This window comes from Barbus barbus (assembly GCF_936440315.1).
Source record: "Barbus barbus genome assembly, chromosome: 46".
NCBI lineage: Eukaryota > Metazoa > Chordata > Actinopteri > Cypriniformes > Cyprinidae > Barbus > Barbus barbus.
Window position 1 is genome coordinate 16,556,544 of NC_136724.1, and position 144,179 is coordinate 16,700,722.

General features: G+C 36.3%; 10 protein-coding genes across 14 annotated transcripts in view; 3 read left to right on the plus strand and 7 right to left on the minus strand.

Annotated features, from left to right (window-relative positions):
* Window positions 1-851: 851 nt before the first annotated feature.
* On the minus strand, window positions 852-16,210 carry LOC306865093 (PI-PLC X domain-containing protein 2-like). Its single transcript, XM_079409461.1, has 4 exons — window positions 15,886-16,210; window positions 13,954-14,420; window positions 4,172-4,413; window positions 852-1,466 (listed from the first exon to the last, which is right to left on the minus strand). Exons 1-4 carry the CDS (start codon window positions 15,983-15,985, stop codon window positions 1,313-1,315), a joined length of 963 nt encoding a protein of 320 aa, XP_079265587.1. The 5' UTR covers window positions 15,986-16,210; the 3' UTR covers window positions 852-1,312.
* A 1,589-nt stretch (window positions 16,211-17,799) lies between these two features.
* Window positions 17,800-23,880, plus strand: LOC306864683 (SH2 domain-containing protein 1B-like). The gene is made up of 4 exons (XM_079408842.1): window positions 17,800-18,156; window positions 22,397-22,460; window positions 22,576-22,756; window positions 22,968-23,880. Exons 1-4 carry the CDS (start codon window positions 18,023-18,025, stop codon window positions 23,009-23,011), a joined length of 423 nt encoding a protein of 140 aa, XP_079264968.1. The 5' UTR covers window positions 17,800-18,022; the 3' UTR covers window positions 23,012-23,880.
* Window positions 23,881-26,192: 2,312 nt separating this feature from the next.
* On the plus strand, window positions 26,193-38,332 carry LOC306864589 (protein CIP2A homolog L-like). 3 transcript variants are annotated; one of them, XM_079408688.1, is made up of 21 exons: window positions 26,193-26,615; window positions 27,751-27,898; window positions 27,991-28,103; window positions 29,047-29,141; window positions 29,896-29,992; window positions 30,089-30,211; window positions 30,341-30,486; window positions 30,568-30,643; window positions 30,808-31,035; window positions 32,432-32,591; window positions 32,789-32,930; window positions 33,138-33,237; window positions 33,339-33,457; window positions 34,379-34,568; window positions 34,750-34,824; window positions 34,911-35,021; window positions 36,063-36,259; window positions 36,355-36,468; window positions 36,927-37,009; window positions 37,135-37,253; window positions 37,423-38,016. In XM_079408688.1, exons 1-21 carry the CDS (start codon window positions 26,514-26,516, stop codon window positions 37,570-37,572), a joined length of 2,688 nt encoding a protein of 895 aa, XP_079264814.1. In that variant the 5' UTR covers window positions 26,193-26,513; the 3' UTR covers window positions 37,573-38,016. The 3 variants fall into 3 exon arrangements, with proteins under 3 accessions (XP_079264814.1, XP_079264815.1, XP_079264813.1); XM_079408689.1 differs by having other exon boundaries at window positions 26,206-26,615; window positions 34,756-34,824; XM_079408687.1 differs by having other exon boundaries at window positions 26,220-26,615; window positions 27,988-28,103; window positions 37,423-38,332.
* Window positions 38,162-44,738, minus strand: LOC306864590 (uncharacterized protein). Its single transcript, XM_079408690.1, has 6 exons — window positions 44,545-44,738; window positions 43,336-43,641; window positions 41,083-41,340; window positions 40,401-40,682; window positions 40,180-40,274; window positions 38,162-39,998 (listed from the first exon to the last, which is right to left on the minus strand). The coding sequence occupies exons 1-6, from the start codon at window positions 44,588-44,590 to the stop codon at window positions 39,861-39,863; spliced, it is 1,125 nt and encodes a 374-aa protein (XP_079264816.1). The 5' UTR covers window positions 44,591-44,738; the 3' UTR covers window positions 38,162-39,860.
* A 6,986-nt stretch (window positions 44,739-51,724) lies between these two features.
* On the minus strand, window positions 51,725-56,626 carry hhla2b.1 (HERV-H LTR-associating 2b, tandem duplicate 1). 3 transcript variants are annotated; one of them, XM_079409192.1, is made up of 8 exons: window positions 56,535-56,626; window positions 55,797-55,888; window positions 54,973-55,281; window positions 53,971-54,249; window positions 53,371-53,769; window positions 52,594-52,701; window positions 52,441-52,500; window positions 51,725-52,360 (listed from the first exon to the last, which is right to left on the minus strand). In XM_079409192.1, the coding sequence occupies exons 2-8, from the start codon at window positions 55,867-55,869 to the stop codon at window positions 52,287-52,289; spliced, it is 1,302 nt and encodes a 433-aa protein (XP_079265318.1). In that variant the 5' UTR covers window positions 55,870-55,888; window positions 56,535-56,626; the 3' UTR covers window positions 51,725-52,286. The 3 variants fall into 3 exon arrangements, with proteins under 3 accessions (XP_079265318.1, XP_079265320.1, XP_079265319.1); XM_079409194.1 differs by having other exon boundaries at window positions 51,908-52,360; window positions 54,973-55,063; window positions 56,535-56,598; XM_079409193.1 differs by having other exon boundaries at window positions 51,926-52,360; window positions 52,600-52,701.
* A 1,978-nt stretch (window positions 56,627-58,604) lies between these two features.
* Window positions 58,605-67,687, plus strand: LOC306864754 (gamma-aminobutyric acid receptor subunit rho-3; the record flags this gene model as incomplete). The annotated part of the gene is made up of 9 exons (XM_079408968.1): window positions 58,605-58,744; window positions 61,054-61,166; window positions 63,943-64,010; window positions 64,353-64,576; window positions 64,655-64,737; window positions 65,360-65,497; window positions 65,614-65,766; window positions 66,698-66,891; window positions 67,388-67,687. The coding sequence occupies 9 exons, from the start codon at window positions 58,605-58,607 to the stop codon at window positions 67,685-67,687; spliced, it is 1,413 nt and encodes a 470-aa protein (XP_079265094.1).
* A 138-nt stretch (window positions 67,688-67,825) lies between these two features.
* On the minus strand, window positions 67,826-74,329 carry LOC306864616 (adhesion G-protein coupled receptor G2-like). The gene is made up of 14 exons (XM_079408732.1): window positions 73,593-74,329; window positions 72,935-73,154; window positions 72,691-72,847; window positions 72,434-72,595; window positions 71,981-72,103; window positions 71,845-71,890; window positions 71,633-71,739; window positions 70,576-70,700; window positions 70,137-70,408; window positions 69,955-70,054; window positions 69,360-69,643; window positions 69,121-69,222; window positions 68,890-69,018; window positions 67,826-68,821 (listed from the first exon to the last, which is right to left on the minus strand). Exons 1-14 carry the CDS (start codon window positions 74,257-74,259, stop codon window positions 68,718-68,720), a joined length of 2,598 nt encoding a protein of 865 aa, XP_079264858.1. The 5' UTR covers window positions 74,260-74,329; the 3' UTR covers window positions 67,826-68,717.
* An 8,597-nt stretch (window positions 74,330-82,926) lies between these two features.
* On the minus strand, window positions 82,927-86,173 carry LOC306864617 (uncharacterized protein). The gene is made up of 10 exons (XM_079408733.1): window positions 85,718-86,173; window positions 85,462-85,509; window positions 85,280-85,347; window positions 84,559-84,651; window positions 84,427-84,464; window positions 84,203-84,333; window positions 83,848-83,965; window positions 83,674-83,732; window positions 83,524-83,568; window positions 82,927-83,429 (listed from the first exon to the last, which is right to left on the minus strand). The coding sequence occupies exons 1-10, from the start codon at window positions 85,923-85,925 to the stop codon at window positions 83,350-83,352; spliced, it is 888 nt and encodes a 295-aa protein (XP_079264859.1). The 5' UTR covers window positions 85,926-86,173; the 3' UTR covers window positions 82,927-83,349.
* A 19,737-nt stretch (window positions 86,174-105,910) lies between these two features.
* Window positions 105,911-114,035, minus strand: LOC306865114 (patched domain-containing protein 1-like; the record flags this gene model as incomplete). Its single annotated transcript, XM_079409490.1, has 3 exons — window positions 105,911-107,562; window positions 110,534-111,197; window positions 113,688-114,035. 3 exons carry the CDS (start codon window positions 114,033-114,035, stop codon window positions 105,911-105,913), a joined length of 2,664 nt encoding a protein of 887 aa, XP_079265616.1.
* Window positions 114,036-134,103: 20,068 nt separating this feature from the next.
* LOC306865299 (phosphate-regulating neutral endopeptidase PHEX-like) overlaps window positions 134,104-144,179 on the minus strand; it is a 14,571-nt gene continuing 4,495 nt past the window's right edge. Inside the window, exons 5-23 of the mRNA XM_079409841.1 lie at window positions 144,170-144,179; window positions 141,842-142,068; window positions 141,642-141,710; window positions 141,421-141,537; window positions 141,225-141,308; window positions 139,977-140,119; window positions 139,668-139,761; window positions 139,443-139,571; window positions 138,712-138,813; window positions 138,543-138,620; window positions 138,334-138,437; window positions 138,191-138,249; window positions 137,425-137,479; window positions 137,258-137,325; window positions 137,034-137,164; window positions 136,863-136,928; window positions 136,442-136,546; window positions 135,025-135,101; window positions 134,104-134,929 (exon numbers count right to left, since the gene is read on the minus strand). The exon at window positions 144,170-144,179 is cut by the window's right edge and continues 74 nt beyond it. Coding sequence (XP_079265967.1) covers window positions 134,827-134,929; window positions 135,025-135,101; window positions 136,442-136,546; window positions 136,863-136,928; window positions 137,034-137,164; window positions 137,258-137,325; window positions 137,425-137,479; window positions 138,191-138,249; window positions 138,334-138,437; window positions 138,543-138,620; window positions 138,712-138,813; window positions 139,443-139,571; window positions 139,668-139,761; window positions 139,977-140,119; window positions 141,225-141,308; window positions 141,421-141,537; window positions 141,642-141,710; window positions 141,842-142,068; window positions 144,170-144,179 — 1,821 coding nt within the window. The 3' untranslated portion in view covers window positions 134,104-134,826. The remainder of the gene's footprint in view (window positions 134,930-135,024; window positions 135,102-136,441; window positions 136,547-136,862; window positions 136,929-137,033; window positions 137,165-137,257; window positions 137,326-137,424; window positions 137,480-138,190; window positions 138,250-138,333; window positions 138,438-138,542; window positions 138,621-138,711; window positions 138,814-139,442; window positions 139,572-139,667; window positions 139,762-139,976; window positions 140,120-141,224; window positions 141,309-141,420; window positions 141,538-141,641; window positions 141,711-141,841; window positions 142,069-144,169) is intronic.

A 144,179-nucleotide genomic window follows, 5' to 3' on the forward strand; every position in this document is an offset into this window, starting at 1 on the left:
GAAATTCAGTATCCAAACTGAAAAGGAAACATTCCCTTTACAATAACGGCGGTGAACAAAAACTGTGATTTTAAAGCCAAAGAAAAAGAGAGCAGCTGTGCTGATTAGATCTTGCTCTATTTTCTTTCTCTCTTCCTAAATACCTTCATGCGGACTTGTTCACATGCTCCTGATCATTATCTGATGGCTTTCCCATCCCAGAGACCACAGAAAACACTCACTGGAATGTGGACATGGTCACAGGGAATTGCAGGTGTGGAAGATCTTGCCCTCTGAAGGGCCCTTGATGTGCAGACACTCTCATTGTTTCTGTGAATACTGCTAAGAACAGTTTTTTTAAATACTGAAGAACATTAAAATAACCTTGGCTTAATTAAAAAAAGACGATTACACTTGATTCTGTTTTTTAAAGAAATTTCAGCACTTCATTTAAAGGGATTAGGTAAATCTCTCAAAGCCTTTCATGTGATAAAAATATAATTACATTAAAAACTAAAACAATTATAAATATTAAACAAAATTAGAAATGTTCCAAGGCTAAAACTGAATTTTTTTTTTTATAAAGTTATAAATATTAAAATATAATTATAAAAACAAAAACTAATTAATAAATAATATTAAAGTACCACACCAAAATCAAAAATAAATTTATAAGGCCACAACATATAATTTTTAAATAAAATGTTTATATCAATAAAAAAAAAGTACAGGATGTACTTGTCAAAAAACCCCAGAGAGAGAAAAAAATAAATAAAAATAATAATATATATATATATATATATAAAATGATAAAATGTTATCCACCATGGTAGAATTTACTTAGAAAAATTTCTAAGAAAACCGAGGCAATGGAAAATAGAAAAACTGTTTATTGTTGTATTGCACCAGCTGTCAAAATAAGGTTCCTGCCATGACCGAGGCTACATCTTTCAAACACAAATAAAGACCAGAAACTGTTGATCACATCAGGTATACATATGAGCCATTGCTAAACCTTTTTAATGTGCTGAGATATTATATAAAATATGGGAAACTTTCTTTTTCAAGACGTAAGAAAAAACTCAATGACTATGTTTGTTCTTGCTCTGATATTGTGATATAGAATAAACATTTAACATTTCTTAAAATAATTAATCATAAATAATTACAATAGTTTCCATCAATACATGAAGTGTAGGCGAACAACTGTTGTTGAAAAGAGTTTCAGTGAACAGATTGATGGCACAAAGTTCTGTTGAACTAAATATAAAAAATGGTCATAGGTATCAGTGACCTGCTGTGACCGCCATGTGATTCCAGGTCACTGAAAAGGTCATATGCCTGGCTGATCCTGAATGAGGAGGTTATTTAATTTAATGACAGTGTTTGCAAAGTCCACTAGTTCTACGAAGTCTGAAGTGATTATATTGACCCCATCTGCACCTGGCTTTTGTGCCTCGACCCACGTCATTATGGTTGGAAGGTTCCTGTGAGAGAAACAACAGAATAAAGATGTAAGAATAGACATGTAGGATACAACATTCAAATAAATTATGTTCTTTTTCTTTCTATTAATCAAAGAATCCTGAAAAAATGTAATGGCATACAGAAAAATATTAAGCACAACATTCTGAAGGATGTGACATGTGACAGTGAAGACTGGAGTAATGATGCTGAAAATTCAGCTTTGCCATCACAGTAATAAATGACATTTTAAACTATATTAAAAAAAACAGTTATTTTAAATCTTTCACAACATTACTGATTTTACTGTATTTTTGATCTAATAAATACAGCCTTGATAAACATGACAGATCGTACCAATCACTTTTGAATGGTAGTCTAAAAATTGGCATAAATGCATGTATAATCAATGCGATAAATCTTAACACGTCTTCAGGGAGCTGTGAAAGTATTAGCAATCACTGTGTTAATTCTATTTCAGGTCAGCCGAGTCAGCTCTGAATAGAAATAAACTTCCCAAGCTCCATAGTCATCTACAACAGCAGCCCGGACAAAACCAGGAAATGGGAAGCTCAGACTGTGTTTATCCTGGAATAATAGACAATCCAACTTCCACACTCAGGCAGAATTAAACTGCTTCCTCCGAGACAGCTGTCTCACTAGGATGTCCGCTAAGACACAGCATAAGGCTCCATACGTCTGTCGGTCAGTATATGTGCCAATATGTCCTATTAATTCAGACAGTCTAACATCAAAGGCTATACTCAAAAGAGCACATGATATATAGTTTGGAAACTATATGTACACAATATACAAATGTTCTATATGCATAGATCAAAAGGTGTATTTCAACAGGCCTGGGAATTTTTAAGAGGGGCCCCTTCATCCTGGCCCAATTTGTAGACTGGGACCTTAGTGGACCACTGCATTTGTTCTCAAGAAAAGGTTCCTCAGACCCCACTTACCAAATTTGCAGTGTTGTTGGGGCTGCCACCTAGTGGATGATTTTAAAATTATTCTAACACTGTAAGGCACTGGTCTCAAACTCAATTCCTGGAGGGACACAGCTCTGCACAGTTTAGCTCCAACCCTAATCAAACACACCTGATCCAGCTAATCAAGCTCTTCAGTATCACTAGAAACTTCCAAGCAGGTGTGATTTGGAGCTGGTTGGAGCTAAACTGTGCAGAGCTGCGGCGCTCCAGGAACTGAGTTTGAGACCAATGCTGTAAGGGAACTAATATTATATATATATATATACACACACACACACACACACACATGTTGGTTTTTGTGGTTTATGGGGACTCTCCATAGGCGTAATGGTTTTTATACTGAACAAACTGTGTGTGCTATTGCCCTACACCAACCCTACACCTAAACTTAGCCCTCGCAGGAGACTTTGTGCATTTTTAGATAAAAAAAAAACACCATTTAGTATGTTTTTTTAAGCCTTTTGAATTACGGGGACATAGGCAGTGTCCTCATAAACCACCTTCATATTGTAATAACTCTGTCATACCCATGTCATTATACAAATTTGTGTCCTCATAAACCACATAAACATGCACACACACACACACACACACAGGTGCATTTTAAAAAAATTGAATATCGTGAAAAAAGTAATTTTTTTTGGTAACATTTAAAAAAAGTGAAACTTTCATATATTCTAGATTCATTACATGTAAAGTAATAATTTTGCTTACAGCTCATGAAAGTAAAAAATCCTGTCTCTCAAAATATGAATATTTACATTTGAGTTTTATTAAATGACCATCCCTACAGTATAAATTCCGGGTATCTCTTGTTCTTTGTAACCACAATAATGGGGAAGACTGCTGACCTGGCAATGGTCCAGAAGACAATCATTAATCAAAGACACCCTCCACAAAGATGGTAAGTCACAGAAGGTCATTACTGAAAGGGGTGGCTGTTCATAGAGTGCTGTATCAAAGTTGACTGGAAAGAAGAAATTAGGTTTTCTGCTTTAATTTTATTGAAATTTTGTATTTGTCATTTTTATTACGTTTTTTTTTTTAAATATGGTTTTACATTTTAATTTGTTTGAGGTATCAAAAATGTTGTATGGTTTTAGTTTTTAGTTAATTATAATAACTCTGATACACACACATACATGGATAAATATATATATATATATAAACAATTTATTCTAGCTTCATGCATTCTTTTTTAAACACTCGAATGAGGGTAAGTTTCATAAATAAAAAAAATAAAGAAATAAACAACATTTTGAACAAAAAGCTGAAAAAAATAATATGAGTTGGATTCAGAATGATAATCAAAATGCAGATGGAGTCAATCAACACCCCAAAGCTTGACAGTCATTATTACCTCTTCAATGGTGACATTTTATTCCATAATGTTACACAGTTTTGATGCTGTTTTATATCTGATGATCGTGTCAGATTCATAGAGTCAGATTGCATGTGGAAGCATCTGTTGTTTAGGTTTCTTCTTCGGTGTGTTTTTTGGAAATTCTTTACAGAAGATGTGTACTAGCACCCCTTACCATATAGCAATGAAAACACGGACTCTAGGAGCACAAATATAGCTCAAGTATATATACTTAAATGTCATTTTAAGTATATTTCTGAGAAATACATAAAGCCCATTTCTGAGAAGTACATAAAAAGTAGACTAAAAGGACACTTTCCTATTTTTATACTAATAGCACACTTGAATAAACTTGTATAAGTGTACTCACTTCTCCACCAGGTAGTTTCTTAGCCCCCGTACCAGGCCTCTGGCGATGGTCTTGACACGTGGGGTTAAAATGGCTTGAGAGACATGAAAGCTGCCGTATTTGGCTCGTTCACCCAGAGTCGTCTCCAGGAACTGGATGAGCTTGGTGGTGTCTGTGGTATTGGCCCAGGGGGCGGGAATTTTACTACCAGGCCACATCACAGGACAGCCCTGAGCAGATGGATGGTGGTAGAACACTAGGACCTGTAAAATCAAACACAAATGCCAGAGACTGAATGAGCCATTATTCTACATTGACATGGTGGGTGCTAATGATGATGATAGTATTATTAGTGGTACTTTCAAAATACTTGCTGTAGCGCATATTTAGAACAATCCACATGGAAAAATTAAACTTCGATACACACATTTTGAGCAACAGTCAAAACTGGAATCATCCAAATTATTAAAGGGATGATCCACCCAAAAATGAAAATTCTGTAACACTTTATTTTGATGGTCCCCTTTAGACATATTATTGTTGACTATAAGTAACTTTACAGTCTACTAAAACTCTACTAATTGTCTGATGAGTTAGATGACATGCAATTGCAAAATCAACAGAATTCCTAAATTGAACCATCAAAGTAAAGTTTAACTGAACGTTCTGTCATCATTTACTCATCCTCATGTTATTCCAAACATGTATGACTCTTTCCTCTGCTGAACACAAAGAAGACATTTGGAAAAATGTTGGTAACCAAACAGGTTTAGTTCCCATTGACTTCCATTGTGTTTTTTTTTTAATCTTCTTTTACATTTTCCACACAAAAAAGAAAGTCATACAAATTTACAACTAAATTTTAAAAGATGAGTTTTCATTTTACGATGAACTGTTGCTTTAAGGAAACTCCACTCTTCTTTTTATTGGTTCAATGTTGATGAAATTGACATAAGTTGTAGCCGAAAGGTGAAAAACCTTGAAACAGAATCAAAAGAATTCATATAAATGAATTACAAATAAACTCGTTAAACAACCACTGCTGTCATTCTGATTCTTTGTATCTATTTTTAACATACAGCATTGTTCAATTGTAGATTTAACGATCGGCTTTTAGTCGCATATATGAACTTCAGTGATAAACAATATTCTGTCGTCACTCGATCAAATACAATCAAAAATAAGCAAATCAATACACTCACAACTTAACAACATTGATATTTGCAGCACTGAACTATTTTAGTCATCATCTGAACTTTATAGTTAAGCGATGAACAGATAAACACAGGAAACCCCGCAGATCTCTCCGTGCCGAACACAAACACATATGCTGCATCACAAACCGTTTCGGGATCTGCCGCTACATCAGCCACATCCTTTCGTTTACCGAATCGAAATTAAAGTTCTCACCGGCCCCATTCCGGGATATGAGGATGGTTTGGATGTTTGTGCACTTTCTTTGCGTCCAGCTTTAGGTTTCGGCAGAGAAGTTGCGTCCGTCTCATCTCACGCGACAACAGAATTTTTTTCTTTTCTTTATTTTCCACCCCTCACTCAGATTCGCTGACGAATTATTATTATTAATATGTATATATTTTATATTTTTTGAATATATTTTATATATATTTTTCCATTTCTCTCAGTTTGACTTGACAGTAAGTAACCACTCAAAACACCCAAGAAACCACTTTACAATGTGGTAAAACCATTCATCTTAGCAACCACTCACAACAGCCCCCAAAAAAGCATTTCATTACAGTTTTGACTACTAACAATATTCAGAGGCCCCATGACTTTTCCAATTTTTGCGATTTACTAGGCCATAACCATGTATATTTTCTTATATTTTCAAAATGTAGAAATCTATTTGAACCTCAAACATGGAACCAAGACTCTGAAAAATGACTCAAACATTTATGACCTTGGTTCACCACCTTTTCAGTTACTAATCAGAACACCATGTTGATTTGCATGTCATCTTAATCAGTTATGTCCACAAAGACTAATATGAGAATCTGTTCAACTGAAAGTGTTCACAAATAGAGTGCTCAAATGGGATGTTGGTGTCCAGTTTTTGCCATTTGTACAATTGTCTCTCTCTATCGGAGTAGAGGTGAGACATTAATCCTATGGTGATTAGGGTCAGTATACTGCAGGAATAGCTGACCTCTGGTGCAACACACCACAGACACACAAAGAATCGTCAGACAGAGCCAGGGTTATTAACAACCTAAAAGTGAAACTAAAACTCAAACCAAAAAAGAATTGCCATTATTTGAAATAAAAGTTAACTGAAATAAAATATAAAAGCACATTTATATCAGCTGGTTGCAAAGGTGACACTTCTTATTTTAATTTAGTTTGACTTGGTATACCAAAATAACTAAAGTGAAGTGACATACTGCCAAGTATGGTAACCCATACTCGGAATTCGTGCTCTGCATTTAACCCATCCAACGTGCACACACACAGCAGTGAAGACACACACACCGTGAACACACACCCGGAGCAGTGGGCAGCCATTTATGCTGCAGCGCCCGGGGAACAGTTGGGGGTTCGGTGCCTTGCTCAAGGGCACCTCAGTCGTGGTATTGAGGGTGGAGAGAGCGCTAGACATTCACTCCCCCCACCTACAAACCCTGCCGGCCCGAGACTCGAACCAGCAACCTTTGGATTACGAGTCCAACTCTCTAACCATTAGGCCACGACTGCCCCATAAGTAAAAATTATAAAAGCACAGAACAAAATTACTAAAACTTTAACAAAAATGTGAAGAGTAAATGGAAAGAATTATATTTTATGATAAAAAGCAATAATAGTATCTCAATACTAAAAATATAGCTGCGAGCAGCGATGACGGGCCCAAGCCGTCAGCATACGCCACCCCCGGTGGCATCGATAAAACGGTGCCCAGCGAGCACAAGCATCACAGTAACCCTCTGGCAGTTTGGTTTTAAGGGATACGGCAATTAAAGGGTTAATCCAAACCATCAACTCTGTGAAACACACACACACAGAACAACATATAAAACTTTAAATTCTATGAAAATATATTTTTCATTGGTAGTTGATGTTAGTTAATGCATTTACTAATGCTAACAAATGAGAAATTATTATAGTTACCAAAGGTTTTAATGATTTATAAGCATTTTTTAATGATTTATTTTTCCATTAACTAAAATGAATAATTTTTTCTAACACAAATGAATAAAGTAAAAAATATATTGTTAATATTTAATGTTATTTGTGAATTAACCAATGTTAAAAAACAACATTATTTAACTGTTGTTAATTTACATCATTAATAAATATATACCATTTAATGTTGAAATCAATGTTTTAATGTTTAAAATCAATTCCAAAATGTGTTAATATATTAAATTTTTAAGTTTTATCTTTTGAACATGACTATTTTTCTAATATTAAAAATATTTTGTTCATTGTTAGTTCATTGTAAATTCATACTATCAATGAAGAATTAACATGCTGTAAAAAATATATTTTTCATTGTTAGTTCATGTTAATTAATGCATTCCCTACTGTTAACAAATGAGACTCAATTATAAAGTGTTATCAAAACCTTTAATGCTTTAAGCATTTTTTAAGGATTTTATTGAGAAGTTTAAACAGACTCTCTCTCTCTCTCTCTCTCTCTCTCTCTCTCTCTCTCTCTCTCCCCTCCACACTCACTGAACTCACACAGTCAGTCACTCACCCAGTCACCTACCGCACACATTAGAAGCACAGTGACAGGATATCTCTGATAAGTTTTAAAATTTTCTTCTCGCCATAGTGTACTGTAAATTCATGGAATTAATCACATATCCTCAGACTGTCTTGTTCTGTGTTTGGTGTGAATTTGTGGTTTCTGCTTGGAGGTGTATGAATTTGTTTACAGCCCGTTTTGAAAAAAAAAAACACATAAAAAAAAAAAAGCCGACTTCCTGTTGGTCGTAGCTAATGTCTGTAAATTAGAAAGTTGTCCGGCTTAATGTGAACAATTTATGTACCAAGTTTGGTGTCTGTAGCTATCATTATATATATATAATCATTAATAATTATATTCCATTTAATGTTGATCAATATTAATTCCAAAATGTGTTAATATATTATTAAATTTTAAAGTTTCTCTTTTGAACATGACTATTTTTCTAACATTAAAAATATTTTGTTCATTGTTAGTTCATTGTAAGTTCATACTATCAATGAAGAATTAACATGCTGTAAAAAATTATATTTTTCATTGTTAGTTCATGTTAATTAATGCATTCCCTACTGTTAACAAATGAGACTTAATTATAAAGTGTTATGAAAACCTTTAATGCTTTATAAGCATTTTTTAAAGATTTAAAAAAAAACAGACCCTCTCTCTCTTTCTCTCTCTCACCCAGCTCCTCAATCCACACAGTCACTCACACCCCACCCCACCCCCACCCCCTCACTCAGCTGCAGGCTGACAGGGAACTCTCACTCATAGAAGCATTGTAACAACTGTCTGATAGTTTTTAAATTTTCTCCTCTGCATAGTGTATTGTAAATTCATGAAATTAATCACATATCGTCAGACTGTATTGTTCTGTGTATGTAATTTTTTATGAAGTGTTTGGAAGCTGCTCTTAAAAGATAAAAAAAAAAAAAAATCAATTTTTTACTGTAACTTTAATAAATTGCCATTAAATCATCGTTCAAGATATCCTAAATCCGTCCGCAATTTAGCATCTTCAGTATTTTGGCATCATGAGAAAAAATGTTTGGTGTGATTTACGTGTTTCTGCTTTGAGGAGTATGAATTTGTTTACAGCCCGTTTTAAAAAAAACCCCACATTAAAATAAATATAGCCGACGTCCTGTTGGTCGTAGCTAATGACTGTAAATTAGAAAGTTGTCCGGATTAATAAGAACAATTTATGTACCGAGTTTGGTGTCTGTAGCTAAAACTAACCCCCCCATTTTTGACAAAAGGTGGCGCTATAGAGTGCCTCTTCCACGCCCGTTTATGAGGTTTTTCCAGTGTCTAACTATCATTAATACTCATATGTGTGTTGAGTTTCATGACATTCTAAACATGTTATCTGCCTCAAAATCACCAGAAACGAATTTTCAACTTTGACACGTTGCCATGGCAACATAAGTTTAGATATCAATATTCCCTTCACAGTTTTACATCGGCCGTGTTTTGACATTATTCTGGTGAAGTTTGAAGCAAATCGAGTAAAAATAAGATGCTGAATTCAAAGCATTTTGAAAACGACACACTTCCTGCAGCCAGTTGGTGGCGCTATAACTTTCAGTCATTATAGTCACATCTATCCGATCGGCATCATACAACGAACAAATCACTGAAGTTTGATCAACATCATACAATGTATGTGGACGTTATTAGGCATTTCCTGGGTCTCATTTTTCGCCATAACTTCATCGCCTCGCCACGGGCAAACCGTTCGACATATCAAAAATATCTTCGCAATTTAGCGTCCCCAATGTCTTGAGATCATGTTCACCGAGTTTGGTGGCAATCGTATGGAAATCCTCAGAGGAGTATATCAAATTCCAGAGCATGCGCTTTTTAAACAGCCCTGAATAGCCGACTTCCTGTTGGGCGGAGCCTAAGACATGCTGCGCGGAAGTTGTTCAGCTCAATGAGTTCTATATGTGTACCGAGTTTCATATGAATACGTGCAAGTATGTGTGAGCTATACATCAAGCTTTCTGACAATTTTCCAGGGGGCGCCGTAGAGCCCCTGTGCCACGCCCGGGTCCCAGCCTCAGCGGCGTCCTAATGGCCGCAGGTTCCAATGTGCGTGCCAATTTTCAAGAGTTTTCGGGCACGTTAAGGCCCCCAAAAGTGCCCGGATGATTGAAATAAAAAATAAAAAAAAAAAAAAAAATAAAAAAAATAATAATCCTTAGAAGAACAATAGGGCCCTGCGCCTTACTGGCTTGGGCCCTAAATATAGCTGCGAGCAGCGATGACGGGCCCAAGCCGTCAGCATACGCCACCCCGGTGGCATCGATAAAACGGTGCCCAGCGAGCACAAGCATTACAGTAACCCTCTGGCAGTTTGATTTTAAGGGATACGGCAATTAAAGGGTTATTCCAAACCATCAACTCTGTGAAACACACACACACAGAACAACATATAAAACTTTAAATTCTGTGAAAATATATTTTTCATTGGTAGTTGATGTTAGTTAATGCATTTACTAATGCTAACAAATGAGAAATTATTATAGTTACCAAAGGTTTTAATGATTTATAAGCATTTTTTAATGATTTATTTTTCCATTAACTAACATGAATAATTTTTTCTAACACAAATGAATAAAGTAAAAAATATATTGTTAATATTTAATGTTATTTGTGAATTAACCAATGTTAAAAAACAACATTATTTAACTGTTGTTAATTTACATCATTAATAAATATATACCATTTAATGTTGATCAAAATCAATTCCAAAATGTGTTAATATATTATTACATTTTAATGTTTTATCTTTTGAACATGACTATTTTTCTAATATTACAAATATTTTGTTCATTGTTAGTTCATTGTAAGTTCATACTATCAATGAAGAATTAACATGCTGTAAAAAATATATTTTTCATTGTTAGTTCATGTTAATTAATGCATTCCCTACTGTTAACAAATGAGACTTAATTATAAAGTGTTATCAAAACCTTTAATGCTTTATAAGCATTTTTTAAGGATTTTATTGAGATGTTTAAACAGACCCTCTCTCTCTCTCCCTCTCTCTCTCCCCCTCCACACTCACTGAACTCACACAGTCAGTCACCCACCGCAAACATTAGAAGCACAGAGACAGGACATCTCTGATAGTTTTTAAATTTTCTCCTCCGCATAGTGTATTGTAAATTCATGAAATTAATCACATATCCTCAGACTGTATTGTTCTGTGTATGTAATTTTTTATGAAGTGTTTGGAAGCTGCTCTTAAAAGAAAAAAAAAAAGAAAAGTTTTCTCTTTTTTACTGTAACTTTAATAAATTGCCATTAAATCATCGTTCAAGATATCCTAAATCCGTCCGCAATTTAGCATCTTCAGTATTTTGGCATCATAAGAAAAAATGTTTGGTGTGATTTACGTGTTTCTGTTTGGAGGAGCATGAATTTGTTTACAGCCCGTTTAAAAACAAAACCCACATTAAAATAAATATAGCCGACTTCCTGTTGGTCGTAGCTAATGACTGTAAATTAGAAAGTTGTCCGGATTAATAAGAACAATTTATGTACCGAGTTTGGTGTCTGTAGCTATCATTATATATATATATATATATATAAACATTAATAATTATATACCATTTAATGTTGATCAATATTAATTCCAAAATGTGTTAATATATTATTACATTTTAAAGTTTATCTTTTGAACATGACTATTTTTCTAACATTAAAAAGATTAATAAATGCTTTAAAAAAATTGTTCTTTGTTAGTTCATACTATCATGGAAGAATTAACATGCTGTAAAAATATATTTGTCATTGTTAGTTCACGTTAATTAATGCATTTCCTAATGTTAAGAATTGAGACCTTATTTAATGATTTATAAGCATTTTTTAAAGATTTTAAAAAACAGACCCTCTCTCTCTCTTTCTCTCTCTCACCCAGCTCCTCAATCCACACAGTCACTCACACCCCACCCCACCCCCACCCCTCACTCAGCTGCAGTGACAGGAGCTCTCACTCAGAGGCAGGCTGGCAGGGAGCTCTCACTCAAAAGCAGCTCTGATAGTTTTTAAATTTTCTCCTAAGCATAGTGTATTGTAAATTCATGAAATTAATCACATATTCTCAGACTGTATTGTTCTGTGTATGTAATTTTTTATGAAGTGTTTGGAAGCTTCTCTTAAAAGATACAAAAAAAATATATATATCTTTTTTACTGTAACTTTAATAAATTGCCATTAAATCATCGTTCAAGATATCCTAAATACGTCCGCAATTTAGCATCTTCAGTATTTTGGCATCATGATAAAAAATGTTTGGTGTGATTTCCGTGTTTCTGCTTGGAGGAGTATTAATTTGTTTACAGCCCGTTTTTAAAAAAAACCCACATTAAAATAAATATAGCCGACTTCCTGTTGGTCGTAGCTAATGACTGTAAATTAGAAAGTTGTCCGGATTAATTAGAACAATTTATGTACCGAGTTTGGGGTCTGTAGCTAAAACTAACCCCCCAATTTTTGACAAAAGGTGGCGCTATAGAGTGCCTCTTCCACGCCCGTTTATGAGCTTTTTCCAGTGTCTAACTATCATTAAAATGGATATGTGTGTTGAGTTTCATGACATTCTAAACATGTTATCTGCCTCAAAATCACCAGAAACGAATTTTCAACTTTGACACGTTGCCATGGCAACATAATTTTAGATATCAATATTCCCTTCACAGTTTTACATCGGCCGTGTTTTGACATTATTCTGGTGAAGTTTGAAGCAAATCGAGTAAAAAGAAGATGCTGAATTCAAAGCATTTTGAAAACGACACACTTCCTGCAGCCAGTTGGTGGCGCTATAACTTTCAGTCATAATAGTCACATCTATCCGATCGGCATCATACAACGAACAAATCACTGAAGTTTGATCTACATCATACAATGTATGTGGACGTTATTAGGCATTTCCTGGGTCTCATTTTTCGCCATAACTTCATCGCCTCGCCACGGGCAAACCGTTCGACATATCAAAAATATCTTCGCAATTTAGCGTCCCCAATGTCTTGAGATCATGTTCACCGAGTTTGGTGGCAATCGTATGGAAATCCTCAGAGGAGTATATCAAATTCCAGAGCATGCGCTTTTTAAACAGCCCTGAATAGCCGACTTCCTGTTGGGCGGAGCCTAAGACATGCTGTGCGGAAGTTGTTCGGCTCAATGAGTTCTATATGTGTACCGAGTTTCATATGAATACGTGCAAGTATGTGTGAGCTATACATCGTGTTTTCTGACAATTTTCCAGGGGGCGCCGTAGAGCCCCTGTGCCACGCCCGGGTCCCAGCCTCAGCGGCGTCCTAATGGCCGCAGGTTCCAATGTGCGTGCCAATTTTCGAGAGTTTTCGGGCACGTTAAGGCCCCCAAAAGTGCCCGGATGATTGAAATAAAAAATAAAAAAAAAAATAAAAAAAAAAAAAATAATAATCCTTAGAAGAACAATAGGGCCCTGCGCCTTACTGGCTTGGGCCCTAATAACACTGGGCACAAAAAAATGGTAATAAAACATTTAAAACCAAGTTTGGTATTACAGTAAAAAGTAAACCCACACAAAAATTACAATTATTGCCATATCTCATTTATAGTGAGATGATGCAAACACAGATATTTTTTTTTTGACAACAAACTAATAATTAAAAAAATATTTTCTTTATCAATGGAATCTAGCCAGAAGCAGCATGTGTATGAGTTTGTGTACTGACGCTGTGAGACAGAACTAGCATGTGTGTCGGTAACAAGAAAAACATGATGTTTTCCAGTTTTTGACAGCTGTTTTTAGATTAGTTTCAGTATGACTGATCACATAATCACTATGACAAAGGCTTGGATCTGTTTTAAAGTGTTAAAAAGTAAACCTCTCATAATCAGTGTCTCTGTTTTTGAGTGTCACTGTTTTTCCTCCATCTAAAGGGCACTAACTGTTATCTCAAGTTCTCACAGAGGTACTTTAGGTGTTTATTTAGATATCATGCAGATTAATCACTGACCTAAAACCATCTGCGCACCAACACTTTCCATTAACGTAAAGCCATTATTATTATCATCAGATTGTGTCATGACATCCAGAGCTCACCTGGTACCTGTTCTCCCACAGATAGTTCAGAGTGATGTCCTCCACCACATCAGTCTTGCAGAGCTTGTGACCAAACACGTCCTTCAGCATCTTGATTAGGTAATGATGATGCTCCTCGCACATTGCATAATGATGGTTAAAGTCTAAAAAAACAACCTCTTTCTTGTGTAGGTTCAAAAAATTGTTAATGTCATTGAGGCCATCACATACTTTGTGTCCAAACAGCCCGTGTATAAAGTATATCTCGTGGCCTGGTTCTCCTGGTTTGGAGGAAACACGCAGGTCGAAATAGCGTATTCCTCCTTCGAGCTGTTCCCTAAAGGTGAGGTTCTGGGTCATGGACCACTTCTTCATCACCTTCTTTGCCAGGAAGCGGAATATCGCAGCCAGGTGCTTCACATATGTTTTCTGGTCTGGACCGACTGGAGCTTGCTCATCCACCCAGAAGCTGAAGGAATCATGAGAGCCTATAGAGCAAGCATAAAGGCAGCATCAAGACAAAGACATCAAGACAGTTCTACAGTCCATTTAGCCACATATTATGTCATGACTACAAGTTCTTTATTAGATAAAATGGGTTTTACTTCAGAAACATGCTCACACTGTACACAAAACACCCCAGACACCTATCTTCACGCCTTGTGGCATTGCACCCCAGTTAAAGAATTTTGGGAAAATGTTACTGAGTCACTATCCAACCATATGGGATGTCACATATGGTACCTTGTATCGTCAACCTGTACCAGCTTTGGCCTGGTTTTCTTGCCTCTGGCAGGTTCAGCACTACATGCCTTGTTTCTTTTAATGCATCACTAGACGGTATACATACATCTATTTTAAAACAAGCAAGGGAAGAGGAGAGAGGAGGAAGGAGAGGGAGGAGAAGAGGAAAAAAAAATGCATACATGTATATCAGACACACACAGGGTAAGTGGGACGTGAGCATGGGGGCCTGGGCTTTGCACTGGGCTGGCTCCACATTGCACGTCACACTTTTTTAATGCATCATACACTTAACAATACATATACAGTACATATGTAAGGTAAACATGGCATGTGAGTGGCGGCCGGGCGTGAGACTTTGGTCCTTGTGCCCTGCAGCTCCTCTCCTAGATGGCTCGTCCTGGGCCTAAATGCCCCAGATGCAGCCTTACAATATCTTACCCTTTTTAGCTTTATTATTATTATTATTTTCTCTCTATTATTAATATTATTATTATTTTGTTATTAATACTATGATTACTACCATTATTATTATTACTATTTTGTCCTCTTTCTAATCCTCCAACTTTCCCCACATTTATTTATTTATTTATTTTTTTTAGTTAATTACTATCGTCTAATTTTTGTTATTAATGTTACTATTATTATTATTATTACTGTTATCATTACTGTTGTACTTTATTTTTTTTTTATTAATTTATTTAATTTTAAATTTTTTTGTTTAGTTATACTTCCAACCCCAACACCCAGTCACACACACACACACACACACACACACACACACTCATACTCACACAAACCATGTTGGCTGTCATGTATGTTTTGTTGACCCTGGTTACTCTGTATTTGATTTGTCACCTGTAAATAGCATGTTTGTTTGCATAATAAAAAAAATAATAAAAAAATGAATGAATGTAATATTAAATAGATACTACTACTAACAACAACAACAATGAATAATGATAAATAATCAAAATATAAATATATTGTTAATACAGCAAGAAAATGGATACAGGGCTAGAGACAGGCCAAAAAGAAAAATGAAAATAATATGAGAAATAAACTCTGTGCTGTCTTTGCAGTGTAACAAATAATTGCATTAGAATTAAATAGCTATAAATGGGAAATAATACCTCGTTTTACTTTTACCCACACTTTAATATTTAATTTAATTTCAGTTAAATGTCAAAAAGGAAAAGAGGTTCTCACCAGGAACCGCCAGGTGCTTGAGGGGCATGGATGTGAGGGCAGGGCACAGGGAGCCCATCCAGTCGGCGTTGGAAATGTTTCCTGTGGGCCGCGTCTTCATTTCCACTAGTAAAGCTTTTCAGCTCTAAAATTCACGATGCCAGTTCAACACAGATCCAGGCCAAGCCAATCCAGCAATGCTTGCTATCCCCCGTGAAATCATTACGGTCAATCGGTTCATCAACTCGTGATTTGAATCAAGATAACAATGATTTAGTTATTATAACATCACTGGATGTGTGAGGCAGACTTGCAGATGGAGAGCGAGCTATTCTACAAGGTAATCTTCTTAAATCCAAATTACAATCCTTATCCTCCTCCCCGCTTCCCTGCTGGAGTTTAAACGTCTTGGTCAGGGCTGATTATCACCGCCCTCTCCTTCTCCATTAGACAGGTAACAGATGAGACACTTCACCTTCAGTACTGCAAGTGGATATTGTCATGTTTGAAGAGCATGACAGTCTAGACATTCACTTTTGACTTTCAGCAGTTGGTGCAATGAATAATTAAAATAGTAGAACATTAATGTACTATAAAAAAAACTTTAATTAAATCCTATCTTCAGCATATTTTGGTTTTTGGCACTGCATCGTGCATACAACATAGTGGTTTTGATTCTCAATGACTCACTAAAAGATCACTAAAAAGATTCATTATGTCGGAAGGAGGCAACAAGTGATTGCCTCATTGAATCAATCGCTCAACCAATTCATTTCCAAGTGGACTGAAACATTGCAAGAATTCGATAATGGCCCTGTCCCAAATCGCACCCTAAACCCTCGCTGTCTTCCTCTGAGCCTGCACTTTTATGAGGTAATGCCGCTTTGACTATCGGGTAGAAGTGCATATTGAGTGTGCATAGTGGCCGCAAAGGGGACGCTCACGAGCACCCTTCTGAATGCTAAAATGATGAATGGGACACCCTATGGCAGGGCTGGGCAACTTCGGTCCTGGGGGGCCACAGTCCTTTAGAGTTTAGCTCCAAGCCAAATCAAACACGCCTGCCCTCCACCTTCAGGACCAAAGTTGCCCAGCCTTGCCCTACAGTCTTCTGTACTTAATGGACACGTGCACGTGGCGGACATCCCTTACAAAAATTTACCATGGTTTTATTGTAGTAAATGTATAGAAACCATTGTTTTTTGGCATATCGATTACCATTTGTATAATTTTACTACAAATAGACCTACTATGGTTAATGGTTAGTGTAGCAAAACCATGGTTAATTTCTGGTTACTATGGTTCAACAATAGTAACCATGGTTTTTTGGTTTTATTTGTTGTAAAAACATGGCTAATTTTCATAAGGGATTGCATGTCTGTCTGTAAGACTACAGGTGCACATTAAATTCCATTTGGGACAGGGCTATATGACTGAGAGACTCCAAAATGTGCATCACAAGCGTTTCCAATTCAGTTTTCACTCATCCTTCAACTTGAACTGGAATTTATCAAGGTCAGTAAAAAAGATCAAAAGAAAAACATTTATAACCAAAGCGATTCGCTCACTTAAAAGATTCGTTTAAAAACACAAATTCTTCCTTTACTATACCATCACAGGAGGCTGAAAGGGGAAAAAGCACAATGTGAAAATAAACTGCGATTTAAAATAACAAATGTTTACTTCATTTGAATGTTAGTAAATGGCTCATTAAAATGTTTCAAAAGAGCGTTTTTGCACCCGACTATTTTTTTAAGCAAAGATAAAATAGAAAATAGATTTCATTTTAGATAAAATAGATTTCATTTTAGTTCAATTAAAAGTGTATTACACAGAGCTTCAGTCGAGATCTTATGGTTAGGCTACTTGTAGATTTTGACATGTTTACACTTCCTTGACCAGTAGCCTACTAGTAAGCAAACACACAAGCAAACCGACTTCCTGTGTGACATTTAGTATGTTTGCGTGCGCAGTATAGACTCAGACGGAAAGATGCTCAGATTATCTCGCGGTGTATCATAATTTCTGTGCGTGGGCATGAAGGAAGATTCCCTCCACTAAGTTAATTGTGGACCTAAGACGTGACGTTTTAATATCCTTTGAGCAAACAGCAGTGACTTGCGCTGACACATCGTTCCTCACGCGTGCGATGTGAAACATGGATCATCCAGCGTATCATGGGCCGATAAGCAAACAGAGATGTGAGGAGCTGCTCGGCAAGAAAGGACGGGGTGGAACATACCTCATTCGGGACAGCGAGACCATTCAGGGAGCTCTCTGCCTCTGTGTGTAGTGAGTATTTTTTTCCCCCTGTTCACATTGTTTTTTTTCTTTTTAAAGAAACTAATAACTTTATCAAGGAATTATTCTGGAATAATGTGTTCTTCATGGTGCAATCTCTTCATGTAATTTCCTTGCCACCATCCGATACAAGATGGATACTTCGTGAATGAATGAATGAATTAGAGACTAAAGGATGGATCAAACTGATTTTCTGTTTTATTAGTTTAGTAGCTACCAGAAAAAAGTATTGACAGCTGTTGCGAAAAACATACATCTCACAGCTATCAAATATGGTTCACAGCAGCTCAAATATGGAAAGCAGCTCTTTAGGCTGATATTGATATTGATCATTTTAATATCTGACAGTGTTGAAAAAAGACAGGACTCTTGAGAAACCTTATAAACTGACACGAGTGAGTGATAATAAAATGTAAAACAAATGTATAAAATAAGGATAAAATCAAATGGTTCAGTTGAATTAAGAATATTATACTAATCCTAATTACACTAAAAGTGGCATCTTGTTACTTTCAAAACCGAGGGCAGGTTAATTATTGGAATATATTGAGTTTCTATATCTCAAAAATCAGCGAATTACATTTTTTAATATTTGTTTTATAATTTCTAGAATGTTTATGGGAAATTAAGCAGTGAATGTGTAATTTGTAAACAAGAATTTGTAATTCTTACCTTAAAGTGCATTTCTCATGCCATTATTTTTTCTAAATTGGTCCGGTTTTCAGCCCTGATGATATGTTGCGGTTCAATTTTACCCATTAAAATTTTTGATTTTGTTGGTAATGCTTTGAAACCAGTGATTTTTTACTTGAAATCTTTGGATTTTTTTGTCATTTAGGGTCATGAAAATACCTGCACTCTGTATTTTAGAATGCGCATGTATGTAAAAAGTATAAAGAATTTGGTTATGTCAGTTTCTCAACTACCCTCTATATTTACATTTGGCAGACACGTTTATCCAAAGAAATTGACACGGCATTGAAGTACCATGCTCTACCATTTGATGTTCAGGACAACATTCGGAAGTGCTTTTCTTACTTCTGTTTAAAATCACATGTTCTCATATATCTTTTTTGGATATTTGATAAGAATTAATGTTTAAGATTGCTGTTAATACAATATACTTTGTCTCTTTTTCATTATGGTGAATCCTTTCATAGAATCAGAAACACAATAGATATTTCTTCCTCCAAATTGTATTGACTCTGAAGCGGAACAGCTGTTAAACTATAATAAAGATGCTTTAGGCAAGTTTAACGGTGAAGCAATTGCCAATGCACATTCATAAAAAGGGGAAATGGGCAGCTTCTTTCAGTGGTAAAAAGAGAACTGGTAGATCTTGTAGACTACATAAGTGCACACAGTAGAGACAAAATGTGAAAATATTGCAGTGAAACATGTATACTTCTCAGTATATATTTACACTATAAATTGAACATTCGCAAAGACCCGCCCTCCTTAGTTGCTGTTGCTATCCCCGACAAAGAATTCAGCTCTCACACAACACATCATCTTCTCACGCAGTGAAAAATATAATCGCAGAGCAAAGAGGACACTGACAGCACACCGACAGACAAGACCAGGGGAGTCAAACTCCGTTCCTGAAGGGCCAGAGCCCTGCAGAGTTTAGCTGCAACCCTAATTAAACACACCTGATCCAGCTAATCAAGTCCTTCAGGCTTATTTGAGAACTACATGGTTTGTGTGTTGGAGCAGGGTTGGAACAAAACTCTGCAGGGCTGTGGCCCTCCTGAGTTTGACACCCCTGGACAAGACAAAGCAGGTTACTTCTGATATGAAACAAGGTCTCATGACTCTCAGCTTTCACATTTTGTCATTTTTAAAGAAATTCAAACAATAAATAACATCACCGTTTTGTGGCTCGAGAATGTGTCGTGACTCGTGACAGATCACTGTATTGCCTCAGTTCAAACACGTGAACCAATCGTCTTTTCATATTTACGTAAAGCACGAAATGAACATGAATAAACATCAGAAAGTATTTTATGTCAACCATGAACACACCATTTTTCAAGTTTCAGTTCACCTTAGTTAATCTACTCTCCTGTCTGATTTGTGGTTAAGGCTAGAAGGGATACAGCTACTGCTACTGGGCATGTGCATTTATATTTTACGAGCCGACTATATAACGTGAAACCTATGAAAATGGTTTAACAAAGCACATGGTGCCATAGTTTCATCACTTTAAACTGTTGCAGTGACCATCTTTTTGCAGTAAAGGACCCGTCATAATTTAATGAGTGGGAAGATGACATGAAGTGATGCGAGATTAGCTGCACTGAAAACAGATGTGCGCACATGTGCATATACAGCTCCCGATCAGGGAGAAGTTCACAGGATTTTGTCCACAGAATGATTAGAGTACACGTTTTAACATATCATTTTATTATTTCACACTCAGTATTTTAACTTTAATGCAGCAAGCCATGCATACAGCGCCGGACATGACAGATTTCCTGGTGCGCAAAACAAGTATCCTACTTTAAAGGAATTCCTGAGCTTATTACTGTTACTGTGGCAGCCAACAACAGCACAGCTTAAAGGGATAGTTCACCCAAAAATTCAAATTCTGTCATCATTTACTCACCCTCAGGTAGTTCCAAACCTATATGAATTTCTTTGTTCTGCTGAACACAAAGGAAGATATTTTGAAGAAAGTTTGTAACCAGGCTGTTTTGGGGCACCATTGACTTCCATAGTAAAAAAAAATAATATGGAAGTCAATGGTGCCCCAGAACTGCTCTGTTTCCCTCATTCTTCAGAATATCTTCCTTTTCATATTTGAAATCACCAAAGAAATCTGACAACAACTGTATCATTATTGTTGTTTCTTTTGCTCAAATAGCATTATAAAAAGCTTATTTTTTCAGTCTAGATCAGCATGCGCACGTCTCAGAATGCAGAGCTTCGTGCGATAGAGTGGCTATATTGAGTGTTGCATTTTTCCCCATTCGAAAATATACGAGTGACAAGTCTTGGGTATTCTATAGTCTTTGAGTAAAGTAGCTTTACTTGTTTATTTCTTGTTGGCAACATCTTAACAATCTGTGTGCAGAATGCACTGTAGATAGATGAAAACAAACGAAAAATGTTAAAAGGCTACACTTTGAAAATCTCCAAAAATTCTCATTTGGCCTTACATAGCACCTAATAATAAAAAAAAATGAAGGTAGAACTGAAAGTCTTATCAGCAAATCTAACCAAACATAGCACGACATTTCCTGAAGGTCATTTATGACCTTGATGATACAGATCTTAAGTATACTATAACCATGTTGTATTTTCCTGTAAAAAGCTGTAGAAAGAAGTTTTTTTTTACCATGTATATTTTCAGTGTTTTCGTATAGTCCAGGGTTTTTGCAGGTTTTATGCAGGTAAAATATGCATTTAAAGACTTTTTAAGACCAAGTAAAAAAAAAATAATTAAGGAATAAATGAAATGGAAAACAACACAACAATGGTCTCTAAATATAAATGTCTTGTAGTAGCAATGCTTAAAAATAGCTCTGCTCTCAAAATCTAGAATTTACCGTACCTTCTGATGACACAGCAAAAAAAAAATGAATAAATATTATGTCCTTCATCCGTATTTCTGTCTTGTTTTCCTGTGCAAATGTCCAAAGATTCTTAAATCAAAATACATTTACTTATTCAAAATGACATAAGATGAGAAACTGATTAATTCATGTTCAAGACAAGAACATTTATCTGCCAATGGGCTCAGAAAAAAACAACTTAATTCGTAGGGCCAACAAGTTTTCATACCTCACTTTAATCACAAACTCAATTAATTTTGTCCAGTTTTTCAGAAAACAAGACATCAATTTGAATCTCAAGTAAATCTTGATTTAAGGATGTTTAGATACTGGATAGTATTGGAAAACAAAACAAAAATACTGAAGATATATATATATATATATATATATATATATATATATATATATTTTTTTTTTGCAGTGCATGTGGCATTGCCATGACTTTATGAATTTAAAACCTTTTAGAACTTTTTACACTTTAATTTTTGTAAGGGCAAATTAAAAACTTTTTAAAATAAAAAAAAAAGAAGTTTTTAAGACCCACATCAACCCTGACTATCAAACCCCCAAGGTCATAGTCTGACATAATTCAAGTTTTAAAGTTTATGATTAAATGTAAATGAACCATGTTCACTTAATTAATTATCTATTTACTTATTTATGCACTTTTACAGCAAACAAAAAGTGGTCTATACTTACAGGATCCTCCAAACCCACACTGGATACTTCACTCTACAGGTAGAATAATCTAATCGATTTGCATTGGTTTGCCAACAAATATGATTGATATGAATAAATATATAAATATAAATGAATGAAATTCATTCTAATGTCACAACACAATTTGTTTCAGGCTAGCTCAGGTGTAGAGGAGAAGTTTTTCAAGACGATGAAGGATCTTATTCGTCATTACAAGCAAAAGAATCAAGGACTTGCAACACACTTACGCCGTTCGCTGAAAAGAAAAACGCTGCAAGATCAGCCATTGCAGTGTGCAGAACCACTAGTCCCTAACGAGGAAAATGACTATGAAAGTGAGTGTCAACTGTTACAATTTAAGACATTAGCAATATCAAAGACATTAGCAATATCAGAGACATTACCAATGTCATTACAATGAAACATTATTAGACAATTATAATTAGCAGGAATCAGTCTTGCTGATTTTTTTTTTCTTTTTGACAGAGAATCGAAATATTTCATTTACCCAAATTAACTGTGAACACTTGTTTTTGTCTCTTTCAGATGTTGACTGCTCAGGGGACTATGTTGTTGTTCTGCCGGACTGATTTATTCACAATGTGACATTCTGACTGGATAATTGGATCAGCTAATATGAACGATATAGATGTGCTATTACAGTTTCCGAGAACTTTCTGGCCATTTTCCACCTCAAATATGGCAAATGCACGTGGAATCTTATTACTTGAATCACATTTTAGCATGGGCATGTTTTTGTGCATGGAAATTGCATACATTGAGAATGTACATGGTGTGAATTTTATTCTGCTGTGGAACAAAGAGGTAATTACAACCTTTCATCTCACAATTAAAAAAAAAATTAGAATTGCAAGAAATAAACTCAGAATTCCGGGTTTATTACATAGTTCTCAGAGTCTATACCTCACAATTCTGAGTTTATATCATGCATGCAGTTCTGAAGAAATGAGAATTGTGACAAAAAGGTCAGAATTGTGAGATGTAAACTAAGAAATGTAAGGAAAAATGTCAAAATTGTGACAAAGTCGCAATTACCTTTTTTTATTATTATTATTTTTTATTCTGTGGCAGAAATAAGCTTTCATAGGATTTTGGTGTCATTTGTTACAAATTATAGTATCATCATAATCATTTGAGTGAACAGTTCATTAACATGGTTTTCAGAATGTCTTGGTATTTGGGATTGCTTTAATGACAAATGATTTAATGTACAGAGGAGTTCACATGGTCACTGTCACATGCTTGATTTAGGGTCCTAAAATAGTGCAAAATATTAAATATTTATTTTACAACATTCTAGAAATTCTAAAACTTCGTTTTAGATTTTTAATGTGGCATTGTATGTACAGTTTATAAATATAATCTAATTTTGTCTATAATAATGTATGTAAATGTAGTAATGTATGTAAAAGTCTATAATAAAATATGTAAATTGGTTATTATTATTCATATTATTCAGTATGAATGGGCTGTCTTTAGGTTTTAACATGTGAAGAGTTTATTTGCAAAAACAGATAACATCAAAAAACATGTTTTTTATTATGTTATCATGTTTTTATTATGTTAGCTGTATTTTTGAACCTAATCAAAATAACCCAACTGCAGTTTGAGATTTGAATGCACAATGAAAAAACATGATTTTTGAGAATTGTTAAAAATTGAGTTATCTGTTTTTGCAAATGAACTCTTCATGTATATATATACCATTTTCTTTACCACAACTTAAAATAGATGTGCCCACATTGGACAGTCAAACAGTTTCCATTACGCTGTTCTATGTGGTCTAAGACAGCAAGTGATGTAGCCTGATCACTTGAAGAAGAAGAAGATAATAAAAAAAGATAAACAGTACCTGATTTTCGTGGGAAAGTGCTTATATTTATAGTTTAACTTAAATAAGAATGAAGTGTAGAAATACATCTCAATTGAATAGAGTACATTACATTTACATTTATGCATTTAGCAGATGCTTTTATCCAAAGCGACTTACATTGCAATCAAGTTACAGTTTTTTTTTTACATTTTATCAGCTCTTGCTGATAAAATGTACATGCATACCCTAACTACAGATGTGTCTCATTTGGAAGGCTGCGTCCTATGAAGGTCTCATTCGAAGGGTGCATGCGTCATCGAGGCTGTCTCATTTTAGAAAAGCAAGTAGGACACTTCGAATGCGACCTTCTTTCACAGGAACTCGGAGGATGCATCAGGTGTATCCTTCACTGCTACAGATAACCCACAATTCTTTGCGCCATAAACAACCGTCGTTAATTTGAAAAATGCCGGCGCATGTATACACAAGCGTGGTGGTGTTTTCAACTTAACTTAAAGTACCTCCAGAGAAAACGGATAAACTTTGTTCTTAATATCCTCCTCCTTTTTTCTCTAACAGATGTCTGTTGTATGTACGCTGCAGCTCCTCAAAAACTGAGCAAAATAAAACAAGTCAAAGCATTTTCTTTTTCCAAATTACTTTCCAAATTTAGAAATAATTTTCCTTCAAGTAGTGTGAGAGCGCAACGATGCTCTAAATGTGTTGGCAAATCAACGTGATACTTCCTGTTTCCTTTTGCTTCCGACCTACGAAGTCCGTCTCGTTTTAATTCTAGGTTGAGGACACTTCCTTACGCATCCTACAGAGGATGCGACCTACAGAGGATTTGACCTACAGAGGATGCGACCCACAGAGGATGCGACCTACAGAGGATTCGACCCACAGAGGATGCGACCTACAGAGGATTTGACCTACAGAGGATGCGACCTACAGAGGATTTGACCTACAGAGGATGCGACCTACAGAGGATTTGACCTACAGAGGATGCGACCCACAGAGGATGCGACCCACAGAGGATTCGACCTACAGAGGATGCGACCCACAGAGGATGCGACCTACAGAGGATTCGACCTCCGGAGGACGCATCCTTCTAAATGAGACAGTTTATGACCAGGGACGGATTATGATGCAGAGGTGCCCTGGGCACTGACGGATTATAGGCCCCCCTCAATTGAAATTGCGATAATTTTTCTTAAATTCAAATAGCAATGGATTTTATCTACATTAAGTGAAAATAGCAGTATTGTTTTGCGATATGTTAAACTAAGTGACTAGCTATATATTATATTTATACTATGTTAAAATAGCAGGATTTTCTGCTATTTATACTACTTGTTGCAAAATAGTGGCAATTATCTGCACTTCAGTATTGTATTATACATTATAAAACAGTATGCAATAATTGAGTATTGAGTGTAAATTATCATTTTAATTCAGATTATTAAATGGATGCCAGTGCCACTTTATTGATACAATAAACCCTGAATGATCTAATCACACCGGTGTGATCGTTTATTAAATATAAAAAAATATTATTCGGCTATTTTTGATTTTTTTTTTTTTTGTCTTTTGAAAGCAGCATTCAAAATCCACTTGCCTCAAAAATCTGAAGGGGCACGGTTGAAATCGCGTCCAGTGCCCTGGGCACGTGCGTTAATGCGTCCCTGTTTATGACGTACTTGCGTCAGGGCGTCGTCGAATTCTGGCTCTCAACCATTCTATATAGAAAGGGGGTTGAAACTTTTCTTAAGGAAATTAAACAAAAAAAGAGATTTATACAAAACGAGCAAAAAACTCAACGATTCAATAATTAGTTGTTTTAGTGCATCGTAAAAATGTTTTATCCTATATTTGAAACGTACATATTTAGATATATTTGTAAATGTTTCTATTATCCCCCTTCCCTTTTGGATAATGAACTCTTCCGGCGATTCGAAGTGTTAGCGGGAGGAAGTTGCTGTTGAAGAGGACAGGGGGGACTTAATATAAGCTTTTGAGTAAATACAACTAAAAATAACATACTAATAAATATAATTGTTAAAACAGAAGTCACCTCCGTGCTCGATGAAAACGTTGTACGGGAGAGAATACGATATATCTATTATTTAATCTCAGTAACAGCGTCTATTATCAACTAGCATAGCCTGCTGTATGTTTACAAAACCTACCGCGAACTGTTTAGATAGTTTCCTCATATCAGTTAATATTTTTAGTTCAAGCCGACATCAGGTGTAAAGATGGATGTATCGACCTGTTTGAAGTCTCTTCTGTTGGCCATTCGTCAGTACAGAAATAACAGAAGCGCTTTAAATGCATCACAGCTGCAGAAACACATTGAAGTGAGTGAAAACATTTATCTGTGGGGTTATTGAAAACAATTAGTTTTATTTGTGTGATCTCTCCAATCATTTATTCACCTCCAAGTTGTTCCAAAGTCCGAAACGTCTTTGGAACAAAACGTTTAATTCTTATGTGAAACACAAAAGAGATGTTAGGGAATGACAGTCAACAACCCCTTCATTTCTTCGTTTACAATGAAAGTGAATGGTGACTGAGGCTGTCATTCATCTCCTTTAATGTTTAGGAAGAAAAAAAAACTATTACTTAAATATTCAACATAATTTTTCTAGTTATATTCTAAAAAACATTTTTTTAAATCTTTTGGATTTCACAGACCCTGAAGGACCTTCATCCTAAAATTTAAAAAGCAGCTATAAATTATTTTATGTACTAAAGACCCAAAATTAATATTATTTATGTTTAAAAAATATTACGAAAATATTTTCTACTGTTATTGTTAATGTAGTTTCTATTGCTACATAATTTTTTTCCAGCACACTATAGTACTATAATATTTTATCACTGTATTATTTGTTTATTCATTTGCTTATATATATATATATATATATATATATATATATATATGTATGTGTGTAATGTAACAATAGAAACTGTCAAATAATCATATCCAAAATAAAGGTTTTTGTTTATGTAATATATGTGTGTGTACTGTGTATATTTATTATGTATATATAAATACACATACATACAGTATTTTTTAAATTTGTAACATGTATACATTTATATTTACATAATTTATATTATATAGAGATATAATTTAATATACAAATATAACATAATTTTCTTAAATATATACATACGTGTGTGTGTATTTATATATACATAAATATGCACAGTACACAAATATATATTTTTTTATTTTGAATGCGATTAATCATTTGACAGCACTAATATATATATATATATATATATATATATATTAAAATCTCTTGCTTTTCTATAAATTGCTCATTGTGAATAATGCAGTCTCTGTTCTGTTATTACTGGAAGAGACAGAAACCAAGTCGTCAAACCCAGTGTGGTCAAAATTGACAATGAAAGTGTAATTTTATATACGTAATTTCCTTTAGTATAGAATATACAACATTTCAATTGCTATTTTTAATTCCACAGGATGTTTCAGGGCTGAAATGTGGTGGAGTGCTGTTTTCAGGTCAGGTGCTGCCCAGCGAGTGTCTGAGTGGACTCATGGAAGTAGCTGGAGATCCCAACACCAGTCACGCACTGATAGGATCCATTATATCCCTGCTGGCACAGTTTGGTACTAAACCCTTTAATGTAGTTCCAAAGTCAGTTTATAGTCATATCACCCGTTATTTAACCATGCATGTATATTTCTTAATGGCCCAGCAGCTTCTGACGGTGAGGCTAAAGAGGCTCTTCATAGCAGCTTCAACTTCACCGGCACTCTAGCATCCATAATCCACTGCAACAGAAGCACACCAGAAGAGCCTCTTGTGCTGCAGGTGAGAGTACTGCTGTTTTTTAAGATGAAGTCTACACTTCACTTTAAACGTGCTTTTTTTTAAGTGCATATTTTTATAACTGGCCAAAAAATGTTTATATGTTTGATGTGACTTACACTACAATTCAAAGTTTAAAGTAACTTGCATTTCTTTTAATATATTTTAAAATGTAATGTATTCCTGTGGTGGAAAATCAGAATTTTCAGCAGCCATTACGCCAGTTTTCAATTTCACATGATACTTCAGAAATCATTTTAATATTTACATTTACATTTATTCATTTAGCTGACGCTTTTATCCAAAGCGACTTACAATTGCTATATATGTCAGAGGTCGCACGCCTCTGGAGCAACTAGGGGTTAAGTGTCTTGCTCAGGGACACATTGGTGTCTCACAGTGGATTCGAACCCGGGTCTCTCACACCAAAGGCATGTGTCTTATCCACTGTGCCATCACCACCCATAATATTCTGATTTGATGCTTAAGAAGTTTCTTTATTATTGATTTAGAAATAGAAAGTAAGAACAGCATTTATTTAAAATAGAAACCTTTGATGTAAATGCCATTACTGTCCCTTTTTGATCAATTTAATAAGTCCTGGCTGAATAAAATTTGTCATTTAAAAAAAATACATATTTATTTTTTTTGCTGACCCCAAACTTCTGAATGGTAGTACTGTATATGAATCACTTTATTAAAACTGAAGCTATTTAATTTCAGTTGGAAATACATCACTCTACTAATGTCAAGTCAGTAGTAACTTCTGTTTCACACAGACTTTAAATATCACTCCACAGATTGCACAGATGTTTTTCAATGTGGTTTTATTTCACTACGTTTAGTTAAAGTTATCCAAAATGGCTGGATTAAAAAAAACAAAATAGATTACTTTGGATGTTATCCTATGTGGTCATGTGACTAATGTCTCTAATGCTCTCCACAGTGCCTTAATGTGCTGCAGCGACTGACCTACAGCGTTAGGACTCTGCGTTGTGCCTCTCACATCCATGAACTCATCAGCTTCCTAATGCAACATGTGTAAGACCCACAACATTCACTTTTCTGCTTTGTGCATAGATGTTCATTTGATGTAAATGACATTTACACTTTTTAACAGAGCAGTCCTCTTATTAATAAAGATGATGTAGATAACTGTACAACACGGTTCAAAAGTTTCAGAAAATTTCATAAATATACTGTATTCAACATTGATAATAATAAGCTTAATAAACATTAATAATAATAATAATAGTTTTCAGTGTATGGTTGATTAAATAAATGCAGCCTCTGTGAGCATAAAAAAAAAAAAAACTTTCAAAACTGTTTTACTTGTATTATGGAAAGCGTACAAGCGTAGTTTTATTTTTATGGCCAAAGTGTGTAAAATATAATAAATACTAAAACTGTTCATGTTTGAGGGATGTACTAATCATCATTCAGGGCCGTAAATGCAATCACGATACAGCCATATTGACTTGATCAAGTGGTCACAAGTCTTGCCTGTGAAACTCTTTTTGGTATTTTATTAACAGGAAGCAGACATGGTAGGGGTTGTGCTGTGGAAAACCACAACACTGAACTGAAAAAGTGCTTTTAATCACAGAGGCTGGGTTTATAGCAGCACCCTTTATAAGGTGCAATATGCATTAAACTCTTGCACAGAAATGGTTATGCATGCAAAAGATAACAGAATTGTGCATTTGATGCAAGTATGCTAATAAGAACATAGTTTTTATTTATTTATAAATGAAAACTATGCATAAAATATAATGCTTTTTATGATTGTCTTTAGCCAGTCAAGTAATGATGACATTGTAAAGGCCTGCTTGGGCCTGATGGCCAACCTCTGTCGACATGACATCTCTGTGCAGTCACACATCAAATCTCAGGTCAGAATCATGATGAACTCTCAAAATATACTCTTATAAGTTTTGTTATTGAACTAACCTGCTGATGACTGTTATATCTACTCTTTTTTTTTTCAGAGTAATGTGAAGGCTTTCTACAGAGCCTTGATTAATTTTCTGGGTCACAACTGTCTGACTATGGTTGTTTTTGCGCTGTCCATATTATCAAGTTTGACTCTAAACGAAGAAGTTGGACAGAAGGTAGGTTTGAGATGTAGCGTTGATGTTGGTTAGCTCATGTATCGTTCTCATCATCTCGTCTTGTGGCTGGAAACTTGTGGCCCTGTACTTATTTTCCATTTGAGGTTGTATTACTTTTTTCTTTTGCAGCTGTTCAATGCAAAGAACATTCATCAGACCTTTCAGCTGATATTTAACATCACCGTCAACGGAGATGGCACGTTAACTAGGAATTATGCTGTGGACTTGTTAGTGGATCTCCTGAAAAACCCCAAAATTGCTGATTACCTGACCAAGTATGTTTATCGGGCGTCTGATGGCACTGTTTTAAATGGCTTTCTAGTACTGTCTGAACATCTTTTTTTTGCTCACGCTAGGTATAAACACCTCACAGTTTGTCTGTCCGAGGTTCTTGGGCTATTGCACAACAAAGATCCTGATACTGCATCAAAGGTTAAATACATCATTTTTTTTTTTTCAGAAAATTTTTGTTTTGTCAAGTGATTAATTTTTTTTAGGCAAAATGTTTAATTTCAAACCTTTAAACATTAGCTTGTCGACCAAAAGGTCTTGAATTCTTGTCCAAGCTGGGGCGTCATAAGCTCTTGTCTGTGCAGGTTATGGAGTTGCTGGTTTCTCTGTGCTCAGTCCCTGTCCTGCGTAAGCTTGTCTGTGAGACAGTGCTCCGTCCTCCAGCCCCTCGACTGCAGCCTGCTACTAGAAAAGGTGTTCAGGCTCGAGGGTCTGAACCGAGTTTAGCGCTCGTCCACTGGGTTACGTCACCTCTGGATGGTCCAGAGCAGTGCTACATGCAGGCTCTGTCCTTGCTGGCTGAGCTTTTTGAAGTATGCCAATGTTTCAATTCAGTTTATTTGAATAATCCTTCTCAAAATACATATTGTTCTAAAACAGTTTTACAAAGAATAGTGCCTAATAAACATCCCACTGAATAAGCTAAATGTGAGAGTGGCAGGAAAAATTCCTAAGATGTTTTGTGCACAAAATAGGGATGCACCACCATTACAAATTTGGACATATTTGAAATTGTTTTATGTCATATTTTGTGACCAATTTTGTAGCCAATACCTAATATGTGACCCTGGACCACAAAACCAGTCTTAAGTGTCAATTTTACAAAATTGAGATTTATACATCATCTGAAAGCTGAATAAATAATGTTTCCATTGATGTATGGTTTGTTAGGATAGGACAATATTTGGGCCGAGATATAACTATTTGAAAATCTGGAATCTGAGGGTGCCAAAAAATCAAAATATTGCGAAAAACGCCTTTAAATTTGCCCAAATGAAGTTCTTAGCAATGCATATTACTAATCAAAAATTAAGTTTTGATACATTTATGGTAAGAAATTTACAACATATCTTCATGGAACATGATCTTTACTATATCTCCTAATGATTTTTGGCATATAAGAAAAATCGATAATTTTGACCCATACAATGTATTTTTGGCTATTGCTACAAATATACCCCAGCGACTTAAGACCGGTTTTGTGGTCCAGGGTCACATATATGATGTTAGATATAGAAAATACAGATATAATAATAATGTATTAATGTTAGATATAATAAGATATTTTGTGCACAAAATAGGGATGCACCAACATTACAAATCTGGACGTATTTTAAATTATTTTATGTCTTATTTTGTGACCAATTTTGTAGCCAATACCTAATATATGATGTTAGATATGAAAAATACATGAATAATACAATTCTATTATGTCTAAATAAACAGTAACAACACTAAAATTAAAACCAGTCATTTTAAAGGCATTACAATATTATAATGTACAGTATGAAAATGGATATACATTTAAAGATTACATTTAACAGTATTATTGAATTTTTTTTTAAATAATTTGTAATTTAATTATTTTATTGGTATTTTTAAAGATTAACAAAACGAGAATTCGATGTCTTCAAATGTAATTGTTTTCTCAGGTCCATTTAAATAATATTACCAGATACAACTTTTGATTTTAATAATATATTACTAAATATTGAAATTAATTTTATCTATTGATATATTGAAAAAAGTATTGTTTTAACAATTGGAGCTTTATTGTAGCGTTACCATTTTTCTATTCAGTTCTTTTAATTTCTATAATATTTTTCTGTAATAAATTAGGAATCCATGCCAGATGCAAATATTTGTTTCGTGTCATGTTAGTGACATTCTGCCCCATTAATCTGTAAGTTTCTGCTTGTGTTCTCCCAGGAGGTGATTGATTCCTCTCTGTGCAGCTCAGCTCAGTCGTTTGTAGAGCTCCTTTTGCAGGAGGTGTTGGCTTTGCTGCAGTCTCCAGACTCCACTGAAGGAGACCAGCTGCTAAAGAAACACTGTCTGCGTGCAGGGCGTGTTGTTGACTTTCTGCTAGATATCCTTATTAGGCACAAATAATCACACTTCAACACACCTCACAGGACAAGCTGTCTGTTTGATGGGCTAGTGTTAGTAGCCAATCGGTGTAAGCAAATATCAGATAATTAATTAGCCTGGCTTATGAATTGACCAGTGATGTATTGTGATTGTCTGATTCTACTGCAATAGTATAGATATCCTTGACTCTTTTACTGCTTTGTGGCGATGATGCTCTGAGATTGCTGGTGTCCCAGCGGCTCAGTCCTGAAGTGTGTGTCTCACAGGTGGAGCTTTTGCTGTCCTACAGTCAGGACCTCTCTGGGTCCACCTGCACTACCTCCAACTACCAGCTCAGGTAATTAAACGTTAAGTAATATTGTTTGTGAGAAAGTATTGACACTTACAGTACCATTCAATCAAAATACAGTATATTGTGAAATATTATTACAAATTTAAATAACTTTTCTATTTTAAAATCTAATTTATCAATGTGATGGGAAAGCTTTCACACGATCTTTCAGAAATTGTCCTTCAAAAAAAAAATGGTCTTGTTCATCTCTAGTCAGGTGTGCTCTAAAGTGATACTGAAGACTCTAGAACTGATGAGCCACCTTAGACAACAGATGCCAGACGTGGAGACTTCCTTCTACAGGATCTTACAGGTACAAGACGTATGCTGCACTTCCTCGCTGCCCTTTCTTTCTGTATATAACTGTATCAGATATTTATAACTTTCCCTTTTACTCTTTTCCATTGCATGCAGGACCAGCGCATGGTAACACCTCTCACATTAGCTATGACCTCGAACTGCAGAGAGCATGTGCAGGTTGCCCTTCGCATACTTTTTGAAGCGGCCCTGCTCCCCGACTTCCCCTCTGCTATGTGAGTCAACAGAACAAACAGCCACAGTGTGAACGTTTACTCTTGAGGTGTCAAAACGTTTTAAGTTTTGTCAGCCAGTACAGGTGGTTGTATATGAAGTACAAAATATTGTGACTGTCAGCTTAATGACTGAGTGAAATAATATAAAAATAAGATATAAATCTGAAATTGTTTTCATTTTAATTTGTGGTGCTTGCTAAGGCATTACTGTTGCTCATACTTAGAATTAGAAATTTGAATGAACTGGTAATCCAAAGTATTCAAATTTGATGCATAACTAAGCATTTGAAATCTTGATTTGAAATGATAAAATCTGCAGAAAATTCCAATAATGAATAAATGTTCATGCTAAAAACAGCAAGCAAGTCCTCTTTAAATGTAGAAGTGTTCCTTAACTACCAAACTGCACACTACCGTTCAAAAGCGTGGGGTTGGTAAGATTATTTTTAAAGTTTTAAAAGTGTTTCACCAAGGCTGCATTTATTTGGTCAAAAATACAATAAAACAGTAATATTGTGAAATATTATTATATAGTATTAAATATTGTTGTATAACTGGGTTTTTTATTTTTATTTTAATATGTTTTTTAATATATTCCTCTCAAGGCAAAGCTGGATTTTCAGCACCATTACTACAGTGTAACATGATCCTTCAGAAATTATTCTAATATGCTGATTTGCTGCTCAAGAAAAGTATTATCAATGTTGAAAACTGTTGTGCTGCTTAATATTTTTGTTGAAACTTTGATGTGTTTATAAATAGGAAGGTCAAAAGAACAGCATGCATTTGTAATATAAAGTATATGTAATATATTTAATGCACCCTTGCTAAACCCCAGTATTAGTGCCTATATTTATTTAGAAATAAATATTGGCATTGAATCCTGGAAAGTAAATGTTTCTCTGTCACTTTTATTTTAAGTCTGGGGGACAGTATTGCTGCCAATAACGCATACCGTCAGAAGGACAGTGAGCTGTCGATCCGGAGCAGTCCTGCTAGCGAAGATGCGTCTTTTTTGGGGAAGCATTTTCCCATGATGCATGCCGAGCCTTCTGGTTCTGCTTGCCAAAATATCGACAGCCTCATCGAGAAGCTTCAGAATGGAGTGGAGGTATTGTGTTTGTCTGGGCATGAGAAGCTGAATCTGACTCAATAGTTCTGTGACCACAGCGTCTGCAGACATTCCGTCATGGGTTTAATTGAATGCCGTTCTGTACTGACAATAGAAATGTGCCCACAAGTGGATGACATGCTTGTTTTTTTGTTTTATTTCTAATGTTGTACTGTTGCAGTTACAGGAGAAGGTTAAAGATGTACACATGTCAGAGATCATTGATGTGTATGAGCAGAAGCTTTCAGCACTAGCGGTGAGTGACCAAGTTAGGAAGGAACTTCCTGTTTGTGTATGTAACATATGCAGACTTTGTATTTATATGTGCTTTTGTATATGTAGTGTAAAGAGAGCCATCTGCAGGACCTTTTGGAGGCCAAAGCACTCGCGCTGTCACAGGCAGATCGACTGATTGCTCAATACCGCTGTCAGAGAGCTCAGGCGGAAGCTGAGGTTTTCTTTCTACAATGAAAGCTTTTATGCATTGTGTTTTTTGAGTTTATATATATATATATATATATATATATATATATATATATATATATATATATATATATATTTATATAATATACAGTGTATATATACGAAGAGTTCATTTGCAAAAACCAATAACTCTTTTTTTATTGCGCATTCAAAGTAATATCAATCAAACTGAAGTTGGGTTGTTTTAAGTAATAATAACTTAAAGGGTTAGTTCACCCCAAAATGAAAATTCTGTCATTTATTACTCACCCTCATGTTGTTCCAAACCCGTAATCTTCAGAACACAAATTAAGATATTTTTGATGAAATCGGAGAGCTATCTGACACTCCATAGACAGCAACACAACTGAAATGATCCCAGGTCCAGAAAAGTAGTAAATAAATGAGTAAAACAGTCCATGTGACATCAGTGGCTCAACTTAAAAAAGAAAACGAAAATAACAATTTACTCGACCATTCTTCTCCCCCGAGTTACGTCTTCCGCCATTTTGGAGAGTACCTAAGAATGTATTTGACGTAATCAGCGTTGTTTATGTTCGGAAGGAAAGCACGCGCATGAACGTAATCTGTGTATTAAGCGTTGCGTGCGTATGCATTGTGATACTCTCAAAAAAGGCGGACGACATAACTTGGGGGAGAAGAATGGTTGAGTAAATTATTTTTGTTTTGTTAATATAAAATATAAGAATATAAATATATGAATGTATATGCATGTAAATATTATATTACTAATAAATATACACAGTACATATGTAAACAAAAACTTTTATTTTGGATGCGATTTAATCATTTGACAGCGCTAATATATATCAAAATAAGTCTCTTATGCTCACCAAAACTGCATTTTTGATAAAAATACAGTAAAATGGCAATATTGTGAAACAATGAAATTTCCATTTAAAGGAACTGGTTGATATTTGCACTATGATAGACTTTTTTTAATGTGCATATGAGCACATTTTATTTTTATTTGTAAAACTTATTGCTGTTTTCAATCTTTCTCCTTTCTAGGCACGTAAATTGGCATCTCTACTCAAAGACACGGAGCGGAAGAAAGAGGATCTGCAGACGGAGTTGAATGATCATCTGTTGGAGGTAGAGAGACTGAAATCTGACAGCCAGCAGCTCCTGGAGCACAACGGTCGTCTGCAGGAAGTCGCTGACCAACATCAGGAGTTAAAGGGCACCTACAACCAGCTGCTCAGTAGGTCAGTGTTCCTCTCTCACGCTCAGGAATGGATCCGTCAAATGTTTTATTACAGATAAGCAACCTCTTATTTTTTTCTCACTTTCTTTTTTTTAGGTATGACAAAAGTGAAGGGATGCTGAAGGAACTGCGGGCTGCCCATATCTCACTTACCCAGCAGGCCGAGGGGCTGAGAAAGACCAATGAGGGATTAAAACTCCAACAGGAGAGGTCAGTGTTTGAAAGGGTGGATTGAATCAGGCTTTTTTGACTTCTAGGCATGAAGCATAACCCAGTTCTAATAATTATATGCTTATTCTTCATGCCACCATTGACTGAGTCAATAATAATAATAATTATTGTTATTTTTAGTATTATTTTATATATAATTATAAAATATTTTTTATATTAAAATATTACAATTGTCATTATTATTATTTATTGGAATTATGCTCCATGTCCCCCTTAAAAATGTCACAAAATTATAATAAAATTATCTTGAAGAATAACCCAACTCCATTTAAAAGAAATAATAATAATTATTATTATAGTAATGACTATTATTATTTAAGTTGAACTGTGCTTTATGCCACCCTTGAATGGGTCAATAATAATAATAATAATATTATTATTATTATTATTATGGAAAATTAATTCAGTGACCTTTAATTTTTTATTTATATGCTCAGGATTCTTGCAGAGATGGCAGAAAAAGAACAGCAGATAAAGGTCCTAAAGACAGACGTGCTAGAGAAAGAGAGAAAAATAACAGGTGAGAAAAAAGCAGTGGAATTACTTCACATAGGTTGTATGCTCTTTCTGCTGTTTCAGTCAGTCATACACACTTATGCATTTGGTGTAAAGTGTACTATAAAGCCTCTTTCTGTTTTGTACCAGGTCTTGAGAATGATCTGAGGAGACAAGAAGAGCAGATCCACGAGATGGAGGAGAATATTTCCATCCTCAGGAAAGAGCTTAATAAGATAGAGCAAGCCCGGAAAGACACCAGCATCAAGGTGCAGTCAACATTCACTCAAACTTATCAATCAATCTCAAATCATAGTGTGCCATAATTAAATGAAAAGAACTAATTGAGCTTTTTCCTATTTTATACCTGTTATTTCAGTGGTCAGGTAGGCTTAATAATGTTTCAATGTGTTTTCTGTTGTTGTACTCATTTGGCAGGCTTCCTCTCTGGAGCTGCAGAAATCCCAGCTAGAGGCCAAGGTGGAGAAGATGGAGGGAGAGTTGAGCAAACACACACAAATGATCGCCATGATACACAGTCTCAGCAGCGGCAAACTCAAGGGTGTCACCGCCAACCTCTCTCTGTGACACGTACATATTCATGTATACGCCATGAAATAATTATCTTGCTTCATAAAATTAAAATAACTTATTTTATCTATGTGTCTTGTCACTTTTAATCTGTGCACTTTGTATGTTTTCTTACATTCATGTTCTTATGAAGTGAAATGAATGAATATAAGTTATATAATAAATAAGTGAATGAATAAATGTCTGTAGAACTTTTGTAGATGTCTACTATCATTTTGGATTACATTCATCATTTGAAATAATTTTTAGACTGAAATTATTCAGATGCTGATGTAATGTGAAGATTTTGAATGTTAATCTTTGTGAAGATTTTGAATGTTAATCTTTGGCCACCAGAGGGCACCTTACAAACACTGTTTAAAGTTTGTGAAGGACACTAATTAAACTTTTCCCTTTTTCATTTTTCAATAAATAAGAGTAGTTACCAATGCATTAACTCCTTAAATATTTTCCCTCATTGTTTTATGCAGATGTCTATCACGTTGTTTCTGAAGATGTTTTGCAACTGCTTGCCACAGCATTGATTTGGATTAATGCTGAGACGTCTTGAGCAACAGAAAAAAAATGTTCTGTGTTCTTGCAGTTTCAGAATTGATCAGGATTATTACACTGTTTTATTAGGGCCGTTCATGTGAAAGATATGACTTCCCTGTAAAAATTATATCTTCATTTAGGCCTTTAAAAAAATCACTGACTTAACTCATAGTTTCTGTTTAATTAATATATGAGTACACTGTTTTATTAAACACATATTTCGTAATTTTATGGGTTGACTAATATAATCTTACATTAGTTTCAGTGTTTGAATAGCTCATCCTGGCTTCACCTTTCAGTTCAGAACCTGATTTGTTACATACTTTCATAGATGTTTTGACAAGCTGTTTTTCAGAATGTGGCCCAGTTAAACAGGACTTTGACTATAATTATAGTAAGGTATGTCTTGTGTATGAAAAAATTCGACACAGCGGCTCTTTGTTTTTTTTCGCCTGATACCTGAGTGTGATTTTTTTTTTTTTAAAGCACCTGCTTCACTTGTCTGTTTGAACATTCTCTCAGATTCTCACAGATTGTCAGAATCTGAACTCAATAGGGGCAGATAAATCAGTAACCACAAACGTACTTTGAAATGTAACAAAAGTGGTGACTTGATTCTCTACCCCCTCTAAATGCTGCTTTACATAGATTAACTGGAAATAGCAGAAGCAGTTATAGCTCAGCTATGGAGATTTTTCTGTTAAACAGCTCTAAAAGACGATAGATAGATCATCTGTAGGCAGTTCTACAGTAGGCAGCAATGCTATTTGTTATCTTGAGTCAGTTTAGTGTTCAATCAGTTCAAAACCAGTGTTGATGTTGCATTTAGTGCTTTTACGAAACAGTTTTGGAGACATGTTAAACCATGTCAGGCTGCACTTGTTCACCTAATTCTGATTTATTTGTAACAAATGTGTTCTTAACTGTTCGAAACATTGCCTTATCTTTTTGTTGTTGTTTTACAGCTGGAGGTGCGTCAGTTTCAGGTTAAAGGTATGATTTCTTTTATGATTTGATCATTGAGTATATCTGACTCAGAGTTTCTGATAGTTTTGTTCTTGTGAGTGATTTACCAAGCCCTGTTGTGGAATGAGGCAGATGGATAGTTTCCCATTACATTTGAATACAAGAAATGATGTATTTACATCCTTCATAGCTGAGTTGATGTTCATTAAAGTGAATCATAGTGCAATTCAGACTGGTAAAAGAACATGATTGCATTGATTAATTGACAGGTGGATAGACATCTTATATAATCATTGTAGTGTAAGAAATGAATGATTGCCATGGTTACAGATTAGCACCTTCTGAAACAATCAAGCAACAAAACTTGCTTGTTTTCGCGTTTTGTCTGGCTTAGTCTGTAGCAAGTTAATTCTTAAGAATAGATTTCCTGGTTTGGAATTCACTGTGGAATGAGCAAAAACTGGTTTTACGCATGCCATGGCCCTGAGACAGTAGAGCCCTGAGATGACTGGATCTGATCTATCCACAGACAGAGGTAAAATATGAGGAAAAGTCCTTCAACATCGAGAAAAGACGGACTACATCCTTGAAGCTTGAAAGTTTGTGAGCTAGCAGTGAGTTTACAAGTACCATTGAGTCTGGGCAGTGACTGCTTCAATGAACTGTCCCATTAAATGTTCACTGAGATTTACACAGGCTTTTTCAGTCTCTCTGCTCTCAATGGTTCCTCCCAGATTGCTTTTGCCTTTAGTAGTCTTCTTAATTATATTCAGGCTTCCTGGTCGTCATTTAGTAATTTGTGATTTTGATATGAACTTGTCATTTTCATCCTCAAGACTTCCGTTTCTCGACGTTGCCATCATCTCATTTCCAGGTCCTGATGTGTTTTTTGTGCCTGATGTGTTTTTAGATCCGGACAGTTTCTGTGTGAAGATGGCGGCTCAGATTCAGGTTAGCATGTTGAGGTAAAAGACTAATAGTCTTGAGTTTAAATATTAAAAATGAAAGCAGATTCATTTGAATGACATGAAAACTGGTGTGTGATGTTTTGGTCAATTTCAAAGTTATAAATATATTTATGAAAAACAAAATAAATTAACTCACCTCTAATAATTTCTTTCTATTTACAACAAAAACAATGGCAATAATAATAATAATGGCTGCTATGATGCTGATAATTATGTAGGCAATTTCCACACCTGTATGGAGAGTAAGGATTACATTTCTTTTAATAATGTTGTTTAGCACATTTTTATCTGCTTTGTATTTATGCAGATGATTGCTTTAGTTGATAGATTTAGATAGTAAAAATGTTGAAATGTTACCTCTTGATGGGAGTTTGGTTTGTGTAATGAATCTGTACTGGGCTGTAGTGCTTTCACATGTGTATGTTCCCAGTTGCTCTCGATTAAGATGAGAGAGTTTAATGGTTCCATTTTCTGGATGAAAGGTAACCTTGTCTCTCCACTGTGCAGAGATGTCTACCATAGACGTTTTACTGTCATATTTCAGGACGGTGGTGGAAAAACTCAAGGTGAGAGTGAAGTTGAAGTCCTTAGTGACTGGACATTCAAAAGTGAACTCATTCTTGGAGAGTTCTGAAGGAACTAAAAAAAAAGTTTAAAATGTGCATTTAACAAAATTGACATTATTGACAATCTCACACATTTCTTAGAATTATATGATGTATACTTTTTCTCTTCCATTTTTTTCTTTACACATCCTGCACTACAGTTTTTTTTGCTTCAGAATGAGAATTCCCTGCCCCTGTAAACTAAAGGCTAGATATTTAAATAAAAGTACAAGCAGCCCTTTAATATGTAAGTCATCAGTCAATTGAAAAAAGAGAGTTAATCTGTGTTTCATTGAGATTTCCTAAACACATTATTTTTTCCATTATTATTTTCTTTCGTTCTGATATTAATCTGATATAATCTGATATTACTAGAATTGTTCTGTGGGCTATCGGTGTACAGTCACACTGACAAAAAAAATCTGTAAATTTACCTTGTTGTTTCAGACTAGCTGTATAGCGTGTATCTTTAGTAGTTATGGAGCAGTTATATGTGTAGGTATCTGTGATGACATCCACTTTAAGTTGACTTGTCACTGTAAACAGATGATCTTCTGTTCGGCTGACAGTGTTTGGTGGCTCCATCGCTGGAGGGTCTGAGGACCATAAGACCTTTGGTTCTGGATAAACTCCACTGCTGGTGCAGATGACTTCATCATTTTTTAATGTGATATCCACTGATTTAACTGGAGCTAAAAAAAATAAATAAAAACATACAAAACAGTTACAACTATTGTTTTCTCATAAAAAGTAATAGATGATTTTAGATCATATTGGTGCTGTAATTTTCAATTACTATTTTCTTTCTGTTAGCTTTTCATCTCAAGAAGAAGAATATCTCGAATGATGCAATTGAGTATGTCTCCCTATATGCTCTAAAAGGGGTCATCGGATGCCCATTTTGCACAAGCTGATATGATTCTTTAGGGTCTAAATTAAAAGTCTATAACAGTCTATAAGTTTATATAGTGTATATTAATAAAAGTCTGTAAGTCTATATAGTGTAAAAAAACACCTTTTTAAACCTGTCAAAATCAGCTCTGTTTTCAGCAAGCCGTTTTTTGGTGCATGTTACTTTAAATGCTAATGGCTCTGCTGACCCTGCCCCTCTCTTCTGTGGGGTGATGAGCAGTACTGTTTACTTTAGCCACAAAACTGGCTAACTAGCACATAATTATGAAAGGCGATTTTCATAAGAAAAACCCTTATACTCCCTTCTTCTGTAGGCGAGGCTGGATCATGAACGATTCGCGTGAACATAGATGCATTTAGGCAGATCGGAATCAGTGTATTCACTTCAAAGCGAAAGTAACATTAATCCTCTGCATCTTCAGCGGCTCAGGTGTCGGGAGTAACTGACGACTGCTACATTACACCCAACAACAAAACACCTCAATTGCTTAATCGGAGACATTCTTGTCTTCCCCTGCACTGGAGTCGACACAATGACGGACAGCTCACAGCTCACTCAGGGTGGATCTAAGTTAAGACAACCGTGTCAATCAACTATTGTGGGCGCGGCCTGCGCAGAACTAAGTCATTCTGACAGGGCTCTCAGAACTGCCTGATTTGAGAAAGGGGATTTTAAAATAGGGATTTAAAAAAAACCCCACTGGGTTGATTTTTATCATTATAGGATGGATGTGTACACACACTTCCAACACACATTTATGTTCAAACAACTTGTAAAGTGAATTTTGCATCCGATGACCCCTTTAAATATTTGTATATGTATATATGCATATATTCTTATAAAATTATATTGTTTCTGTAGATACAGTAAGCAACTTTAAATTAATATTTTTATATTTCGCCATCATTTTTAATTTAGATATGCGTTACACTTTATTTTGATAGTCCACTTTAGACATTCTACTAACTATAAGTAACTTTGTAACTACATGTCAACTAACTCTAAGTAGGGTAGGTTTAGGGTTAGTAGAATAAATTGACATACTTGCAAAGGTTCTCATACTCAGTATGTTGTATGTTGTAGACCCATCAAAATAAAGTGTTAGAAGATAATAAGCAGACAGTCTACTAATACTCTAATGACTGCTAGTTGACGTGGTTGCAAAGTTACTTACTGTTAATATAATGTCTAAAGTGGACTATCGAAATAAAGTGTTACCCAGATATGTCATTTACAATGCTTCATGGGCAGTGCTGGGTAGGTCACTTATAAATTGTAGTCCGTTACTGATTCCGTTACTGTTCTTATTGCACTGTCCCCGAATCAATTCTTCAGGCATCCCTCCACCATTTGAATGACATGATCATATTTGATCAAATCATATTTGATTACATAATTCAGTTTACATAATATATGTATGCATGTCAGCACTGTTCACAGGATTGTAGCTCTTTCACTCACTTAAGCTGCCAAATAGTTTTGTAACTATCTTTTCAGCCAATTTTCATAAGAAGCTACTTGAATGTCCTAATTGAACTATAGCCTAACTCTTGGCTTAATCTAAGCCCTATTTGTGAAACTAGACAGTGTTTTAATAAAGACTTAAAAAAAATGAATGGGAAAAAATAAAAAAAAATGGTTGGGCACTAATTCACTCTACTGTGATTGACCTATTAAACTCAAGTAATTAGCATTAGGCCTTTACATGAAACAAAACTCAATTAAGTCTCCTGAGTGATGAAAGAGAAAGAGTTTCAGAAATCCTCGCTCTCACCTTCCACAGACACAACCACATACTTCTCATCATTTGTTTTATCATCAGCAGCGTAGCACCTGTATCTGCCTTCATCTTGGACCCTGATGTTTCTTATCAAGAGTGATACATTTCCATTTTTAATTTCAGATTCCGACAACAGGGATGTTCTCTCCTTGTAGTCCTCGTGCTGATAGTCCAGCTGGTCTTTATTGAGGAAAAATGAATGCACTGCTTTTTTATCCAAATACCAGTGGATGATATCAAGGTGGGTGGATGTGCAAGGCAACATACATTCCTCAGAATAGATACACGTGACATGAGTGTCTGTAAAAACAACAAATTACGGTGTAAAAAACACACACAAACATACAGTGACATGTTAAGACTACAGGTGGGCCTACTGTATATGTGTTGTTGATGTATCAATGTGTCCTATGGTGTGACGGAAAAAATTTATAAAAAAAAAAAACTCTAACATAGAAGATTGACCTCTCGCATGCTATTTGTAACTCTAAGAATGAAGATACATTTTTCTCATGTTATTTGTATGTTTTTTTTTTTTTTTACATTTTTGCTGTCACACCATAGGACACAGTCCAATTTTTATTTGTCAACTATATACTCAGCCAACATTCACGCTCCCCTGTACTGTCATGTGTCCTTTTATGTAAATCACAAATAAAATGACCTCCATAAGGTCATTGAGAAATACGCTGAAACATATTTCGCAAAATACTTTTGGGTTTAATAGAGCATGTGATTCCAACAAGCCTGCAATCATTTACTTGTATATCAAAGGTCACATTTGAGTAAAGCTACACTGATGTGTTTACCTTCATTCAAATGTGGTTTAAATAGTCGAAACTGTTACTAACTCAACTTTTCTTGATGTAGGATCAAAATATTAGTAAAAATATTTTTTGTTAGTGACCTAAAAATGTAGGTATTTAGTGTTAAATCTGAGAACAGTTACAATTATATTGATCTCTGTAAAAAAAATACAAAAGCAGTTCAAGCATTGCCATCAATGTAATATAAACATTTTTACAATTAAAGTTAATTACAATTTAAATTTAAATTACAATTAAACGTAATTATGAATAAAATCTTTTTTGTCATTTCTTCTGAAAAGACACAGAGATGCTAATGTGACTGTATGAGGCAGTCTGTTTTTGAGGCACATATCAGACATGTATATAAATGTCAGTAGATATTTTGGTTTCTTACCTCCTAAAGTTACAGGCAGAATCCACAGCAAGAAAAACAGCTTCATAGTCTCATAGTTTAAAATGATTTGATTGCAATATGTAGTCTGTTGAACAACTACTTTCTATTTTGAATACTTTCTGTTATGGTTCTATTCCTCCGCACTGCAAGTCCCATTGCTCTTACTTAGAACCCTCCCACTAAGATTAAACCTCACCTCATTCCATGAATATCAGTGCTTAATTATACATGCTGTAGTTTTTAAAAGGCATAAGTGAGTCACAGAAACAAATGACACTAATAATATTTTACTGTTTTTTTCAACTGCTTACACACAAAATCTTTACTTGTAATACAATTTCTATTGGACAATAAGAGGCCTATTGATAGGTGTTTGTGACATCACATCATACCTTGCATACAAACATCACAGTCATGATTGTAGATCATTTGCTGCCTCCAACTGGCTTTCAGAGGCCTAACAACTGCTTCACAATTGTGATGTAGTGAACCATTATTTACTTTTACTTGTTAATTATAATGAAAACAGAACATCTGAGATTTTAGCACACAAGAAACATTTTAAATGCTGATCATTTGAAATATAATATTAAGACTGAGCTTGGAAGAGGTGTATACACTAATAATATTTTACATTTCACATATTTTAAAAGTATGAATCTTGATATTTAATAATGAATAAACTGAATAGAAATGACACTTAGATTTAAGAAATTTAGCAGATATTCTCATGTCATGCAGATAGACGTACAAAATAATTTAGTTTTCATGTGGCATGCATAACTGGCTGTTGGACTTCCTGACCGGGAGACCTCAAGCAGTACGGGTTGGCAGTAACACATCCAGCACCATCACACTGAACACTGGGGCCCCCCAAGGATGTGTGCTGAGCCCCCTCCTCTTCACTCTGCTGACCCACGACTGCACACCGTCACACAACTCTAACCTGTTCATTAAGTTTGCGGATGACACAACTGTGGTGGGTCTCATTAGCAACAGAGATGAGACAAACTACAGGAGCAAGGTGAGCCACCTGGCCGGGTGGTGCAGTGACAACAATCTCTCTCTGAATGTGGAGAAGACGAAGGAGATTGTTGTTGACTTCAGGAGAGTACACACTCAGCATGCCCCTCTGACCATCAACGGTGCGACTGTGGAGAGAGTGAGCAGCACCGAGTTCCTGGGTGTGCACATCACGGAAGACCTCTCCTGGACTAACAACACTGTAGCACTGGCCAAGAAAGCACAGCAGCGTCTCTACTTCCTCCGCAAACTCAGAAGAGCCAGAGCCCCGGCCCCCATCATGTGCACCTTCTACAGAGGCACCATCGAGGGCATCCTAACCAGCTGCATCACTGTGTGGTATGGCGCTTGCAACGCATCCTGCCGCAAGTCACTTCAGCGCATAGTGAGAGCAGCTGAGAAGATTGTTGGTGTCTCTCTCCCCTCCCTCCAGGACATTTACAGCACCCGTCTCACCCGCAAAGCCCTCCGCACCCCACTCCCACCCACCCGACACACAGCTTCTTCAGTCTGCTGCCATCAGGGAGGAGACTGCGGAGTCTCCAGGCGAGGACCAGCAGACTGAAGGACAGCTTCATACATCAGGCTGTCAGGAAGCTGAACTCCCTCCGGTCCTTATGCCACTTTATCTAACTCTTTTTATTTTTCTACAATGTCCTCAGATTGATAAGCTCTTTTTGCACTACACATATATCTGCACAGTTTTGTTTTTATTTAACTGGTTTGCACTATCTGCCATGGGCCTTATGCCACTTTATGTATTCTTTATTTTTTCTACAATGTCCTCCTTTGTATAGTTGTATGTACATATGTTTAAACTGTATTATCTGTATTTGAACGTGTTTAATGTTAACTGTTTGCACCAAGGGTCTGAGAGTAACGCAATTTCAATTCTCTGTATATATGTGCCGTACATGTGGAAGAATTGACAATAAAGCAGACTTGACTTGACTTGACTTGATATGCAACAGACGGCATGCATATACAATTCAAAACATTATTTGAGAGAACATAAATCTAAAAACAAATCACCAGTACATACAATTAGTAAAAGTTCAGAGAAATTTAAGACTGGATTTTTTTATGCCGTCGTTATTGTATTTACACATATTTATGTAATAATAATGAAATGTGTATGTGACATGTAGCCAAGTAGCTGATGTAAGCCATACTCAGAATTTGTGCTCTGCATTTAACCCATCCAAGTGCACACACACACACACACACACACACACACGTTTACTTAGCTATCTAAATGGGGACATTCCATAGGCGTAATGGTTTTTATACTGTACAAACTGTATGTGCTATTGCCCTACACCTACCCTACACCTAAACTTAGCCCTCACAGGAGACTTTATGCATTTTTACAATTTCAAAAAAACTTTGTGTAGTTTATTTTTAAACCCGTTTTACAAATGAGGACGTCCCCAAAGGGAGTTTTTTTTGGAGATTTTGTCAGGTTTACCTCAGTTTTGGGTACAAATTTGTCACCAAAATATGTTTAAGTAGGTACACACACACACCATGAACACACACACACACACACACACACCATGAACACACACACACCATGAACACACATCCGGAGCAGTGGGCAGCCATTTTTGCTGCAGCTCCTGGGAAGCAACTAGGGGTTAGATGCCTTGCTCAAGGGCACTTCAGTCATAAGTATTGAAGGTGGAGGAACGCGCTGTTGAGTCATAATAATAATCATCATAAATATAATACAAATAAATAAATAAACATACAGTACTGCTTGAAAGTTTGTGAACCCTTTAGAATATTCTATATTTCTGCATGACTCATATAAGTCCTGAAAGTAGATAAAGAGAACAGAATCAAACAACCCAGCAGGCACACAACATCAAAAGACATTGATTAAATTTAGGTTGCGATGTCGGGTGACCAAAATTCAATGTAAATTCAAAGTCTAATTTCAATGTTATATTGATGTCCAATACCGACGTCAGCTGATGTTGAGATTTTGTTGTTTTTTAGGTTGTGTAACCAAAATCCAAACATCAAATTGACGTCAAATATTGACCTCAACCTGATTTTCATTTTCAAAATGCAACGTCTGTCTGACGACATGTCCAATGTCAACCTAACGTTACATAGACGCCTGGTGCCTGCTGGGAAGTGAGAGAAAAATATTTTATTTGTCATTTATTTATTGAGAAAAATGATCCAGTGTTGCATATCTGTGTGTTGCAAAAGTTTGTGAATCTTTGCTTTCAGAATCTGGTGTGACCCCCTTTTTCTGCAGTAACTGAAGGTAAAGTTTCTTGTAAATGCTGATCAGTCCTGCACAATAACATGTAGGAGTTTTAGCCCATTCCTTAGTGCAGAACCACTTAAACTCTGTGATGTCGGTGGGTTTCCTCCTATGAACTGCTTGCTTAGGTCCTTCCACAACATTTTAATTGGATTAAGGTCTGGACTTTGACTCAGCCATTCCAAAGCATTAACTTTGTTCTTCTTTGACCATTCTTTGGTAGAATTACTTGTGTGCTTGGGGTTGTTGTTTTGTTGCATGACCCACGTTCTGTTGAGACTCTGTTCTTAAACAGATGTCCTGGCATTTTCCTTTAGAATTTGCTGGTATAATTCAGAATTCATTGTTCCATCAATGATGGCAGGCTGTCCTGGCCAAGATGCAGCAAAACAGGCCCAAGCCATACCATCACCATGTTTCACAGATGGGATAAGATTCTTAAGCTGGAATGCAGTGTGTTCTTTTCTCTGAACATAATAGATTCCCATTTAAACCAATAAGTTCTATTTTAGCTTCATCCATCCATTAAACCTTTCTCCAATATTTCTCTGGCTCGTCCACATGATCTTTAGCAAGCAATTTTCTTTTTGGAGAACAGTGGCTTTCTTGCAACTCTGCCATGCACACCATGGTTGCTCAGTGTTCTCCTGAACATTAACATTAGCCAATGTGAGAGAAAGGCCTTTAGTTGCTTAAGTTACCCTGGGAACTTTTGCAACCTCGCAGACTATTAGGCCTACACGTTCTGCTTTGGAGTGATCTTTGTTGGTAACAGTGGTCTTGAATTGCCTCCATTTGGACATAATCTGTATAGGGGTTTTGATCATGGACGATAAACCAAAAGAAGATATTTTGAAGAATGTGAGTAACCAAACAGTTGCTGGTCCACATTGAGTTTGATAGAAGGAAAAAAATACTATGGAAGTCACTGTAGACCAGCAACTGTTTGGTTTTCCAAGTTCCTCAAAATAGCATTTCTGTTCAGCAGAAGAAGAGGCAGATGTGCATCGACTATATAGGCTATTTTTTTTTTGCCAGTACTGATTCTGATATGATCTTCAGCTTTGAATTATTAGATTGATTAAATAGCTTCAATATTGACCACTATGTATAACAATAATTGGTTACAATGACAATAAAAATTCGTAATTTCTGTGGGGAATGGAAAAGCATGCGAAATCAATGAGTTAATTATATTTCAAATAGAATAAGGAGACACAAACCTAAACATATTTAGTTACATTTACTCCCATTTATTTTTGGTCACAGTGCTTTGCTACATAAAATGCATACTTTTAGTCTAAAATTGCACACATTTGAAGAAATATGTATCCACACTCATATTTCTTATATTATAGTATCATAATTTCTTGATGACTTACAGAAATATGATTCTCTGCAGATCCATCTGTCAATATTGTATGTTCATAATTCTAGCTAATGTTTTAAAAATATTTTTATTTTTGGTATTTTATATGATCTGTTGGTAGAGCAGCATCAGATATTTTTCATGACTTCAGTTCCTACACCTGTATGGAAGAAAATGAGGGTTATATCTCTCTAAATGTCTCAAGTGTTACGACTCAAGATACTTCATCTTTCAGTGAGATATCTGAAACACAATATTTTTTCATTGTGATATTACTAGAAATGCTCTGTGGGCTTCTAGATGCTTAATACATGACCAAAAACACAACAAAAAATCTGTAAATTTACCTTGTTGTTTCAGACTAGCTGTATGGCGTGTATCTTTAGTAGTTATGGAGCAGTTATATGTATCTGTGATGACTTGTCACTGTAAACAGATGATCTTCTGTTCGGCTGACAGTGTTTGGTGGCTCCATCGCTGGAGGGTCTGAGGACCACAAGACTTTTGGTTCTGGATAAACTCCACTGCTGGTGCAGATGACTTCATCATTTTTTAATGTGATATCCACTGATTTAACTGGAGCTAAAAAAAATAAATAAACCAACACAATTTTTGTTTTGTTTTATAAATTTAGAAATAGATCATTTTAGATCATATTGGTGCTGTACTCATCTACACTCAAAGGAAATATGAGTATCTTGAATTATGCAATATAGTATGTCTCCCTATGTGGAAAAACTACTTAAATCCTCTGCAGGATAAACGGGGGACTGGAGTAAATGGAGAAATTAGAATGGGAAAACACTTGTAAGAACCATCACTGCTGAAAAAATGGCTCGGCACTAAATGAATGCACTGAGAAGGCAGCTTTATATATGAAACAAACTCTATTAAGTCTCCTGAACGATGAAACAGAAACTCATGAGCTACACAATTTCCTCTGGGCATGTTTCCTTTTTAAGTCAAGGATCTTGTAAAAGTTTTTTAAGAGTTTCAGAAATCCTCGCTCTCACCTTCCACAGACACAACCACATACTTCTCATCATTTGTTTTATCATCAGCAGCGTAGCACCTGTATCTGCCTTCATCTTGGACCCTGATGTTTCTTATCAAGAGTGATACATTTCCATTTTTAATTTCAGATTCCGACAACAGGGATGTTCTCTCCTTGTAGTCCTCATGCTGATAGTCCAGCTGGTCTTGATTGAGGAAAAATGAATGCACTGCTTTTTTATCCAAATACCAGTGGATGATATCAAGGTGGGTGGATGTGCAAGGCAACATACATTCATCAGAATAGATACACGTGACATCAGTGTCTGTAAAAACAACAAATTACGGTGTAAAAAAAAAAAACACAAACATACAGTGACATGTTAAGACTATAGGTGGGCCTACTGTATACATTCAACCAGCATTTAAGCTCCCATATACTGTTATGTGTGTTGTAAGTCCTTTTATGTAAATAAAATCACAAATAAAGGGACCTCCATGAGGCTATTGAGAAATGCACTTTTCCAAAATAACTTTAGGTTTAATAGAACAAGTGATTCAAACTAATTTGTAATCATTTACTTGTGAATCAAAGGTCTGAGTAAAGCTATACTGATGTGTTTACCTTTAGCTGAATGTGATTTAAATAGTAGTTAATAACTGTTCTTGATATTATGTACTATCAAAATATCAATAAAAATATTTGTTTTATTGTTTTGACATAAAAATGTCTTTAGTATTAAATGTGAATTATATTAATCTCTGTAAGGAATACAAAAACAGTTCAAGCATTGACATTAATGTAATATAAAGTTAAACAGCTAAACATTTTTACAACTAAAGTTATAATTCAATATTTAATTACAAACAAGTCTGTGATTGTTATTTCTTTTGAAAAGACACAGAGGTGCTAACGTGACTGTATGAGTCTGTTTTTGAGGTTAAGTTAATAAAAATAAAGTCGAGACAGTTTTTGAGATGTAAATAAATATCATTAGATGTTTTGTTTTTCTTACCTCCTAAAGTTACAGGCAGAATCCACAGCAATAATAACAGCTTCATAGTTACTAATGATTTGAATATATGTAGTCCGTCGACCAACTATTTTCAGTTTTGAATACTTTTTATTGCTATTCTGCTTCTCCGCATTGCAATACATACTCTGTGGAGATTAAAATGCTGCATAACAAGTCTACATTGGTCTTACATAAAACCCTCCTTCTGTGTTTACGAACCCAAAGTTTAACTTCACCTCATTCCATTAATATCAGTGTGTAAAATATACATGCTGTAGTTTAAAAATGGTAGTGGATCACAGAAACAAACAGACCTAATTATGTGGAAATACAGACTCTGTTGGACAGACAGTAGGCTATTGATAGGTATTTGTGAGATGAGATCATATCTTGCGCACATAAATCACAATCATGATAAATAATTTTATTATAATTTAAATATTTTGTAAATAATTTTAGCTAGATTTTAGAGGCCTAACAGGAGTGATATGTAATTCTTTTAAATTGATAGGTGTACAGAACCATAATTTACTTTTATTTGTTGTCATTTATGATTGAAAATAAAGCATAAAGCAAGATTTTATCACAAAAGAGACTTTTTAGCTGTAGATGACTTCAAATAAAATATTTAGACAGGGCTGGGAAGTTGTGTGTTTTGTTATTGTTAAGTAAAATTGTTTAAATATATGAAAGTTGCAATTTAATAATTCATATATTTAATAGAAATTACATTTACATTTAAGACATTAAGTAGATGTTCTCATACAGGTATAGAAAAAAAAAATCTTTTAGTTTTGAGTTCAACAGATAATATGCATACATTTCTAAACATTATTTATGTGAATATACAATTCACAAGTACATTCCAGAAAAATACAAACAATTAATATTTCCTTAATAAAAATAATGAAAATAAAATGAATAAATACTTCTTATCTCTCATTTAGTCTTGGCAGTAAATCAATCACTTTTCAGGATTTGAAAGAAGACCTGAAAGGTTGTTGAGGTAACTAAAGTCCCATATATAGTATGCAGTTTTAACAAAACTTTGCCCCATGTATTCTCATGTTGGTCTGTTGGCGATCTCTTCTGTTAAGCAGGTGTCCTCAGATGCAGCTCTGCTGTTTGCAGCAGTCACTGTAAAGGATAGAGATCTGTGAATATGATGCAGTGAGATAGGGGTATTTATTATGTAACTGTTGTTACCACACACAAACCTCTGATTGGTTGCATCTCTGTAGCTTCTGCATGGTTTTTACTTGATTTTGTACAGCCAGCTGGTTTGAAGAAGATACAATTGTTGCACAAATATGTTAAGTATATATTCCAAATATTTATGCATGTATGCATGCAATTGTGGTAATCCATACCTTTACATTTTATAATTCCTATGATTGCTGCGACTGCAGTGACGGCAAAGCCTGTGATCACAGCTGCAGGAATCCACCACTGGGGAGAGCTCTCGGACTGTTGTTTTTCTGCGGGTCAGTCACAATTTGTGTGGTCAATAAAATGTGAAGAAAATTAGTTTGTTAGTTGAAAAAATAAATGCTGGTTGAGTTAATGCTGGTTTAGTTAACTGACACAATCATCCAACAAAGATCCAGAGATTGTTGAAGAGACTTTACCAAACTTTTATGTTTCAAATTAACCTATTTTAACCTATTTTTATTTTTTTTTATATTTTTTTTAACTCATTATGTGATTGTGTGGTCATATTTGGTTAAAAAAGTAATGCCTGATAAAATTACAGGGACCTCAATGATACATTCAAAATTGTAAAAGTTAAATGAGAAACCCTAACGTAAATTTACTCCTAAAATTCATTCACTGAGCAATGGCGAAGTTAATTTTTATTGCCGCGTTGTTGAGTTCCATCACGTTAATTTTATTTGTAATTTTGAAAATAATCAAGTTAAAGTGCCTACTGCTTAACCAGTAGATATATTGATAAAAGTCTGATATACTTGCATAAAGAGTGTTTTGGATTTCAGAGTCAGAACTATATGCTTCTTCAAAAAGGAAAATAATGATTTTGATTAGTGATTTTGATTAAAATACTGACTGTGATTTTTAACTTCATTTTTAAAGTTAGAAATGTTGTGCAAGTTAATGATGGTGGTTTACAGGGTATAACATGCTCTCACCAGGCTTTAGTGTGATGTTGACTCTTGCATTGTCTTTATGTTTGACCTCTGTGATGCTGACTCTTGTGTGGACTTCATGTTCGGTCTGTGTAATGTTGACTCTCGTATGAACCTCATGTTTGGTCTGGTGAGCAGAGAGGATGCAGGTGTATGTTCCAGTGTGCTCTAGACTCAGCGGTTTGTGTAGCTGCAGTGAGCCATCTCCGCCTCGACCCCTGGGGCTCACCAGTCGCACCCACTCCTTCCAAACGTTGGAGCTCCGCTGTGTGAGGCTGTCATAGGTGTAGATGGTTGAGAACTTGTGCTCTTTGGTGAAGGACCATGTCAGTGTGAAGTTCTGCAGCTTCCATGGGGCCACACAAGGGATGACGATGTCCTGACCTTCCACGCCGAATATTTCTGTTTAGTTAAAAATTGGTTAAAATAGTATCTAGGTGCCATTTGAAAGATCAGAAACATTGTGCTACATGATATTCTCTCATCTGCAAGTAATTGTTTGGTTGGTCACGGAATATTTGGTGATGCAATGGCATGTAATAATAATGGTGATGAAATGCAATGTAACACGTCCAGACATGAATTGGTGCGATGAGATCAAACCTTTCTCCTGCAGTGATGCCCTCCATGTCTGAGACCTGTAGAATGATTGGACGAGGCAGATGTAGGTCAGATCTTTCAACTTCTTGCGCTTGCTCTCCACCGAGTACAGGCCTTGTTTGTCAGCCGTTTTGCGTGTGAAGAGTTGGAGGGAATCAGGTAGACTTGCTGGTTCTGTGAACAGGTTTACACGGGGAGCAGGGTAGACATCTCGACTGGAGCATATGACTTCCTCAAAACCACAGAGACGTGTTGTCTCCAGGCTCACTGACTGGATAGGGGCTGGAATGACAGTTATTTGTTGTTTTAGTTGTGGTGGCATTATCATTTTTTACATAATTTTTACAGCTTTAGAAGCACAAACCCAATGCTTTGTTTTGTTGCGGATATAAAATATATAAAATATTCATGCATTTATTAATTTCCTAGCCTGGTGCCCATGGTAGTTTTTGGACTTTTAATTTCCTAACATTTAAAATTAAGTTTTGTCCCACATTTGGCATAATAATAATAATAATAATAATAATAAATACTTTTATTTATTTATTTATTTTCTGACAGGGATTCTGTGGCAGATTATAAGCAACTGTACTATGTGATAAGTAATTATACATATAGATGTTAGATGTTTTTCTAAAATTGTCACTCAGGATGTATTGTCCGAATAAATTTATTTATCTGCAGCTGCCATGGTAATTGCTGCTTTAAAAGTAATTTATTATTATTATTATTATTACTATTACTTTTATTGTTAGAATGCCAGAAAATCATACTCAAACTAAACTGTTTTCAAGCCCCAAATATTTATTTTGAGATCTATTTCTCATATTTTTTCAAGAGTTCCAGACCCCGTTTTGTCCTCTATGAATGGAAAGGGCCTTTAGCAAATAGTTACAGTTCACTATGTGATATTAGTTATGTCTTACACATCACATGGTCACTAATAACCCTATATGAAGTAAAATAATTTAATTTACGATTGCTAAACTCTTAAACGTAGCCCACCTTCCACCTTGACTATGATGAAGTGCTCCATAGTTTCTCGACTGCTGGTGACAAGGCATTTGTACTTCCCCCTGTCCTGTGGGCCGCACTTCTGGATATGAAGAGATGCATTACCAGAGGGAATCATTTCGGTGAATAGTGATGTCCTGCTGTTGTATTGCTGATCTGCCTGATCTAACCGGCCACTCCCCTGTATATAACTTTGGATCGGGACATTTTGTCTGAACCAGTATATCATCTCATCTCCAACTGCTTCAAAGACACAGGGTAGGACACAATCTTCTGAGAACGTGCAGGTTAAGTGAACATCTAGAGGTGTGGTAAAAGGACAATGTGAGTTTCTTAAACACTAATCAGTGAAAAAGAGAGTGATTTATCTCACGTCTGAATTGAAAAACAATTTTATAAGGATGTCTAGGTGATAAATACTTTGTCTTGTCATTGATCTTTGTTGTATCTAAAACTGTATATGTGGATCATATAATTAAGTATCATTTATGAGAGGGAACAATTTGTTCTTGTTTCTGGAGTCCATCTTGAGATCTCCAATTTGACCTGAAACTATTTAGGTCATAAGTCAAAAACAGAGCTGAAATGCTGGTTTCCCTGGCGATGATAAACATCAGGCAATTAATCAGACCAATGTTTTGTCTGTCAGACATTGTCCTTGGTCAAACCATGTAATGACCTGTGTGTCTCAGACAATGAATTGTTCAGTTTAGACCAGGGAATCATAGGAAAAATCTTCTAGAGAACCTGAACTACACAGTTGACCTACAGAAGTCAAGCTTTTATGTTTTAGTCTTGTAGTAAATGGCTACTACCTGGAGTTTTCCCATTTGTATCAGCAGCAATCCACAGTAATATTAGACAAATCCAAGAATTCGCTGCTGTCATCGCTCTATCTTCTCGAAGGCTTGAACAACAGTGGAAAAAACAACAGTCATTTATGGTATTTATTAATATCAGTCATTATTAACTATATAAATGCTGCTTTCAGGTGGAATATCAGATTATTGATACTTGACAAATAAATTTTCCAGAGGCTTCACACAAATGTTTAACCCAGAGAACAATAGGTTCAGTTTGGGTGAGCAAGTGAATCAAGAGAGTGTGCATATATGAAGATTTGGAAATTACCCTTCAATTTTATGATCTTAACATTTTACTTTAAGCTTGAGCATACTCTTGTTTTATTTTGTGTGAAGTCTGTTGATCATGTTCTCTCTTTGTAAGTGGAATCTTCTGGATCAAGATCACTTTTGATAACAGAACATTTGTGGGCACAAATCTCCTAAAGAAATTAAATTTAACAAATCAACTCACACACCTCTATATAGGAGCACAAGAAGCAATTCAATTAAAATAGCTCATTTGACACACTTTAGATTAAAACAAATCTCAAAAGCATTGTAGATGATGAAAATAATAAAATGTATCTCTAGTTTCTTTGTTGTTAGTAGTTAATTAGAAAAGTAATGCCATAATGTCATAGGCTCTCTAAGGCTTTAAGCATTTATTGTTTAGTGTTGTGGTTAATATGATTCAATAGGCAGACTCACGTGTGTGTGTTTTGTTTGTGGAGGGAAGTCTCGTCTCTGGCGGTGAACTAGACTTGACTAGACTGACTAGTTTATTTTAGAATAAACACTCCCATAGTATCAGCATAGGCCTGCCAGTTTGTACTGATACATGAGTGGGTGGAGTTTCTGAACACTTTATGACTTCAAGAAAAATACAGTATTATAATTTCAGTCATTACTCCAGTCTTCAGTGTCACATGATCCTTTAGAAATCATTCTAATAATTTGCTGATTTTGTGCTTAAGAAACATTTATTTTCATAATCAGTGTTGAAAACAATTATGCTGCTTTATATTTTTGTGGAAACAGTGATGCATGCCTGATGATTTCACTGATGAATAGAAAGTTCAAAAGAACAGAATTGTAATATCCATGATTGTAAGTACTGTATTGATGTCTTTCAAAAAAAAACAATAAACAAAAAAAACCTTTTAAACTGTAATGTACATCTCAAGTAAACGTTATCAAAATTTAATGAATGGCTTAATGATTTGTTTTCACTTGTTGGGAATGGACTAATAGAGTAAAAAAAATAAACCCTCAATATTCCTATGAAATGTTCTCATAAATGTCTGTTAAATTATTACTCTTATTAATACAATGCTTGATGTTTTACAAAAAAATTGTTATTGTATGGTTGGTATTTCCCCCCCATATTTGCACAATTAAAAATATAATAATAAAATAAAATAATAAAATGTAATAAAATAAAATAATAAATAATACAATAATACACAATAATAAAATAACACCCTGAGTGTTTTATTTATTTATTTATTTTATTTTTGCTGGGGACCATGAGGCAAGGGGCCAAGGTTAATCATCTTTCCTTTATTTTTTATTAATATTACAGGAAGTGCTCTCTCTCTTTTATATATATATATATATATATATATATATATATATATTGCCAAGTTCCTCTTGTGGTGTGGTAAGCTATCCAGTCAAACTCAATGCAGATACGCTATCTGTGATGATGTAGTTTGTCTCTACCGCGGATCAGGCCGTAATCCACCAGATTAGGCAATGCACTGGGATTACTGGACACAGGGAGTCCGCGATTGGTTTATGATTTTTTTTCCTCTTTGTATCTGTCCATCTTATGATCTTGCTCTCTCTCCCCTCCCCCTTCTTTCTACGCTTCTGTAATGTAATTGATTGCGTTAATGTGATTTGATTGGTTAGTCCCTGAGCTTTTTATAATAATAACTAATGATGGAAGCATTAAACTGGAGCAGATCATCAGGTGATGGCAGAGCGGCGTTCTACAAAACACAGATGCAATGGTTTTAACCAGCATTACTACCTTCACATGTTCGTTTGCTGTAATATTTACTCTCAGATCTGATGATCCATCTGGACTACATCTGTGATACCAATGATATTTTCTTGAAAGAAGGTGAACAAGAGGACAAGGACAGGATTGCATGTCCATACATCAATGCAACATGTCACTCTGATGTTTAGGTTCATCTTATTGTCTCTTATTTGTTCGCTTTGTATGTTTTTCAACTCAGCATCAGCGAATGAAGTGTGTAAACATGAGTGGACAGGTATGACAAGTTTATCTTCAACAGTAATAGCATAAAACTATAACTCCTGGCATGTGGAAATCCCGATTAGAGATAGTCCCATCCCACTGTGTAGGTTAAGGGAAGATCCACCAGCAACAGATAAGAGGATTTGAGAGGAATTTATGTCATTCTTTTATTACTGTAAGAATAAATTCATATTGATTTATGTTTGGGTGACAAAGCACCAACGACAACAGCGCTGACACACGCTGACACACACAATCAGCTGAAGCATGCGGTGATGGACGCTGAATACCTGCTGTAATACGATCAAACAAACTATATTTCAGATTTACAATTGTACTGGGAAACGTGCGGACATCAGAAAATGCTGTAACGTTTCCCAGTGCCCTCTCAGCTGAGCCTTGCTTGGGATGGCCAGGACCCAGGAACCATCCCGTTTTGGCTCTGTGGAAGATTTCTGGACTCCAGCTACAGACGAAGAGAAACAGGTCTTCCATCATCATTTCTGGTCATGAAGCTGGTCCTGCTGACTCTCAGGCTGCTGTGCCTTGCTTGTCTCTGGCCCGTCACCTTGCTCAACAACCCCTACCCTAACCGGAAGAAAAACAAGGATGTTTACTTGGCTGAGCATGGCAAAAACAGATTCAGAGGGTGAGTAATGCATTACTTTTGAATTACTGTTCAAAACTTTGGGGTCAGTAAGATTTTTTTTTAAGTAATTAATAAAATGATTGGAAAAAGTGACAGCAAAGAAATTTCTATTTCTAATAAATGTTGTTCTTATGAACTTTCTATTCATTAAAGACTTCTGACAAAAAATTTATTATGGTTTCCACAAAAATATTAGGCAGCACAACTGATTTCAACATTGATAATAATAAGAAGTGTTTATTGAGCAGCAATGTAATGACTGCTGTAAATTCAGCTTTGCCTTCACAGAAATAAATTACATTTTAAATGATTATTTTTGTAAATTAAAAAATTAATTGTAATACTATTTCACAATATACTGTATTTTTTTAAATACAGAATAAGTTCATGCTGAGTATGAACTTATTTAAAAAATAATAATAATTATATATATATATATATATATATATATATATATATATTAAAAACTTACCAAACCCAAACTTTTGAACGGTAGTGTAGCCTACATTGTTAGGTTGTTTGATAAATTAAATTTTACTGTTTCATCGTCCGCAAATTGTTAGTTGTAATATGCCTAAAATTATTTGTTTGGACTTTCAGACATGTAATAGCATGTAATAGGGTTTAAATATTTGATCAGTTTTGCATAAATATGTTGCTAGTCTGTCATTTGCCAGCATGATTCAGTGTGTGAACAGATGGGCAGTAATTAGGAAAGAGTAAATAAGGGGTTTAATTAGAATGGAGGACACCAGACCCAGTTTTGAAGGGTTTCTGTTGCTTAACATGAGGCTTGACTGGAAAATAGTGTTTCATTGGGTAATTTCTGATTAACCACCCAGGTGTGGTATATTGGATATTACAATTGCCTATGATTGTGAGAATCTGTATTATTTTAGTAACATTGTTAAAATTTAGATCTTTTCTTTTTTTCTTTTTAGTTTTAACTTTAATTTTAGTTACAGTTTTGGTAATTTTTATATGTCCATAGTTTTACTTAATTTGTATTTATTAATTTATAGTTCATTTAGATTTAGTCATATTAGTAGTAATTAATCTAAATGATTATGAGAACTATTGATTTGGCAACTAACAAATAAAATATGCTTACATTGTTATTTTATTTTTGTATATTATTTATAAAGTTTATTACACTTTATATGGTATTATAGTTTATTTTGTTTCAAGTAATGCAAATGTGAATTATTGAATTATCTTTTTTAATATCTGTCTACATGAGGAATGAAGTGTGGCTTAATTCCATTGTTGGTGGTTGTGTATTACTACAGAGTAATGAGTCACACACAACCCCAGGAGTGAGAATATTCTTTCATTCTGTAATTAAAACCATCCTGGTACCATCATCTGATTTTTGCTTTCATAGTGGAGGATGGAGAGCAGCCAAACTGCTGTTTGGCATTAAAGTCATGCCTGCGGTTTCCTAAAAAGCCTTTTTACAGTGTCAGCCAGGTTTTCCAGGTAATTTTTGTTAATGCATAATCTATCATTGCATTGAATATTCATAAAAGCTTTGTCATGGCGAACTCTGTTTTTTAAAAAATGCATCTGTTTAACTATATTTATATATATTTAGTTTTTTTCAATTTAATTTAGTAATTTTTACTTTCATTTTTCAGATAACCATAGCAGTGTACAGCAGCATGCTTTGTGTCATTAGTTCTCTGTTGTGTTTTTGTTAGCATGATTGCGTAATGAGTCCATCACACAGTCATTAGTGGTTGTGTGGTTCTGTATTCAGTTTGAGGTTTAATTTTGTAATTGCACTTCTGTGTGCAATTAACTTTGCCATGTAATGAGCACAGCACGATTGACAGTATATTTGGGGTTTCAATTAAAGCACGCAGATGGAAAAGTTACATTAGGTGAAACATTGTATGTCTGCGACTGACCTTCACTAGTTACTGCCGTGTTTTTGGCATATTTATCTTATCTCTCAGGACTCGGAGAATGGCTTGCTCAGGAGGCTTCTGGAACCTCTCCAAACCATAGCTCATTTTCACAATCTGGCACACACAACCGCTGTTGTACGACAAGCTGTTTTTATAAATCATTTCTCTAATGGCTGAGTAATTCTTTTCATATTACAGATGCTGGAGCACTGAGGCAGATTTTTAGGGTAACATTCTGACATAGAAACAGGTCGAAAAATTCTTAAAACACATTTTAGTTCTCTGTAATGCAAGGGTCCGGTTCCAGACAACATTCCCGCTATTCCCTCCTGTTGAAAAATCACAGAAGTGCAATAACGGCCTGTGTTTTTCTCCTGACCCTTTTTTTCTTATTTTCAGACGGATTGACTACAAATTAAAGAGAAAGGACAGCACTAAGTCCCTCCTGATCAAAACTGAGCAGCTGCTAAGAATCGAAGACCACGACTTTGCCATGAGGCCTGGATTCGGAGGTCAGGGCTCACTGTTTATTTGCTCCAATTATCAATTTTCATCTCAATCCTGAAAATCACAATTAGAGTGTTCTTTTTTTTTAATAAACCTGATTAGAAATGGACTGTACCATTTCACTGTGGGGCAGAGCGAGGCGATGTTGCCATTTCTCTGCTCGGGGGAAACGCAGCCAGAGGTGACTTTGACAGGGCGAGTGTGGTTCTAAATTCAAACATGACCCAGATTGTGCCAAACACAAATTAGACAATGGGAGCTGAGGACACAGATGTGCTTTGGTGGACAATAATCTGGATTACATCCCAGACCTGATAAAACAGATGAAAAGGTGTAAGATGCCACTCATAGACCATTTTCACACATATTTGAATACCCCATGATTTACTCACCTTCAAGCCATTCTAGGTGTATTTGACTTTCTTTTTTTGGACAAATACAATCAGAGTTCTTAGCCTTCCAAGATTTATAAAGGCAGTGAATGGGGGTTGATATTTTGAAGCCCCAAAAAGTGCATCCATCCATCATAAAAAGTGCTCAACACGGATCCAATGGGTTAATAAAGTCCTTCTGAAGTGAAGCGATGCGTTTGCGTGAGAAAAATAAAAAACGTTCTGGGCGAATGATGTTCGTGTAGCATAAGCTCCTGTGAGAAGTGACGAATGCGGAAGCGCAGAGGAGAGAGAAAAACACCAGTCATGAATTAAAAGTACAAAATGAAGATTTATTAAGAAAAATTTCGGAGGACCTCGATATAGGCCAAGAAGAGACTGGTTTTTCTTTGCTGTAAACAAAACTTGGTTCTCGTGAGACTAGCATATTCTCACTGGAGCCTACACTCTGCCTATATCCTACGTCAGCCTCTGGAACAACGGTCTCTCGTGAACGAGCGTATGAGAGTTAGTGGAAGTTAGAGATTACGGTTAATAGAGTTTTAAATACGGCTATTTTTCTTGCACAAATGCATCGACTTTCAAAACAAAATATTAAACAGTATATTGTATCAAATGTAGTTCACCTTGGATTGTTGTTCTGCTATTATAAAGTTATTGTTTGAGGTTTTAATTAAATACTGATATGGAATTTATTAATATTTTGCTTTGTAACTTTTTAAGTGCACTTAAGTGTGTTGAGAAACTTTAGTCGCTCTCTTTAAGTACATTTGAGTGGCCCTTCATATTATCTGCAACTACAATCTTCGATTTTTACATTTTTTTTTTTAAATCTAAGATTTGAAGTTTAATACAATTAAGCAAACCTCTTTTTCAAAAGGGCCTCCGATGTTAAATCCTCAGTCAGGCTTCATCCAACTTAAATGGTATTTAACAACAGACTGAACTCTAAACTATATTTATGAATGCATACATCATGCACATAAATGACAAATCAATGGCAAATTACACCATACATGGTTCACTGTGAGTGGTGGCATAGATGTAAGCATAAATCATTGTATCACTTCCTTTCAACCAGCAGGGCTCTAACCTGCCAGTGCTTTAACTGTAAGAGAAGAAGCAGGAGGATGAAGGAATGGATAAGATTTAGATAAGGCAGTAGTTTATTAGGTTGGCTTGAGAAAGCCAACCTACTGATCTTCTACTTAAGCTTATTATTATTCTTCTTAGCCAAATTTCTGAACGCATCTCCTCCTAGAGCTTTCAAGCTAGAACCACCAAACTCAGCCCAGCTCTTCAGACTGGTCTCACTTAGTGTGCTATATCTTTTCTAACTGATCCGACTTATAGTTTTCATAAAAATTAATATTAAAAATCATAAAAATCCCATAGAGTTACATTCATGGAATGTTCAGATGAGCCAAGACTATTCAAACTCCAACTGTCAAAATTCAAACTGAAGCCCATTAGACTCAATCAGACTTCCCTTCTATGTACTATTTCTAATCCATTCAAACTCATTCAAACTCATCTATCTAATATTTCTAATTAATCTATCTATCCTAGCGACATGCTAATCATGCTAGAAACATACTAACAATATGCTAGAAGCTTGCAAATCATGCTAGCAACATGCTAATCATGCTAGCAACCTGCTAGTCACTTGCTAATCATGCTAGAAACATGCTAGTGACATGCTAGTAACTTGCTAATCATGCTAGAAACATGCTAGTGACATGCTAGTGAATCCTATCTATCTATCTATCTATCTATCTATCTATCTATCTATCTATCTATCTATCTATCTATCTATCTATCTATCTATCTATCTATCTATCTATCTATCTAATCATGCTAGAAACATACTAACAATATGCTAGAAGCTTGCAAATCATGCTAGCAACATACTAACAATATGCTAGAAGCTTGCAAATCATGCTAGCAACATACTAACAATATGCTAGAAGCTTGCAAATCATGCTAGCAACATGCTAATCATGCTAAAAACATGCTAGCAACAATATCTATGTAATCCATCCATCTACATTTTCAAACTTCAAGCTTTTACAACTGCTTTTAAACTTTTAAACTTTAAGGCTAGGCTTTCTCAAGCCAACCTAAAGTTTGTCTTGACGAACTTTTTTATCTAGTTAGTAATTAGGCTTTCTTTTACATGATTGAAGAAGATTGAGAAGTAGAACCAGGCTTTGGATGCTGTCCATTCAGTACACCACTGTTAATTAATGATGGGACAAACAGGATTAGAGTAACATTTTGAGCTCAATTTGCTCTCTCTGTAGGAGCAACAGAGGCGGTTTCTCTAAATTGATATCAAAGGCTTTGCTGTTGTCCTGCATGCATACGTATTGTGTCTTCTGTTCTGTAGGATCTGCCATCCCTGTGGGCATTGATGTGCAGGTGGAGAGTATAGACAGCATCTCTGAAGTAAACATGGTAAAAGTCCACATTTTCTTCTTATATAAATAACACGATGGTTCTAGTTCTGGTTCTTCAACAGTTCCATTAATGATTCTTAGTATATATTGAATACTTGGAATTAAGACATTATGAGGTTATTTCAATAATCTGAATACAAACCAGTCCTCAGCACAAAATAAAACAAAAAGCAGGCCTTTGGCTTCCTACAAAGTAAATTTCGGCAATATAAAAGGTATTCCTGGTATATGTCAAAAGCATTTTTTTGCACCAAAATGCCAGTAACTGCCCTTCACTGTTGCCCTTAATAAATTGTCATGTTTATCTATAAGGTCAGTAAAATCTGAAGGTCTCTTGCAGGACTTCACAATGACCCTGTACCTGAGGCATTATTGGAAGGATGAACGCTTGGCTTTTCCCTCCAGTAACAATCTAAGCCGCACATTCGATGGCCGGCTAGTAAAGAAGATCTGGAAGCCTGATGTCTTTTTCGTCCATTCTAAGCGTTCCTTCATCCATGACACCACCATGGAGAACATAATGCTGAGGGTTTACCCAGACGGCAACATCCTTTACAGCGTCAGGTAGATGCCTGCAACCTCTGATGATTCATTTCCTTCATATGTATATGTTTTAATAATGAAATATTCTCTTTATTGCAGGATTACAGTTACTTCTCTGTGCTCAATGGACTTCAGTAGATTCCCATTGGACACTCAAAACTGTTCTCTGGAATTGGAGAGCTGTGCGTTTCCACCTAGAAACATCTTCAGTTCTTGTGTAATTTTTATTGAGTCCCACCTATACATTGTTTCTTTTTTAGCTGATATTTTACAGGTTGGGAAAATGTGGCAATTGTGGGTCATTTTATCAAAGGAACTTGCAGCTTTTTGACACCATTTAGACAGTAAAGTAATGGTAATGGAAAGGTGCTTACAATGGAAATATATGAAGTAATTAAATGTTCGATTATGCACTGTTGCGAAAGTATAGCAGCATGCTATACACAGTATGTCAGCATGAGACAAGTGCTTCCTGAACTTTTCAGTGAAAAGTGTTTTTTTAAATAAATTCTGTAGCCTGTAAAAAAAAGTAGTTCCACTCCAAAAAGGATGATTTGTAAAACTTTACAAATTTACAAGATGATGCACATAATAGCAGTAAAGTCATTGTGAGCTGCTATTTGCAACCAATTTCTTCACATAATGACATAAAACTGAATGAAACAGGATATTATCAACATTAATAAAATGGTGCCATAACAGCACACTTCAAATTATCCATGTATATAAACATGACTTGAACAGGATGTGCTTTCTTTTGCCTGTTTTCTTTATCTTTTGGCTTTGCTCCTGTATCCCATTCAGATGCATATGCTGAGAACGACCTCATGTTATACTGGAAAAATGGCAATGACTCTTTGAGGACAGATGAGATTGCTCTCTCTCAGTTCTTCATTGAAGAGTTTCACCCCTCACATGGTCTGGCACTGTACAGCAGCACGGGTACAACATGCTTTTCTCTCTCCTTCTGTGTATTCATACTGTGACAAATTTGATCTCTTTGTCCTGTTTGGTACTAGTAGGTCATTAATTCCTGACTTTACATGTGTTTCTGTAAGGTTGGTACAACAGGCTCTACATCAACTTCATCCTCAGAAGACACATATTCTTCTTCTTGCTGCAAACATATTTTCCTACAATGCTGATGGTTGTGCTGTCCTGGGTGTCTTTTTGGATAGACAGGCGGGCAGTACCGGCCCGTGTCTCGCTTGGTGTGTAACGCCTATCCTTACACATGCAGAAACTGCTCAAAAATGGTTCTTCTATTGTATCTGTGAAAACCCCCTTTCGAAAGCTTTATTTTTATGTTGTTGGACTGCAGCCCAGTGTGGTGAAACTTTAGGTTGCTTAGTTGTCTCTTAGTTGCTTAAAATCGTAATGTTTTTCCCAAGACGATAAGACTGTAACAAGCCTGTACAACTGTGATTTAGCCAAGTAAAACATGGTTCTGGATCAACATCAAAAGAAAATGCATTTGTCACCCTCATTTATAACCAAACTATGTGTGAGAGCAACTGTATTTTTCACACAAAAATAGTACTGGCATGCATAATTTGCTGGTGTGTGAATATAGCCTATTTATGCAGCTTCACACTGGGTAGCTCCGCCCATTATGAAATCTCATTGGTCCAAAATCCTGCAAAATGTGATCTGATTGGCTGTGATTGTCCTGTCACAAAAGTTTCACAATTTTTTTTTTCTTTTACACTCACTGGTGATGTAACCCTAGCCTAGTCCTGACATCTGATTGGTTGGAAAGAATCAATAAAGATGTTGATCTAGACCGCACTGCATTTTGTAACTTTGTAAATCAGTCTAAAAGTGCTGTCACATTAGCAAAGTCTCTTGGGCTAAAAATGCCTGTTGTCTAATGCCAATTGTGTAATGATATTTAAAAGCATAACTCACTCAGTATTGTCACTTTCAAGCAGCTTTCTGTTGGTTAACATGGCTAAAAGAACCCATTGCAAATGGGAAATCTTTTGCCCTATCAAAAAAATTCCCATTTCTGTGGATTCTTATTGAAATGACTAGAGTTCGACCTCTGAACTGGATTTCAGTTAGCTGAATAATGATAAATGTGACTGCATTAGAGTATAGTACAATCAGATGTGTGTCTCTCTGCATGTGTGTTCAATCCAGGCATCACTACAGTGTTGACTATGTCCACCATAATTACGGGAGTGTCAGCGTCCATGCCTCAGGTATCATATGTGAAAGCGGTGGACATCTATTTGTGGACCAGCTTCCTGTTTGTGTTTCTGTCAGTCATCGAGTACGCAGCCGTCAACTACTTCACTACTAAGGAGGAAATGAAGAAACTCGAAAAATTGAAGGTCAAAGTTCTCTTAAACATCCTAGGATTCTTAATTCTTTCACTCTAAACTTGAAAAAAATGTCAGTATTTTTACACTGTAATAATGCGTTCCAAGAATTCCACATTCCAAGAAAAAGCAGCAAAATATCGAAATGCCGCCCCCTGTTGATAAAATATTGTAATGGATCAATAAATGCTTTAAAATAGACTTAAGACAGCATAAAAATGCTTTTCAAATCAGATCCATTTTTGTCCACACTGTTAAGTTCTAAATAGACAAACAACAACAACAAAAATCCATATTATTCATGTGCTATATAATTCTTAAACCTATATGATAGCTGTCTGTAAATGGAACAAAATTCCAGTGTTTATTATTTAGGCATTATATTTTATTTTAGAGCAAGAGAACTTAATTTTTTTGTGCATTGTTTCTTTAATGTCCAGTATATGGTACTTTAAATAATCTTACCACATAACATCAAGATAAAGTGAATTGTTTTTGTCTCCTACAGCTCTCAGGATATGATGCATCTCAAGCCATGGCGTTCGATGGTTGTTTCCATGACCAGGACATAGAGCTCAGCACATTTCCATTGTCTGATCTAAACACAGACCCATGCATATCCTCCAGGAACTCCACAATGCCGGACCTCCCTGCCGTCCAGGGCACGCGCCTCCGTCGGCGGCGTTCTATCCGCCAAAGCGTCAACCACATCATGAACAACAGCTACAAGATTGACTCCTATTCCAGAGTAGTCTTTCCTTTGGCATACTTTCTCTTCAATATCATCTACTGGAGCATCTACTCCTAAGTGAGAGAGAATGTCATGCAGAAAACTGGCCTGCTCTGAGTTTATAAGACTCTCATAAACTTGATTGCTTGAATGTGATCGCATGCCACAGTTATAGAATCCAAACTCTCACACACACAGAAACTGTATCACAGACAAAAGGTATAATAAATTATTTATTATGTTAGAATCTCAGATTCCTAACTCTGCCTAAAATGTACAAATGTGAAATTATCATAAATACATAAAACTACATAATTGTTAAGAAAAATATGATAAATATAAATGAAAAATCATATAACTTTTTTTGGCTAAACAGAAACCTTATACTACTCAAAAATAATTTCAGACAAATGTTGTTTTACACAGTACACAGAAAGCTAATTTGATTACATGTAACACATTTTTAGATACATTAGCATATTAATTCTATATTTCCTTCTTATGTGAGAACTACAAAACTGAGAGAGACTATAAAATGTGGAGAAAAACAAATAAACAACTATATGCAAAACAGAACATATCTCAGTCTTTCTACAACACGTCTGACAGATAAATATGGTTTTTAAGACAGAATTTTTTCCTTCATTTAAATGTCATCCTTCATCAGTTATAAAAGATTTATTAAGTAGCATTTGATGTACTTACATTATCTGAGCTTTATTTATTGCAGAAGATCAGTTTAATACTGTTTGCTGAAAATATATAGGAGTTTAAAACCCCAAAAGCACAATATATCCCACTCCTCAGTACATAGAGATATTTTTATGCATTGACTGCCAAACGTGCATGCTCTTGCTATTCATTACTCAGCTGTGAACATCCAGGTTTAATAACAAATCACAAAATGTCTGGCTATAAAGCTAAATGCTGAAAGCTTTACTGCATGTAACATTCATTCAGACAAACTGATGAGAAAAGACATTTTGAGCCGAGTCATTAGATTCTCATCTTGGTAATGCATTTTGTTCAGGCCTGATAGAAGCAGAATATTTAATGGTCTGTTTCTTCACCTATTTTCCTGTCTGCGTTTATAATCCTCTTCTAAAAACTATTCAGATCTGAGTCGTGAACGGATTTGACTGTTCATCTCATTGATGATCACGTCGTCATTTGTTTCCCCTGACATGATCACACTGTCATCCACCGGTGCGCCTGTAATGTGAAAGTACAGAGTTAAGAACATTCTTGACTTGTATCATTTTTTTTTCTCCAGAACTGACCAATGCCTTGGGACGGCACCGAGTAATCGCTGCTCACTGAGCTTCGCGGTACACTGTGGGTTCCTGAACCTGCTGTCATGATTGAAGTCTTTTTAGTGTGGTTGCTCTGTGTGGCTGTCCGACTCCACTCTGTGGATAAAACATTTGAGAGATTGAGAGGAGAAGCCTATAACATATCTATTAAAGGTAAAATGCAGCTATTTTTCAGTTTGGTTAATAATGTGGCGGTACCTGAATTTTCAGCCAATCGTAAACTGCCACAACAGAGGTACATTCTCCACTGTTTACGGACATTTTCCTTCAGAGCGCAGTGGAAAATAAAAATAAAAAATCCTGAGGGAGAACGAGAAAAAATACCTTTTTTTTTAAATCAAGCTATCAAGGTAGTTGAATTCTTACATTTAAAGTTTTTTTTTTTTTTTTTTTTTTTACTTTTTGCAGAAAAGATAATATATAACATTGTTTCTCACCCTGTAGGGAATTTAAGATGGCAAATATGTACATAAAGGTCAAATTGACCGGTCCCCAGGCGAAGAAGGCGAAGCTCCATGTAAGCCCGAGCAGAAAAGTAAGTCCCGCGATGCTACGAAGGTCATGCAAGCCGCTGCGGTACTGATTATTGTGAGGGTTTCGGCGCTTGATTCGTCTCAGATGGATCATCACCACCACAAACATGGCCAGGTTCAACACAAATATGATGCAGAAGTACGCCACTACAGCCACATAGAACGCTATGTCATTTTTCAGCCAACAACTAGAAGACATAGAAACATTAGGAGCGATGACATAATGACCTTTAAAGGAGTCATGAGAAACCAAAATTCCCTTGATCATGTGACATATATGAGGTCACTGTGCTATAAAAACATTCTGTAATTTTCAGTACCCAAAACTTTCTAATTTCTCAGTCTAAAAACAGCTTATATTGAATGCAGTCTGCCAAAACGACAGGCTATGGAATGTGCCACTTGACTATGATGTAATAGTGCGCTAAATACCGCCCCCGCAGAAGATGATCAAAAAAGGCAGTTCATGACACCTTTAAATGATGAGGTGAATACTTACAATTCATCTGTAGTTCCATTAGAAAACTTCCCATAGCTTACGAGGCCATAGTTATCTTTGTTTACCGAAATCACAATAATGACGACAACCAAAGGGATTCCTGCAATAAAACACATTACGAAATTAAATCAGCAATCATCTACAGCCACAAACCACACAGCTAATTTAGCAGCTGAACTCACCCCAGCCTGCCAGGGAAAATTTTAGCATGTATCGGGACATGAAGTTGTTGAAGACTTTGACGATGGCCAGGTACATATGTAGAGCCTCCAGTCCCATCCAGGTGAAGGAGACCAACAGGAAGTAGTGCAGGAAGAAGGCTGTGGAAATGCACAGGCCTAGAGCATCTTTGTACAGCGCCAGCCACGAGTCCAACAAGAACACTAAGTTCAGCAAGAGCAGGCCGAAACACAAATGGATCAAGATCTTTGAAGGGATGTCACGGCGGAGTTTGCTGAAACAAAACAGAAGAAATGGGTAAATAAATGTTCTTTGCGAATTAAATTCATTTTACAGTTGAGAAAAATTTTGTAACATTTTATAAGGGCTTATTTTGAGGGGTTCGTCGTGATTTATCTAATTTTAGGGCTTATAAACACTGAGAGGGAGGATGTTACTCACTCAAACACGATGTAGGTGATCAGAGTAACCGACAGGAAGATGGCGGACAACCCACATCCGATATAAGTGATGAAGGTAAGGATTTTGGCATGAAAAGAGTCAGCCATGCCTTGTCGGCTAATGTCCTTTGAAGACAAAACAAGTTGCAAAATGATTAATGAAAACATTATAGAACAATCCCAGAAATGTGTAATGAAAACCTAATTCAGGGCTCAAAAATAAGGATGGCCAGTTTAAAGAACGTGGTACACAATTGAGTCAAGTACATTTTTTGTATAAATCATTACCGTTTATTTATTCATATAAATTGATATTTTAGGGTTAGTAAGATATTTTTCTGAAATAAATTATAATTTTTTTCCCACCAAGAATAAATCAACATTTACTGTAGTAATGCAAAAGATTTCTATTTAAAATAAGCTGTTCTTTTTTAACCTTTCTATTCAAACAATCCTGAAAAAAAAAATGTTTTCTACATTGATAATAATAAATGTGTCTTGAGCACCAAATCAGCATATTGGAATGATTTCTGAAGAATCGTGTGACACTGAAGACTGGAGTAATGATGCTGAAAATTCAGCTCTGCCATCACATGAATAAACTATATTAAAATATATTAAAATAAAAAAGTTATTTAAATAGTAATAATATTCCACAATATCACTGGTTTTATTTACTTTAGTTTTGATCAAATAAAGGCACCCTGGGTGAACATAAGACTACTTTTCTTATTGACCTCAAAACTTTTAAAATATAACATATACAGTATATGTATGTGTATTTCTGGCAGTTATAAAAATGTTTAAAGAGTGAGTAAAGATAAAAAGAATATGTATGTAAATGTAATGTTTTTAAATACAGGCAGGCCAAATAAAAATCCATTGTTGAGGCAGTCATCACTCTCTGGGCTCTGTGTATTTCTGTTTATATTTTAGCATTTATATATCAAGAGTCTTTCTGACTTGTAAATGTTAATTAGACATGATGTGAAATGTTAATTAGATGAAAGAAGTGGGCATTTCTGTGAAAAAAAAAAACCCCATGCTGACATACATACCAGCAGTATGGCAAAGCTTGTCAGGTGATTGCAGCTGCAGACGGTTTCGTTCTCGGTGCTGCTGTTTTTGACCGAGCAGCCGGTGCCATTCCAGCCTCCTAAACCTCCTAGACAATCCAAAACTCATAGGAATTAAAAGACATTAATTAAGAAATCAGACAGATCACATATTTCACAGTTTCTCTGGAATTCCTGGAAGTGTGTAATCTCACCGTTTTGGTCAAAGTCCCAGAAAACACAGGAAGCTACATAGTTCCCCTGTGGGAAAGGAGTGAAGGAAGAGATAGATCAGACAGGTTTCAGCTGGCATTGAGATATGATGTACAGCAAATATGTAAGCACACACACCGCAACAGGCTGTTTATTCCTCAGAGTAAATGTAACATTCTCCCTCAGGTTTTTGATTGACAGGTTAGCCACACTAGAGCCTAGAATGTAGCTGTTCAGCTTCTCTGGACTCAGAGTTTTATCCTGTAGATGTAGATGCAAAATCAAAGAATCAACTGATGAGCAGATTCAAATCTGCAAGCTTTATTTCTGAAAATGTTATCTGGTCAGGGTGGGATGTCTGTTATGGTGCTTTTGCATTCTATTTGAGGCTTAAATACATGGTAATTGGAAAAGACAGCATGACATGAAAGTGAATAATTAATGACAGAATTTTCTTTTTTCTGTAAACTTTTTTTATGTTATCGGAGGGTAATTGCTTTTCTGAAAATGTTATGTACAAGCAATGTTCTGTGCCAATGTGTTCTATATGATACAATGTTCTGTATGAAACTCCAATCAACCCAGTTTTACCTGAAAAAATGTGCTTTTCTGAAAGAAGGTGAACTGGACTCTAGAAGCTATTTTCTTTTCTTCTGGAGAGAGGTTCTCTGTCAGAGATGCAGGTAGTGTTATTTTGGCCAGGGGCGAGGAACTTTCCACTGCCCTGACTTGTCTTTGAAGTCCTTTTGTGACCTGTATAACCAGGAATATAAACACCAAATTTTGAGTGTGTCTTCCAAAAACATCCAAAATGTTAATGAATTGCTTTGGACTTCAGTTGTTATTACCTGTGGGTTTAAGGGATCTGCAATTGTGAATGATGTTTTCCCAAAGTTGGTCCCATCAACTTTGGTCACAGTCAAAGCAAGTGAATCAAATACGATGTTTTCAGTCTGGTCTCGAATCACAAGTTTCATACCCAGATCATCCACAGCTTTGATTAATCTGCAAAGCACAATAAAAGATTTGAATGCATTATTTCAAGTTTGACAGTTTCAGACATTGAATACTTGCGTTGCACATGTGTCTCACCGGTTTGAGGAGGCAGTCAGAAAATCCGTAGAGCTGTTTAGAAAGTTGTTGATGATGGACAGCACTGTTCGGCCTAGATCCAGACTAATATTGGGTGCGGAGACAAGATTTTCTAACTGGTTGACCAGCTCATTGACCTCAGTTGAGTTTAAAGATGCCAAATTCTGTGTTTGGTTCAGAAGATCACTAGCTACTGCATCTGGGCTTTTAGTTGTTGCTTCTGAAAAATGAACAAAAATAAATGAGCTGTTGTAGTAAATATGGCATAAATACACACTGGCACCAAAACATTTTTTATATACTGCACTACACTTCACTGCATTGGATACAAATGAACAAGTGACATCTGCAAACTAAAGGTTGCTAAAGCCGCTCTCAGAAATATAAATGTATAAATATAATGTAATGTTGATTGGATCCCATAGATTTTCATGATTTGAGCAAAGAAAAACATTGAGACATTTGTTCAAAGTATAATTTTCAGTGTTCCACTGAAGAAAAAAAGGGTTGAACACAACTTAAGGTCACATAAATGATTATTTTTGAGTGAACTATCCATTTTTAGTGTGAATTAAGTTCTAGTACTTTTTACTGTTGTGGATGCATTTACCTAGAAAAGTATTTATATTTGGAACGTTGAGTCAAGAAATAGTCAAACCTGTGGTAGTTGCCATGGTAGTGGCTGGTGCTGTTGGCACAGCTGGAACGGCAGTCCTCGTAGTGACTGTTGTTGTGTTGCTTTTGCTAGTCATTGGAGTTGGAGCAATAATTGGAGCTTCTGTTGTGGAAGTGGAGCTGTTCTGAGGAGAGCTTGGATGTATCACTGATGGAGCGGTCGTGGGAGCTGTACTGCTATTTGCGACAATGCTAATAACGGTAGTATTTGTTGGTATGTTGTTTGGAATGTTAACTGGATTGATTGTTGTAGTTGTGTTAGTGATTATATTTTCAGTAAAGGCATTTTCTACTGTGCCATTTGACTGTGTTGTGTTAAGGAGACTAACTGTTGAGACAGGCTCTAAAGTGGAGTTGGTTGGCCCACTGGTAATATTTTCTGTTGTTGGAAAGGTTGTTGTATGCATCTGTGTTGTATTTGTGATGCCAAACTGTGTTGTATTAACTGTAGGGCTTACAGTTGTACTAAATTCCAGAGTGTTATTGGAGGTCTCTGTTGTGTTGATGCTACGATTGACATCAGTCCTATTGAAAATGGTTTCATTCAGTGGCGCATCTGTTGTGTTAAACAAAGTGGAGTTTAGATCTGTCACTGTTGTATTGAATGGCGTGACTGTTGTATGATGTAGTGCAGTTGAGATGAGTGGCATGGCAGTGGTAAAGTGAGGTGTGACTGTTGCATTTAATGGTCTACCTGTTGTAGTAAGAGTTTCACTTATCTGTGCTGTTGTATTGGGTGGTGTTGCAGTTACCACCTCAGAAGGTGGTATGGCTGTTGTAATGAGTGGCTTACCTGTTGTATTAAGTGGCGTGATTAATGTGTTGAGAGTTGTTGTAGTTTTATCAACCGTTGTGACTGTTGCAGCAGTTGTGTCAATTGATGTGGCTGTTGTACTGACTATAGGGGTTGTTGAACTGAGTCTTGTGACAGTTAGGTTGAGTGGTGTGACTGTTGTAATGACTGGTGAATATGTTACATTTTGTACTGTAACTGTTGTATTGACCGGTGGGGTTGGTATATTGGGTGTGCCTGTTGTGCTAACTGGTGCAGTTGTTATTTTAGATGTTGTATTTGTTGCGCTGATCAGTAATGGTGGTATATTGTGTGGTGTAGTTGTTGTGTTGACTGGTGAGGTTGTTATATTGATAGTCGTTTCTGTTGTTTTGACTGTTGAGGTTGTTATACTGTGTGTTGTATCTGTTGTATGGATCAGTGAGGTTGTTAAATTGAGTGTCGTTTCTGTTGTACTGACTGGTGAGGTTGTTGTATTGTATGGTGTTCCCGTTGCACTGACTGGTGAGGTTGTTATATTGTGTGTCATATTTGTTGTACTGACTGGTGATGTTGGTATATTGTTTGAGGTACCTGTTGTGCTGACTGGTGAGGTTGTAATATCGTGTATTGTATTTGTTGTGCTGACTGGTGAGGTTGTAATATCGTGTATTGTATCTTTTGTGCTGACTGGTGAGGTTGTTGTATTGTGTGTTGTATCTGTTGTGCTGACTGGTGAGGTTGTTATATTGTATGGTGTACCTGTTGAGCTCACTGGTGAGGTTGTTATATTGTGTGTCATATTTGTTGTACTGACTGGTGATGTTGGTATATTGTTTGAGGTACCTGTTGTGCTGACTGGTGAGGTTGTAATATCGTGTATTGTATTTGTTGTGCTGACTGGTGAGGTTGTAATATCGTGTATTGCATCTTTTGTGCTGACTGGTGAGGTTGTAATATCATGTATTGTATCTTTTGTGCTGACTGGTGAGGTTGTTGTATTGTGTGTTGTATCTGTTGTGCTGACTGGTGAGGTTGTTGTATTGTGTGTTGTATCTGTTGTGCTGACTGGTGAGGTTGTTGTATTGTTTGATGTACCTGTTGTACTGATTGGTGGGGTTGCTAAATTGTGTGTTGTACCTGTTGTATGTGTGGGAGAAGTTGTTATATCGAGTGTCGATCCAGTACCTGTTGTTTTGTCTGGTGAGTTTGCTATATTGTTTGATGTAGCTGTTGTGCTGACAGGTGAGGTTGTTATATTGTGTGGTAAACTTGCTGTATTGACTGGTTGAGTTGTTACATCAAGTGTTGTATGTTTTGTACTGACCATTGAGGTTATTTTGTCTGTTGTATCGACTGGTTGAGTTGTTACATTGAGTGTTGTATGTGTTGTCCTGATCACTGAGGTTGTTATTTTGTCTGTTGTATCTGCTGTATCAACTGGTTGAGTTGTTACATCAAGTGTTGTATGTTTTGTACCGACCATTGAGGTTGTTATTTTGTCTGTTGTATCGACTGGTTGAGGTGTTACATTGAGTGTTGTATGTTTTGTACTGACCATTGAGGTTGTTATTTTGTCTGTTGTATCGACTGGTTGAGGTGTTACATTGAGTGTTGTATGTGTTGTACTGACCACTGAGGTTGTTATTTTTTCTGTTGTATCTGCTGTACTGACCGGCTGGGCTGTTACATCGAGTGTTGTATGTGTTGTAGTGACCACTGATGTCATTATATTGTGTGTTTTATCTATTGTACTGACCAATGATGCTGGTATATTGTTTGATGTACCTATTGTACTGAGAGGTGAGGTTGTTATATCGTGTGTTGTACCTGGTGTGCTGACTGGTGGGGTTGTTATATTGTGTGTCATATTTGTTGTACTGACCAATGATGCTGGTATATTGTTTGATGTATCTGTTGTACTGACAGGTGAGGTTGTTATATTTGTTGTACTGACCGATGATGCTGGTATATTGTTTGATGTACCTATTGTACTGAGAGGTGAGGTTGTTATATCGTGTGTTGTACCTGGTGTGCTGACTGGTGGGGTTGTTATATTGTGTGTTGCAGTTGTTGTACTGACCGATGATGCTGGTATATTGTTTGATGTACCTGTTGTACTGACAGATGAGGTTATTATATTGTGTGTTGTACCTATTGCGCCGACTGGTGAGGTTGTTGTATTGAGTGTTGTTTTGACTTTTGGGGTTGTTATATTGTATGGTGTACTTGTTGCACTTACTGTTGGGGTGACTGTTGTTGTTATTATATCATGTGCCGCATTTGTTGAACTGACTGGTGGGGTTGTTACATTGTATGTTTTACTTGTTGCGCCGACTGCTGGGGTTATTATATCATGTGTTGTATTTGTTGTACTGACAGGTGAGGTTGTTATACTGTATGGTGTAGCTGTTACACTGATTGGTGAGGTTGTTATATTGGGTGTCTTATTTGTTGTACTGACCGGTGATGCTGATATATTATTTGATGTACCTGTTGTACTGACAGATGAGGTTATTATATTGTGTGTTGTACCTATTGCGCCGACTGGTGGGGTTGTTATATTGTGTGTCGCAGTTGTTGTACTGACCGGTGACACTGATATATTGTTTGATGTACCTGTTGTACTGACAGGTGAGGTTGTTATATTGTGTGTTGTACCTATTGCGCCGACTGGTGAGGTTGTTTTATTGTGTGTCATATTTGTTGTACTGACCGATGATGCTGGTATATTGTTTGATGTACCTGTTGTACTGACTGGTGAGGTTGTTGTATTGTGTGTTATATTTGTTGTACTGACTGGTGATGTTGGTATATTGTTTGAGGTACCTGTTGTGCTGACTGGTGAGGTTGTAATATCATGTATTGTATCTTTTGTGCTGACTGGTGAGGTTGTTGTATTGTGTGTTGTATCTGTTGTGCTGACTGGTGAGGTTGTTGTATTGTGTGTTGTGTCTGTTGTTCTGACTGGTGAGGTTGTTGTATTGTGTGTTGTATCTGTTGTGCTGACTGGTGAGGTTGTTGTATTGTGTGTTGTATCTGTTGTGCTGACTGGTGAGGTTGTTGTATTGTTTGATGTACCTGTTGTACTGATTGGTGGGGTTGCTAAATTGCGTGGTGTACCTGTTGTATGGGTGGGAGAAGTTGTTATATCGAGTGTCGATCCAGTACCTGTTGTTTTGTCTGGTGAGTTTGCTATATTGTTTGATGTAGCTGTTGTGCTGACAGGTGAGGTTGTTATATTGTGTGGTAAACTTGCTGTATTGACTGGTTGAGTTGTTACATCAAGTGTTGTATGTTTTGTACTGACCATTGAGGTTATTTTGTCTGTTGTATCGACTGGTTGAGTTGTTACATTGAGTGTTGTATGTGTTGTCCTGATCACTGAGGTTGTTATTTTGTCTGTTGTAGCTGCTGTATCAACTGGTTGAGTTGTTACATCAAGTGTTGTATGTTTTGTACCGACCATTGAGGTTGTTATTTTGTCTGTTGTATCGACTGGTTGAGGTGTTACATTGAGTGTTGTATGTGTTGTACTGACCACTGAGGTTGTTATTTTTTCTGTTGTATCTGCTGTACTGACCGGCTGGGCTGTTACATCGAGTGTTGTATGTGTTGTAGTGACCACTGATGTCATTATATTGTGTGTTGTATCTATTGTACTGACCAATGATGCTGGTATATTGTTTGATGTACCTATTGTACTGAGAGGTGAGGTTGTTATATCGTGTGTTGTACCTGGTGTGCTGACTGGTGGGGTTGTTATATTGTGTGTCATATTTGTTGTACTGACCAATGATGCTGGTATATTGTTTGATGTACCTGTTGTACTGACAGGTGAGGTTGTTATATTTGTTGTACTGACCGATGATGCTGGTATATTGTTTGATGTACCTGTTGTACTGACAGATGAGGTTATTATATTGTGTGTTGTACCTATTGCGCCGACTGGTGAGGTTGTTGTATTGAGTGTTGTTTTGACTTGTGGGGTTGTTATATTGTATGGTGTACTTGTTGTACTTACTGTTGGGGTGACTGTTGTTGTTATTATATCATGTGCCGCATTTGTTGAACTGACTGGTGGGGTTGTTACATTGTATGTTTTACTTGTTGCGCCGACTGCTGGGGTTATTATATCATGTGTTGTATTTGTTGTACTGACAGGTGAGGTTGTTATACTGTATGGTGTAGCTGTTGCACTGACTGGTGAGGTTGTTATATTGGGTGTCTTATTTGTTGTACTGACCGGTGACACTGATATATTGTTTGATGTACCTGTTGTACTGACAGGTGAGGTTGTTATATTGTGTGTTGTACCTATTGCGCCGACTGGTGAGGTTGTTTTATTGTGTGTCATATTTGTTGTACTGACCGATGATGCTGGTATATTGTTTGATGTACCTGTTGTACTGACTGGTGAGGTTGTTGTATTGTATGGTGTTCCCGTTGCACTGACTGGTGAGGTTGTTATATTGTGTGTCATATTTGTTGTACTGACTGGTGATGTTGGTATATTGTTTGAGGTACCTGTTGTGCTGACTGGTGAGGTTGTAATATCGTGTATTGTATTTGTTGTGCTGACTCGTGAGGTTGTAATATCGTGTATTGTATCTTTTGTGCTGACTGGTGAGGTTGTTGTATTGTGTGTTGTATCTGTTGTGCTGACTGGTGAGGTTGTTATATTGTATGGTGTACCTGTTGAGCTCACTGGTGAGGTTGTTATATTGTGTGTTGTATCTGTTGTGCTGACTGGTGAGGTTGTTGTATTGTTTGATGTACCTGTTGTACTGATTGGTGGGGTTGCTAAATTGTGTGTTGTACCTGTTGTATGTGTGGGAGAAGTTGTTATATTGAGTGTCGATCCAGTACCTGTTGTTTTGTCTGGTGAGTTTGCTATATTGTTTGATGTAGCTGTTGTGCTGACAGGTGAGGTTGTTATATTGTGTGGTAAACTTGCTGTATTGACTGGTTGAGTTGTTACATCAAGTGTTGTATGTTTTGTACTGACCATTGAGCTTATTTTGTCTGTTGTATTGACTGGTTGAGTTGTTACATTGAGTGTTGTATGTGTTGTCCTGATCACTGAGGTTGTTATTTTGTCTGTTGTATCTGCTATATCGACTGGTTGAGTTGTTACATTGAGTGTTGTATGTTTGTCTGTTGTATCGACTGGTTGAGGTGTTACATTGAGTGTTGTATGTGTTGTACTGACCACTGAGGTTGTTATTTTTTCTGTTGTATCTGCTGTACTGACCGGCTGGGCTGTTACATCGAGTGTTGTATGTGTTTTAGTGACCAATGATGCTGGTATATTGTTTGATGTACCTATTGTACTGAGAGGTGAGGTTGTTATATCGTGTGTTGTACCTGGTGTGCTGACTGGTGGGGTTGGTATATTGTGTGTCAAAGTTGTTGTACTGACCAATGATGCTGGTATATTGTTTGATGTACCTGTTGTACTGACAGGTGAGGTTGTTATATCGTGTGTTGTACCTGGTGTGCTGACTGGTGGGGTTGGTATATTGTGTGTCATATTTGTTGTACTGACCAATGATGCTGGTATATTGTTTGATGTACCTGTTGTACTGACAGGTGAGGTTGTTGTATTGTATGGTGTTCCCGTTGCACTGACTGGTGAGGTTGTTATATTGTGTGTCATATTTGTTGTACTGACTGGTGATGTTGGTATATTGTTTGAGGTACCTGTTGTGCTGACTGCTGGGGTTATTATATCATGTGTTGTATTTGTTGTACTGACAGGTGAGGTTGTTATACTGTATGGTGTAGCTGTTGCACTGACTGGTGAGGTTGTTATATTGGGTGTCTTATTTGTTGTACTGACCGGTGACACTGATATATTGTTTGATGTACCTGTTGTACTGACAGGTGAGGTTGTTATATTGTGTGTTGTACCTATTGCGCCGACTGGTGAGGTTGTTTTATTGTGTGTCATATTTGTTGTACTGACCGATGATGCTGGTATATTGTTTGATGTACCTGTTGTACTGACTGGTGAGGTTGTTGTATTGTATGGTGTTCCCGTTGCACTGACTGGTGAGGTTGTTATATTGTGTGTCATATTTGTTGTACTGACCAATGATGCTGGTATATTGTTTGATGTACCTGTTGTACTGACAGGTGAGGTTGTTATATTGTGTGTTGTACCTATTGCGCCGACTGGTGAGGTTGTTTTATTGTGTGTCATATTTGTTGTACTGACAGATGAGGTTATTATATTGTGTGTTGTACCTTGTGCGCTGACTGGTGGGGTTGTTATATTGTGTGTTGCAGTTGTTCTCCTGACCGGTGATACTGGTATATTGTTTGATGTACCTGTTGTACTGACAGGTGAGGTTATTATATTGTGTGTTGTACCCGTTGTGCTGACTGCTGGGGTTGTTATATTGTGTGTCAAAGTTGTTGTACTGACTGGTGACACTGGTATATTGTTTGATGTACCTGTTGTACTGACAGGTAAGGTTGTTATATTGTGTGTTGTACCCGTTGTGCTGACTGCTGGGGTTGTTATATTGTGTGTCGTAGTTGTTGTACTGACCGGTGACACTGGTATATTGTTTGATGTACCTGTTGTACTAACAGGTGAGGTTGTTATATTGTGTGTTGTACCTGTTGTGCTGACTGCTGGGGTTGTTATATTGTGTGTCCAAGTTGTTGTACTGACTGGTGACACTGGTATATTGTTTGATGTACCTGTTGTACTAAAAGGTGAGGTTGTTATATTGTGTGTTGTACCTGTTGTGCTGACTGCTGGGGTTGTTATATTGTGTGTCCAAGTTGTTGTACTGACCGGTGATACTGGTATATTGTTTGATGGACCTGTTGTACTGACAGATGAGGTTGTTGTGTAGTGCGTTGTAACTGCTGTATTGCTCAGTTGAGGTGTTACAGTAGATGTTTTATGTGTTGTACTGACTATTGAGGTTGTTATATAGTGTGGTGGTGTACTTCCTATGTTGACCGGTGGTACTATATCATGTGTTGAATTGAGTGGCAGACTTGCTGTATAATTTGACACACTGTTTGTTTGATTGCCTATACTGTTGATGGATGTATTGAATATTAGACTTGTTGTATTGAGTGGTGAACTAGAAGTGTTTGAGACTGATGGTTTGGATGGTGTGACTGCAGTGTGGGTTTGGGTGGTCAGTGACCAATCTGTAGTTACTGATGGAGAAGTGATGTTTGGGAATGTAGCACTGCTCTCAGAACTTGTTCTAGGAGGGACAACTTGAGTTGTGTAGTACTTAGAAGATGAGACTTCACAGCTCTCATTTAAAATAACAGCGAATGTCTGACCCTGTGCACTGGAAAACAAAGAGCAAGATTGGAATGTTTGTTTGGCAAAGGCTTTTGTTATTCCTGAAACAACATTCTTGTCAAACAAACAATCCTAACCATTATATACTGCTAAAATTAGGAAATGATAGGTTGATAAGAATGTTGTTCAAAACATAAATCCAGTCCTAAGCCTGAATATAATATCTGATTGGTTAACAAGAATGCTGTTTCAGGACTAACATGGATGTTTGTCAGGACACATGCCCTACTTGTCATTTAAATGGTTACGTTTACGCTACCAACAGTTCCGATTTGCTTTTCAAAATTGTTCTTTAGCCCTGATATTTAATCATTAATAATTCAGGTTGGAATGTGGATTGTAAAAAAATTTATTTGGTTTAAATCTGATATCCAGAAATGTTGATTTTCAGTGTAAATATAGCCAGAGACATAGAAATATATTAACTTAAATTTTAATAATTGAAGTTTGACACAAATGTGAAGTACTGAATGCGCTGTGTAAAATATGAACTGAATACAAGATTTACCATTTCAAATTTTCTTTGATGTCATCAATGTGGCTGGAACTGAAATTTACAGACATCCAAGTGAATGTTGAGTTTAAAGGAATGGTTTCTGAATCAGTGGGCAAATGACATATGGCTGTATAGTAGAGAGACAGGAAAACAAATGGCATTTTTACTGTTTACACCACTTGGATAAACTTAGCTATATTTGGGGAATACCAGTACATACAGTTCAACACTCACCAATTCGACTAAGGGGTCCATCAAAACTAATGTTAGTACTGTCCTTCCAAAGAATGGCCATAGCAGTACTAACAGTACATACATCCAGCTGTTTTGACAGCTGCAGAGTTAACATACATGTGTAGAGCCTGAGGAATGACAGACAGGTTAAGCTGTCTGTAAATGCACACAGACACACATAAACACACACAATAGTACAACTTGCCTCGTCCCTTCACCAAAACATTCCAAGTGCATTCCCTGCAAAGCATAAATCACAACATTTTAGAGCAGATACAGAAAACAAGATTTGATCCACTTGAAAGAAGATTATTTTACTGAAGATGGAAAACAAATGGATGTTTACCTGATACATCTGGGATACTTCAGTAAAAGAATTACACAGAGGCCTATGAACATTAAACATGATCGATATATGATATACACACACACATACAATATTTTGTTGTTTAGATCACTTTCTTTTTCTTTTTTTTCAGACATCGTGATACAATTTCTCAGGATTCCTTGGTGAATAAAGAATTCAAAGAACAGCATTTATTTGCAATATAAATCTTTTAAACACATTAGAAATATCTTTACTGTCATTTTTTGTCACACTTCTAATTTGTCCTTGCTGAATAAAAGTATAAATTTCACTTTAAAAAAATGTACTGAGCCCAAAATTTTGTATATGTTATTTTTGACAGGATTTGCAGACATACCCTTGCATTCTGGACTCGTTGCAAGGAGTGCTCAACTGTACAACCTATTGAATGGAACAATAGAACTAATAAGGCAATAACCATATTTTTTCATTCATTGAGGTAAGGTAACTTGAAAATCTTTAGACAACAATGTTTTGGTAAAACACATTTTACACTTTTTACACATTTTACCTGTTCGTAGAAACTTTTTCTCTAAAAACTCACCATGTCCTGAACGTAGGTGAAATTCACATCTGGGCTTGCAATTTGTAGACGAACAGCATAATATGTCTCTAAAAGAGAGGTAGGACAGAGAACTTGGAGTCTGATTGGTCCTTGACACATTCTTGAACTTACTCTTTCACAGAACAATTATGTTCCACTCACCGTTGTTGGTAGACACGTGACACTCACAATATTGTTGGTTCTCAACTAAAAAAACAAACAAAATTTCATTTTTGAATATGATATTAGTCTGACTGGTATTAGTCAGAAGATGATGACCAAATAGTAAGTCCAAAGAGTAATAACACTCACCGTTGCAGGACTGATTAACAACCATGTCTTTAGCAATGGAACCATTCTCCTTATAAGAACTAATGCAAGAAAAAGCGAACAATGAAATCAATAATACAATCGCACATAATTGTTATAAACACTAAAAATGCCAGAACTAATTTAAGAGTGTGGCAAGTCAGTAGCATATTCTACCATGTGACATTGACCGGTCCCTGGGTATTGCAGAAATCATCATAAGACATTGGAGATGTGCAGTGCACAAAACCCCCTCCAGGGGGCGTAATATTGTGCGCTGGGCACAGTCCCTTGCCTGTAAACAAATGCCATTCAGTGAGACTTCAAAAACAAACAATTAATCATGTATTATCTTTTAAACTGCTGTCTATTATTGCTATATGGTTAAATAGACCACTTTTATTATGCTTTTAAGGTGCTTTTTGACATTTTGAAGCCTAACTGTAACAGACCCAGTCTGCATTCACTTTCACATTTGGAATAACAAATGGGTGAGTAAATTATGACAGAATTATGTGCTCGTCTCACTCACCCACTCTTTCTACATCTCCCAGAAGCTGGATCTGCATCGATGGGTTTATCGTCCCGTTTTGCACCAGCCTTCGGAGGATGCATGTATTCATGGGTTGGCTCAGCTGTAGCAGCACAGTGCAGTTTGTCCTCCTGTAAGAATAGGGGCAGTAGCAGCATTACTTGATATTGAATTTCAATGAGATCATACATTTTATGTAGCTTAGATTGTTAGGTTTGACTTACTGGTTATTCTGCTTGGCTTCACATCTAACCTCAGCAGTCTATATTATTGAAAAAGACATTTTATAATGATGCAGTGTTGGGCAACATTAAAGTTCATCCCTGACCTGTTTTTTGAAAACAAACAATACCTACCACAAAGACTATGTCATTTTGACACGATGTAGTATTGATTCCTGTTGTTGAAACTCCAGCAGAGCAGGTGCTTTTATGAAAAAGATCTGAAAACTGATTATAGAGGGGGGAAGTATCCGGAATTTTAGAATTTCAAAATGTAAAACCCTTTATTTGATAAAATACTCTCTAGTTTATAAAATAATTATTCTAGTTTATATACAGTAATTCTATAATTAAATTAAGAAATAATTTAGAGCTGCACAATTAATCGAATTTCTAATCGCAATTACAATTACGAATGTCACAATTACGTAATCGTTCAAAGCAGCAATTAATCGTTCAGAATCCACTTATGTTACTCCGTGTGCTTAAGATGTTTTCTTTTCTTTCTACATGTTATCTTAAGGGTTTTTGCATTGTTTTAATTTTCGTTTTAGTATAGCATTATAATACCATGCATATTTTTACTCTTTTATTTAAAGAAGAAACCAATCCAATGTATAGTTCACATTTGAGGCTTAATATAGAAGTATTTCAGTTAGAGTGTTTTCAGCTTGTTTATTTTCATCTAAAAATATGGCATGCAGTTGCTGCAAACAATGGTATACACATCATTCAATGTATATTGTGATGATCGTAATTAATAATCGCAATTACAATTTCAAGGGAATAATCGACAATTATGATTTTTGTCATAATCGTGCAGCCCTAAAATAATTAAAAATAAAAATGCTCTTACCCAAATTTGAATCTCTCCCTCTGTCATATTAGAGCCTTTCACCTCCACAAGCATCCAGTAGTATGATGCTGTGACGTAAGAAGAGAGATATTATTACACATCCCCAGGAATCACCACTTTTAATCTAAATGATGTCTTCTAAGAATAAAATAGGCTTTGTCTAAAAATGTTTTCTTTCTTACATTCATTAGCGCAGGACTGGGAAAAGTTACACTGTACTGCAAATGGCTCTGAAACAAATGAAAAGACACATCAAAGCATTGAACCATTAGGATTAATTTTATAATGTATAAATTATGTAATATGTGGCAGAATGAGAGAATGAAGGTAAGGAATTTAATTTAATATCCTGTAATTATCACCGAAATAGAAGCCATCTGTCTTTTTCCAAAAAAGAAGAAAAAAGACATAATCAGAACGCAGTGATAATAGCCGTACCTGTGAATAATACATTGGACATCGTTGTTCGTAGAACCGCTGTCTGATTGGTTACTTGAGTTGGGACAGTTGGTGCAGCGGAAGAGATTGCTGTCGTATGATTGACTGTTGTTTCGAAAGTACTGACTGGATGGCTAATGTGATTGCTTGCAAGTGTTTGGGCAGATGTTGACGTGCTCTGGGTAGTTTGAGTGGTTATGTAAGACATAGGTGAGGCTGGAGTTGGAGTTGACGTGTTTAATCCACTAGTATTTGACACAGTAGTTGTGTTATTAACAGCCGAACCAGCTTGAATAGCGGGTGTAATAGTGTTTGATGTGGTAGTTGATGTGATGGGAATTTGTGTTGGTGCACTGAGAGTCACTGAAGGTTTAGTTGTGGCAGTGTGTCCTGCAGGATTCGATGTGGTTCTGGCTTGTGTGGCTGAAGCAGAGACCTGATTCAAAGATTGAAGGTTCTGTCCTGTGGACAGGAACAGGAATCGGTTTCTGGATTCATCTCCTTTAAAGCATTACTGCTCAAACTCAACTAGTCATCTAAGCTGACCCATTCAGCACCAGTAATACACAAAGTAAATGGCTCACTGACTGAAGGTGATTTGGAACTTTTTACTCCAGTTTTTTATATTCCACAGCATCTTACATCTGTTACTGACCTTGGGTGGCGGATATCTGTAAACTGTTAAATATTGAAGTCAACGTCAATTGGAGTGGAGCTTAGAAAGTGAGGGAAGAGAGGGAGGACGAGACAAAGTGTCATTCAACACAGCACCAAACAAATTCCATTTAAAAATGTAAAATGCAAATAGATAGAAAGTGCAATGCTTTAAATTTATTTGTTTATATCTATCTATATCTATATGTTGCTGTAGTGAAGTAGATATGGAACACTTACAAGGTGTCGAGTCAAACTCTCGGGTGCTGGCTGAACCTTGAGATGCTGTAAGTGTATAAAATATTAAACTTTAACCTTTAAAATCAAAAATAGATTGGGTTTCTCACAAACACATTGATGCAATTAATTCATTACGTGTAAGAACAGAACACAAAGTTTACACCTTTCTATTTACGGAACTATAATCTTTCTTGATTAAGATGTTATTGATATGCAGATACAGCTGATTTCTACTCAATTTTTCTCTGCAACCCTGTCCAATTTAACTTCAGACGACAACAAGAATACCTAACCCATCTGCTATTTAAAACATCTGTTTGCGTCATGCACCGTGCCTGGTACAGGTATGCCTTTTCAGTGCAGCATGCCTGAGGACTGAGACTGAGGACAAAAAGAAAAGCTACATTCGCAGAGGAGTGGAAATGGCACTGTCATACACGAGAAGTATTGATTCCTGGAAACTATCCTAATTTCTAAGTAAATGATGCCTTCTAATATTAAATTGTTACCATTTAATGTAGAGGAGAGGTTTATTAGATATGGATTAATTTCTGCTCCTTTGCGCCCTGTTTAGATTGTCCAAGCGGCTGTTTTAAATGTGATGGAAATGCGCACGCTGTTAATTTCCAAAAGGACAAACATAATCACTCCAAATCTTCCAAAATCTTCTAAAGCTGTATAATACCTTTGGGGGTGGGGAACACCGAAATTCATTTGCTGAAAATAGTGCCATAGCTCTCAAATCTTTGGGCATATTCAGTTCAGAACATTTAAATGTGCCATGTTGAAATTGGTCATGAGAAAGCAGCTTGGACATTCGGTAAAATATATATTTTTTTGTATTCCTTGGAAATAAGCGTGTTTCCTTGTCTTCTTCATTTTAGTGAAATGGTTTGTTCTGACAGTTATGTAATTCATGGGTTTTCAAATAATTGTTGGACCTGGAGACTCCCCTCCTGCACATTTTGTCCTTATTTAAAACAGCTGAATTATTAGATTTCTAAAAAAAAAAAAACCTAATGTAAATGAACGGACTCTCTGATTCCTTTTTAAAGGAGATATTTATTTAAATGCATTATTCATATTTGACTGTACAGTATCTGCTCAATTTTAATGCTGCCACTTCTATTGAGATTGTTTTTGTGTTAGAAAATAGGCAACTTTAAATTCTGAATAGCTAAGTTTGGGACATAAATTCCCCAAGACAGTTACCCACCACCACACTACAATAGTACTCAGTGAAGTGATTCACACTTGCACTGCACTTACTGGATTTGACTGTAGTTCCTTGTGCATTGCGTTTCATACGCAGATGCCCTAGACCTAAAAGATGAAATATAGAAATAGAATTGGCATGCACAAGACAAGAGTGTAGTTACTATTGCCCTTCTTGTACCCTGCATCAACATCTGATTTGATCATTTCAATCAAGACATCCAATGTTTTCAATCCAGCTTCGGCGTCTGGATGTCTTTTGAAATGTTTAAAATATCCTGTAGGATATTTGAAATTGATTTCATAATTTCCTGTGGAGGAGAAAAAGCATGTCTTATAGTGAACTTATTCAGGTCTAGAAATGAGAAGCCAGATTTGATCTGACATATATAAGATGCACCTTTTCACAGATGTCAATAAGATACATTTATGTTTTACAACAAAAATGTATTTAATTTAAATGCAGCTGCGGAGAAGGGCTACAAAATAAGAGTTCGGAGGTAGGGCAGGCTATTAATTTTAGAAATATTACAAAGACATCTCTGGAATAAAGGTGCAAAATCATGTAAAAAGTGATCCACATAATCTGGAATTTCACTTGATGGTGAACGGTTTTTCATAAAAGATGATAGTTACCTTCTGATGCAGGTAACAGGCAAGGCTAGTGACTCACCAGTTGGAAAATCCATATTAAGCCAGTAACTGTGTGCTGGAACATGATAACTGGCTTCTAGCTGGTTCAAAATGGTCATTAGCCTTTCATAGCTAGTCACTAGGTGGTATAAACTGGTTCAAGCTGGTAATTAGCTGGTGCTTGTTTGTCATTAGCTGGTTCGAGCTAGTCTTTATGTGATCCAAGCTTGTAATTAGGTGGCCATAACTAGTCATTAGGTAGTCCAACTTGTTCATTAGCTGATCCTGGTTATTTGTTTTTCAAGCTGCTCATTAGCTACAAGTACAAGGAAGCAGACCATCATGGACCAGCAACAAACTGGTTACTAGCTTGTCATACTAGCTTAAGGTGGTCAAACTGGTTTTTGGAATATGGGGACTAGTCAACCAGCTATAATGACCATCTTAGACCAGCTATAAACCAGCTACCATGTTCCAAAATACAGCTACCAGCAAAGGATAGATTTTCCAACAGGATCATTATTTTATCTAGAAATAATACGTGCTTGAAAGTGAATTTTCTTGAGAAGTTAAATTAGTGAAATCATGCAACATTAAATCATGCATCTTCATCAGGCATGTATATAAAGACACTACACACAAAATGTCCCGACCAATCCACATGCTGGTTTTTATAAGCAAGACGTCTGTTTGGATGGTTCAGTCAGCAACATTCTAAGCTTGAAATAGCTTTGAAGTAAAAAAAAAAAAAAGTACTCTGCATATTTTTAGTCCAGAGAGAGAAAGGGCTTCAGGCTGTTTATGGTTTGCCGAGTTGATCTGACACTGGCTTATACACAGTCGTTAGGCAAATTATCACTGATATTTTCAGCCTGCCTCTCTTATCAACCAGTTAAACAGGCTTCCCTTTTGTGAATCTCTGTACTCACCACATTGCAGCGTATAATCTTGTACTCTAGCCTGGGCTCGTGTGATGGCCCAAAATCGTGAGTCCCAGCCAATCACCGTCCCGTCCTCGCAGGCCCTGTGCTCTCCAACACCGTCCCATATGCGGAACAGGTAGAGCTCCACAGTGGCCATTTTTGCCCCAGGGGAGGCTTCGTTTGGTTGGCAACCCAGCAGAAGACGCCCCGAAGGAGGGATTGCTCGGGCAATGGCGGTCCGCTGGTATACTTCTGAGTTGCCACCTATCGTCAGGCTGAAGCTTTTGTGAGGAGCGTCCCACCGTAGACATATGTGGTACCAGCGATGAGTGGTCAGCTGGACAGGGAACTGGTGGCGTACACCCAACAGCCAGGCGTACAGGTTGTTTGCATCCCCCTGCAGGGCAAGTTCATAGCGGGGTGCGGGGGGCGAGACATAGCTAAATGCTGTCCACTCACCTGGGGAAAGGACCTGTACGTCCACGCATACCGTGGTTTGAAAGAGCACAGGCATACGTTCCTTCTCCTGTAAGGTCCAGTGGTCATCACACCCTTGCAGGACAGCCTTAGCATCAGACATAAAGAAGCCATCCACTGGGGAGAGAGAGAAAGATAAAAGATTTTTCACAATTTTTCTCCTTATATAAGAAATTTTAATGACATCTGTATCAGTCCAGTATGTAAATACGCCGATACATACAAACCAATAAATTATAGTAAAATGACCTCACATTATTTATTTTATTTCTAGCACTCTTATTTCTAAATATAAATAAAATAAAATGTTTCTTTAGATAGATATTTTTCAATTAATGTAAATAGGAATTTGTATGCCTTTTTATGTTTGTGAAAGTTATATTTTACATTTAATGTTTTTTTTTAAAGTTGACCAAAGGCATGTATAATTTCTTTATTTCAATGATTTATATCAGGTCTATATTTGTTAAATTGAAAGATTGTTTATTAAGGAAGATTTTATAAAAACAATCAAATAAAAGACTCGCAAAATATAAAATAATATCAGCCAATATATCAGTTATCATTTTCATATAAATTATTTTTTTGTTATTGTGTTGGCCAAAATGTCCTTTTCGGTATTTCCCAGAAAATAACAATGTCCATTGCAAAAACAAAAGGTAACATCACCGGAAAGGAAAACTGCTTCAATTGCAGGGCAAATAATTGATTTTTTTGTTGTTGTTTTTTTTTTTTCAACTTTTTGATTAAACATTCCAAAGATTTCTTTGGAATAAAGGTGCAGTGATATTTACAGTTATTCAACAATTTTGTGGGCAAAATCTGGAGTTTTGCTTGAGGTGGAATGATTTCCCCGCACAGATTTCGGAGTGAGTTGGTCACAGAGGGACTTCATACATCACTACATTATTGACAATTGAAAAATTTACCTTTTTGGCCAGCATAATTTTGCCACCACACCCGAACCTGCACTATAAGTCTTTCACAATAAGACCCGAAGCATGTATTAAGAAAGTATATGGGGTCAATTTTGAATTCATGTAGACTTTTTTTTTTTTTTAAAGGTTAGCATCACCCAGAAGAAGGTCTTCTGTCAAAAGCTATGATTGCCTGCATGGCCACTGACATTTGCTAGATAATAACCTATTTTGACTGCTAATTTATAAGGACACTGTACCCTTTGGTCTTTTCAAGACATTGAAAATTATTCTGCTCTGTTAAATTTTCACAAAACTTGCACACCTTCACATTAACTTTTAACTCTAATCCCCTCTGACCTGTGCAGTTTACCACTTCCCCATGAGGCCTGTCAGTTTCATAATGCTTCTGTTTGATGCTTTGGCAAGGACATAACCAGATAAAACAGGCTGGCCCCGATTTGGCCTGAAAGGAACAACTTGACAGCCAAATGGTGACTGATATTATGTGTGTGCGCTAGTCTAACATACCATGAATACTTCTGAAGGTGTGACGTACACCTGACTTTATCTAAATACAACTCATGACTAGCTGCTAATTCTGAATCAGCATTTACCTGATCTTAGTAGACACCGTATTTAGTAGACACAGTACACACAACTGAATCAATTCCTCACAGCCTTGTTTTCAATTGTGTAAAATAAAACATGGTGTCTGTTCTTTAAAACACTAATGTTACGAAATCTTGTATTTTATTTTTAGTTGCATTTTGTAAAAATGTATATGCCTATGAACAATGATTATGGATGATACAAATAGCTTCATTGTAGTTAGCTTCAAAATGTTAGCTTGACAAAAAGCTTATAGCTTGACAATCTAGTTTTAAAGTTGCTTCTCCAACTATGTCATACATCACTGCATAAACATTTCACACCTGTCTAGTTTTCAGGTGTTTTGTTTTTTCGTTCATTCTCTCTTTTCTATCAAATGCCTGCTTATCTTCTAAGGTTTCCAGTGTAACTGGGGAGGTTTTTCCCATTTAGTGCGCTCCTGTACTATTCTACTCCATTTTATAGTTTAAGCATTGTGATTAGAGTGTTCATGCAGTGAAGCGTAGCGAAAAACACTTGATTGCATTAACTGAGAGAACTTAACTGGAAGCAAATGTATAATAAAAAATTGTCACGTATTCTATATGAAAAAACTATTCTAAAATGACTACACTGGATTGCAAAATACACTACCTTTCAAAAGATGAGGTTGGTTAAAAAAAAAAAAAAAGTTCTCTTTTGTTCTTTAAGGCTGCATTTATTTGATCAAAAATGTAGTAAAACAGGAATATCGTGAAACATTCTTATAATTTAAAATAACTATTTTCAATGGAAGCCGTTTCCACCATGGGATAAAAAAAAAAAAAAAGGTAATTGTTGACTTTTTATCTCACAATTTGGACTTTTTTTCTTCACAATCTTTTTTGATAAAAAATTCAGAATTGCAAGAAATAAACTTTTTATATTGCAATTTTGAGTTGGCATCTCACAATTCTGACTTCATATCTCGCATTTGTGACTTTTTTCTCTAAATTCTCACTTTACATCTTACAATTCAGTTCTTTTGTTTACACTAATAAAAAATATAAAAAATAACTGCAACTTTTTAATCTCACAAATCCTGAGTTTTTTCTCTCAATTGTGAGTTTATATATCACTGAAAGTTAACATCTCACAATTCTGCGCATATCGATCAGTATAATGAGTCTTAAGCAGTAATTTCATAAAAAATATTACTGACAACAAACCTCTCAAAGGTAGTATCCATTTAGTGTATAGTGCATCATTTGTAACACAGTTAGGCACTTTCCCCGTCTGCTCTGTATGTGTTGTGATGATGGGTTCTCTTGGGAATGAGGAGTGAAATACTCTGAATCCCTTTATCTTCACTGTGATCATTACTAATTAATTCATTAAGGCTAGGACAATCATGCTGCGGGACTCTCATCCATTCTGTCTCTCGCTCTCCTCCAGCTAGATGCCCTCTGGGTGTGTGAATTCTCCTGGTATTACTAGTATTTATTATTAAATTCAATCTAAAACGTGATCAGGTTTCATAATGCCATTAAAAAAATGCTCCCCCTAAAATGTTTTGAGTTGGTCTACTCTACTGCATAGAATGACTCTTCTGCACAGCTGACTCAATCCCTCCTGTTTGCAATTTACAGCCTCCTTCCATTCTTATTAATCGTTTTACTACTTGAAGGAGTTTTATAGACTTGTACGGGAGTGCTGGCAAGCAATTAAGCAAATACTGTCTTAGGAGGATTTCTGGACTTGATACTCAGCCAAACTATTGTTCATTTTCAGGCTCTCTCTACTCTGTACTTTGTTCATATATAGTATAAACTCAAAGAGAAACGGTGCACAGACTGCGCACAGATATATAATCATTTTTCATGTCAGCTGTTTCAGTTTTGCTCAACCATACATGTAAAACTGCAAAGAGCACAAGTTTAGACTTTAGTCTCACAAGTCCTTCTGTTTTTCTATGTGTTTTATAACAAATAAAGTTTGGTAAAATAGTAGTATACTGTACTAACCTTGAGGCAAGAGGTGAACCCAAAGACAGAGGAGCCAGACAAAGTGATGTGCGGACTTCTTGTATCGTCCACTCAGGTGCTTGCTGTGCTTGTAAAGCATCCTTCAAAGAAAAACAATGAAACTCTTTTGTTCAAAGAAAGAAAAGCAAAAAGTGTTTGCATCAAAACAATAACAGGGTGTAACTGAGAGAAGGTCATTACTTCTATAAAGCTCTTTCAGTTTGTCAGTCAACATGAAATTTAAATTGACCCTGTTTACATTCTGAATGCACATTTATGGCTTTATACCTGTCCGTGGAGTCTTTTATCAAAATAATAAGAATTTACATAATAACTTAAATCATTTCCTTTTCAGCTGACGTCACAATCTTTTTTCAACCCCTCCTCTCCAACGAACTTGTAATGCTTATTCTTATGTAATACACACTTTTCGCAATTCAATCAATGCCTGATTAATAAAATAAGATTACATACGTATGTTTGCATATGTTCTGCATATTCTATATTGCTTTGTTCCTTTCCTAGTACCAGTATGTTTGCTTTTTTAATACCATTGTGTGAATAATTAATTCCATCAAACAAACAAACAAATACCCATGGTAAGCCATATAATTTGACTATATCTCTTGAACAGTATGGACATAAAGATTGTTTATAATACAAAACAATGCCCACTGTGCTTTTGGTAACAATAAGGAAGTGCATATTTGTATATGTGACCACGGACCACAAAACAGTCATAAGGGTCCATTTTTTTTTTTTTTTTTTATGATAGGACACTATTTGGCTGAGATACAACTATTTGAAAATCTGGAATCTGAGGGTGCAAAAAAAAGTTGTCCAAATGTAGTTCTTAGCAATGCATATTAAAAATCAAAAATTAAGTTTTGATATATTTACAGAAGGAAATCTACAAAATATCTTCATGGAACAAGATCTTAAGTTAATGTCCTAATGATTTTTGGCATAAAAGAAAAATAAATAATTTCGACCCATACAATGTAGTTTTGGCTATTGCTACAAATATACCCCAGCGACTTAAGACTGGTTTTGTGGTCCAGAGTCACATACTTCTTTAAAGGTTAGCCACAAGCAGATATTGATCCTGGTCATTAGAGGTGCACTCATGCATTGTTCAAAATTGTCTTGCACACACCTTAGACTTTTGTGCTGCAAAATCCATGGTGACTCTCTATAAAAGGGGATAAAAGCCCAACTTGATTTAAAGATGGAAAGGACAGGAAACGTTAAATGTCTGTGGCTGGTTTACAGTAATAAGACAGACTGAGATGGCTTTGGTGCTGAGAGTGATTGAATGGCTGTGTGGGGATGTTTGAATAAAACTCTGATGAAATGCTCCTGTTTTACTGTCTGGACAAAAGCAGACAGGCATTACTAACTGTGGGAGAGGCAGTAATTCTGTCTAATGTAAAGTGGCAGTCAACTTAATGCAGTCTCTTTCATCAAATCTGTCTGGCTGTTTATTCATTCAGCCACTCACACAATCTCTCTTGTTCTCTTCCTCTACCTTTTCTTTCTCTTTCTATAATATACTTAATTTCCAACAAGGTCTAATATATCTGGATATGCATTACCACTTTGGTTTGTTGCTGCATGCAGCCATGGAATTAATATGAATTTAATCTTAACACATGGCTATTTTGAGTGGCTGTCAATGGTGAAACATATTTTTTGCTCACATAACGATGCAGTTATGGCACACACCAGCTAAACAGATTGTTTTCTGATTTTGCTAAGATACTGTATGCAACCCGAATTCCAGAAATGGTGGGACGTCTTTTAAATTTGAATAAAATGAAAACTAAAAGAACTTGTTACATCGTAAGAAGAATGGCATCTACGTTAATATTAGTCTGTTTCTTTCTTATTCTGAGATCACCGTAGCCACCCGATCCAGTCCGTAAGCAGATCAGATTGTGGATCAGCACCTAGAGCTGACCTCTACAGCTCTGAATGTCAGCAGAGACCAGGACACCTAGATGAGCCCCAAAGACAGATCCCCAATGTAGACCTCGTCACCTAGACGGCCATCGGGATAAGACCTCGGGAACCAGATGAGTCCCTCAGCACAAACTGCTGTTTCATCTGGCCAGAGGAGAACTGCCCCCCCCCTCTCCCAAGGTTCTTTTCTCCATTCTGTCACCGATGGAGTTGTGTTTCCTTGCCGCTGTCGCCTCTGGATTGCTTAGTTGGGTTAATTTAGCTTAGTTAATTTCCAGTGATATTGTCGACTGGATTGAACAGATACTATTTAAACTGAACTGAGCTGGACGATGACATCATTGAATTCAAAAATGAATTGCCTTTAACTGAAAATTGAGTGTTTAATCTTCTCATTTTACATTATTGACACGCTATTTTCCTATTTTGATATTGGAAAGTTGCTTTGACACAATCTGTATTGTTAAAAGCGCTATATAAATAAAGGTGACTTGACTTTTCAAAACAGTTTGAAGATGTCTGGGCATCGAGGTTATGAGTTTCTGGAGTTTTGGTGTTGGAATTTGGTCCCATTCTTGCCTGATATAGGTTTCCAGCTGCTGAAGAGTTTGTGGTCGCCTTTGACGTATTTTTCATTTAATGATGTGCCAAATGTTCTCTATAGGTGAAAGATCTAGACTGCAGGCAGGTCAGTTCAGCACACGGACTATTCTACTACGAAGCCATTCTGTTGTAATAGCTGCAATATGTGGTTTTGCATTGTCCTGCTGAAATACACAAGGCCTTCCCTGAAACAGATGTCGTCTGGAAGGGGACATATGTTGCTCTAAAACCTTTTATATATCGTTCAGCATTAATAATGCCTTCCAAAACATGTAAGCTCTCCATACCGTATGCACCCCCATACCATCAGAGATGCTGGCTTTTGAACTGAATGCTGATAACACTCTGGAAGGTCTCTCTCCTCTTTAGCCCGGAGGACACGGTGTCTGTGATTTCTAACAAGAATGTCAAATTTGGACTTGTCTTACCATAGAACACTTTCCACTTTGAAACAGTCCATTTGAAATGAGCCTTGGCCCAGAGGACACGACGGCACTTCTGGACCATGTTCACATATGGTTTTCTTTTTGCATGATAGAGATTTAGTTGGCATCTGCAGATGGCACGGCAGATTGTGTTTACAGACAGTGGTTTCTGGAAGTATTTCTGGGCTGATGAGTGATGCTTTGTCGTCTGAGGGCCCGAACACTGCGGGCATCCAGCAAAGGTCTTCGGCCTTGTCCCTTATGCACAGAGATTTCTTTGAATCTTTTGATGATGTTATACACTGTAGATGATGAGATTTGCAAAGCCTTTGCAATTTGATGTTGAGGAACGTTGCTTTTAAAGCATTAAACAATCTTTTTACGCACTCTTTCACAGACTGGAGAGCCTCTGCTCATCTTTACTTCTGAGAGACTCTGCCTCTCTAAGATATCCCTTTTATAGCTATTCATGTTACAGACCTGATGTCAATTAACTTAATTAGTTGTTAGATGTTCTCCCAGCTGAATCTTTGCAAAATGTCTTGCTTTTTAAGCCCTTTGTTGCCCCCGTGCCAACTTTTTTGAGACCTGTAGCAGGCATCAAATTTGAAATGAGCTCATTTAGTGGATAAAATTGTAAAATTTCTCTGTTTCTCCATTTGTTATGTCCTCTATGTTTTATTGTGAATAAAATATTGGCTCATGTGATTTGGAAGTCTTTTCATTTTATTCAAATTTATAAAACGTCCCAACATTTCCGGAATTCGGGTTGTAAATCTGTTTTGACAATTTATTGAACATGATTATATTCTTCTGTATACAGAAATCAGCTCAAAAAGGCAGAGGTTAAGGGTTGTACCATGAGCTCATTTAGCAAACACTTGCATTCAGTAATTGTGATAACAATATCACAACCTGAGCTCAATTATAATACATTTCTCAACATGAAAACAATAATCAGCTCTAGTGTTCACACTCCAATTAGAATCTCAGGATGTATAAAAGGCCCACAGGTGAGGTAATTTGCATTGGAACAATGAAACTGAACAACAAAGAGAAGTACAAAGTAAATAGTATAATGATATGTATCTATGTGTGTCAATGTAGTATCAATCATGTCTAATCCATTTTCTATCTATCTATCTATCTATCTATCTATCTATCTATCTATCTATCTATCTATCTATCTATCTATCTATCTATCTATCTATCTATCTATCTATCTATCTATCTATCTATCTATCTGTCTGTCTGTCTGTCTGTCTGTCTGTCTATCTATCTGCATTCTTCTGTAGAAGAAGATTATTTATATTGCAAATACTGCAAATCTAGTGTTTGAGAACTGAATTGATATCTATGGGTAAAATCTATGCATTGGTTATATGTGAAAACATGAGGAATGTTGAAACATATCTTTAATTCCATTCATTGCTGTTCACAAGTATCAGGATTCACAGGTGTTGTTATGCTGATTTGTGATGACCAAAGGCACTAATTTAGCAGGTGCCTCACAGTCACGGAAAGTCTGGAAATATCAGGCTGTTGCAAAATAGTGATTCCTAGGCCTGGAGAAGTCATGGAAACTCATGTTCCTTAATGTCATGAAATGTTTTATTCTATTTAAGTGTACTTTATTTGCATAGACACTAAAATTAATTAGTTATAGGCCTACTCATTTATCCCTTTGTTTAGACGTACAAAGGGAAGGCTTGTAAATTTACCAGTATCAATGCTGTATCTTGTTGTCGAGAATTCTAGGAAAAAGGAATGCAAACAAGTATTTTGAAAACCACAGTACACTTCCTTCATCACGTGTCATGTTGAGTGATGCTACAGGTTTAGTATATATTATTGTTTTATCTTTGGAAATCTAGACGTAAAAACAAAGCAGACTGAGAAGCCTCTTGGTCAAAGAAGTCAAATCAATACAGTGTTATTGTCGTTTCTGGAATGCAAGCAGGTTGAACAACATTTATATGTGCGGATAATCTCAATTACTTTCTTCACGATCAGCTGATAGAAAAACTGAAGAAAAAAATGATATAGTATATATATATATATATATATTTTTTTTTTTTGTAATTTCCCGTCATTCTCGGGGGTACTGAGAGCCAAGATAAATATCCCATCAAATTCCAGTCAAAGCTAAAAAACAAATATTCTATATTGCCGTCACACCTGTCTCATAACAAGAGATCCCATACATTGATTTATCTGTCTTTCAAAAAAATAATAATAAAAAAATAATTTGTCTGTGTGTACAAAACAAACCAGTACTGCTGTTTCACTGTAGAAAACTGAACTAAAAAGAACTAAAGAAGAACTAAAACGTTTCCAATGTCTCATCACCTGACCCAAAGTGACCCAACATCTCTGCGCCATTGTGGTTGATAATGAGCTTTAAGATAAAATATGAATGTATAAGGGAAAATGTATATCATAGGTCATGCAACTTTTCACAGATTTCTCACCATTTCCAATTTTTTTATTTATTTTTTGTATTCTCCCAATTTATACGAGCTTATATAGGCTGCAACGAACAACATATAGAAAATAGCAAAATGTTGTTTAAAATTGAGATGTTGCTTATTTTAGATGGAACTCGTGACATCGCTGAACCTGTCAATCAATCTATCACGACGTGATTGCTCTCTACTTTCCAACTGACTTCACGACTTATTTTTGTGCTTAAACTTTTTAAGTAGCATTTCTGTGTTTTACAAATATCTACAAATACACTCGTTGTTCTTGTGTGGCTTGTGTAATACAGCTGTCTGCATTTGTTCATGAAGTCTTCCGCTCACCTGGTGTCGTCGCGCGTGATGCGCCTGAAGACATCCTAAATTCGCGGCTCTTTCACCGCTCTTAACTCCATCCAAACTGCCCCACGTGAAATAAATCCAGGGTGCTTGTCGACGTGTGCTTCAGTTTTCAACTGTCACGAATTAACAGGTAACGAAAAATAAGGAAGCAACGCAGTTTCAAAACAGGCTAAAGTTAAAAAGACAGTTCTTGGGGTTGAAAAAAATGTTGCGACACTCCCATTATTGTGAGAACTTCGTGTAAGAGGATGACACGCCTTGCTCTATTCTACACTTGGTGACTTTTCAGTCAGCAATACTGACGTATTTCTTTGTCATAATATTATTAATCTCATCTGGAGTCTGATGACTGATATTGTTGCTGAAGTGTTTGTGGTTTCTATTATTAAGGCTTAAAATATTATCCTGAAGGGGTTGTTTTCTGAATCCCCTGACAGTATTAATTATAGGGTATGATTGAAATAATGAGATAAAGTGATAAGTACTTGAAAAGCACTCTTACTGTCTTTAACCATGGTTACTTAATGAAAAGTGATCTGGTGGCAACTGGTTCTTTCAGGCACAGCGGGGACCAGGATGTGGACTCAGACATTTCCTGGACCCTCAGCAGTCTGTCAGTGGAGGTAAAGCATGCCCATCTGTGCATGCTTTGTGTCAGCGCTTCAGGGTTCTTTTTGCTCTTTCTCAGGGGTCAGACACCCTGGCTGTTTTCAGGATTGCTTATTGAGAGCAGTGCTAACGTCACACAGACAGCTCATATATTCCATGACTTAGCAGGTGCCTTTGCATGCCTTTCACCTGACTATGTGAAATGCATCAGATGTAAAGACAGACGGGTGCTTTTTTTAAGCAGGAGAAAGTGATAGTTTATCCAAAAGTAGAAAATGTGTCATTGTTTTCTCATCTTAATGCTGTATGATATTCTTTTGGAGAAATTCAGAAAAGGAGATGTTATGCAGAATAATTCCCGCTGCTCTTTTACATACAATGAAAGCGAATGTTGACTAGGAGCTGTACAGCTCTAAATATGGCAAAAAATCATAGAAGTTGTCTGTGTGACGTTTATAGTCATCTGAAGCCATATAGCAGCTTTATTTGAAGATAATAACAAAATTTGGTGTTATGAAATTAGGTTATGAGACACAATAGGTATAACGTGCAATAATTTTCACCAGTCGAATGGATCCAAGCCATTCACAGATTCTGAAGGTTCAGTTTATTTTATATGCACCATAAACTTTGCAAATATATTCACATATTTGTTTATAGTCCATGCGAATTACTTGTATGAGCAGTTCCCTGATCACTGTGTTCAAAACTAGAGAAAGCCACTGTGAGTATAATTGTCAAGTTTGCCTTGATGACATATTCAAAAAGGAAGCTGACATATATGTTAGAAGAGCTTCTAGCAACTATTAATAAATGTTTAGCCTTCTCCACTGACCAGCTCATTCAGTAGTAGCTCCCTCTCTCTCTCCCTCTCTCTCTCTCTCACACACACACACACACACACACACACACACATGTTGGGTTTCCATGTTTTATGGGGACATCCCATAGGCGTAATGGTTTTTATACTGTACAATCTGTATGTGCTATTGCCCTACACCAACCCTACACCTAAACTTAGCCCTCACAGGAAACATGCTGCATTTTTAGATTTTCAAAAAACTTTATGCTGTATGATTTATAAGCTTGTTTCCTCATGGGGACCAAAAAATGTCCCCACAAGATTAAGATTTACTGGTATTACTATCCTTGTGGGGACATTTGGTCCCCAGGACGTGATGAATACCAGGTGCACACACACACACACACACACACACAAACAAAGACACCTGTGAAAACAGCCCTCACACTTACAGCAGATCATCTTTTTTATTACGCAGGGTGTGGATCCCTGGGGCCCCTTTATCTCTTTTTCCTCTTTCTTTTTGTCAAGTTGTGAAATAAGCTTAGCACTCTATGTTGTGAATAAGTTTAAACTTTCAATATTTTTTTAAAATGGAGTATTAAAATATTTTTTTTTTGGAGTATTTTGTTTACACAGTTAACTAACACCAAATATTTTAAAATAATCACTACAATAAGATTGACTTGTATTGTAAGAATCCAAAGTCTGAGACCACTAGTGAAAATGTATCTAATTTCATTTGAATTAACTTTAATAATATGTATGTTTTTTTTATTAAATTATATATATATATAATTTCTAGTGAATATCTTGTGGTAGCAAAGCATTAGCTTTTGTATGATTTATATACTGTTAGCGTTTATTGATATTTTGAGTTGGTTTTATTTTTATATTTTTAGTTTTCATTTTTAAGTTTTTCATTTTGATTGTTCTGATTTTAGTATTTTTAGTAAACTTATTTATTTCACATTCAATTCAATTACTGAAAAAAAATTAACAGTTGTAGTTATAATAACTTTACAATTCATAGTATATATATATATTTTTTGAAAAATATAAAACATAATTTAAATATAAAACACATTTTTTTTTTTCTTCTCAGGTTTAAATTTGGACCCCACTGTAAGTAGGAAGTGAGATGTATCATCAACAAAAGTGTGAGTATTGAAAAATGTCGTCTTCTTTTATGACTTCCTCCTGATGGAAATAGCTTTTCAGTAGACTGAGTTTCTATGGTTACGGATCACACCTGTACAAATGCTGAATCAAAAAGGGTACTGATGCACTTCTATTTTTTTGCACCTCTGAACCACTCTGTGGTTGAGTTCATTTGCACAAACCATTTCTTTTTTTATACAAATAACGAGCCTATTATATATGGTGGCTGTTTCTCTTATCTGATGGATTCTGTAAGCAGTGGTTGCAACTAATCTGAATTGTATAGTGAAAGAGAAAAACTGACCTGGACAAAACAATGTTAAGTTACTTTAGTGAGGAGGCACACCCTTGGTGTCTTCTTCTCTAATCTCTGCTCATGATCAGTCTCTGTGGTACTGATTAGATCCCACCTACAGCCGACCAGGACTGAGTTTGGGTATGCCACAGCATCTGCGTGACTGCCAGTGGTATTAGACAAGAGGAAATGTGTCATGTGAAATTCAATACTCTTTGTGTAATGTTTGTTTCAAAGAAGGGAAAGCTCCCCTATTCTGCTGCCTTTTGGTGCACACACTCACGCTGTCTTACCACTGTTCTTATGGCTCTTGTTGCTGTAGTAATGAACCCTTTACTAAAGCCAATGACAGCCTAGCAATTTCACAGCTAAAGAAATCCTCTGAGAATCTGAGCGCTCTCAATGTGTAGAGGCTGTTGGTAATCTCACACTGTGGGAGTCGTTCCGAATTATGTTTCCATACTCACTCTCCTTGTGTGTTGGTTCCTCTGGTTATACTGTAACACTATTAACCCTCATATATAGCATTGTACTTCATGCTTAATTTCATGCACCTTTCCACCAATTAACAATGTCTACAACATTGTCATGTAATGGCACTGCCCACTAGATGGCAGCATGCTGCAAAACTGAAAACAGAGCAGAATAATTGATCCTATTTACTGTTAATACTTAATTTTATAAGGATTTCTAATAACACAAACAAATGATGCAACATTGCTGTCTTTTTGTTTCACCCTCTTTTATTTTTATTCTTCTGAAATTCATAGAAACAGATAAAAAACAACAATCATCTCCAGAGGCATATCAGTTAGGTAGAATGCATGAACTCTAGGCTAAATTTGTGTGTGTGTGTGTGTGTACGTGCATGTGTGCAAACCAGTGTGGGTGTATAATATATACTTTTCCACCCTCATTCTTCCAACTGGTTTTGACATCTTCAAAGGGCCTTGTGCCAATACTGCTTCACAGCAATCATATTTGGACGGAATAAAATAGTGGAGGTGTACAAACGAAATGAAAGGATGTAAGCCTGAGTGAATCTCTATGAAAGCAGAGATATGTGAAGGGCTTTGCATTGAATGTTCAAATCCAGCAGTTTTGACAGACAGGGAGGACAAATAAGAGATTGTAAAGAACATGAACTTTTAAGCTTCATTTATAAAATGAAGATCGTTCTAGGTCCATGATATTTCTCTTAAAGGTTACACGCTTTCAAGTACAGTCAAGTACATAGACACAACTGGACCATTTTACTCACATAAAACCACGCTGATTCCTACAAAATGAAAGCTGTCCAACTAGATAGATAGATAGATAGATAGATAGATAGATAGATAGATAGATAGATAGATAGATAGATAGATAGATAGAAAGAAAGAAAATGGATTAGACATGATTGATACTTTTACACTGCACAAAATCATTTTCTTAATGAGTATTTTTGTCCTAATTTGTTTCATTTATCTTTTTTCATCTCGTTTCCATGTCCAAAAAAGATAAATGTACGTAAGCAAAATTGCATTACTTATTAAGGCATTTATAAGATATGTTCTCTGAAAACAAGGTCATTGTTCTTACTCTAAATTTTTTAATTTTTTTTACGCTTGATACAAGAAAACTACTATTTGTCAAAAGGGTAAGAAATTTTAATTTAATTCAAGGTTTGTCCTTGGAAAAAAAGCCTTAATATCTTATGCTGTTTTATTTGTCATGGAAATGTATTTTGAGTTTGTTGTTAGAGTTAGGTTTATAGGTTAGAGATAGAGATGTTAGATAAACAAAAGTACAGATTAATTAATACATTTTTTATTCAGTATAGGGCCTTTCAAAACAAAAAGGTGCCGAACAAAAAGGATGTTTCTAATGTATTTCAGTGCTATTCAGTGATCAGTGAAAGCTCTATTTACAGCACTGTTCTGAGATCAGACAGAGCTGTCTGAGTGCTTCACTGAGATCAGCAACAGCTGAGATCAGTAAAAGCTGCAGTTGGGTTGCTGGTCTGAGATCACTCAGAGATGTTAGAACACTTTAATTAAATTGTTGAGAGAATCTTTCAGAGCACTATCCTCAGATTAGTCGGAAAGAGTATTGACTGGCTACTTCATTGAGATGAGTAAGATCAGCTGTGAGAGGCTCTAGCAACTGTAAATACTGTATATATGGGCTGGTTTAATTAGCTTTATAGGTGTATATCTTGATGTGTATATATCATCCCAATGCTTTTGGGCTGTGCAGTGATTCAGGAGTGCTACTTAGGAGGAGATTGGAGTAGGTGAGGACCATCAGTCAAGTAGTGGGGGAATGATCCAAAAAAAGCCTATTTTTCAGCTGCCACATTAAGTGTGCGTGCAAATGTGTCCAATTATGTGCATGTCTAACTGTCTTTTTCCCTTTCTTGTCCTTGATATGATTATCTGTAGCTATGCATTCAGCAATATTTCACCACCTGCAACATAACCTTTCTATTATGCCACAGTCATCATAAATATCAATGTCACAATCCACATGTGTGCTTGAGAAAGGGGACTTGATAAAACCCTATGCCCCAACCCCCGCCCCAGCTGCCTTAAAGCACTAATCCCTGCACAAAAACAGCAAGAGTTGGAGCTAAAGGGGATGCTATTTTACCTCATGATGGATTTGATATCAATTTCTTTTGGGTCTGAGGAGAATTTGAAAAGTAAGAGGATTTGATTTGCCAGACGCTCCTTTCCTATACTCTCTTTCTGCTCCAGGTCTCTGTATATATATTTTTTCTAACCTCTCATACACAGAGGGCAAAGGAGAGTGAAAACGAAGGAACTCTGGCTCATGCATATTGATGAAGAGCATTGTCTGTGACAAGGTGATTTTCAGGATTTTTAGAGGCAAACAAAATAAGCAAAAACCAGCAGGGATAAATCCTTCATAGATTAAACTCCCCACTGCAGTACGACTTAATTGGTAACCAATGCCCTTATTGATTTTAGAGGGTAGGAAATTATACATACACTATGTAACTAAACTGTGACCAGAGTTACCATGGAAGCACTGCGCAGCATACCAACCTGTCAGCAGAGTCTTGCTTCTGTGTATCCCTCAGACGCATCCCCACCCCCTTCCGTCCTTTTCTTTCACCCACCCATTTTTTTCTGTCTTATACATTCCTTTATGGAAGAGAGACATTGGTCATGGTGGGGGAGGTGACTTTCACCATGGTCAGTGAAAATACTTTTCAAATACTATATATTTTTAATACCACCATAGACCAAAAGACAACTATATGGTCCTGACCAAAAAAAATCTAACCTTTGAGAAGACAACATTGGGCGCATTAAAATCATGGCTATCAGCAGGTATGAATATGGCTGCTTGGTCTTTAGCTTAGTGCCCCATGAAAGTCTTAGTATGGTTCTTGGGGAATCAGAAACATTGTAAGTCTCTATCTACACCTTGTTAAAGCAATTGCTTGTTACTGTTTCCGCTCTACTGCTGCTGTAATACTGCAGACCAGAGGAGCCCCCCTCTGTGATTATCTGCAACTGTGCAGCAGTGTGGCCTTCCTTGCTCTCATTAAGCTGCAGCAAAACCTGCATAAGGCTTTTACCTTGACAACGATACACTCATTGTTAATGGCTCAACCTCAAACTCATCTCCTTTTACCATCAGACAAAAGCCTTGTTAAAAATGTGGCCTTATACTAAAGAACACCCATAAAGTACTTAAAAGCCATCTAGAGGCTTTTAAGTATGGGAACTGGAAGCCCAGCTGCACAAAGGCTAATTCTCATATCTCAGGTCTCCTTATGCCACCCCCTGGGGGTGTTTTGTTTTTTCTCTCTTATACATCCTCCAGACTACCTCTCTTTTAGGCATGTGGTCAGACAGTGGTAATCTGATCAACCACACGTGTGCTGTCCACCATCTCCACACACTCAATTTCCTCCTGGTTTTCCGCAGAATTCTTTCTCTCCCTCCGTTTTTTCTTGGAGGGAGGCAAGAAAGTAAGCAGGACGGGGAGAATGGCCAAACAGTGGAAGGCGGTGATTATGGCGGTGAGAAAGAGGCACCTGAAGAGTGTGCGGGTAAGATTTGAGGGCACAGCCGCGAGAGGGAGCAGAGCAGCCCCATAACACAAGTAGCTCTGAAGGGCAGGAACTCCATGTCGCTCCAGAGCCAGTTTCACCCAGCGCGTACGGGTGGATTCCTGGCCTAGAGCGAATGCAGACACCAGCGGAGCACTGGAGTCCACAGCATAGTTCACGCCGTAGATCAGACACAGCACTGAGACGCAGTCTAACTCTACCTGCCACAGGGTCATGAAACCCACCAGACCAAACTCAACAGAGGCTACTGTCACAGTCAACCAGGCATTCACCAGTGGGTCAGCTGCCAAGAAGGTGGAAAAGAACAGCAGAAAGAGAGCAGCGATGCAAGAGTTTTTCAGGGGTGCTCCAACAGATGAAGCATAACGGTCCATATACACAAAGGATGGATTGAAGATGATGAACTTCACCCTGGAGGTCAGCGATAACTTCCTTAGTGTGTCCAGCAGGATAGACATCTCCTCTCGTTTGTTTTCTGTCGTCTTGGCCACTAGAAACATACGTGAGGCTACCACATCAAATTCCCCATCCGCACGTTTGGCAAAGATGATATCATCCGAGAAATGCACATATTGGGGTTGGCGCAAAAAGCCAGACCGCAAGCGCTCTGTGAAGTTGCTGCGTGGCAGGCTAGTGGTGATGTTCAGTCCGTGAAGGTAGTTGAGGTAACTCTCAAACCAGGAGATGCGTTCAAAACCTTTGGTGTATTCCAGTAGGTCCTCTTGCACACTCGTGTTCCAGTACTCAATGGACTCGTAGATGTAGAAGCCAATCACGGGGCTGTAGCTGCTGAAATACCGCTGCTGTGCACGGGTGTATGCTATAGTGCTTGTTTCAGTGGCAACCACATTACTAAGATCTGACCCTTCACTGACCTGAAGGTAGCCCATGAGGGCAAAGGAAACATAAACCAAGTAGAACAGAACCACAAATGGTTTGACGTAGGTGTTGGTGATCCAGTCACAGTAGTACCGCTTCATAAAGGCGACCAGCAGGTGACTCTCGTAAGCACGCAGTGGTCCTGCTTCTGTTGCCTCCTCGTTGTAATGAGTGTACATGAGAAAACGGTACCACGCCGGCTTCTGCTGCAGCAACTCAGGCTTTGGTACACGCCTGCAGAATAGACTGTGACGGTAGTTGTTTTCCAGGTAGCCGGCAAACACCAGGTTGGAGCCGTAGAAGGTGAGGATGTAGAGGTAGTTGAAGAGGACTGAGATACAGGCGTTTTGACAAAAGAGACGCACGGCCTCAATGTTTGTGAATGGACTGGCCCCGATGCCGAAGGTGACCACGTGCAAGGCCGTGCTAGCTGTGAAGGGCAGCATACAGTCAGAGAACACCGCAGCAACCCTCTCCTTCACATGTTGGTCCTCGCGGGTCCGACGCCAAGACGACAGCATCTCAAATGTGCCAAACAAGCCATGACCTGGAAGAGATGAAGAGAGAAAATGTCTTTCAGTGATTTATAAACGTGGAATGGTCTAAGCATAGCTTGGAATGATTTTGGCAGGCAGCTCTTTCAAGTGACATAAATGGCTGCTGGGAAAAGAAGAGACGTAAATAATTGAACAAAACGGTGACAAGACAGTCACTCTGCAGCTGCATCGCAACAATGGATGTGAGGGAAAAACAGATGCTCTCTTTCTCTGGTTCTGGCACTGGTTTTTTGGGACAAGTCAAAAGGTGTTTATCATGCATTGTAACATTTATACATCCATCAATGAAATCTAATTCTAATCCAATTCAATTCAGTCTATACATACTGTAGCCTATAGAAAACACCACTCCTAATTTATAGCTCCTCACCAGTGCAATTTACTGGAAAAATCAATCAAAATAAAGCAAGGATTCAGTTTTGAAAGCAAAGCCAAAGAAGCCTCTTGGCCACCACCACCTCTATTTACAGAGCATGATCTAATTATAGCTCACTCTCTTTTCCTCCATCTTCACCGCTGATGAATTTGTTGCTAAATAAATCTCAGTCACACTCACACACGATAGCCACATGTCATGTAAAATTGATCTGATGAAAGGAGAAAGCCTTACGGCTGTGAGGAAGGCTGACAGCCCCTGTAGCCTTGGGACTTTATAGATGCACAGAAGCCCAAGACATTAGGCAAACTGGGTCAGCCTACTTTTAGAAGTTGCCATAAGGGAACCCAGGGTCCAAGTCATCATGACATAGCTGATACTCTTACACCATAACATATATTTACATGTGCTTTCACATTCTATTGGTCTTTTTTTCAGTTTCCTCTCTAGCTTAAGACATCACTGGCTCATGCAGGCAGAGTGAGCAGATGGCTCTCACCTACAGGGTTGCCACGGCATCAGTGACTCATCATTCATGACGGAGGTTCCCTCGGTCCGATATCGCCAGTACTGCCTCTCACACAGACCTGGGATGTGTACCCAGCACAATAGCTAGCAGAGTCACCAGACAGCATTGGCCTGAGGTCGTGGCCTCCACGATTGGACTCAAGTGTTCAGATTTTCGGCAGAGCTAAAGGTCTCAAATTAAACTAATGGGCAGTAAGAGTAGATTGTTGCTAAACCAAACAATCAAGCTCTGCGAGTAAGACAACCAAAGTGAGAGAGAGAGGCTGTAATTTTATTCTCATGCTGTTTTCTCACACTTTTGCCTTCGCTCTCTGCCTCTACCATAGACGCTTTCCTCTTTGCTAATTGAACCAACTATATTATTTCCACATGACATTAATCTTAGCAATTATGGCCTATAAAATCTCTCCCTTCCATCTTTCCATTATCCTCAGAGGACTGTCAGATGATCCCAGTTGACAGCTAATGTCCTTGTAATGGAATTTGTTTTAAATAAAAGACTGGTGGCCTACAGAGATAAGGCCTATTGTTTTGTCAGACATCCGTTGTGTTGTACTTGTATCCCTGTTTTTCTCTGAACCCGATTCAACCCAGTATGAAAAACCTGGAATGACACTGATATGCCGTGACACTGGGTGGCTCTGGCAAGTTCTGTTTTTACGCTAAGAAAGGGCTCTGTAGGAGAGCTCTGTAGGAGATGCTGTCACTCGGGCTGCAATTGGAAACCAGTGGGGAGAATTCTGAGGTTGCTGACGTTGAGTGGCACAATTGTCAAGGTTGGGATTGAACTGTACAAGCATTGTAACAAGGACACAGATTCTTCTTGAGATAGAAATGCAATAGTAATTTTGTGGAGTGGATGGCACGGGGGTCAATATAAACGCATCGTCTCTCAGCCTTCTGGTCTTTTTTCCCCAAGCCCTCGTTTTTCTTTTCCATTTTTTTCATCTCATTTCTCTGTCTTTCGCCCCAGCCTGTTATTTTCTCTACAGAAGCCTCCTCCCACACGTGGCACTAATTGCTGTGTGTAAGAGATGGCCAACGAGCGAGATGGATGTGATCTGTCAGGATGCATGTATGCGTGTTGGTAATTAGTCGCAAGAAATCTGCTTGTGTGAATCTGTTCCACAAGCACACAGTTGATTCACCCAGAATGGCTCATGGACAGAAGACAACAGAAGGGGGTGGAATTCCTCTAAAGGCTGTCTGTTGAGCTCTATAAGGAATTCCTTTGATGTGGAGCGTTTCATTTTTAATGATACACCTTGAGAAAAGTGCAGTGCGGAGCTTCCCGGACAGTCAAAAAGGTGTACTCGTTTAACCTGACAGTCCTTTAAAGTACAAGCATTCACAGTATGTAAATGGAAGATCAAAAGAACAGAACGAATATGCAATGGCGGCTAGTGATTAGAGAGTAAACAGCACAAATCACTGGGATGCTGCATATACCATTCAAAAGTTTGGATTCGGTTATTCAGCAAGGGTGCATTAAATTAAATTAAATCAAAAGTGACGTAACAAGTTTTGTTTTGCAATTTAAAATTTAGTTTTAGATAAACGTTGTTCTTTTAAACATTCTGTTCATTAAAGGATCCTGAAAAAAATCGGAAAAAATATCAAACAGCACACCTGTTTTCAACATTGATAATAAAAAGAAATGTTTATTGAGCACCAAATCAACCAACGCTATCTCACAACCAATTTGTATGTATTTTGTACAATTTGTCTAGACCGCAGTGATGGGCAGGTTTAGGGGTGGGATTAGGGGTAGGTCATTCGTACAAATTCATACGAATTAGGTAGCTTGTAATTTAGCAAAAATCTTACAAATTCGTATGAGCGAGGTCCTGTAAAATATGTACGAACATAGATCAGGTTGAATCAACATATTAGAATAATTTCTGAAGAATCATGTTTCCATCTCAAGAAAAAATTACATTTAAAAATTTTAATATTTCACAAAATATCTTTCTTAAAAATTTCAATGAACCAAACTTTTGAACAGTATTGTACATTTTTGCATTATAGGAGGACAGAAAGGAGTAATAAAATCTCACCTAACATGACAAATGGGATGCCCAGATATGTTGAATTGTATTTCCCTCCTGTGAGGTTGAAAATGCCAGCAGAGGTGAGTGTAGCGAGGCTGATGGTCACCAGAGCCAGAAGACCCAGCCAAGGCTTTGTACGCACACAGTCTCGCATTGAGCAGCACAGCATGGCCAGTGAGAGGCACACAGCCAGGCTAAAGAGCAGCGGCCGTTCTGATACCCGACTGGTCCTTTGGAAGTCCCTCTGAAGAGAAGAGGAAGTGAAGGGGTATAGGCTGAGCTCTGGATGAGCCTTTCCAAAGTTCTCCAACTCCTTGCAGAACAGCAGCTCCCAGGTGGCCGCCACCACTTCGTTCAGTGGGCTGGCCGCTTGCAGGTAGTATGTGAGTTGAAGGGCTCGAGCAGAACGCACCCCGTCTCTCCCTCCGCCTGCCAGGACTCCACCCAGTTGGTGCCCAATGTAGGCCTCCCGCCCATCTTTGAGTTTGGTGATAGGGTAACGCAGAGGGGGTATTGAATGGTTGAATGCCCGTGCTGATCTCATCTCCTCCAGAACCCGCAGGATGTCATCCACGATGCAGCTCTTGCTGTCATCCAACAGGCAGAGGTGGGCAAAGGTGTAGTTGAATCCCAGCATAGGAACCTGGATCTGAGTGATTGTGTTGTGTAGCTTGGGGAGGAAAAAGAGGGGAAAAATGTACAGGTAAATACAGATTAACTAAATTTGAATTAGTCAATGAAAAGACATGCACTACCATCCAAAAGTATGATCAAACAACTACTTTTTTATTTTAATGTCTCTTAAATGTTATTCTTGTGGTGGCAAAGCTGAATGTCAAATAATCACTCTATATGTGGATTTTGTGCTCAAGAGACATTTTCATCAATGTTGAAAACAGTTGTGCTGCTTATTATTTTTGTGGAAACTGAAACTTTTTTCAGGAATCTTTGATGAATAGAACGTTACAAAAGAACAGCATTACATTTAAGTGGAACATTTTGTAGCATCTTTGCTGTTTGTTTTGATCAATTTAATAAATCCTTGTTGAATAAAAGTGTTAATTTTTTCAATAAAAGAAGAACAGGTGAAATACACTGACCTTAAATTTTGAATGGTAGCGTATTGTGTTCTTGCAACATTAGGAATAAATTCAAATTAAAATATTTAATACTCAAGAGTAAACTTTAAGTATGTGATTGTCAATATTTCATCGCATTCAGTGGCAACTATCTTGTTGCCAGGCAACAAAAAAGCATATTGCTGCAGGAAGAGTGTGCCAACAGTTTTACTTCCTGTTTAAAAACACAAACACAACATCAAAGCAAAACTTTTCGACTTTCTTCCAAGGCAATCCATGTGAAAGGAGGATTGATTGTCCTCTGAGGTCAGTCTCTCTTGCGTTGTTAATGTCAGACTGATTAGACTGTGTCAGACTCAGATCACTGGGGGAGGCTGCCTCCTCCAATGCTCCTCCGGCCTCCTCGAGCAGCAAAGAAATGTCAGACACACACCAGTCAGGTCTCTAATTGCTCAAGCTTGATAATTAACCCTCAGTTGGAGACTAAAGCATGACATCTGCATGCTCAGTCTCTTACCTAGACGGACGCTCCAAATGGGCTGTCTGCTCTTTATGCATTGGTAACAAAGGGCATAGAAAAAACCATATAAACCGTGATTTTTCCTTCTTTCAGAAACAGATCAGATCTTGGACTATGCAATTGTCACACTGCATTCGACTTTATCAAATCATGGCTCAACAGAGGAGAGCTAACCTCATTCCCAAAGGTGGTCTGTGATACAGTGAACAAGGTTATACCAAGACCTGTTGTTCTATTTCTGGACTATACAATGCATTGTGAATATTAAAAAGTTCTTAAGATGTGGTTGCTGCTCATAGCTCAGGCTTAGTTCAGTTAGCTTATGAGAAATGAATGTTTCCAGTTAGAAAGGATGAGTCTAAATACACATGAAGTGAGTACTTTTCATTTAATAATAAAGTGTCTATGCTAGCAAAATGTCAATATGAAATGTGAAGCCACAATTTCATCTGCATTCCAAAAAAAGAGGTGAAGTGCTCATTTGGTTTTTGCCTGAAGTTAAGATTTCTTGCAAGTAAAGTATAATCAGAAGTTGCCAGCATCATATTTCATGTTGGTGGTGTCTGGGGGAGTGAATTTTGGAGCTGGATTGGGAAGCTGTGTTACAAGAAGATAAAGTAGGCCACAAGCTAACACCCTGACCGGCACATTGGATGAAATATTTCTAATATTAAAAATATATATATGATCCGGGGAGAGCCGTGGGCAGAGAACTTTACTTGAAAGCCTGTTAATATCATAGCACCTGTATCACAGGGAAGTTAAAATTACAGATTTGTTTAGTTTTAACGGACAGACATGTTGTCAGAGTTATTATCCCAGTGATTCCTGAGTACTGGGACAAAAAATAAATAAAAAATAAACAAGATAAATAAATAAAATAAATGATTATGGATTACAGAATTACCTACCATTTTCTCACTTACTATGGGACTACTATCAGATACAATATTTAATTAACATACATTACATAAATATTGATTAATCTAGCATTTTGACAAAAATAACCATACTTATTTTTCATATCACACATGTATTAAATGTATTGAATTTCTATTCCTGTTTGCATTGCTAGCTAATAATAGGAGCAACTTAAAACAAATGAAAGTATCTAAAAACCTCAAACAAGTTCTTTACAATTTGTGCAATGAGTTATTCACATAATGTTGTGAATGTAGCCTAAGCATTACGTAAATTTGTAAAATAAATAAATAACCAGAACCTGTGAGTCTGTTGAACTGATCAAATATTTAAAGAAGGACTTGAGTGTAAAAAATGAATTAGCTATTGATGTTACGTAAGCACAAAAAAAAAAAGAAAACATTTTTTTTTATGCAAGTTGTTAAGACGAATAAGAGAATATATTAAATTATCTCGGATTTCAGGAACGTGTGAATTTTCTTTACATGTTTTACCTGTAACATATGAGAAAGACTAATAAGCTTCAGGGAAAAGTTGGATCTGCGAGCAAGTAGCTAAATTAATAAAATATTGTTTCAAGGAGTTCTGACAACATTATTGCAAATTTTAAACTGAGAAACAACAGTGAAAGGTCGCTCACCTTTAGGACTGAGTTAACGTGGTGAGGGTCCAACACGCTCCCCCTGCGGGAAGTCACGATGACCCGGCCATATCTGCCGGGTGTTTGCAAATCCGAGTAGAGGGTGTGTTTGGATCGGTTTACGGGGAACAAACTATCCACCAAGTTCCCCTCGATCTTCGCCAGGCTGTGTTTGGGGGCTAACAGGTACTCCACGTTTTCCTCGATGCGGTATCTGCTGAAGCTCGCGCCCAGCAGGATGGAGATCAGCACGGGCGCGGAGGCGAAAAACACCGGGTGATTGGCGACAAAGTGGCCCAGTTTGTGGAATGACGTCCTGAGCCCTTCGTGCAACACTTGTCGTAACATCCTAGAATGCAGCAACAGCGCAAGGGCGACGAACCAGCATCAGCATCAGAGATCTGGAGCATCAGTGTTCAACCCACGCAGCTGGATCACTGAAATGATGAAGCGTTGCGTTGAATCTCATCAGGTCCTTCTGGGTCAGAGACATTTTGTTAGTACTGCATTTACTTTACTTTGAAGAAAAAAGATAAGTCAGAATGAAAATGCATTCTTAACTCTGCAGCGTTGGGCGATTGTTTGCATGTGGCAATATCAGTGTGCGCATTATTCAGAGACTTTCAAAGGGGACGACTTTTCTTTCAGTATTCTGTCAGTAATTTTGGGGCGCAGTCGGTTGAGGTTCCGCGCAAAACGGTATTTGGCGTCGCTTATACAGTTAGCTACCCTGCAAATACCTCAAAGACGTTTTAAACAAGACGCTGAAAGGGTTTGTGATATGCAATCTATAAATTGAAATAATAAATAATGAGACTATTGTGATTTATCGATGTACCATCCATCGCACATCGAGAAGCGAAACGTTGCTATGGTTATCTTCTCATATTTCTCTACACGAGCGTGTATTTTAGTAGCCTACAATTCTGACTAAGTTGTAATCTAACTTTAACTGAAACTTCGTTTGAAATATACACATGTAAAAATACATACTTTTAAGAACCATCAAACCATTTGTTTCGACATCATTTTGGGTTCAAGCCTTAATTTTGGGGTCAACATCCAACCCCCCTTTTCCCCACCCCATAATTCGCACCCTGGGCGACTGTGGTCACTTTTTAAGGGAGTGACAGATTATAGGCTATTCATAGACAGAAAACCCCTAAACCGGCACGACGAGCTGAAAAGTGGCAAAAAAATAAATAAAATAAAATAAAATAAAAAACCTGTCTGGTTTAAACTGTTTTTTCGACAGGGAAAGGAAGGTGGTTCTGAATTATTACCAGTCACGTTTTTGCAGTTTCATGCCATCTGAGAGATCCAATTTCCATAAATGCGTCGTTGATCCGAGTGCCAGGAATTAAATGCTCGTTTCTCGTAATAGAAACGAATCACTTTTCTCTTTTGAATATCTCCACAGCGTCTTAGAAAGGATGAATCCAGTACATATCGGTGTATTTCTAACAGTGAACTGGTCGTGTTCTTACAAACAGTTTCAAATGCGCAAATACAGTTTTGTATATTCCATTATCTACGAGGTGCATGTCATTGGTCCATATTAATCCCGTACCGCGCCCAGCACGACCGCTATCCGTTGTTACCAATCTGAAAACACGAATCTCCACCACCGACCCGCGGTGCAGAATGCGTGCGGGCTCCGCACAGCTCCAGCTCGGCCACTTGTGTGCATTTCCGTTCCGAGTTAAGGCATTCGTTTACTGCGCAAGGCAGCTCCACACAAAATAATCACAAACGAACGCGATGCAGCACTTAATTGCTCAGTTACGGAGCTGATTCAGAAGTTCCAGTTTCCCGAAGAGCCGGCCGGTGGTGCCCCCACCCCCATTACACCTAAAAGGAAAGCTATTCTGATTGGTCTGTTAACGTTAGACCATACAAGAGATAATGACACACACAGAGACAACGATTATGTGATTGAATGTATCTGTGTGACAGCTTGTTAAAAACTCACGTGTTATAGAAACTGTTTGCAATTATGCTAATTTACACGTACAATTATTGTATCAGTACACACAGAGCACAAGCACTTTATGTCATCACCGTTAAAAACAAAATGAATACATTTGGCATGGAAAAACAGTATTCAATACTTTTTCTCAACGCCCAGAAAAGTCTTAAAGATGTAACAAACTAATATTTGCCTCTACAGAAGGGGAAAAGTGCTCAGAACCAAAAGCCAGTCATAGGCTTGATTCAGCACCATGGACAGAGATGAATGAAGTACCTTTTTTGGTCTTTTTGGAGGATCTGGAGGAGAACAATTTTGAAGATGAATTTGGGGACCATTAAAAGAACTGTTCACCCAAAATGAAAACTTGCTCAAAATGTACTCACCCTCAGACCCTGAGATGAGATTTGATCAGGCAGATGAGTTTGTTTTTTCATCAGAGCAGAGTTTGACCAATTTAGCCTTACATCATTAGCTTACCAATGAATCCTTTGCAGTGCATCGGTTTGAAGTTAAAAGCATCTTAATGATTAATTTATTATAAACATAGTATAAATAAATATAGTATAAACAGTTTTTTTGTTTCACAAAGATCTTGAGAGGGACTGGAGTCATGTGGATTACTTGTGAATTATTGTGATGTTTTCATCATACGTTTGGACTCTCATTCTGACGGCACCCATTCACTGCAGAGGATCCATTGGTATGCAAGGGATGTAATGCTAATTTCTCCAAATCTGTTCTGATGAAGAAACCTACTGAGGGTTTTCAGCAAATTTTCAGTTTTAGGTGAACTATTCCTTTAAGTCAATATATGTTTTAAAGTTTACCATGATTTTTTGTCTCCTTTTGGTGTGATTTTTGGTATTATTGGCACAATTGCCCATCTTCTCCCTGAAATTTCACTATTCTTTCAGTTTGTATTCTTCTGTATCCTTAATCATGGCCAGGGTTATACTGTCCCAGGTCTCTTTGAATTCCTCAGACAGACAGTCTCTGGCCGACAGATCATTTAATAACACTGTAACAGTCTGCTGGAGTGCAGGGGCATAGCTCTGGATCTACCCATGCATGTCTAATCAAGAATTGAGCCCATGATTGAGCTCAGCTCCCCTACCTGGACTGCTCCAGTGCCCTCTACTTTCCATTTAGAGTTATTTGATGTCACGTATCCAAATTAGCACAACTATATTTTACATGTGGTTTATTGAAATCCACAGTGAGTTTGTTCAGATGGATGCTATGTTTCTTCTTCCTGCCTCTAACCTTTGACCTAAGCTGTAGACACAAAATCAGGACTTGTAATGATCATCACTGTTTTATATGGTTATTGCCATGGTAACCATTGCTGTTGCCTCCTGTAGCCCATGCTTTGCTATATCGTTTCAGCAAACCGACAAAGAGTGGTTTCCATGGTTACAGCTTTAGGGCACCATTGTGACTTCACAGCTGAAAGTGCTAGTTGTGTTCAGTGTCTGTAATACCTGCCTGAGTAAATGTTTGGACTCATGTTGTACTATTGCTTCTGCGGTATATTGTGCTGACAATACATGGAACAAATAATGGGCTCGATTCCTAGGGAATGCACGGCCAAAATATGTAACTTTAATGCAAACGTTGCTTTAGATAAATGATTCTGCCAAATGCATAAATGGAAATATAGAAATGCGAAAATGCGACACTGAAAGAGGAAAGTCTAGGCTGAGTTTATTTTGGGAGACAGGAGAAGAGCTGAAGTTTGTTAACATAAAAAGGTAGAGAAGGTTCAGTTTTCACAGAGAGGTGGGAGTATGCCTCTGGATGTTTGGTCTTCTGCAGTAAATTTACAATAGTTTCTGGAAAGAGTCAAAGATCAGAGCTCGAATCTCACTTGAGCTGTACTGCGTTCAGAGACAATCTGAACTGAATAAGGCTCAGTTTGCTTGCTGTGCAGGGGAGTCTGGGGAGAAGTTGATATGAGAGGAAAGAGGATGAGACCTGGATTGAGAGGAGAGGAGAAAAAGAGATAGACTGAGAGGGAAAGAGAGTAAGAGTGAGGGCAGGGATAGAGAGAAGTAGAAAGATGCAGAGAAAGGCAGGGAGGAGAGAAAATGTGAGCTGAATGTCAATGATGTAATTTTCCTTCCCTCAATCTTTATCCTTATTTTACCTCAACATGGATGAAAACTCCTCACCTTTAGGTGACAACTCACTCTTTTGAGATAAAAAAGGTCACCTTTGAGATCTGCTTAGATGCAATGAGAAAGTGTTTATTGGGGGGGGGGGGTTGTAGACTGGTCATAACTTTTTATATTCAGTTATGCAGAGGTGGACTGTTCTTATTTGTATTGGAAAAGTAAGACTGATAAACACTTGGCAACTGCTAGTGAGTTTTATGTAGTATTTTCTTTACTCTTTACTAAACTATGTTTAAAAAGGGTAATATTTTATGTATTTGAGGTCTGAGATGTGGGAACAGTGAAGAGAGATAGAAACATTTTGCATTTTTGGTCAGCATTGCCATCTAATCAGCCAATATTGTCTTAAATAACCTGCATAGCACTTCATCTTTTATAACATGTGATTTTGACCAAATATGTTCAATCTTGATTTTTGTAAAATGTTGCAACAAGTTATTTCTTATTTATTTATTTATCTATTTATTTAGTGAAAATTTTCAGTTCTTGACATATAAGGTAATACTAAATATTTTTAAAACTACCTTAAAGTAACAACAAATGAGCACGTAAAACAATCTTAAAAAAATCTTTAAAAAAAAATTCATGTGGAGCATGCCCCCCCCCCCCCCCCCCCCCTTACCTTTTTGCATCTCTGCTCAAACTTTTTAAAAATCATTTTCTTAATCAAATTTCATCTTGTTTTCTAGGAGAATTCAAAAAATTCTTAGAATTTTTTGTTTTAGAATCAAAATTATGCAAGATAATATTAGATAATGTATTTAATTCTATATTCAAGTTCACTTCTATACTGTAATGTTAAGGTTTGTCTTGCAAATAAATAAATAACATAGATAAATAAACATCGAGATATATTCTCTGAAACCAAGTCTTAAAGGGATAGTAAAAATGAAAAACTTCTGTTATCATTTACTAACCCTCATGTTGTTCCAAACCTGCATGTTTTCTTTCCTCTGCAGGATACAATATATTTTGAGGAATGTTGATCGAACGCCATGAGGGTGAGTAAATGATGACATCATTTTTGTTTTTGAGCAAACTGTTTTTTTAAAGGGGTCATGAACTGCCTCTGCTTTTTATTTTGTATGAGGTCAAATTGTAATGTATTTTTTTATTTTTACATCAAAAAACATCATAATTTAGAAGTAATAAGCTATTTCCTGTCCTGTTTTAACCCCCCTCATCAGAACGCTCTGTTTGAATAGGCGTGGCAGATTGTAGATTCCCAACATTTGTGTATGTTTAACAGCCTACGTCATATACAGATGGACGCTGCTGTGATTTAGGTTAAAAACGCATAAATACTAAGCACATACTGTATCAAACGATTTATAATAACAGACAAAGCAATAGTGATCACGGAATGAAAACAGTTACTCGTGGTGCGACATCGGATCCAATAGTCGGCACAGCATCATCTTTCAGTTTTTCTGAAAATCCTGCATCGAATTCATGACCCCTTTAACACTACATACAGTAGTCTTTTTTAATGATATTCAAGGATTTCATTGTATTAGCTCTTGTTCTATGTGCCAGGATCTCTGTCCCCATAAACCATACAGGCGTTGCTAGACCTTAGTGAGAATAGCAGCTGCAGTAAGCTATTTTTGTTCATTTCACTCTGATTCCCTGCCTTACTAGTCACTAAAAACTCAAATTAAATTACAAGTAAAAAAAAAAAATCTGTCAGCGGTACTGTTATACATCTACTCACTGATTCACATCAGCTCTTATTTAAGTAGGGGGATGACTGAAATTCATAAACTATCCCTCCACTCCTACATCTCTCCATCTGTCTGTCCTTATGACGATTTCATCCCGAGAGAACAAACACAAATAAAGGAGAGCTTGAGGGTTATGTGCATTTACAATGTAGGCACTTCATATCTGATGGCGGTAAAACCACTCTATATGTCTCTCTGTCTTTCTCTGAAGGTGACAAAGTCAAGATAACTGAAGCCAGCATCAGAAGGAAAAATCTGCAAAGTGACAACAGGAAAGGATATACGCAGTGAATGGGAAATTATACCTTTCTGACAATATGAATCCTGCATCCTGCTGACTCAAACTGGGCACAAGAATTGCATGGTAATCCTCACCACATGCTCACAGGAAACGCTAAACATATTTACAAATGAGTCAATTGAGGAATAAAAACACAAACACATACGGACATGTTCATATAAACTGGTCATTTCCATGTACTCTGTATACCGTATATATATCCTAAGTATATGTGCATGGAGTCCAAAAATCTGAGGTCATTTTTCTTGGATTTACTGGAAATACACAGTTCATTGATTTCAATGATGTAGTGAAAATGTAATGCTTTTATTACATTGAAAAGCATTGCTTTTTGATGTTACATTAAAGGTGAGTTTAGGGTTAGATTGGAGTTAAGCGTAACACAGATACATTGTGCATTGACAAGCTATACACTGCACACCGCATTTCCAGGAACTTGCTAGTTTTTATGAACCTGTCTTCTAAGCACAAGTATGTAATGCACTCTGTACCCACCCACAGCAATACATTCAGCACTTCTTCTCTTTCTGTACACTCAATTTTTTCTTCCTGTCCCTCACTGTTCAGTTCCCTTAATAATAATCAAATAGGCAGAAGACTTATGTTTCTAATATTTGCTTTGTTTTCCTGGCTCTGCAGTTTAAAGCAAAAACATCAGCAGAGGCACAGTTTGAAAAAGTGCAGTAAAAGTCGTTTAATAATGGCAATGCTTAAGCTCAGCGGAGGCAAAACGCTAATTTAGAGGGAGATTGAGACATCTGTGCAAGTAGCACTGGGAACACTGGACCAATGAGCCAAAAAGTGTCTTTATCTTCTCTGTTCTTCTCTTTTTTAATTACGGTCTATATAAGAATAGCTTAGATATGAAAAAACAATACATGGCCAAACACATATTGACACCTAAACACCACATCTAGATGTAGAAGTTCAGTATTTAATGTCAAAACCATTGGCATTAATAAGGAGTTTGCCCTCTCTTTGTTTTGGTGTTCCAGTTCATCCCAAACTCTTTCATTAACAGGTCATGAATTTGTTTAATTATTTTATTTAATTGCAATGAAAATATTGTATTGATATGTTTAGATTAAGTGCAAATTTATTAATCAAATTAATCACAATTATTTGCACATATCAGTATTTGAATAGATTTCATTGCAAATTCACACACAAAATTATATGGTAGGAAAATTATTACAGAATTTTCATATCGGTTGCCAGTAATCCACAATGTAATTTTGAAAAAAAATTCTATATGTTTAATTCACAAAAAAATTCACATACCAAATTAACACATCAAATCGACCACTCTAGTAAATTTTCTTGTCTTTAATTTACACTGCCACTCTGAGCAATTTTTTCCTGTAGCAAGACATCTTTCCACTCAGCATTGCGTGCAAATTGCCTTAAGCTAATTTGGTGGCGGCATTATAAATATGTAATTCGAATGAGTCATTCTCCAGCTCATTGAGACAGTTGATGTCCTTGTTTAACATGCCACATTTGTAAAAGAATAAGCCCAGAGCATGAAAAGGTAATCCACTGTCCCAGGAGGGGCCAAAAATCAGGGTCCATTAAGAGAAAGCAATTAATGACTAATTAGTTAATAAGCAAGATAACAAGCAGTGCATGATTGTGTGGGATATTGCAGATTATGTACCATTTAGTTTATTGCACAGGGACAGAGACTGTGTGTGCAGCCATCCAGGTTGAGCTACAATAAGAAAGATCGAATCAAGCCATTCATCACTGTAATTCACTTTCTTTCCAGAACCTTTAAGTCAGGCTAATAATTCAGTTTTATTGTGCTATGATTAATTCAGGTTTGTTTGGAGGAGAGCATACCCAAAGGGACTGTCTGAGTGAGTCGATGAACATGAGCATTAAAGAGGAAAAGCGAGACGATGGATGGATGAAAAGATGGATGGTTACGTGGAAGAGCTCTAGGGCTTTTCTGGGAGGAGATATTACTGTTACATGATCCAGCAAGAAGCACATACAAAGAGGTATTTCACTCAAAAATGTCATAACACTCAGTCTTATGTTGCTTGAAACCTGTATGTACAGTAGTCTGTGGAACACAAGAATAGACTTTTTTGACAGTTTATACTAACCAAAAACACATTAAAGCACCATGAAAGGATTATAAAAGTAGTTCATTTGACTCATGCACTGTGTTTCAAGTCTTCTAAAGCCATATTATATCATGAAAGTGCAGAACTTTCAGTCATTATTTACTGATAATCTTGGTCTTTCTGGTGACTAAACGACAGAATTAAGTAAGCCTTTCATTCTTAACCGATGAAGGTGTTCATTTTAAACCAGAATGTGTTATTGTGTCAGTAATGAGTAATTCTAGCATTTACTGTTTTAATTGGATAGATGTTAAGTATGTAAATGATTCAGCTATGTCCCTCACACACACATGCACAAAATGGATAATAAACTATTTGAATCATACTTCTGTACATAATGTGCCGTCGCTTCTGCATTAGTCACCATTACTTCAAACTGTCAATTTTTTAATGGAGAAAAACTACAACTGAAGCACACAGAGAGAGAGGGAGATCTATTCTTACACAATGACTCAGCACATCCAGTCTTACACACACACATACACACTGACACTCTATACTGTGTTTGTACGTTACAATTTCTCTGTCTACTTTGTATGTTTTTGTTCATCTCTTGGAAAGGTTTGGGTGTCGGGTTTGTGAGAATTGCTCTAAAAGCTTCTCAGAGCACTCGTAATCGGCGCATCATTATCTCCGTATTAGTTGGTGCAATTCACTACTGCAAAGAGAAGTAATTGTGTAAAAGATAAAATAAGAAACACACAAATTTGTGAGATATGAAGTCACAACTGCACAATGTAAAGATGCAATTATTAGATATAAATTCACAAACACAAGAAATAAAGTCACAGTTACAAAAAAGTAACGTGACAAAGTTGCACTATGAGGGATTGCATTATTGTAAAATTTTGAGATCACTGTATTATAAAGTCACAATTATTTGAAATAAACTTGCAATAAATAAAAAAATTCCAGTTGCAATAATAACATTGTGAAATATAGGCACAATTATGAGAAACAAGCTGCAAGATATATAGGCACATTGTGAGATGAAGATATAAGATATTGTATTATAAAATAAAATAAAAAGGCAATTGCAACTTTTAATCTTGAAGATAAGAGTCGGATAAGAGTTGGAAACTTCCATTAGCTATGCTAATAATATCATTTGTCATTTCTGTATTAAATTATGAAAGAATGTAAAACAGAAACATATTTAATAGTGGACTCAAATTTTTTTTTTTTGTGTGTGTGTTCATTAATTAAATGAATTATCTAAACAGATCTCCTTCACATTGTTTACTTTACTGCATCAATATACTGTTGCATTAGTATTTTTTAAGACGCAGTATGAGCTTTTCTGGCTCAGTTAAGTGTATAAATCAATAAAACTGACATAATCCAGATAATATAAGTCATCAGTATTTCTCAGCACGAAAATAACTGGGGTTTGGAGAGTCTGGCACACTGCAGTGCTGCTACATGTGAAAGAAAGAAAAAGATCCAGAGAGATGGTCTTCTGTTGTGCTTCTTCTTTCAAGTGAGTGGGCACAAGCTCGGCCCCGTCGCCCACCGCCTGCCATGTTATTTCACACCATCCACACACACTGCCAAAGCTGAGGTCACCAGGCTTTTCATTTGAAATTAGTGTGCGTCGTCACACCAGTGGCTGTCTTTGTGGGTCTGTGTGTAGGTGTTTGATTCTATGGAACAGCGTGACTCACACACTTCCATAGAAGCTTCTACTTGCCTCATAGCTCAGCTCTGCCTTCAAAGTACACAATAATCAAGTTCTCAAGGCTTTCTGCCGTTGACGATGCTCAGTAGCACAGAAAAACACAACAACAAAACAATGGAACTCGGTCATGGCCGTTGAGTTTGATCAATTGTAGTCTGCTTCTTAAAGATAGCTGGGAAGGTTTGAAATTTTAAACTTCAACACCTTTTATTCTAAGATGGAAGAGGACCGTTCCTTTAAAGATTTGTTACGAAAAAATCTTACAAGGCATCTGTCTGTATATCTGTTTAATATCTCTGTTGTTACTCTTAGACAGCAATGAGACAAATGAGATTTGATTGAGCAATGAGATAAACTAAATAAAAACAAAATAAGCTGTGCCCAATGAATTTCTGTTACTTTCATAGAAGTTTCACTAAAATATGTATATAAATACGTAGCTAAAGTGGGTGGGTTAAAGCTGCAAGAAATTAGTAAGTGTACAGTCCCTTGCTTTGAATGACTTCAGTGCCTCTGTGGCCACACTAGTCTCTCACACTGCTGTGTTCTTTCATTTTGAGTTTTTTTTTTTTTTTCAAAGATCAAATATCTCATTGAAGTTTTTTATACTGTGCTTCATTTATGAAATATGCCCAAAAATCTGCCCATCTACTCCTGTTAGGATAACTTGAAATTTGGGAAATTATAGTTGGTTTTTTTTCTCATTTTGATGTCCAGTGTGTGTGTATACAGTATATTCATGAATTGAACGATGAAGTAATGGAAATACAATGGACATATTTTGCATTACCTATTACCTGCATAATTCCTTGTTTACTGTGACCAGGACCCTGTCTAACATGCTTAAAACTGGAGGAACAAAGCATAAATATAAACATACAGTCTGTCACATTTATTAACATGTTTCATTGTTCTGAAAACTAAACTAAAATCCAAACTAAAAGCACAATGAATCATTTGATCTACTTTTACTTCTCCAAAGTGATTTGAGAAGAAACATCTAAGAGCTCAATGTATGAGCAATCATTGCGGCATTCAATGTTTTTCTGTGAGACTGAATCAGAGATTGTCAAGCATTATCTAAATGCATCGACCTGAACCGGAGACACTTTAACTGTCAAACCGCACAAAGTTCGCACAAACAAATGGCAGAGAATCCATCAAGGCTTTAAGTCATTAAAAGTTAGAAACGACAACAAACTATTGAACGAGGTGTTCCAGTTTAATACTCGCTGTTGTGTGTTTGTGTTCTACTTTTTTCGGAACACAGTGACTGATCAGTCTTGTCAGCATGATCAACAGTTTCATGCCTTAACAAATGTGTCTGTGAGCACCGTGTTTGTAGTGTGTGTAGCCGTTGTGGAGGGTGGGGGTATGGCACCTGAGAGGAGAAAAATGCCTCGTTATAATGGGAAGGCCTCCTAACACGAGACCGGACATGGTCACCACAGCAACAATCACCACAGCAACCACCAACACAACTCTCACATATTTCCACCGGCTGCAGTGAACCACTATGAGGATCCTGATATTAATACTCACACTTTATGTGACAGAGCCCCCATAGGAAAGAAAAATCATAACTGAGATATCCTCAACATCTTGTTTGGTTCTTTTGTGGTCAGATTTGCAGTTAATCTTAAACATTTCTCATCAGATATTTCCAAAACCAAATTGTCCGCATCTGTGTTATCTGCAGAGCTTGGTAGTAACTGATTAAATGTAATCTGGATTACATAATCAGATTCCAAAAATTAAGTAATTACATTACAATTCTCAAAATTCAATTCTCGTATCAATTCTTCGTAATCAGACTAAGGTTAGTTTTAATGGATTACATGATTACGTTATTTACACACTAGCAATAAAGTATTCATAATTTATCGATGCTTCCTAATTCCTCTTTTTCATTTTTTCAGTTTTCCTTTCTAAAATAGCCTACCGCTTACATACACTCAAAGTCTTCAAGTTTGGTGGTAGACAGACAGCATTTGACCACTGAATTTACAAAAAAAAAAAAATCAGGTTTAAGAAGTGTTTCAACATTGCATCAACTTCTGATGAACACATTAATTTTTATTTGAATTATCACTCAGTAGGTTATTTAACCATGTATTTCTATGTCTTTGGAAGGCTTTTGTCTGATGATTCACTGAATTTACTAAATTTTTTTAAGGTAAGTGGTTACAATCAATTTATTTAAGATACATTTAAATAAACAAATTTAGTTGACTAATTTTCAATGTGTGTTTTTTTAATGCAGCTAAAATAAATAGTTTGCAACCACTTACCTTAAAAAAAGTAGTATCATTTTTTCAGTGCACATTAAAATAAATTAAAAATTATTAAATTCAAATTCACAAATTCACTAATTTTTTTTAATCATCTGAATTTCTTTCACCTAATATATTTACTTGAAGTGCCCTTGAGATTTTAAAATAAATATTTTAATAATGAAGTATCACATTTGCATGTTAATGGTTCTAATTGGTTGGTTATGTTCACATAACGTAGATAAAACAAATAAAATATAAAAAAATTTAGTACGCGTTTTATTTAGTTTGATTTTAAAATGAATTATTTTAATTTAATATTTGTATGATTCAGTTAATTATTAGCTTTTATTAAAATCACAAACCCCCTGCAGTTCCTTCTCAAACCCCATTTTGGGAAACCTTGATGTAATATAATGATTAATGCACTTCATGTTGTTAATAACAATGAATGGATTTTTTCTTACTCTTTGTATTTTTATATTATTATGGTACATGAGTATCCTATTTAAATCAATGTGATAAACGAGAAAGGCCAAAGGTAATCTAAAAGTAGTCTGATTATAACTAAAATGTGTAATGTAATGGATTACGTTACTAACTACAATTTTTGTCATGTAATTTGGAATCAGTAATGGCTCTGCTCATCTGTGTGTGTTTTTCAGGGAATTTCAAGACAAAGTGCTTACTGAGAACTCAATTATGTATGGTGAGCTATAATACAGAAACCTTTGAGCAATAGCATTTTATTTCAGGGAACAGCAAGGAAAAAAGCTGAAAGATGAAGGAAAAGTGGACAGGTCAGGAGATGAGACTCGGTCCTTAGAGATTCTTGTCACGCTCCCTGTCAAATCAGATTGAAACAAATCACTCAAAAGAAAATCATATTTTTCAGGTTGTTACTGTGGCGATGCTGCCTGAATCAAAAGTTTCAGCCGATGTACTCTCCCATCAATCATCTCTCTGTTATCTGTAACCACCTGTCTTTACCTATACATGCACTACATATTGCTCAAAGTGCGTACAGGTAAAGCACTTCTGGTCAGACTTCTTCTGGAGTTACCAATGACAGTTAAAAGAGCTGCAAGGAGTAATTCTATATGATTTATATTATCCACACTTTCTCATCTTATCCAGGTGAATATATCAGGTTCAGTCTGTCTATTTATGACAAGGTGACATCAATTGGTCAGAATTTTCTCCCTGCACAATATTTTGAGCTCTTAGATTTTACCTGATTTGTCATCATTCTGGACTCTTTTAGGGGGTCTTTCATCAACTACAGGCATATTTCACAGGCACTTTTACACTAGTGTACATACATGCATCACAGAAGAATTATTTCTCCCGGCCAAAAGTAAAGTTTTTCACCACAGTGTCATTTCTACTTCTCAAATGATGTATTGTGCTCAATAGCATTCTGCGAGAAATGACATTCATAAACATTTTTGAGTAAAATGTCTCCTATTGCTGAGATTCATACTGTAGATAGGATCCTAAAACACACAATCTAATAATATTTTCACACTTTTTGCATAATTTGACAAAATTACAGCTAGACTAGAAAAGGATTTTTCTGTTTTCTTAAAACATTATGGGTCTTATATTTCCTAAGCTCTTCACTCACACTGTTGTTTCCATGGCAAGTACAATAAAAAATTATGTTATTAAATGGGCAAACATGGTTCTTGTGGAAATGGCGCCACAATTGTTTGTGTGTGTGTGCATGTTTATGTGGTTTATGAGGACACAAATTGGTATAATGACATGGGTATGACAGAGGTATTACAATATGAAGGTGGTTTATGAGGACACTGCCTATGTCCCCGTAATTCAAAAGGCTTAAAAAACATACTAAATGGTGTTTTTTTGAAAATCTAAAAATGCACAAAGTCTCATGTGAGGGCTAAGTTTAGGTGTAGGGCAATAGCACACACAGTTTGTTCAGTATAAAAACCATTACGCCTATGGAGAGTCCCTATAAACCACAAAAAACAACGTGTGTGTGTGTGTATATGTGTGTGTGTGTGTGTGTTGTGTGTGTGTGTGTGTGTGTGTGTGTGTGTGTAGGAAATGCTTTTTTTTTTTACTCAGTACTGAATAGTAAATAGACAATAATATAATTATGATATCTAATGAAAGAGGGAACTATTACCAATTTCAGTATTTCTTATTCAATATTGAATAAGACCACAACGATCAACAATTTTTGCCCATGTAATAACTTTTTTTCTAATGTACTTACCATGGAGACATTAATGTCAGTGAAGAGCTTAAAAAAATACACATGAGAAACATATATAAATATATATATATATTTTTTTTAAATAAAATTATATAATAAAATAAAATATACTGTATAGTATTATGAAAATATATTTTTTATTTTATAGTTTAGGATCGAAAGTCTGGGAGAGCAAAACAATACATGAGCAAAGAATAAAACCTTTACTTAAAGGCATTTCAAAAGTATCAAAAAGACATTATGAAGTCAAAAAAAAAAATATTCCAAGACAGTTTTATAGCAAAAAGAATAAAGCTAAAATTTTGACACAAATCAACCCTTAGGACATGAAATTGCCTGCAGTTGAAGAAACCATTTACCTTTCTCTCCTAATCTCTTTCTCTGCCTTTCTATTTCCCATTCTGCCTTTTTTTCTTATTTCACCTCATTTATCTACCTCTCTCAGTGTCTCTTCTGTGGAAACAGCAGAGTAAGGGCAGAGTGCTTTTAGCTGCAAAACCATGATAGATAAGAACCCCTAAAAAAAAGGTCTGATCTAGTTAGACGTTGAGTCCCAGGCTTTCCTTCCTGATTCTACTTGTTATTTCGCCTCAAGGCCAGAGCCACTACAAACCTTTTAGAAATGTACTTTCTGTTTTCAGAGGCACGAATGACACCGCAGCCCTTGAACGCTGCTCGGCAGGGAAGGATGTCTTGCTGAGGGCGTTGTGTTTTGGATTTATATTCTGTGAGAGCAGGTGATTAGAGCAGGCTTTTAAAGAAATATGAATCATCTGCATCTTTCAGCTTGTAAAGGCAGTGAAGTCAGAAGGGCTGATGGATGTGTGACGGTTCAGTCCGTCAGACCCCGAGGCGATGTTCTTGTCAATGACTGATCCAAGTTATCCCGCACACTTCTCAAATCTGAAGTGAAGAGAAAGAGAAGTGAATTCAGCAGAAGAGATGTGTGTAAAGAGCACTTGTAGATGTCAGCATCAGCATCTCATTTTGGTACATGATAATGTCAGTCACATTCATAGAATGACGTCCTTTTTTCATGTTGAACTGATGTAACTTTAATGTAACTAAACAGCCTCATCTAACCAGTTTTGGCTGCAAATAAGTTAATGACAGGATAAGGAAATCTTTTAAAAATCGTTTGAAAATCAGGTTTAAAAGAAGTGCCAGGTTTTTAGAAATTCATGTTTGTTGCTACAGCACCCCTATGGTAACATGGTGGTGGCAAAAAAAAAAAAAAAATTAGATGGATGGATTGAGAAATTATATTTCAGTGCTTTTGCTAGAGTGCACAAAAGTTTCATATATATACTAGCGTTTGATTTGCATGTAAATATAATTTTTTATTTTATATATATATATATATATATATGCTGACATATATATATTGTATACACACACACACACACAAGTAAAAACATAAAAAATAATGACGCATCTTTTCAAGGTAATTTTTGGAGAAATATTGTTGAGGGTGTGACATTAATTTTTGCAACGTAATGTAGAAATGTTTTTCAAAACCATATGAAAATAACATGAATTTGTACTAACTTTTATGTGTTTTAAATTTGACTTTTAAAAGATCTTTCTTTGCAATTAAAAGACAGAAACCTATCATTTAAAATGTCATTTTTACATTTTTTTTATTAAACACATGCTCATCATAGAGAAGTCATTCTATGTATGAACTGCATTTTTATTTTTTTTATATTTGTGATTAAATCAAAAGATAAAAAATGTCCGTTGTGTCATTGCTCCTTAAACAAAACCTTCTGCCTGCCAAACAACACCATAGAGGAGTATATGTCCATACATTTTATTACCACCTAGGCTGTGTGATTTAAGTGTGTCAGCATGTTTCACTCCAGATGGTATTTTTTTATTTTTTTTATGAGAGGCGGAGGCAATAATTTAGGTCTCCTGGATTGCCGTTCATAAATCATACTTGAGATCACTCACATTCGTTCCCACCTGACAGCTCATGTGCCTGTTACTCTGATTACCCCCATAATCATTCCCGCCTCTGAGTCCATTCTCTATCATTACCACCACCAACAGACATGTGGAACGTTACTTCACGGTCACAATAAAAAGCAGGCGATTTTCAGCAAGCTTTCATGTTCCTGTTTCTCAAGGACACAGATAAGAATCACACAATAATGCCTTAGAGGGTGGTCTTAAATGACAGAGTACTAGAAGAAACAGATATTTTCTTTCCTTGTGAACTTTCTCTACGTAAATTATTTGCTCATATTGATACCTGCATTATTGATAAGCATTGTGATAAAGTGGCATCCAGTCATGTTAACGATTGGCTCCTGCATTCCCTAGGCTCATCTCTTGCTGCATTTTCGCCATACACATCTATAAATAATACTTTCATTTCTTGGCCGTTCCACTTTCAGCGTATCTCCAAGTGTATTTATTTTGGATAAGCCCTTGAGGAGAATCTGGCAACCTGACCTCTTAACGGTGAGGTCCCAGCTTAGCTCTTCCATACTTGATAGAATATTTACGGTGAATCTATCTTCTACACTCTACCGGGCATGGATGGAAAACATAATGTCTACAAAAACCTGTGGGCAGATAAACTGTCTGACCTAAATGTTCCTCCTGTCATGTTCTCTGGCTAGAATTCCTGCTGTTCTGTGGTTCATAACCTGGACCACCTGGGAAGGATAATGTCAATTCTCTGCCACTTAAATGTCATCTGGAAGGACGATGTGCAATCTGAAAATGCAGTTTGTTATTCAAGCAACACCTATTTCGATGAGATAGATTTTCAATAACTCAAAGAGTTATCGATAGATAGATAGATAGATAGATAGATAGATAGATAGATAGATAGATAGATAGATAGATAGATAGATAGATAGATAGATAGATAGATAGATAGATAGATAGATAGATAGATAGATAGATAGATAGATAGATAGATAGATAGATAGATAGACTTGTTTTCCATTCATCCACCTGGCGAAGTAAAGAGTTAATTCACATATAGTTATTGAGTAAACACACAGTGTACATTCAGGTCTGTGTGTTTAAAAAGTTCTGTGCACTCCAGGCTCATCCAGCTGTGTATAATGCTTCCAGAAAGCTCTTAGTACCCATGTTTCTATATCTGCTTGCCGCTCAGGGCTATCAGAATGCCACTCAAGCCCAACGTAATTAAACTCCAGAGAACAGACCAAAGTGAACCTATCGTACCTCAACAGGTAAGATCTGCAAAAAGCAAAGCACAAGTAGCTATTTTTATTTCTACCGGCCAACCAATGCAACATCCAACGTGTCTGTTTAAAGATGCAGACATACAAATAGGGTAAAGGACGAAAACAAATTGGGCCTGTAAACACACAAACATGCATAAAACTCCCTCTAGTGGACAACCTCTGAAAAACACTCAACATGTTTTACTTTTTTCTGTATGTACTGTATCTTTCTCACAGACACAAAATCTAGTACTGTAATTGCCTACAGTATCTACAGCAGCGATTGTAGCACTCAAAGACAAAGGATAAGTTAATAGAATCGGCTTTTAATTCACTATGGATGTGATCTTTTAAAGACTGATGGGCCTATTAACCACTGAATTGATTATTGCTCTTTTAGCTCTGAGATTGCCCCGCATCCTCATTAGCTCAAGCCATCAGTTGTAGTGCATTATGGGGAGAGAATGTGATCGGTATGATGCATGCCCTGATAATATAATTATGTTCTAGCTCTCTCACAGACAGTGCAGACCCTCTACAAACTCTTCAGGTTCCAGTGCACTCATAGGGCACTGTGTTACCATAGGAACAGTATACATAAATGCACATCATTTTGTTATTGTCCTTGTCTCAAAGACAGCTGGAGTGAGGGGGAGAGCGAGAGATAGAGAGACCAAGAGAAGTGAAGGAAACTGTTAATTGAGGTGCTGTCTTTAATTTTCATTATAACAGATTTGTGAGCTCTGAATCATCTGAGAAGCCTTGTGTATGCGATTTCTTACGTATCAGATATTTGATGATAAATAGTGAATGTAAATAATGGATAATGGGAACAAAATTTCATGTTTAAATTACGTTGCTTGCTGGTTCTTTGAAATTCATCGTGAAATTTACTAGTAATTTGTCATTTGTGTTAAAAAAAAAATTTCGTAGACCAGTTTTTTTTTTCTTTATTGTTTTTTATTATATGCTGGAACTGGTCACAGTATCTTGCAAAAGAATAGTTCAAATGAGAATGAAAATTTTGTTCATTTACTCTGTCAAAAGATTAATGCTTCCTCTTTGATTAATTTTATAAGAATATCATGGCTTTATAAACAAACATATGCATTTAGCTATTTAGCAAACGCTATTTTTCAAAGCAAATTACAAATAAGTAACCATTTGTCGTACAAAATACTAATTAATACATTTTAAAAAGGTAAACGCGAGATACAATGTTATATTTGTGTGTGAATAACAGGCCTAAGTTCTAAATGTAAGATGTTATTAATAACTTAGAATTTAGATCTTATAACTTAGAATATAGGCCTTTAATTGAAGTGTTATTTTTTATTGTTTTTTTGTGTATTTTATGTTTTTTATTACATTTTTTTATTTCATCATGTAGTTTCAATAAATGGCTTGAGTAAAAACTCCATGCATAATATTTCTATATAAAAAATGTTGTTTAAGATAATTTTCGATGAAGTATGGCATGTGACACTGCAGGGCACAGTTGTGTTCTCACATTCACAACCCTTATGCTTCAGTGGATGAACTGGCTGCCTCTGGCATTGATCTACGAAACTCACTCTCACCACCTCCAGCTTTCTCTCTCTCTTTCATCTCCAGTTTCCTCCGGGCAGAATGAAGATTTGGCACCCTGGACATTTGAACCCATTATACTTTGTCGCTCTCTTTCTCCCAGCTCCTCGGAATGACAGCAAACACTAATACACACAGACTGACGGATGCATCTCCTCAGGAACTCTGGGCTATTTTTAGACCTTTCCTTTTTAGCACTCCAATCAATTAAATTTTGTGTTCCACCGTTTTGTCCCCACAAGACTTCCTCTGTTATTTCTGCGTAAATGGAGGTCAAAGCAATTGATTTTGATTCACATCCTATCTGCATTATTGGACTGCTGCAGTGTGTGTGTATGTGTGTGCGCTTAATTCATGTTCTGAGTTTATGTCCAACAGGGCTGCCATTTTTCATTCATCCAATTTCCTCCTGTGCTTGATTAGACTGTTATTCATACTTGTTTCCCAATTGCTCATGCGAAAATAGAAAAAATGACATTTGCATTGATTTCCTCTCCTTACACCCTTAAAGGAATAATTCCCATTACAATTTGCAGATGAATTTGTTGCTTCATCAAAACAGATTTGGAGAAATCTAGCATTATACATCACTTGCTCACCAATGGATCCTTTGCAGTGAATGGGTGCCGTCAGGATTAGCTATTAAAAACATCACAATAATCCACAAGTAATCCACACGACTCCAGTCCATCAATTAACATTTTGTGAAGCAAAAAGCGGCATGTTTGTATGAAACAAATCCATCAAGGAATTTTAACTTTAAACATTCAAAGTTATTGAAGATATATACATTTTTTATTAAATAACTAAAATCTCTTATCCCAGAGAAATATGTAGAGACAAGGGATAACTGACCTGATCACCCCGTCTGCTTTTATTCTGCTACGGTATAATGACTGCCTGACTGTATATCATGCTGCTTATTACATGGCCAAATTAGTAAATAAATATATATTTTAACAGACAGGAAATGGCATATTTAAAAATATTTCTGGTGCATAAATTACCTCAGCTTTAAACATGAAATTAAAACTCACCTTGTCTTTTTTTTTTTTTTTTTGTAAATGCATGTCTTATTGTGAAGGACTATGTTTCTTTTTTTTTTTTTATTTATTTATTTTGACCTTGTGATTTTAATGAAAATTAACAATAAATTATAACAATCTTTCTGGTGAAAACAGTTGACTTCTCTGTGCTGACGTATACCTCCTTACATCTCAAAAATCTCAAAAGTTCACACACTACATATTTTTTACTTTGGTAATTCATTACACTCGGATGTACGACAATACTGAAGCAAAGATCTGTTTCATCATGACTTTACCGTGTAAAATACACCAAAATAGATTTTTCTACAAAGAAAACAACTAAACAAAACAAAAAAACCACTTGAAAACCTCAGGAAAACAATAATTATTTACTTGCATTTTCAAAAAAATAAAATGACAGACAATGTTAACTTATCAATAACAACGAAAATGACAATAATAATTTATAGCACTCCTAAAGCGACAGTGCGATCTAATTTGTTTGTGTAAAAAACAGTGATGAACCAAAGCAAGGCCTCAAGGGAATTTTAATGGTCCGTTTGGCATTTGCACAAATTTAATTGAGGTCAGACAGTAAAACGCAGATCTGGCTGAAAGCGCTCAGGTTTGTAGGCACGGTACGTATTTTCTACAGTGTTCCAGTGGCTGAAGGAGGGCCAGGCGCTCAGTGGTCAGCACGGCCCCAGGGTTCAGTGTTAGTAACCGCTGTTTCTTAATAAGAAACCAGTGAATGGGACAACATAAGGAGGTTTGGGTTGTGCTGTGATTGAAATCTTCACAGGGTCCTCTTTTTCATTACCACACTCGACAGGACTCCGCCCCCTTGTTCATGACTGACGATTCTGGGCAGTTAAACACTTTACGGAACTCTTCATAGTTGCTCATCGCCCCAATAACCCTTCATCATAGTAACAAGAGTAGAGTGAGTGACATTGAAGGATAAGGGATGTAATATAGATGTAAATGAGCTGTGTGTATATTAATGCATCGTACCTATATTTAGGAGGGCTGTGAGCTCCACTCTGGATCTGATCACGCGCTGCTTCTGGTCTGTAGGCATTACAGCGAACCTAGCAAATTACAATATATGCACAACAAATCAATAGAGTTCCATTTAAAGCAAGACACTACAGGGAAAACCATCGCTTTTCATGCACTGGTCAATTTTTAGATCTTGGGCTATATTGCTTTTCATTATATGACAATATTTCAGACTGTTGGAAAGAAAATATCCAAATACAAATTTATTTTATTAGACTTATTGTGCTCTATTTGCTTCTGTAGAGTTCAGTTATATCTTTAAAGGCCATTTTCTCAAAAGTTCCACTTTTGTTCTATGTTCATATGTAATTTGCCTCATTCTATACAAAATTGCATTCCTAAAACAATGAAAACACTTTTTTTTTCTGGCTGTTGACAGTATTTTCTGATTAATGGAGTGATAAAAAGGGCATATCCGAAATTAAATCCCCTAAAAAATTGAAACAAGATTTTTCAACCTGGCATTATCAAATGTACAAATCTCTATTTTGTAAATCATGCAAATTAGTGCATATTTTATTGGATAATGCATAATTTGCATATCTGAACAACATTTCATAAAATTTGTAATACAAAAAAAGTTTGCAATTTTTAATTGAATTAATCAGGTTGGGAAATATGGTCATATCTATGAGTTATTTACCTGGAGTGGTTTGTCTAAAGTACATTTGCAAATACTATTTATTTGAAGTATTCACGTTGATAGTAGTGACTAAGTGCATACTTTTGAGTGTGTACTAAAACTACCATGTCATAAAATGTTAATTCTAATCTTGCATGCTATTTAGGATACACATACAACCCCTAAAAATGCGAGAAAAATACATATTTTCCATACTTTTTTAACCCATTCTAATTTTTAAGAATAAAATATAATGTTTGTGACATCTGACATTTAGGCCTAAAAATGTGTGACCCTAGACCACAAAACCAGTCATAAGGGTCAATTTTTTTAAATTGAGATTTATACATCATCTGAAAGCTGAATAAATAAGCTTTCCGTTGATGTATGGTTTGTTATGATGGGAAGATATTTGGCCGAGATACAAGTATTTGAAAATCTGGAATCTGAGGGTGCAAAAAAACTAAATATTGAGAAAATCGCCTTTAAAGTTGTCCAAATTAAGTTCTTAGCAATGCATAGAACTAATCAAAAATTCAGTTTTGATATATTTACAGTAGGAAATTTACTAAATATCTTCATGGAACATGATCGTTACTTTATATAATAATTTTTGTCATAAAATAAAAGTTTATAATTTTGACCCATACAATGTATTGTTGGCTATTGCTACAAATATACCCATGCTACTTATGACTGGTTTTGAGGTTCAGGGTCACATTTATGAGTGAAATGGAGAATACTGACATGAGCATAACTGAGGAAAAACAGCTGGTTGTTGGTCAGACCCACACCAGGTAGAAGAGGCTCCTCAACTCCTGCTCTCTCTTTTTCAATCCATCTCCTATAGGCCTGCAGACAAGTTCACATGTACAAATACACATAAATATACACACCAAAACAGACGCACTATTAAAGGAATCGTTAAAAAAAAAGACTATTTAGTCATTTATTCACTGAAAATCTCTCTTCTGAGAAAACTATGTCCAATTTGTGAATGAATAATTATTTTGAGTCACATTTTTCTGTTAGCAGTCTGAATGATGTTTACACAAATCAACAACAAATTTTCCTTTTTGTGATCCATCAAAATTTGGAATGAGACGAGTTGACGGTAAATCAGATTGAGGTTACTTTAGGATAATTATAGTGGAAAATGCTGTAATACCCTGAAAGATTCTCTCATCCCTCCATTGTCAGCAATGTTCTCTGCCAGAGTCCTCTTCCCTTTGACCTTGAGAGGGGATTGTGGGTATAACGTATTAGACTGGAAGCTCTGCTACATTTTGAGGACACGTTCAAACAGGAATACATTAAAAAAGGCTGGTGCCTACTGTACATTTAGCCCCGCCTCTTTCCAGTGGTAACTATTGTACTGGTCAATCATGCATTGTGTCTTTTCGGTGAAGCGGGTGATTGAGGAGTTGCTCCACCACTGGTCCAGGTTCCCATCTTTGTCATATTTCCTGCCTAGATGAACACGGATAAACACAGATGTCCTTAAGAATCCGCTGTCACCATGGCAACACGTGTTGAGACTCATTATAAATCAAATGGCCTCACCATTGTTATCAAAACCATGGGTCAATTCATGCCCCACAATTATTCCGATCGCTCCATAGCTCAAGGATCTGACACAAGAACACAATCTGTGAATTATTTTTCCTAGAAATCCACATTATTTCAAGCGTACTATGAAAACAGAAATCAAAAGAGTGACTATGTCTCACCGAGGGTAGTCAAGTCCCCAGAAAAATGGCTTCTGAAGTTCTCCCGCAGGGAATCCTGGGTAGAAGACGGTTCAATTAGCCGCCAAATAAAAGAACGTGATACAGTATATCTAAACACACATCAAACATCTAAAACAGAGAACACACTACTATTACACCTAATAGATACCAAACCATAAATGTTTTTTATAACTCATATTATACTGGATATCATTTATCATTATTAGTAATGCACTTTTAAAGGCAAAACATTGTTACTGAGGCTGATATGTACACCAAATACTGTAGCAAAATATACACCCGCACAAATGTATTCAAGTATTTTATAATCATCAAGGTGACATTTAGGTCAAAAATAGAGTAAAACAGTGATATTGTAATATATTTTTACAATTAAAAATAACGTAAACATTTTCATATATTTTAAAATGTAATTAATTCCTGTGATGGCAAAACTCATTCTAATATGCTAATTGGTGCTCAAGTAAAATTTCTTATTATCATCAATGTTGAAAACAGTTGTGCTTTTTAATATATTACTTAATAATTAAAAAACAACAGTATTTATTTATTTCAATTTAATGCATCCTTACTAAATAATAGTAATTTCTTTTAAAAAAAAAATATTTCAAATATTAATATTTTTTTAAGATGAAACTTCTGTTGTAGGAAAATATTATTACCACAGAACACTGTGATTGACTAATCAAAACCAAGTACTCAATAAAGTTCTTTAATTATTAATGAACTGAAATGTATAACTCACTGATCTGGTTTGTAGAAGAGCTGTAAAATGCATTTACTGTTGTTGGGTTGGTGAACCACCTGAGGGGGGAAAAGTGATGTTTCATCATGTTCAAAGGCAGATTCATCTCATTTTAACAGGCTTTGAAAATGCTGACAACTTACTCTGTGCGTGGGACTGTTTTCCTCAGCCAGCCGATGTCAGACTGAGCTATGAACTTCAGGGTCTGCATGACATTCCCAAAGTAGTCTGTCTCCGAGAACGCCAACTGTGCATAAACATAAAAACCTTAATGACTTTGAGTTGCACTGATATCTGCCAAACACAAAACAGTTCAATAGATGAACTAAATCTAGAAAGCTTGCAAACATACTTGTTTGAGGTCCTCATTAATGTAAGTGTCATTTAAGATGAAGTCTGGGTAACCCACTTTCGCCAAGACTGCATGAGCCTAGCGTGAGATATAGACAGTAATGATGTGAAAAAGAACAGTTTCATTGATGCTGTGTATTCATAGCTGTCACAAAAACCCTGGAAAACACCTTTTCTGTTGCTTTTCTCTTTGTTTCTTTATCCATCCAGTCATTCTCCTTCTCAAGTATGTCAATAAATGCCCATCGGATACCATTTATCAATTCCTCCATCTTCATAAAAGTTGAAAGACATTAATCAGAGGAGCATTCAAAAGCATGATTATCAGTTTCACAGGAAAATGAGAACCAACGGTTTATGCTGTTATTCAGGATTAGTTCCACTAGATGGGGATAGAAATTAAATCAATCACACCGAATACTATTGATTGCTGAAACCATACAGGAATACATTTAATTCTTAAAAATCTATTAAAATAGAAATAAATATTTTAAATTGTAATAATGTTTCACAATATTACTGTTTTTACTGTATTTTAATCAACTAAATGCAACATTGGCATTAAAAATCTCCATTTTGGGGTTAACAACCCCAAACTTTTGAACAGTAGCACATGCTAATGTTATTTATTCGTGTTATTGCAAGCTGAAACAATACATATATCCATATGAATAGTTTGCATAACTTTAAGATACAGCAAAAATAGAAATATTGTGAAATATTAATATAACTGTTTTCTATTTTAATATATTAAAATGTTATTTATTACTGTGGGTTAGGGTTAAGGTTTTATATATATATATATATATATATATATATATATATATATATATATATATATATATATATATATATATATATATATATATATATGAATAGTTTCGCTTATTATAAGTCGTACCATGTGTTTCTTGTCCTCTTGGAAATGCTTATCGACAAAGAGCCTACCAGTGGCATAGATGAGTGTGTTTTCTACATAATTCACACACTTGTCCCAGCGAGGGGTCAGAGAGGTGGTCCCTGTGGTAACCTGAGAAGAGACGGATATTTAATACTGTACACCGCAGCAAATCTATTTTTATCCAAAGACTGGTGGAGAGTTACAATGAGGAGGTTGTTCACTAACCCGAGCAAAGTCCAGGTATCTGTAGAGAAAGCGTCGGCTCAAGGTGGTGATTCTGGAAAAAACTGATCTCCATATGACGTAATTGGCAACTGTCCTGGGGCAAGAGTGGAAAACAAAATAGGAGCAGATGAATTACAGAGTAATCTTGACTCTGTTATTGAGCAGAGCAGGTAATAGACAAGTAGGACATATAAACAACACACAGAGTGATCACTCAAGTGACACTGTCCAGACCAACAGAAGCAGAGCCTCAGGGCTCTGATGTAGGTTTTAATGAGGTTTTAATATTTTTAAAAGCTGTCTGGATACCTGGTTTCTGTGGCGTTGATGAGTTTGAAGAGGTCTTTAAAGTATTGTGGGGCACGTACGATCACCTGCTCCGAAGAGGAGATTTTCAGGTCTGGGTACAGCTCAGTGTCGATCACTGCTCTGACAAAACCCAGCCAGTTAAACTGCAAAAGAAAAAAAAGTTAATAAATAGATAAAAAATATACAGTATAACAATAGCTATGTTTTGTATGGATGTTTGTTTCTGCCACAGATTGGCAAAAAAAAAATATTAAAACAAATTCAATAAATAAAAAGGTAATTGCAACTTTTCATATACAATTCTGACTTTTGTTGCAATTATGAGTTTATATCTCATAATTCTGACTGTGGAAAAGTATTAAAAATATCATTTTGAATTGAATTGCAAGATGTAAACTCACAATTATGAGTTTAAAATTTGCAATTGAAATATATAGTCACATTTATGACTTTTTTCTTGCAGTTGAGTTTATATCTCACAATTCTTATGTTTTTCCCACACAATTATGTGAAAAAAAGGAATTACCACCTCAGAGAAAACTAATACTGTCTGAATATAGTCACAATTATGTTTAATGAAACCTGATCACAATTGTGAGATTGTAAACTCAGAACTGCAAGATATAAACTCACAGTTCTGAGTCAGAACTATGAGATATAAAAAGTCAGAATTGTGAGAGGAAAAAGTCACAATTACCTTTTTTATTTCTATGGCCAAAAAAAAAAAACTGAATTGTAAGATGAAATGAGATTATAACTTGCAATTGTAAGATATAAACTTTAATTTAAATAAGAATTCTGAATTGTGAGATAAAAACTGTCAGAATTCTGAGATAAAAAGTTACCAATTACTTTTTATTTATTTATTCTGTGGTGAAAACAAACAAACAAACAAAAAACTTAATTGTAAACCTGCATGCAACTGCAATTAGTAGATAAAAACTCACAATTTTTGAGAAAAGAAGCCGCAGTCATTGTTAGCTTATGATACCTAATGCATAACTAATTGAACCAGAGTTCAAAGTGTTTTTCTAAAAAGGCAGCAGTGGGATATTCATAAGTGTCAAATGCTTATGAATGGAATTGTAGTTATTGTTATGTGATTTATGTTTGCTGTTTAACATTTTAAAAATAATTAACACAGCATCCTTTTTGTTCAACTGGCTAATATATTTGTTCACTACCAAGTAAATGTGTGTGTATATCATGGCACGTAATATACATTTATATTAATAAGAATGTGCTTACATCTGGAACAGTGCGCTGCAGTTTGGACAAGCTGTACTTGTTGTACATGTTCTCACTGGTGCGGTTCTCAAAGGGGATCACAATCTACAGAAGAGCACACACTCCATTGAAGCATCAAGCACCTCGACAGCAGTGTTTTCTTTCTCAATGCCAGTGATTTGAAGGAATTTGGTTTCTCTAGTGTTTCGGTGCTCACCTGTGCAAGTTTGATTTCAAAGTCAAGTACTGGTTTCATCAGAGCCTCAGCATCCTGCTCATTGGCTCCCAGCATGATAGAAACATCAACCATCAACCTTAAAAGAGCTTCTCGGTACTGCAGAGAGGTATGAAAAGAAAAGTTTGAGAATACTGAGATATAAGCAGGGCTGACTGTGACAGTGTATAATGATACACAGGTTGACAGATGTACCGATGTACCATTTGTGCCTCAGTTGTGTTGGTGATGTAATCTTCCCTGGATGACAGTGACAAAGAGGCCTGATCCAGCTAGAAAAAGAAATGGAGAATAGCTGGATATTTTTTCATCCTTCCCTCAGTTTTATTGTTTGGACATACAGGTAGCCCAGCCCCAAACTCGCGCCATTGGTTGAGCCTAAACACATGTGGCCAGGTCTCACCTTGATGATGTACTGGTTTGAGTTCTTGTCATCAGGAGAGACGTAAAGCCGAATAAGGACAGACTTGCTGTGCTGACTGCGTATCTTCGCCAGTGTCTCCAGCAAGTTAAACTGAGACTCCACCCACCGCGAGGAAAAGCCCAAGGCGTCACCTAAGACCGGCCAGTGGAATTCCTTCTGCTTTAGATTCTTCAACAGAGGTTTTGCATCCACAATCTCCAGAGCAGCTGTCAGGATAGAGGGAGGAAGGGAGTGATGAAGAAATAGCATTTATTCATTTGGCAGATGCTTACAATAGCAGTGATTCCTAAACTTTTAAGTCAACTGAAGCTCTAAAATATTTTCTTGAATTTCCCTCTGAGATTGTCAGTTAATATTAACAATATATTTGCTTATTCACAGTTCTCTGATGCCATTTATTGGTTAAAAACATATATACACTGTCGTTCAAAAGTTTGGGATCAGTAATATTTTCAAAATATTTTTAATTTACATTTATCTGACGCTTTTATCCAAAGCGACTTACAATTGCTATGTCAGAGGTCGCACGCCTCTGGAGCAACTAGGGGTTAAGTGTCTTGCTCAGGAACACATTGGTGTCTCACAGTGGATTCGAACCCAGGTCTCTCACACCAAAGGCATGTGTTTTATCCACTGCGCCATCACCACCCCAAACATTAATGTTTTTTTCATCAAGGCTGCATTTATTTGATCGAAAATACAGGACAAATAATAATATTGTGAAATATTATTGCAATTTAAGAAAAGGTTTTGTTAACTGTCCTGTAATGTAATGCAAAGCTCAATTTTCATCAGCCATTACAGTCTTGAGGATCACATTGTCCTTCAGAAATTATTCTAATGTGTTGGAAAAAGTTGTCCTGCTTAATATCTTTTTGGAATGTGATACTTTTTTTAAGAGATAAAAATCAAAAGAAGAAAAAAATAACAGTAATCATTTAAAATAGAAATCTTGGTAACACTTTAGAATAGAACACTTATTCACTGTTAACTACAACTTTTCCCTCAAAAAATTCCTAATTTGCTGCTTATTAATAGTTAGTAAGGTAGTTGTTAAGTTTAGGTATTGAGTAGGATTAGGGATGTAGAATAAGGTCATGTAGAATAAGGCATTAATATGTGCTTAATTAGTACTAATAAATGGCTAATATTCTAGTGATATGCATGCTAATAAGCAACTAGTTAAGAGACCCTAAAATAAAGTGTTACCGAAATGTTTTGTAACGATATACACTAACATTCAAAAGTTTGGGGTCAGTACCCCTAAGTTTTTTTGTTTGTTTTATTATTTGAAAAAAATAAAAAATAAAAAATGATTCAGGAAGTATGTGTTAAATTGATAAAAAGTGATAGTTAAGACTTATATTGACACTTTTGAATGGCAGTATATACATACATATACAAGTTATTTTGATTATGATGTAATTGTAACATGTCTGTGTTTTCCTTGTGACCTAGTTTTCCCCGTTCTGTTTAATTAGTCATTGTGTTCACCTGCCGGCCCCTCGTTATCTGCCCTTTATTAGTTCCTGTCGTTGAGTTTGATTTTGTTCGTTATTATTTCATTTCTACATGTTTGTGCAGATTGACTCCTGAGACTCCATGTATCTTCTTCTTGGATTGTATATTAAAAGACTGATTATTTCCTATTCTCCTTCGTCGTGCGCCTTACTCAGCACCGCACGTAACAGTAATAATAATTATTTAATTAATCAAGACAGAACTAGTTTTCCTTGAGGGGGTCAGTTTAAGTTTTGGAGACGTACTTTATTTATATAATCTCTCATAGATAGATAGATAGTCCCACATCCCAATCAGTACATGAAATTACAAACATCCTGTGTTAATAATTATAATAGGTCACACTTTATAGTAGGCGGCCTTAACTACTATGTACTTACATCAAAAAATAAGTGCAATGTACTTATTGTGTTCATATTGTATTGCAAAACATTTTTGCTGCTATTGAGGTTGGATATGGTTAAGGTTAGTGACAGGTTTGGTGGTATGGGTAGGTTTAAGGGTGGGTTAAGGTGTAAGTGATGGATCAACAGTGTAATTATAAATGTAATTACAGAAATTAATTACAGATGTAATTACGTATAGGTATTTTTAAAAAATGTAAGTACAATGTAAAAACATGTATGTACACAATAAGTGCATTGTACCAAATGATTCATTTAAATGTAAGTACGTAGTAGTTAAGGCCACCTAATATAAAGTGGTGCCTTATAATATAATTTAGAAATTAAACACTTCTGAATATTGCTGCATGTATGAAACTGCAAAGAGCTCTTCGGTTCTTACATTCATTCAT

Coding starts and splice junctions, on each gene's coding strand:
- LOC306865093 (XM_079409461.1), bottom strand. CDS start 15,985: ATGAAGACGCGGCCCACAGGAAACATTTCCAACGCCGACTGGATGGGC. Junction 4,414..13,953: donor TGTGGGAGAACAGGTACCAG/GTGAGCTCTGGA, acceptor TTGATTTTACAG/GTCCTAGTGTTCTACCACCA. Junction 1,467..4,171: donor AGAAACTACCTGGTGGAGAA/GTGAGTACACTT, acceptor TTTCTCTCACAG/GAACCTTCCAACCATAATGA.
- LOC306864683 (XM_079408842.1), top strand. CDS start 18,023: ATGGATCATCCAGCGTATCATGGGCCGATAAGCAAACAGAGATGTGAG. Junction 22,461..22,575: donor CTGGATACTTCACTCTACAG/GTAGAATAATCT, acceptor AATTTGTTTCAG/GCTAGCTCAGGTGTAGAGGA. Junction 22,757..22,967: donor CGAGGAAAATGACTATGAAA/GTGAGTGTCAAC, acceptor TGTCTCTTTCAG/ATGTTGACTGCTCAGGGGAC.
- LOC306864589 (XM_079408687.1), top strand. CDS start 26,514: ATGGATGTATCGACCTGTTTGAAGTCTCTTCTGTTGGCCATTCGTCAG. Junction 29,993..30,088: donor AGTCACACATCAAATCTCAG/GTCAGAATCATG, acceptor TTTTTTTTTCAG/AGTAATGTGAAGGCTTTCTA. Junction 31,036..32,431: donor TGCTGGCTGAGCTTTTTGAA/GTATGCCAATGT, acceptor GTGTTCTCCCAG/GAGGTGATTGATTCCTCTCT.
- LOC306864590 (XM_079408690.1), bottom strand. CDS start 44,590: ATGAAGCTGTTTTTCTTGCTGTGGATTCTGCCTGTAACTTTAGGAG. Junction 40,683..41,082: donor AGCTAGTCTGAAACAACAAG/GTAAATTTACAG, acceptor CTTTTTTTTTAG/TTCCTTCAGAACTCTCCAAG. Junction 40,275..40,400: donor AACCAAACTCCCATCAAGAG/GTAACATTTCAA, acceptor CTCTCCATACAG/GTGTGGAAATTGCCTACATA.
- hhla2b.1 (XM_079409192.1), bottom strand. CDS start 55,869: ATGACAGCAGCGAATTCTTGGATTTGTCTAATATTACTGTGGATTGCT. Junction 55,282..55,796: donor TACAAATGGGAAAACTCCAG/GTAGTAGCCATT, acceptor CCACACCTCTAG/ATGTTCACTTAACCTGCACG. Junction 52,501..52,593: donor AGGAATTATAAAATGTAAAG/GTATGGATTACC, acceptor TCTTCAAACCAG/CTGGCTGTACAAAATCAAGT.
- LOC306864616 (XM_079408732.1), bottom strand. CDS start 74,259: ATGCCACTCATCTCAACTGCACTACATCATACAACAGTCACGCCATTC. Junction 71,891..71,980: donor GGAATAAACAGCCTGTTGCG/GTGTGTGTGCTT, acceptor CCTTTCCCACAG/GGGAACTATGTAGCTTCCTG. Junction 69,644..69,954: donor AATGGAACTACAGATGAATT/GTAAGTATTCAC, acceptor TATGTCTTCTAG/TTGTTGGCTGAAAAATGACA.
- LOC306864617 (XM_079408733.1), bottom strand. CDS start 85,925: ATGTCTTACATAACCACTCAAACTACCCAGAGCACGTCAACATCTGCC. Junction 85,510..85,717: donor GTCCAATGTATTATTCACAG/GTACGGCTATTA, acceptor CATTTGTTTCAG/AGCCATTTGCAGTACAGTGT. Junction 83,733..83,847: donor GGACCGGTCAATGTCACATG/GTAGAATATGCT, acceptor TTCTTGCATTAG/TTCTTATAAGGAGAATGGTT.